This window comes from Thunnus thynnus, chromosome 9, assembly GCF_963924715.1.
Source record: "Thunnus thynnus chromosome 9, fThuThy2.1, whole genome shotgun sequence".
Taxonomy (NCBI): domain Eukaryota; kingdom Metazoa; phylum Chordata; class Actinopteri; order Scombriformes; family Scombridae; genus Thunnus; species Thunnus thynnus.
The window spans coordinates 9,302,961-9,416,324 of NC_089525.1; the positions used below are offsets into that span (position 1 = coordinate 9,302,961).

The window sequence follows — 113,364 nt, forward strand, 5'->3', positions numbered from 1 at the left end:
TGAGTCATAATTTTGAGATCTTGTAATTATGAGATACAGAATTCACAATTATGAGATAAGGCCTCCAATTTTTTTTCAATAGGGAATACAATGAAGTGTAGTTCATTAATACATGATGCAAAACTGAGACTGTTCCCCCTAAAGGCAAACAAATTTTAACCACAACCTTTCCCAAGAACCAATCAATACTGAGGCCAAATCACTTAAAGATCAGTGAACCTGGAGCACAGATGAAAGAAATAAAACCATATCAGTGCTTCCCTGCAGTGCAACAGGGTGCACTGTTATCCATAACCTCTTTAGGAACAAATGAGTAGGAATTCAGCCGGGACTTTCCTTACTTCCTGTATTGCGAGCAGATGGAGTATTCTCCACCGTGAGGTACACTAACAGTGCAACCACAGAGTCCCATCTCTAAGATAGGCCTGCTTTGCTGACTGAAACAAACATCTTTTTGTGTAAACGGAGGAGGGAGCAGATCATGTGCTTGATATTATCTGTTTATGAAGTGGTAATACAGTGGCCCTCTATGTTCTAATCAGCAGGGTCGGCCTCAGCAGTCTGGTCTCTGGTTGTTTTGTGTTTCTAATTAACCTGGAAGCTAAATGTATGTCTGGATACTGTGATCTTATAGAAGGATGTTTTTACCTTTTTCTAGGAATACAACATGTTTTATAGCTCCAGATAACCATACAGACAGAAATGGTTTGTGATTTTTACATTTAGTGCAAAAGCATTTTGTAAAAATGCTCCACATTCCCTCTTTTAATCCTGCACTAGACACAAAAACAGCAACTCTTTGCTTTCTCGTCTTTGAGAAATAATAATAGAGACGCAAAAGTGGAAAATGATCAGTACTGAATCACTGACAGGAGGAGTAACAATATCTGTGCTGGTGCGACACCCAGTGGACAGACTTTGCAGCTCTTCATGCAGTGGATTGGAGTGGATTACAATGAACCAAAACCAAGGCTGGATTAGCAACCAGGCATTTGGCTGGACTACAGGGTACATTTTTGCTCTGGTGCCCCTAACAATTTAATCCGACCATGATTGACACACACTTGATGATTTATTGATTAAGTTATCATACATGACATGAAATGCAGTAGGAATGCAGCAGCATATTTTCAGGTGTTTAAAAGTACATTTCATGATTGTATTACAGAGCTCAATAAGCCAAAAAATTCCTCCTAGTTTAGAGCCAGTGTTTGAAACTAAACGTATTACAGTGCAGAAAATCAGAGTGCAGACAAAGTTTATCTTTAAGGTGGTAAAAGCTTAAATAAGCTTATTATTATTTGCAAAAAAAACAGTACAAAATACATAGAGAAAAATAGTCATTAGATAATGACAACAAAATAAAAGTTACCATAGCATAATGACAAAATTGTATACATTACATATATATAGCTATTTTCTTATATGGTCATTACAACATTAATATCCAAGACAAGTAAAGGTATACAGTAGTCAGCTTAATGCCGAGTTGAGCCCTTCCTGATATACATTCATATTCAGGTTGTATAATATAAGCATCTCAAAGACAATCCAGATAAAGACACATTACAATATTACCTGCTCTCACATTTATACACTGTATATGTATGTTTGTAATTGAACAGTTTGAGCTACAATTTACACAAAGTACCGATTAATCTCACAAGATAATTCAGAACAACTTCACTGAAATACTGAGCAATAATTATTATAATATCACTTTTAATTCAAAACATCCTCCTGAGACTTAAACTGTTATATCATGAACAAACTAGCCCTCATTTGTTAAAACCTTTTTCTCCCTGATTTTCACCTGATTCAATTTTCATTCATGTTTATGAGCACGAGACATCCTGAGCTCTTTAACCATAATCTATATTTGTTCGATGAGCCTCCTGCCTGGAATAAATTAACTGGTATTCAACTGGTGGTTCTCCCTAAGCTCGGCACCTGTGATGGGCTTCAGCCTATCTGTGCGGTGCAGGGTGCTGGACCTCATTGTCTGGCGCAGGGAGGACAGACGGCTGCGGAAACCTTCTCCAGAGAAAAAATAAAGCAGCGGGTCAAAGCATGAATTAGCAGCGGCCAGGCAGAGTGTCACCACAACAGACTTCTGCATGGCAATCCGCTCTGCGCAGGAGGTGTCCTTCTGAGACAAGAAGCTCAGATGGATGCTTCGTTGCACGTGGTACGGCAAGAAGCTGATCAAGAAGGTCAGCAGGACGATGACAATCATGCGGATGGCTTTGGTGCCCGCGCCCCGCTGGCGTCTGGCAGCATGGGTGCGGGACAGAAGAGTGTGAATGATGCCTGCGTAGCAGAGCAGGATGACCAGGAAGGGCACAACAAAACCCACCACCAGAGACAAATAGTTCAGCACGACTAGTTTCTCTATACCTTTACCCTGTGGAGGCTCGAAACACTTAGTTTTGTTTGTGATGGGGTCTAATTTCTGGCCAGACATCAGGAAGGGTGATGATGACAGGCAAATGAAAACCCAGACACCCACACACACCAGGCGTGCACGGCTCTCTGTCACCAGCTGCAGGTTCTGCACAGGGAAAACAATGGCCAAGAAACGTGTGATGGACATGACAGCCATGAAGTAAATACTGCAGTATAGGTTTACATAGAGGGCGTAGGAGCTTATACGACAGAGGAAATCCCCCTGGTTCCACTGGCCCTTGTTGACATAGTAGAGAACTCGCAGAGGCAGCGTGCTGACACACAGCAGATCGGACACAGCCAGGTTCAACATGTAGATATGAAAGGGAGAGCTCTGGCGGTACGTTCTGATCAGCACAACCAGGGCAAAGCCATTCCCAGCCAGGCCTAACACGGTGATGAGGGAGTAGGATGTGGAGTACACTTGATTACGGAAGTCATCGATGGATGGACATTCAATAGAGTCGTTCTCTATGCCGTCAGTCAGATTGACTTGCTCCATTTGTTTGCACACTTGTGGCTGCAGAGACAAAGTAATTACATGAAGTGTCAAAATGAAAGAGACATCTGTAGTGTTAACCCCAAAAAACATAGACGCAAGAAAAAACAGAACACTGCAGAGCGTGGTGATAGATATGGCAGATTGTTTCAGAGATAGTCTGTTTTCTGCTGCAGTTCAGACTCTGAGGGAAATTTAGAAATTAGATATGTATTTCTAGGCGTTTATCCTGTCACATGACAATGGTTCTGCTTTTTTTCTGGGTAAGAAAAAAGGTAAACGGACCATTTCTGTTTCTGCTGTGCAAGTTCATTTTTGGGAGATGCGATAATATTGTTCATGGTGGATTTACACTGAAAGAAGCTGGAATGCAGATACCTAAAGTTGATTAAGAAGACAGGAATCGTGTTTATAATTGCAGACAAAATTGCAATCAGACGGATGGATTATAATCTGGTTAACTCTACTGTATTGAAGCCTAAAAGTGTCATCATCTATAAACGTATACATTGGCTGATAAATAAAATAAATAATTTGCACAATGATGAGTCTGACTGGCAGCCTCAGTTTTAAAATAAAAGGCACTTTATAGAAACCTTTTTTGCTGCCATTAATAATATATGCATGTTAATGCTGTAAACTTTAACATTAATGAAAGTCATCACTTTGCAGATGCATTCATTCATTCATCCTGATATCTAGTTGCGTTGCGTCTCTACTGTATGTCTTTTAAATGAGAGGAATGTATTAAATCCGCTGTACAAACTGAAATGTTGACATTGCTCAAACACTGCATGATAACATTGTGTATCTTAGTTACATGCTGTTATTTTAATTTGCTGCCAGTTACTGCCGCTTCAACAAAAGTGAAAACATTTCAACTTTCAATGATATAAATCTGGATGAGCACAGACAAGTTCTCCTTACCCTTGAATTCCTGTCTGGTGAGAGCAGTGCAGTCAGTCTGTGAATCTTCAGTCTCAGTAGCTGTACAAAACAGCAGCAGCAGCAGCAGCAGCAGCAGCGGCAGCAGCAGCACTTCCTCAGAGTGCGTTTCCTCCGCCTCTCTGGCTCATCTGCCAGATGTCTCAGCAGTTGTGGGAGGACACTACAGTAGGTGTTTGCCTTTTTAGACCTTCAGTTGTTTGGAAATTTTTCAATGTAGGACCGATCAGTGGTTTTAGTATGCAGCACAACAGTATCAAGTCTGATGACATCATCAGACATGCAGCCACATAGTTACTGTAAATGAAAGAGAACTGAAGGTAAAGGAGGAGAGTAGCATCTCTGACATTGTTTTTTGTTTGCTCCTGACATCATGAACGCCATTCACCTGAATTCACCTCTTCTTACTCTTTGTCCAGAACATACAGAATTTCCAGCTGGATTTTTCCCCATGTGACGAACTGAGTTTCAAAACAAATTCCTTATGTGCCATCTCAAATATCTGTCTGAGTTGCTTGTATTTGCTTGTCTAACCTGTTCCACTCTAACAATTTGTGTACACTGGAATCTGAGAAGTACCTGTCAACAATCTTGTACCATCTGATATGTTTATATGGAAGAACACTTAAACAGACAGCATCGCTGATTCATTTTATTCAGTGTGTCACATAAGATACCATAAGATGCAACCTTGTTAAGTTATCTGTTGAGTTTGGTGCAGCCTCTCCAGTATGAAGCAAGTTGAGAACAAGTTCAGTAACCTGAGACCAGATAGTGTGAGGTGATAAAGGGAGCGAAGTGATCGCTTATCAGTGATGATGAAAGACTTTTGTGTATGCCATAGCATTTCCTTTGTATGTTGCTAATGAGCGTGTTTCAGTAAATGGAGTACGGAAACTACAGTGGAAATGGGCAAACTCATCTGTGTTATGCAAGGGCAGGATAATTCATCTGTAACTCATTTAGTGGTTAGGCATCTGCAAAGAACACACTCAAACCCACTTGCCCTCGGGGGCCTGTCTGTATCAACACCAGCATCTCCGCATGATCAGAGTCATTACTCTATTAGCTTGATAGTGCATTAAGTGCACTACAAAGAATAAGTGCTGCAGCAGAGAGCTACAGTAAGTGTTTTGACCCTTTTGAGAGCTGTTGAAAACACATTTGTAATTTCTCCCTTGCTCAAGTTCCTTTAAGTAGCCAGCTAAGGGCTGAAGCCACAGTGCTTTTTCTTACATTTGTAGTACATTTACTCTATACAACTTTACTCTATATGATTGATTGTTTATGGATTGCAGAGTGATTGAGGACTTATTGCTGGGAAGAGATATTCTCCACAATCAGGGCACTTAATAGTACATTAAAAATACATTAACAAGTTAATCAGCACTTCCAAGAAATGACGGATAAGGGGCAGCAAGTTAAAATATAGGTGAACAGAGTACATGACCACTGGGTAATAATACTACCTGTCTGCATCAACAGGTGTTAGACAACAAATGCTATTCAAGAGAAGCTCCATAAGCTGTTGCGGTTGTTTTGTGGATCATGAACTGCAGTGATCTTAATTCAATAAGGAAGTTGGAGCACTTAATACGCTGAATGCATTGTATTTGTTCAGCAAATCCAAGTAATTTGCTACTGTTTGGCAAAGATGTTTTTTTTAGTCAAGATGAATGATATTCACAGAAGTTTTTGTATATTCTTGGAGGATGTCAGTTCAATCAGGAGAGACAAGTGAATAAAGCAAAAAGAATTGTTTATTATGCAGATGACATTGATGATTAAGAGTTGTCGAAAGTCATCGGCGCTTAGACTCTACAAGGAGATTTTGAATCGAGGGACATTAGTTCTGAGCAGCAGCAAGATAAATGCCCCTATGGAGTCCAGACACTGGTGGTGGTGGCTGATGTCTTCTGTTGAGACTGATAAGGCTGATGGGGTTGATGAAGTGATGAACTGATGAATCTGCCGAGACTGGGTGGTGATGGGGAGGTGGTGGGGCGCACATAATGGCAGCCTGTAAGCACTAAGGCAGAGAGGGAGAAAAACAACATATCTAAAAAGACAGCCACAAGATGACAGGCTGATAACGAAGCTGTGTCACCATGTTATTGGTTAGATGTGACCAGCTGATGTGAACGGCTGACGTCTTAATTGACATCCAGGTGAATGACAGCAATGAAGTTATGAGTGAGCATACGTGAGTGATAGGATGGTTTGAGGAATAAAACTACAGACCTGACTGAGCATGCAAAAGATCTTCCTGACTGAGATTTCGCTAAGCTCCATTTAAAGTGAAAAAAATTTGTGAAAAAATGCTTTATGTCTCAAATGGTATGGGATTTCTAAGCAAAACCATTATTTTTTTCACTGTGAATATTTTGACTTGTCATAACAGGAAAAGCAGTTATACCTCATAAAATATTGACGTCTTTAGGTGTGTCAATGAGCCAGCATGCATAATACCAGAATCCTAGCACTGACACTCCTACATGAATAGCAACCATTATTGTGGGAGGCCACAATGCATGGTTGGCAGGTACAGAGTCAGTAACTATAGATGTACAGATGTAAGTTGACAGAAGGGGGTTGAGTGGATGGTGAATCTGAAGTGTTGTACTACACACTGATTCTAACTTCTAACCAGTTTTGAGCTTAGTGTGTTTCAGAGGAGCTGCTCACAGCTAGATAAGATGAAGTGGATGGTGATGAAACAGCTCCAAGAACACTTAAGAAAAACAGTAAATAACTATTCAGTTTTTGGAAAAGCATTTTTAAGTTTAAATTTAGGATAAAATAGTGTCTTGACTTTGGTATACTAACAGTAAAAACTACCATACTATAAAGATTAGTATACTGTACATCCTGTGTACAACCTGTATGTACAATACAGTATGGAAATGGGACACAGCATTTGTCTTTTATCTTGTGAAACTCATCAAAGACAGGGGTTGTTGAACTGGAGGAGACACACGACTCAACAAGTGTACTGTACTGTACTGACTGTAGTAAATGTATAGCTCTGGACCTTTCCAAAATGAAAATGGAAAAATATGAAAGAAGGGAACATTGTTTTTCCAATGCAAACTTGACAGCACTGGTCATTTGTCAAAATGTCATTTCTCTTGCAGTAGCAAAGACAGAAGTAGCGTGATCATGTTATGCTGCTGCAAAATCTCCTAAAAATGAGACCCTAGCCCTACCCTGGAAACCTTTTTTTTTTTCAAAAAGCACCTAGTGACAAATTTGGCTACTTTTAAAATTTATTTGGAACCTTTTAGCAACTTTTGAAAACACTAAACTGACTCAAACACTAAAATGCATGCACTGTCCCTTTAGGTGACACAAAAATTATTTTCTCTGTCACACAGTCAAAAGTGCATGAAAGTGATGACAGCTGACAGTTTATGCGTTTACAATGGCTTGCCTGGCAGGAAGTGGCAATAGATTGCAACACTCGGCCAAGGCGAGTGTTTCTCCCCTATCTGTGCATCAACCAGGCAGCCTACTGGATGCGGTAAGTTGACGATTAAGTAAGAGATAAGTTATTGCTAAGAAGCTTTCATTAATAACATAAACTAGAGCAAAAAAATGTGTTGTCTTTATATGACTTTTACAAATAAAAATAAGTGATAATAAACAAACAACACTATACATTAAACAAACACATCTAAACTAACACATTTCACATCATATTTTTTGCAGAGATGGCCAGTCAATTTGAGTTATGTCAATGATGTCATCACCCAGACACCACAATGTCATTTAGCAACTTGTAGCAAGCTTGTAGCAACTTCCCCTGAAAATTATTTGTTTTTTATTTTCCTTTATTCAGTCATCATAAAAATTGTACAAAAATATGAGGAATACAATTAGTTGACAGCTTTTTGCTGTTTCCTTTCAGACCATTTGCATTTATGGATATAAGACTTTCCATTTAAGGAGATTTAAAATAAAAACATGACCTCTGACCATATCCTTTTTTTTCATAATAAAGAAGAACTTCTCTTTTCTGCAAATTAATCTTAGTTCCACATAACACATCACATACATGTTCAACATAAATCCAGAAGAATTTAAGTGACCAAATATTTGTTACAGCAAGTCCAAATCATTTCCCAATTAATGTCCTCAAAGTGATTATTACAATAGTGTTTGCTATAAGAAGTTGCAGGGCAATGTATCATGCGTCTAAACATCTGTTATTACATGTATTATCCTTTATATTGATGCCATTTAACAAAACATCTTAAACGTCTTAAACACTGACTGTTCATTAGATACACGGTTGCCTGGCAACAGTCTTAAAAACATTCTGGTATTGCATCAAGTACTTTGCTATAATCTCATACAGGTATTGGGATACCAAATGTTTTTTAAGAATTCAGTGTATGTAAGTAAGTGACCTTTCTAATTAATCAATTGTGATATCAACAAAATATTTGTTTTGACCCATTTGTTTTATAAGATTGACCTTTTTTTTATATTTGATATTTTTGTTCCATATCAAATATTTGTGGGGCTTTGGGGATTTGTTGGCTTCTCATCTATAAACATAGATGAGAAGCCAACATAAAAGAGCCTTCCTGTGAAATTAGATGACTGAAGAGTTTATTTACATCAAAATAACATAGATGAGAAGCCAACGTAAAAGAGCCTTCCTGTGAAATTAGATGACTGAAGAGTTTATTTACATCAAAATAACATAGATGAGAAGCCAACGTAAAAGAGCCTTCCTGTGAAATTAGATGACTGAAGAGTTTATTTACATCAAAATAACCTTTAAGAAGGAACTCTATACCAACCATTTTTTTAAAGATAAGATTTGGAATTAAGTACCATAACTTATCATTATTTTTGATAAAATGTTTAATCCAGCTCAATTTAACTCATTCTTTGTTTAATTGTTAGATGAATGGAAAGAATCAACTCCTGCTAGTGTATTTATGGTACCAGGGTATGAATGTTTCAGATGGGACACAGATGGTGTGGTACTGGATCCAAATTTTACTTTTAAGAATCATGTTAAAAAAATGGTAAAAACCATAAAGAATAATCTGGCAAACTTTAGACACATCAGAAATTGTCTCTCTCTGGACGCAGCCAAGATATTTATGCATGCTATAATCCTTTCCCATATGTCTTATTGTATTACATGTCGAGCGCAGGCTGGAGAAACAGCCATAAAAACCTCTTGAGTTGTTACAAACTCTAAAAACTCTGGACAAAATGCCAATGCAGTTCCATCACTGTAGGATACTAAAGAAATACAATTTATTGAGCTTTGAGAATTTTAGATTATATTCTAATTTGTGCCTTGTTTATAAAATTTTAAGTGGTTTGGCCCCTCCTCCATTATGTGACTTTGTGCATTTTCGTTATTTGGACTCTATAAAATCCTCCAGAATATCCTCTTTATGAGATTGTACCAGACCATTCGGGCCCGCATTCGGGCAGTCAGCATTTCTGTAAAAGCCACAAGTCAGTGTAATGTCCTACCTGATGATATGAAGAGCTGCAGCTCCTTCAGTACTTTTAGATGAAAACCAGCCATAGCCATAAGCTAACTCTGGTACAGTGCATGAAATGGCAACATTTATGTTTAAAACTGTATATGATCCCTTTCTAATAAAATAAATATAAATAAATAAATAATTTTTCATTTTTTGGAATTAGGGAATGGAAATTTGACTGTATTCTGTCTGCATGATTTTTACAAATATTAATTACTAAATATATTTCTTCTTCTTTGACTGGAATACCTTCTGTATTCTGTTGTCTGAATACTGTCAAGTTTAAGTGGAAAAAGGGTGCATTTTTTTTAATGTTTAGAGATAGTGCACATATATTAGAGAAAGCATTAAGACAATTTAATGAGAGCAGTATCATCAGCTAGCTGACAACATTTGATTTCTTTTCCTGAAGTTTGGATGCCTTGAAAAGAGTCATTATATATATGTAGGCCATTATTTGCATGACTAAAAGACACAAAAATGGAGCTGCAGAATCTCCGTTTTATACCTTGAGAGATGCTGTTTAGACATGAAGTTTAACTGAACTATTGCACTCACTATACAGAGTTTGTATCGCCCTTTTGAAGTATTGAACAAAGCCAAAAAAGTCTAGCACATCAAATAACACATTGTGTTTTACAGTGTCAATGAATAAAATGTAACTGTGTGTGTAACTGAGTTGATCGTTGATTCTGTCAGCAAAGTCAAGTAAAGATGTCAACTTGTCAACTTGTCAATCACAACGTAACCACGCCCTAAAGCATACACTGCTTTATCATCTATTTTACTCTAAATGGGACCATAATTTACAAAATGAACATCATGCTGTATTGAAGAAGACTTGAAACTGGCGATTGAGATCATTAACTCATCAGGAAACAGTTTACTGAGGTAATAAATCAAGTGAGAAGTAGGGTCAATTTCTCATAGATGTCCATACAATCGGACTTCTTTTTGGAGCCAGTGGAGTCGCCCCATGATGGCCATTAGAAAGAATTCAGGTTTAAGGCACTTCCGCATTGGCTTCATTTTTCTGGCCCTGAACTACCTGCTTGACTCATTCATATCTTGGAATGCAAATTTAACAGTGAACTGGACTGGTTCAAACAACACAGATGCCCTCTTTAAGAAAGGACAGAGCAGACTGTTCTTCCTCAGAAACTGTGCTCATTTAATGTGTGCAACAAGCTACTGAGGATGTTTTACCAGTCTGTGGAGTTGAGCACACTGTTCTTTGCAGTGGTGTGCAGCCAAATCTATGGTTGGGCCGGAATTGGACACTTTGGAGGAAATGGCAGAGAGGAGGATGAGAGACAAGATCAGTGCCATCCGTGACAAACCCTCTCACCCACCCAATTGTGAACTGTGGCAAATGGACAGCTCATTCAGACTGTATAACTGTGATAACAGGATAATACAGCTGTGAAGGCTAACTACCACCATCTCCATCCCACCCCACACACTTCTCCATCCTATGTATATGTATGTATATGTGTGTATATATGTATGTATATACAGTATATATGTGTATGTGTATGTACAGTATGTGTGTATGTAAATATCATGTGTATACTGTATGTACAGTATGTATGTATGTGGATATTTATGTGCTGGTCGGAGGTTTGGACCCACGTTCTTATTGAAGTTGGGAGGACAGTGTAGTATATACATGTTTATAATGATATATAATAGATTGAATTCCATTTGCTTGAATTAATTTTACTTGACTTTTTGTTTCATGGTGTCATGAAAAATCTTCAAATGGGCCAATAAATCTTCAGGTCACCCACAACTTAGCAATAAACTCAAAACTTACAAGAGAAAGACTCAAAAAATACACTTGAAGCTGGTAGAGTTCAATGTGAATAGGTTTACTGTGCATAAAGAGCAATACAAAGTAAACCGAAGCCTTTATCCCGGAATAAAGAACCTAATGCAAAATCATAAAACATGATATTATATACTTCTCATAACCCCTCATATTGTGGAGCTTGTTTTCCAGACTCCACGTCATTTTTTTAATCATATTCAAAACCATGTGGTCATTATTGCTGAATTCATCGGTGACCTTGACGCTTTGGTTTATCTTAAAAATAATACTATCTCAGCATCTTCCACCTTTTCACAAAATAAAATGGGCCTAGTGGCCTTTAATCATCTCACACAGAAAACCAAAATGTTATACCACTGATTAGCTTCTTTCTAGCTGCCTGGGAACTGTCTCTTATTGACATAATGTTATCTTTGCACGCTCACTGGCACGTCCGTTTGATCATGGGAAGGCAGTTTCCACCGCACTGGACTGACTAAATAAAGTGTTATCTTACAACATTTTCAGTCAGTACTTCCAGAAAGCATTCATATCTGATATGTCAACTCTATGGTTAAGATATGATTACAATGAGGTATTTTTGTGGTAATGGTTAGAAGAAACTGATGCTAATTACTAATAGAAGACGGCCATGGTCACGCACTTTTTATCCCTCACAGCCTCCTCCTTAAAGGATCATTTTGGTCATATTCTTATTTTTCTTACTGTCAACAAATCCCATGAAAAGACCAAAACCAAATGAATGTATCCTGCTAACAAGTATTGCCTGTGTAGCCAAATCCTGAGATATCTTCTTTACCAGTGTTCAATTTTCAGGGGAAGTTGCTACAGGCAGGTCAATTTGTTGCTAAAAGTTGTTAAATGACGTGATGTCATTAGGTGATGATGTCATTACGTAATGTCGCAATTTGCTGTAACTTCTGCCAGACAGACAGTCTGTGTGGTGTGACTAAGTGCGCAACAGATAAACTGTCACTTCTCATCACTTTCAGGTCTGCGTGGTAGAAGTGCAATCCTTTGTTAAAAATGTGTTGGGAGTAGGTGATGGGAGGTGGCAGCGGGGAACTTTTCTCTGAGATCTGAGGCATACTGGGGGTGGAAGAGATGATGGTTTTGATGAAGGTATTGAAACCACCGGCAGAGGTGCGAATGGGGGCAGATATGGTGGATGAGCACACAGAGGTATGTGCTCAAGTGTGTAGCTCATTTGCAAGGTCTAGGCCCTCCACTGGGCCCACACTGTGGTGTGGGTCATTTTCTTCATCCCATTCCACACCTCCTTTGCATTGTTCTGCTGTATCTTGTCCTCCATTCTCCTTGTAAGATGGAGACTGAAGATGTAGTTGAAAACTCTGCAAAAGTAGTTGTTAGGATTATTTTTATCAAACCGCCTACACTGTTATTGATGTATGACCACTTGTTCACTTGTATTTACTGGATGCATATTTGAGCCGGACCCAGCAACCCCGCTGTCTTTTCAGCAGCAGCTTGAGTCCTTTCATGGAAGTGAACTGCAGCTGTTTTCTTTGGCCATGAGCTAACACACATTAATTGTGGCATTTTATTTTTATTTTTATTTAATCAGTGGTATCTTTTTGCATTGCTGGGAAGTTGTTAAGCTCCCTGGCACTGCTTTGAGTTAACTAATTTCAAAATACAGTTAAGGTTAGTCCATTTATTTTACATCCATCATGATTAATCAGATTTGTGGAGGTAAATTATAAAAAACATGGCTTGTTAAACACCATTAATACTTTAATACCTGGGTGGTCTGATTACACTAAGCTCATTGTAATTCAAATTAATTTCAAATGTTCAATTAATTTCAAATGTTTTCTTTCTCTGTTCTGACAAAACTGGTAATACCCTGCAGACTATGATCTTTATGTAGGTCACCTTATCTTTGAGATTCACTGTTCATCAGCAGTTTGCTGGAGTGTGTCAGAGTAAAAAGGACCCTACCAGAACCACAGGAGAGAAACAAACAGCTTACAAAACATGTATAAAAACTTTGTGGTTTTCTAGCTGCTGACATTGTACACGCAAGAGAACAAGGCGCGTTGGTAGTAGATGTAGAGATTTTGTCTTCCTGGATGCTTCAGGTCAGTTACAACTGTGGTATATCTGACTGTTCAAAAACCATGAACCGCATCTACAGAGTATACAAAGTTTTATATAATAGAACAGCACTTTACTTGTTAATTTTGCAATCATAATAAAAAATTAGAGCTGTAAAGTCACTCACAGAAAGATACATTATATTCAAATGATTCTGTACTCTGTGGTTGTATATGAGGTCTGTATTTTCTCTCATGTTTCACATTTCCATTCACCAACAGACAGGTCCAGGCCTTGTTTAGATAACATCTGACATATTTCCAGCATGAATAAAACTAGTGTATTGAGTGCATGCAAACATACACGCACAAACAGATTTGATCAATTTGTGGAAAGAGGAAAAACAAGTTATATCCCCTTTCAGGAAGCTTCTCATTATTGCTGATCTGATAATTTACAGTGCACTCTGTGAGTCCATATTAAGTGATGCAAGTTATTTTTCAGTGGGAGTAAAGCTGTCATCACTGATAGTAATCTGGTTGTGAGTCAAGAGGTTGTGAATCTTTAACCGGTCGTATGAAGTTATCTGTGCAATTTAGTTGTGATGGCTGTGAGTTGTAAGTGTCCACACATGATTAATTTAAGGCATCATGGGAGTATTTCATGAAATGAATGGACACAAATCACGTCATCATCATCTGAAAATACCACCTTTAATAATGTTAGGTGTTTTTGTACAGCTACAGAGAGCTGTAAGCGCATTTGGAGCATCTGTGGAGATTTTATACGAAAATAAAATGCTTGTGTATTTTGTCTTGCATGATGCAACATTACATTATATGTTTGAATTATGAGACATAATTATTGTTTTGTTTTACCACTAAATTTGTATTATCAGGACCATAAACACATCCTTCTATATTTTTCTGTGAGTGGGGAGAAAATACAGTTTGCAACTTTAGTCCACTTAAAGGACGGGGTCACAATTTTTAAGTCTCTCTTAAAACAATAGCCAGGTGCCCAAATGAACGCTGAAATAGGTTTTTCTTGCCATAAACACGACTCCTGTTCACACTGACCATTAGAAGATCCCTTCATAATGCACTTACAATGTGAGTAACGGGAGTCCTTTTTGTCTTTTGTGCAAAAATGTTTATCTGAAGCTAATATGGAGCTTCAGCCATCCAAATGAGTCAAATCAAGCAGATATCTTTCAATGTTACAGTCTTTTTAGTGCCAAAGTCCCTCTTTTTGTTACCATTCTTCCACCGCAGTTCAATAGGGAAACACTGTATGTGCAAACACAAAGAAGGAATTTGCTGCTAAACAGACTGTAAATGTGGCAGGTATCCACTTGATATGACTAACTCAGACTGCTAAAGTCTCATATAAGCCTCAGATAAACCTTTAAATGCATTTGTGCATGACTGTGTGGTCACACTGTATATTTTGACCCCCATCACTTACATTAAAAGCACATTTGAAGAGGATCTTTTAACAGCCAGTATGAACAGGAGGAATGATTACAGTGAGGAAAACCTCTTTCGCTGTTTATATGGGCACCTGACTGTTGTTTTGCTGGAAGACAGACTTGAAAAATTGTGAACCTATCCTTTAAAAAAACAATATGGATGCATGTAGAGCAAATAAATATCACAAATAATAAACACCTGTAACCTAAGGAGCTTAGAAAATCTAAATTTTTGATGTCAAATTCAACCTCTACTTTTTTTATTAAATATTTTTTTATATTTGAAAAAGGAACCTGAAGGCAGCATAATGTTCATTTGTTAGGGTGATTTGGAAGTGATCTGTATGAAAAAAAAACTTAAGGTTTCCTGCATGATTATGGCCTCTTTCATTCATGCATGACTATTCATCACTATACATTACTAGACCAGCACTGTGATGCTAGTCTCCTGCCTCATGCCTAAATTGGGCATTTTGTGTCCTTCAACTCCTCCCATGATAATTTCCTGTTTTTATTCTGACCTTAAACATAATTTACTTTTCTCATTTTAGATTTGGACAGTGTTTGTGTGTGTGCTCTTGTCCATACAAGAGCACACACACAAACACACACATGCTCTGTGATACACACTTACTCAAACATTTGTCCAGTTAAACAGCATCACGTGCATGTCATGTGCACCAAATTAAAACTAAAACTAAAACCACCTGTTCCCAGTCAACCATCAGAGAAGTGTAGCGGCTAATGAATTAAGCAATGCAAATCGTAACGCCAGAGTGAGTCGATTGATTAGTCATTTTAGGAGAGACTCACATTGTTTGGCAGAGATGACAAAGGCCAGTTAAACATGGCACACCCTAGTTGCTCTGGATACAGTTGTGTGTTTCAGCCTGCCTGCTCTAAAACAACAACACATCCAAAGTTCTGCCAACAGAAGGTGTCACACCTACGCTCAAACAGGGGACATACATTATTCAGTGACTGACACCAAGCCACAGAAACATTTCTCACATTCCCTCTGGGTTCATATGGAGGTACAGACACACTACAGTAAATATTTAATATCAGTCCATCTGAAAGGTTCCCCACTAGCAGTTAAGATTTTTTTGGGTTATATAAACAAGACATCTTGAGAAGTCGCTCCCTGATACCAACTCTCACACAGAGTTCCTCCCTGATCACACAGAGTTCCTCTTTTAGCTCTGTGTTGCATGGAAATACGCACACGCACGCACACAAACACACACAAACACACACACACACACACACACACACACACACACAAACACACACACATACACACACACACACACACACACACACACATAAACATACATAAGTTTAAAGTCAGTGATGTGTGGAACCCCCTCAGGCACAGATTATCCACCAACATGACTCAGATGCAGTCTGGCTCTTCTCCAGACGAGTCATGATGACATGAGTAGACAGTTGAGTTTAAGCAACTAACACGGAAAAAGAGAAGGGAGAAGGATCCACACCCGCATTCCTGTTTCAGCCTCTTTGAAGCTGGCATGGTTTAAAAAAAGCTATCATTTCACATCTAGTTGACACAGGACAATGACTTTCAATCTCATCTTCCTGCCAATACACAGGTGAGTCCTGTGTAAATATGATTCAATTCTCTGTTTAAAGGCAGAAATAGTATACAAGTTTAGAGATAGATAGATAGATAGATAGATAGTTAGATGGATAGATAGATAGATAGATAGATAGATAGATAGATAGATAGATAGATAGATAGATAGATAGTTAGATGGATAAATAGATAGATAGATAGATAGATAGATAGATAGATAGATAGATAGATAGATAGATAGATAGATAGATAGATAGATAGATAGATTGATTGATAGATACATTGATAGATTGATAGATAGTTCAATAAAAGTATCAGGAAAAGGCCTGCTATGTGTAAATATTGGATGAGTCATCTTGACATGTAGGAACACTTTTCTGTGACTGTTTGCCTTCCATGAACTGAATTATACTTATTTTCTTTAAAGATTTAAGTCTATTAAGCACCTTTATCTTTTATTTTCAAATTAAATGCATGCCACACTGATGTTTTTTCAAGGGAACATGGAGTAGATAAGGCCAGAGGAGGTTCAACCTCATTCATGTTAAATGGCACCTGTTAAACTGAAGACTTTACTGGTGGCTTGTTTGCTTGTTCGGGCCTCTGCCTACTTATATAGCACTGTGAAATAGTCATAAAGAAGGAGAAAGGTGTAAAAAGGATCACATGGAAGAGATAAACCACCAGTTTTTGTGTGTGTGTGTGTGTGTGTGTGTGTGTGTGTGTGTGTGTGTGTGTGTGTGTGTGTGTGTGTATGTTTTCAAAGGGTGGAGCAGTGAAGAAACTGTCCAACAGTTAATTGTCATGTGCTTTGAGTGTCACATAGAGCTCACCTCCACGTTTTGAACTCTCTACAGATTATACCAAGTTTTACAGTCAGTCTGGCAGATAGGCTTGTGGTTCTGGCCTGGGTCAGTCACAGAGGGAGGGCTCTCAGCCTCTAGAGGATGGCTGCGGCGGTTCTTACTCATGAAGCTGATGACGGCGCTGCTGTTCCCCGACGGAGCAGTCCTCCCCCTGCTGGTGTGCTGTTTGTTCAGCCTGCGAGCCCTGTTGCTGCTCCGCTCCCCCCACATATCCACCAAGCCCTCCACTGTGCTGCTGGGCCAGCTGGCTCTCACTGACAGTCTTGTGCTGCTGCATTGGGGTCTTCGGCTTGGAGCGACACTGGTCTGTTGGTTGCTGGCGGGCCGTGAGGTTGAGATGGGCCTCATGACAGAGGGGGGATCAGTCCAGTGGAAGGAGGCGGTGAGTGTGCTATGTCAGCAGATGATTGATGGTCACCACCTGGCCTCTTTGCTCCTGCTGGGGTTGCTGGGAATGGAGGCCATGCTGGTCTCACGCTGGCCTCAGCAGACCCGCAGATTCAGGACTTCTCACAGGGCTCAGCTCAGCTGCAGCCTGGTCTGGATACTTGTGCTGCTAGAACTTGGGCTCTCACTAAACTCAAAACTCTTACAGCACCCCAGACCTCATACTAACAGCTCAACACTTCAGGACTCTCAAAGTTCCCTGCTGGGTCTGTTGCCTCCTCCCTCCATGCCAGCTTTCTCCTTCTGTCTGAGGAGGACATTATGGCTGCTGAATTTATGGCTGCATTATGCTGTCCTCTATAGCAAACCACAGAAGAGAAAGAGCTTCTTTCACTGAAAGCTTTGATTGTAAATGATCATGTGTTCAACTAAACAACAGTCCATTCCCAATTTGTATTTTAACATAAAATGTAATAAAAAATACAAAAAATATAATTAAACTGTAAAAATTATTTACATAAAACATAATAAAAATGTATTTAAAAGAATAGTGGCCTCTGTGTTTACTTCTGTGCACGTTTACTTTTGTGATAAAACTATTAAAACCATTATGTGTGACATGCTGCAACATTTTGTGATGGCACAGGTACAGGCAAGTCAAAAAGTCAGTCAGTGGATTCAGTAAATGTCAGTCACACAGCAATATCTATCTAGAGTTTGCTAACGCTAGTTAAAATTAGTCACTATAAACTACTGGTCATAACATGCCAAGTGAGTTCGTAGCAACTAAACCCCTGAGTTTACTGAACTGAGCAAGTGTGTGTTTTATGCTTATGAGCTACACTCTTCATTTGTAACAGAAAGGTTGTGTTATGTTTTGTTTCAAAAGTTACAAAGTGCCAACTTTAATGAAGATGCCATTCTTAGCGTAACATGTGACTTAAAATTATGAGCTACAAGCATGTCATAAAAACATAGTAAAAACTTGAGGTATAATGAATGTGTTACAGTGGACAGATAAATATTGTTAGACATGTCTTTACGTGGGATTTGCAACCACAGGTTTCCTTGGTTTACATAAGAGAAGTGAGAATTTGTAAAGTAAACAGTGGGACATTATGATCTGCTTCATGTAAACTTGTAAATTGTTACGTGGGGGTGGAGCAGGTGAACCCAAGTGCAAACACACAGAGGCAAGGAGACAGGGACATGGTAGGACAAGGTATTTTTTAAAGCATGCCAGGGGAAACTAGCCCTGGTAACTGAGAAACTGGTGCTCGGGCTGGTAGCTCGGAAACCTGGGGTTGAGAGCTTGGACTGGAAGCTGGGAACCAGGGGCCTGTTGCACCAACAGGGCTTACACCTGGTCTTAAGCCAAGTCTGTCATAACTTGGCATTCTAAGTCTGACCTAATAGTTAATCTAGACTTAAGCCCTCTTCTCACTAATATCGGGCATAAACCTTATGCCTAGTCAGGAGCAGGCATTAAGTCAAAATGTAGGCCATTTCTATATGAACAACTTCAAACAACACTCCTTGTAACACTGATCAACATTGTAAGGACGATAGCGTGTCTCGTATATATCGCCTTTACAATGAGCAGGCTTTTAGACAGCAGAGAGTTATTTGGGACAGAAGCAATCCACTGGAAATACACAATGATGAGAAGCTGATCAAGAGATTTCGATCTTGTAGGAGGGATCTATTTGAACTTATTGAAGAGCTGTCACCGGAAATGCACTTGTCACCCGCATTGCAGCTGCTAACAATTTTTTTTCACCTTGAACAGAAACTATAATTAGCCTATTTCTTCAGTTACACCCATTTAAACTTCAGTAATGGCCTTTGTGCTGTCTTTATGCTGAATTAGTCATTTCATACCTAAAACTGTCTGCAAATTTATGCTGAATTACTAAACAAATGTGTAAACCTTTTTCCTTTTAAATCATCACCTCATGTTAATTCTAAATATGAAAGAATGAAATTGCCTTTTCGTTTTCTCTGATCTTCCATAACGTTGCCACAAATTAGAAATGATTAGCTACAAATCAGCAAGGCAGCAGGAGATTGTTAACATTGTATCCTAGCAATGCACGCTGCTAGGCAATAGTCATAGTTGTGTGAGCATTCAAATAGACATGCATGGCTAAGACTGGGCCTAGTTAAGACTATGCTCAAGGTCCTGTTTACACCTGGTATTAACATCCGTCTCCACATGCGTCTTAAGTGACCACTTGTGATCGGATCTCACTTCCCCGCTCTAAATGCAAATAAACACGGACATCATTTTCGCTCACAAAGACCAAATTTGTTTGAGAGAGAGAGAGAGAGAGAGAATTGAGTTGAGAGAGAGTTGAACAAAGATCAGAGTCCCCTCTGCCAGCTGCTGCTGAAGCTCTGCCCACACACACCAAAAACAATCTGGCCCAACCAAATCATCTCAAAACAAAAAGAGAAGTATATTGAATATTGGAACGAAACCATATAATCACAAAGTAAATTAGAATTGTATTTGACCCTAAACAGAGATTACATGGTGGAAGAGTACCTGACCACCGTGACTGATAGAGAATTGAGAAAAACGCTGACAATGTGCAGACTGAGTGGTCACAGCCTGGACATAGAAACAGGCCGTCACAGGCAGAACAGGCTCCCCAGGAAGGCCAGGGTGTGTTCACTTTGTCATAAAGGAGAAGTTGAGACAGAATCTCACTTCCTACTATACAGTGACAGATATAAAGATATAAAGATCTTCAGAAACTGTCCTATCTATGTGGGGAGAAAAGTCAATGTGCAGTAATAGCTGCAAAATATATTAAGTCTTGTCATAATCTAAGAGAAATAACCTCTGTAGTAAATGTTTCTGTGTGATTACATCTGTAAAAATGCCTTTTATTATATTGTATTCCATATTATTGTTTATATTTACATATTATTGTATAATTATTAATCATCTGTCAATGTTTATAATTTTCTGTATTGCTTTGGCAATGTAGATTTCTGATCTGTCATGCCAATAAAGCTTATTTGAATTGAATTGAATTGAATTGAATTGAGAGAGAGAGAGAGAGAGAGAGAGAGAGAGAGAGAGAGAGAGAGAGAGAGAGAGAGAGAGAGAGAGAGAGAGAGAGAGAGAGAGAGAGAGAGAGAGAGAGAGAGAACTTTTTCAGAAAAGATCCAGACTACAGAGAGACACCAGCTTCACAATTGGAAACAACCCTGTTGAACAAACAAACAAATCATTATACATATTTAGGACTAAAAATTTCAAACAGGAAATTTTAGCTTGGCTGTGAATGAACTAAAAGACAAAGCAAAAAGAGCTTTCTATGTCATCAAGAGATCAATAAACACTGAACTACCGATTAGAACTTGGCTCAAAATTATCAAATCAATCATTGAACCCATTGCATTATATGGCAGCGAGGTGTGGGGAACACAAATTCAACAAGACTAGACAAAATGGGACAAACATCCAATTGAAATCCTGCATACAGAGTTCTGCAAAAGTATCCTCCATGTGCAGAGAAAAGCTCCCAACTCTGCCTGCAGAGCTGAATTAGGCCAATATCCTCTACTATTAAACATTCAAAAACGAGCCCTAAATTTCTGGAATCATATTAAAACAAGTGACCCACTCTCCTTTTCATACAAGGCCCTACGCAGCCAGGAGTTGAACCAAGGAAGGAGTCCCCTCCTGCCTACTGGTCCTGAGGCTGAACGAAACATCAACCACTCAGGTCTTTACACCAGGACCACCTCAGCTTCAGGACACATGCACTCAGAAAATTAGACCAAACCAAATTATGATGAAAGAAAAAGAAAAATAGGTGGAGGTGGATGACATTTTAATTCACATGAAAAACAAATTAATTTGTTTATCCTTTTATCAAACAAGTTGAACTGCTTTGGACCCAGAGGCAGCAATGCAATTCCCTGCCTAGTCTGCCGGAAAATAGAGGTCCTCGGTTGAGTAGGTGGTCCTTCAATATGGTCCAGGACGATTGCATTTACATTGCTAAATGAATGTGGTCACATGCGGCCCAGACCACCTCCGAATGTGGTCTGAGTGATTGGATCTCAATCCGTCCTCAATGCGTCTTGGGTGCGTTTACACCTGTATTTAGAGCTGTCCACTTGTGATCGGATCACCCGAGGCCTGAGTTTGGTTGGTGCAACTGATGTAAAGTTCATTCTTAAGACTGGTCTTAACAAAGGCTGACTTAGCAGATAGGACCAGAGTTAGTAAAGACCAGTTGATGCAACCCATCCCAGAATCTGTGGAAGCTGGGCAGAGCATGGGTTCAAGGCAGGGACGCGGGGCTGACGAGATGAGGGACAGGAGCCAGGCACCGGAGACAGAGCAAACGGGACTGCAGGGAACAGGAGACAGGGACGGAAGCAGAGCAGATGGGACTGCAGGGAACAGGGGAAACAGCATCAGAAGAGGATACAGGCCACACCAAAAACACTCAGGATGAATACAGGCAACAAACGGCTTGAAGCATAGACTGACTGGTGCAGAGGCTACAGTCTGGCCGTGAGGCTCTGGCAGGGCTGAGTATAAGCAGAGGTCTTGATTATGGAATGGGTCGGAGCCAGAGGGGCTCTCATTCTGACTCTAGTACACCTGTCTCCACTCACACAATCATACACAAGGACAGAGAAGGAGAGAGACACTGGGAAAGTGGCAACAGGGAAGGACACACAAGACAGAGGCAGGAATCGTGACAGTAAATATGCTGCAGTCTCACTGCTGTTTGATCTGGCAGACAGCCCAGGATAAGATGTTAGTATAAAATACAACTCTCTAGTAGACAAATGTTAAACAGCACATGGCAGTATCTTCAGTAGAGTATTATTTAATGTTGCTTTTCACAGCCCCTAATGCATTTCTACAGATGTGTTCTGTTTATATATCATCTCTCTCTCTAATTAACAAACTATGACTTCTAAACTATGACTTATCTTATTGTGCCACCTCTTGGTCACAGGCTTGTACAACAACAACACAACCACTTTGTAAACTGTTTGAACAAGCTCTTAAAGCACAGGAGAAAAAAAGGAACTCATACCACTCTTGCGATATTATCAAAAAAATACAACTTATTGAGCTTTGAAAACTTTTTGTGTATGACAAATGTTTATTTAATTTTTAAGATACTACATGGTTTAGCTCCCCCACCCTTAAACAATTTATTCTAACAGCTCATGGTGAAATAAGATAAGCAAGATCTTTAACAAGGGGAAACTGTTACATAAAACATTGCCCAACAAAAGTTGCCCGAACCGCTTTTTCAATTGCAGCAACAAAACAGTGGAATTCTATAACTACAAATACCAAGAGTGCATTAGTTTTAATCAGTTTAAAACTAATGTTAAAAATGGTTGAAAGACAGACCGTCATGTTGTCATTAAGGTCTGATAATGCCTCTCTGAATGTATATGCACTGGTCTGTCCTGTAGGTGTAGTGTCATGTGAAATTATCATTTTTATATTGTTATATGTGCATGTATACACTGTCAGGGACAACAGATGGAAACTAGCATTTTGCTATGTCTGATGCAATACAGCAAGAGCCGTGCCTGACATGAACTAGGATGGTCCAGTAGCTTGAAAAAAAATGTTTTTCTTTTCTAATTGATGGAAATGACTCCAGCTTAATTTGTTTAATGCTTGCCATCCACCCAGCTACTCTACTGTGCAGACAACACGTACATACACAGTGGAAAGGCATTTGCTGCTTATGAGTCAAACATGGGTCAGGCTGATAAGACAAGTGCCACAAACACAGGGCTTTATGCCTGCAGGCAGCACCCAGCCATCCTGTGGCTTTAGCTCTGATATCAGCCTCTATGATCATCCATGCATTACACAAATTTATCACTGAGGATATGAAAGATCAAAGGTGTACATCCTGTGAGTAAACTGTTTGGACATAATCTGTGATGTAACCACATTACAAACTGCAGCCACTGCTGAAAAATGTCTGTTCTACTTTGATGCTGTGAGCAAGGAGGAGAAATGCTCTTTATATAAAGTTATTGTAGATTTATTTCACATTTAATGGCACAGCTTCATTTTCCTTTAAAGTCATGGCACCATTGTGAGTAATTCAGGATTATTGCTGTACAGGATATGTCCAGGAGAGGGAAGCACAGAGTCTGCTTTTATATGTAAAAAGCTCTAAACAAGTGAAAAGAGCTGAAGAGGCTGAAGAGACTCAGCTACTGCACCAGGCTGATTAGTATGGCTGCTTCAGTGTGTGTGTAGCTATAACTTCAAGTGTTTCTACGGGGTGAAGAGGAGTGAGGGAGAAACACTGGTGGCAGCTTCCTTCCCATGATGCTCTCTGTTTAGCAACGGTGGTGGCGGCCCTGCACAATGTACTTTGGCACTGGAGCTGTCACTTATCAGCAAACAATGTGGGAGGTCAGACTTAAAAATAACAATGGATCCTCCTTGTCCTCTTCAACAAGTCAAGGTAATTTATGTTTCATTTCAATGGAGGGAGGACAATAGATTGTGATGATGAGTTCAAATCCAGAATGGTGAGGGAACTTCCTCAAGCACAAAAAAGATGTAGACTAATGAAAAATAGATTTTTAGAAATAACATGGTCCTAGTCAGCTCCAGTGCACTCAATTCCTTTAATTATTTGGAATTTTTGTTTTTTTATTTACTTAGTCAACTAATTTAATTGTATTTTCTGTACAATTTCTCAAGTTGAATGTTTAAATACTGTTTCAAAGCCAGGAATAAAATACTGAGGGGGAAATACAGTATGATTCATTTATTCTCAGTACTGACTAAAATGTGTCTGTAAAACATGTAAAGTGGCAATTATCTAGAGTTGATATCGAATTCTTGGTCAGATTTGTAGGCTTGTTTGCTTATTCTTTAATCATACATTTCCTAATTAAAATCAGAAAACTTTAGACTATATCTTATTGTGGCAAAACTTTTAACACTGATGTTGGTTTCAAAGGTATCATATTGACATTATGTCAATACCCAGCCCTAGGTAGAAATGGCCTAAAAGTAGTCAAATGAAAGTATGTCTGAACATGTTGGAATGAGCCTGTAAAATACCCCCCATGTCTAAGTTTCTTTTTATGGTAGAATATAAACTCCCCCTTGACTGCTAAATCCCTCAAATTCCCAGAAATAATACAAAAATGACCTCAAAGTCCACGAAGGTAGCTACAGTCCTGGTTCCCCATGGATGAAACACTGCAACATATCTCTTTGCCAATCATTATACTGTACAGTATGTCCTCCTGCTGTGACATGCAGTTTTACCACCCCCCTATGGACTGTGTGATGTTGGCCATGTTAGTATACAGTGGTGAGATACACCAACATTTACCCAACAGTGTGAATTAGCAACATGCACAATACCAGGACCCTGAAACTGAAGCAGCTAAATGGAATTCAGCCATTGTTCACTTTATTATTTACACTGTGACATGTCAAAATATAGAGATATAAAATGAATACAAGGAAGCTATAAATGTCTATAGAACATTATGTCTAACATCCAATAATTTCATTGTCAAAAAATTCAGTCTTGGTCCAATCTTTTTAATAACACCAAATATAACAGAAATGATAAAACAAGCTTTCAGATTTCATCTAACTATCAGAAAGTCATTTATCATTAACTTGATTTGCCTTTATATGAGACACTGAGATCATGACCTCTGTATTTTTTCAGACTTTTAGGTTAACACAAATGAATGAGTAAAACATAAATAAATGATTTAGTATCTCTCCAACAGAATTTTATTCTTGACAGTGAAGAAGACTTTGAAACAGCATTTTGATCGGCATGTAGGAAAATGAAATGGGAACGCTTAATTTTACACGGCTGTAATTTCCCAGTAATTTTCCAGAAAGTTACCTGGAAATAATGATTTAATTCGGTACTAATTATAGGGACAACAAAGACAAAGTTATTTTAGTTTTTAGTTAAGCTAATGTTGATTTCCAGAGGAGTTTCCTTGAAAGAACTGTTCTGTTTAAAGGTATACTATGCAGGATTTGTTGGTTGGTGTTTGTAAACACAGCATTCAAAGTTGGTCCCCACGGCTCACTGTGTGAGTAAGAGAGAGAGAGAGTGGCGGTCAAGCAAGCTAGAGGGTGAATGAAGAGAGAAAAGCTGTGATTCAGATAAATAAAATGTTATTTTCTGATTGTTTCACTGTAGTTTTGTTCTAAAGCAGAAATAAACACGCCCACACTTCCACACACCTCTGCACAACCCTGCAGGAAGGTGCCACATTACCGGATTTTGTGTGAATGCAGAGCTTCATCCTGTCCACTGTGGCCTCTCTGCTCTGCGTGTGTATAGCTCAGCCCCACCCTCCGTCAAGCAGACACACAGACCTGCAGCTCTTTATACGTCCATGACACACAGACAGAGAGCAGAGCGGAGCAGAGGAGAGAGACGGAGACAGCGATGTAACCTGGTCACTATGCTACGAGTTTAGACCTCACACCCTGCGCGCTATTGACTGGGGGCTACACACCCACTGCCCAAAGGTTGACACCCAGAAACGTCCTGAACACAGCAAAATAATAAGAAAATAAGAAAATACAGGTAGAGGGCAGATAAATACACCACCACACACTTCTAGTGGGTCATAAGTGATGGTTGAGAGGGATTACTTTTGTACTGAATACTGTATAATACACCTTTAAATAAAACTTGCAGAAAATAAAATTGACCTACTATGATCCAATAAATAAAATAAAAGAAACAATAAACAAACAAATAGATAATTAAAACATTTTGAGATGTTTTTCTAGGTATCGTGGTGGGATGTTGGGGGGACTTTGACTTATGACATCAGTATTTCTAATGGCTCCGGCCCTTGCAACATAGATGCTTTATCTGCTGTATCACACCAATAAAGCAGATTAGAATAGAGCTAAATTCAACTATCCCTTCAAGTCATGCCAATTTTCCTCTATAAAGACCATCTTTGGAAATGGACTGATCAAATCTGTGACAGCTGACTTTTTACTTTATGTGCCCTGAGGCAAGGTAGCCTACATCAGCCCATTATATCACAGAGACAAACAGCCGGCTCTGTCTGCACAGGCCGGGGTCAGTCTGGTCAGCCTGTCTGCCTCGCCTCTCAGTCTGGAGAACGAGCGCTTACCCATGGCTGCTCATGCTGCACCTATCAGTGCTGTGGGATAAACAGCTCCTGCTTGATCTCAGGCTGTAGCTGCAGACAGTCCCTCTGTGGCCTCAGTCACAGCCAGGAGCATTGATCCGGGCTCCGCTGCGCTGTGGATGAGTCGGCCTGTATTCAGGTCAGAGCTGAGCGCTGGCTCACAGGGGCTAAGGTCAGCTCTAGACATACACACATTCACGCTTAGGACACCCCACTGCAGTCATGTTACTATCAGTCCATAAAGCCTGTGAAGCCCACAGCTCCCGTGTTGTACTGCCTTGCTGCCTTTGTCCAGCCCTGTTGTCAGGGCAGTGGTATGTATGGCACGATGGGGCTGCCCCTAAACCCTCCTGTAGCCAATGAATGAGAGGATGGACGGAGGCAAAGGGAGGAAAGCAAAGGAAATACACTCATCATCGCATTAAAGGAGAGCAGGACAGAGAGGTCGGAGAGGAGAGGAGATGGAGGGAGGGAGAGGAGAGGGTGGAGGAGGGGTGTGGGGGGTTGCAGTAATAGGGTCTTTGTTCTGGTTGGTGTGACTCACAAAGCCTTGGCCGGTGCAGCAGAGCTTAGTTACCGTTACCAAACACAGAGAAAGAGGAGGGAGGATGTGTGTAAGGACTGGGGGATATTTCTGCAGCCCAATCAAACCTCACTTGTCTTACGGCTTATCCAATCATCAAATTTCAGCAGCTTTTACTGGTCTGTCTTGGGGTTTTCTGTCTCTTGCTTGGGTCCAATTGGCTGCTTCGGCTGACATCACAGACAGATTGTCCGACTTACTTTTGTGGGAGTTACACAAAGTAACTTTTTAAGTAACTGACCCAGAACATGCAGTAGTCTTTTGCAGTAATATCTCTTCTTTGATTAAACTGAATTTTTTTGGCAGATGAGATCTAAAACTCAAGACTGACCAGCATTAACACTCTGTAGGCTATTTATTTGTACAAAAAACATTTACTCAAAGGACATGAAAACTTGTCAATCACATCTTTGGGACTTCAGCCCTACCTGAACTTGAAGAATTTACCTAAAATGGTTGTCATGACAATTTCAACTTAGTTTTGTGAGGAAAATTTCGTATTTCAAAAATATTATGGTCAACTTAGTGTTTTTAATAGTACTGGGTATAATTAGAAAATACTGTATGTTCTTATGTAATTATCATACAAACATGATAATGTGTTGTTCTAAATGTCTTTTTAGATAGCTAGGGGAGCTGGTCGATCCACCAGTGTGATCCTGACTGAAATATCTTGACAGCTATTGGATGGATTCGGATCCAGTGCCATATATCATATCAAAATTTCAACTTGTCCACTTTGGTTTGTGAAGAAATACCTGCTAAACTCAAGACATTCCCGTCACACCTCAACTGTATTTAGTGCTAATTAGTGAATGTTAGCATGCTAACAATATGCTAAACTAAGATTGAGAACATGGAGAACATTACACCTGCTAAACAATAACATGTTAGCATTGTCATAGTATCCCTGTTGGCATTCTGGTGTTAGCACTTAGCTTAAAGCACCACTGTGCTAAAGATGTGGACTCCATTATATCACCTCTATAATTAGCTAGTCACTGCTGCCAAAATTATGTCTTTACCAAATTAATGGGAAACTCTTTGAGAAGATTTTAAAATACTTGCTATTGAAGCAGTGCCATGTGTCAGCTGTCTAAATGAAGTAAAATACTGGAATCATGTCATGTAACCTCAATAAGGAAACATGTTTTTATCACAATGTGTGACTCATACGTCTTAACGGCACACTCACTTCAACACCAACAATCAAGTGGCTAAAGACATCTGGCGGTGTTTAATTCACTGCATGTGTGCATGTTAAATGTATGTGTGGGTGTGTGTGTGTGTGTGTGTGTGTCTGTGTGTGCTCTGAGTTCAGCTTATGCAGTAAGCAGGATGTCCTGTCCTCCCTGCTGCTATTGTGGAGTGGTCAGCCTGCCAGACGCTACCCCCAAAGACCACTTCCTCTGTCAAGTGTCCCTCTTTCTCTCTGTCGCTTACACACACACACCCACACACAGCCCCATGCCAGTCTGAACACAATGGGAACCTGTCCAACACCGCCCTGTCACCTGGCTAAAAATAACTGTTTTGGTAGGTTCAGACATGAAGATTGTATTGTAACAATGGTGTGGCAGGACTTTGATCAGCTAAAATAGCACTATGCTGTTATTCTGAGGCATCATAATCACAGTGTATTTGTCTGATGTAATATTGGCTGAGCTTCTATAGATTTCACCCCATTTCGACCTTTTATTATATAAACTTTCATCTTCATTTTCAGGTACAACGTTCCACTTCACAGTTGGTAAGCAGTAGGTCTGAAGCTTGAAGATCAGTCTCTCACTATGGGAATTCTTTGATATACACAAGTAAATTAACCGCAGTATGGAGTCAATGAGACCTTCTAGGCCCATACAAGTCTCTAAATTTACACTGTAATATGCACATGCAATTTGAAATTTAAAAAATGTTTATTTAATGAAATAAACAAAACGCAATAGAAACAAATACCATTCTGAACATTACAATTTAACGTAATACTTGTTACTCATTAAACTTCATTTTAGTGCAAGAATAAACAAGCACATATACTGCAAGTTATTTTAAGAAACTGGTTTTAAACAGCAAACAGAAACATGAATGAATGATTAATGAAAGTTATATTCTATCTTGGATGGATTTCTTTGATTGTTGGAATAAGTTGTAAGAAGTGCTCAGATCTATTACCTAAATAAAAGTGGTATTACCATGATAGAATACATAGAATAATTGTCCCTTCCAGTGTTAGATTGTAATATTTACTTGTTACTATTATAGATGCATTAATGTTTAAAATTTACTATATAGCAATGTATCAGATTTAATTTGTTGATTACTTGTTTTGAATGTTTGAATCTAAAAAGTAACCAGTAGTGGAGTAAAAAGTACAGGATTTCCCTCTGAAATGTTGTGGAGTATGTAGTAACATGGAAGATACTCAGTATGAGTACTTTAGATTTTTTTTTTTTTTTTTTACTACAGTACTTGAGTAAAGTTACTTCTCACCACTGGCCCCTTCGAAAGCAAAATGTCTCAGATACTGCTTGTTATTACTTTGATAAACTAACATGATGTTCCAGTAAAGTTAATCAAAACAGCCATGTGCAATAATAAGTGTGTGTCTGGTCTATATAAACTGTGAGCTGATGACCCCAGATCCTCCTCCTCACACACACACACACACACACACACACACACACACACACACACACACACACACACACACACACACACACACACACACACATTGACAGGTTTCTCTCAGCTGCAAAAAGTGCGCCATGCTGTTGACCTATACAGCAGAGCTTGAAGAGGAAGGCATGCTTGTGCATCCGTCTGCTGTTTACAGAAGAGTGTGAAGCTGAGACGCTGCTGGAGCATGTGGTGGTCACTCCTTGGTCTGACCTCCCCTTTTCATCCATGCTGATCATTTAGGGAGAAGACAGCAAAGCACAAGGTAATGACAGCGTTTTTTTTTTTTTTTAATAGAAATAATATCTGTGAGTCCGTCACACTGCTGTGCTTTGTCTGAACATTTGTGGTCACAGTCATGTCTCACATTTTGCTGATGTCAAGGGTTTTGTTATTAAGTCCTATTTTACGTAGCTTTTGAATATCCAAATCTATCAGCGTGCAACATATCACGAGTTTGGTCTATATAAACTGTGCGCTGATGACCCCAGATCCTCCTCCGCGCGCGCGCGCGCGCGCGCACACACACACACACACACACACACACACACACACACACACACATTCACACTTTCTATCTCTCTCACTCACTCTCTCTTTACCTCCTTCTCCGCAATCTGCTATTCACTCTCCTCCTCCTCCACTACCACCTCCTCCTCCTCCTCCTCCTGCCCACTGCCTGACCGAGGTGCTATTGTCTCGTTTCCTGTGGCCGTGCGAGCAACTCTCTACGTACACGCACGCTCACACGCAGGCGCGGTAGATGTGATGCGTTCCCATTTCTAGCGGACGGAGTGAGTCGCCGGGACTAATTGAGGAACTCACACCGGGAGGAAAAGTTTTCTCTCGTTACATAGAAGAACGGCTCCTTTCTATTTGAGTCGGGTTAGTTGGAAACTCCAAGCGAGAAAAGTTTGTAGACTCAGCAGCAGCAGCAGCAGCAACACTGAGAGAAAAAATATGGAGTTTATCTTTTGACAGCTGCGCCGCCGCACTGCTGCCAGACTGACAAACATCAGTGACCGGGAGGTGAGCTGTCAACATCCATTCAGCTGCCAGTAAGTTTGCACTGCTTCGTATCAAGACAATAACATTTTTTTGTCTTTGGTTGAGAGAGAGAGAGAAAAAAAAAACCTTCTGAGTAGCTGTTTTCCACAGCTAGCCCACAACCTCTGAGACCACGTAAATACAGTAATTATAGCAGCTGTAGGCATCTGTCATCTATCATAGTTGAAAATAAAGAAAAATGCCTCTCTAGGCTGTAGATGTTAGATTGGCTTTAAATATTGTGGCTGGAGGAACAAATTAACATATTTCAGTATAATCTAATGTAATTTACTACACACCAGTTATAGGGTAACATCAACAAGTAGGTGTTGATTAACTTAGAAAGAACATTTTTATTTATAGGAATTGAACATTTTTAGCTGTATTACATATTTACTGAGTATCACAAGACTTAATTAATGTGTTTGGAGCGAGAAAACAGCACAAACACCCTTCATTTAGGCCATTTCAGTTCACAGAAACATCACTACAAATTACAGTTACAGCTCCAAGAACTGCTAATTGAATTCTAGCACCTATTTTTTCCTCCATAGTCTCAACAAAAACTGAACATTTTTGTTTATCAAACAGTGGTTCAAATTAATTAGAGCTGCACGATACTTATGATTTTTTTTCCTTGATGAATTGTGTGGTTTATAAGTAACAGTAGTGTTCAACTAACAGTTGAAAACTCAAAGATATGCAATTCATTATTATAGAAGAAAACCAGCAAATATTCACATAAAGCTGGAATCAGTGAACTGAAATGACCTCTTTTTTTCTGTCAATTAATCAACTAATCGGTTAATAGCTGATAAAACTGAACATTATGAACCTTATAAAGTCGTATCCTGTGTTAAGGATATTAAGCCTAGTAGTTTGTGATGTAATTTAGGGCAAAGTTCAAACAAGACCGCCCTGATTAAAAATACACTCTGTATTGTGTAGTAACGCAAGCTGCCTTGGCTGTAAAGTGTGAAGATGTCCTCTCAAACACAACACTGTGCGCCTGCTTGTCCTCCACCTTCAACCCTCCCTGCCTTCTTCCTCCTAGCGAGTGAGAGAAGGGAACAGCTGGATGTGAGCTGAGCCTGAACTCGATCCGCTCAGATCAGCGGGTCCCAGAGGCCTGTTTCTGTCACTGCCGCGGCTGACTATAAGGGGGGGAAACCCTGTAACTGTGCAGCTGTCCATGACCTGTACACACACAGGCCTGAAATCCCTCAGCAGGACTTCTAGTAATCCACAACATTTTTAAATGTGTCTCTGCTCTAGGTCTGAAGCTGAGGCGGTTCTTGTTTCTTTCAAACACAAACTGTTCAGCAGCCAAATTCAATGTTCTATAGGCTCGGCTGCCCGAAGAAACAACATCAGCTGAATATGAAGCCGGCACTGTCAGGGGTCCTGGGACCGAGCCACAGTACACAGAACCCAACAGTGTGTGTGTGTGTGTGTGTGTGAGGACTGGCACATGTAGGTGTTTGCCTGCTTGTGTATGCACGTGTGGAGAATGTGCATATGTAAGTGTGTATTTGGTGCAGACGGGTACAGTGAGGGCATTGTGAGGGCCGGTGGAGGCTTTCTGGTAGGCGTGTGAAAACGCAGTAAAGATGTCACACTGCAGCTGGCACAGGACAGGCCTGATGGACTGCTTACACACACACACAGCATGCTTTTGTGTGTGTGGTGAAAAGACAGAGTGAATCTTATCCAGACAAACTCAGGATTTTGACACACAATGCCAAAGACCAACCATCTCACTGCTAGTTTTGCTCTGTTGCATAACACAAGATTAGGCCAGTCTTGCTAGTTAAAGGAGTACTCTGGTGATTTAAAAGTTGGGACACCTGGGAGAAAGATTTTTGTAAAGAAAGATGAAAGAACGGTCAAAATCAATGCAGCAGAGGCCGAGATGTCCCGACATTTAAGTCCCTGATAAGCTCCAGAAACATTGGATCCTACAATTCCCAGAATGCAACTTGACTGTCTGTTGTCAGGCCCTCCCTGCCTGCCTGTGGCTTTCAAACAACAAACTTCCAGTGTGTAAAGTTGCCTTTCTGTCACAAATTTGCAACCTCCAAGCCCAAATCAATATAACCCATTGTGACATCATGAGGGATATCTTTTTCACATTTTGGAAACACCACAGAAGAGATTATACAACTGTTTTCACATGCCGTGTAGTTCTCCTTATGACTGATACTGATGTGTTAAATCACTGGAGTTTCCTTTTTAAGACTGAGAGAGGTGAAGGTAGAGGAAAATTTAACTGAAATACAACATCTGTTTTTGGCTGAGAGCCATTGAAGTGGTCAGCAATTTAGTCCAGGACTTTATCTGTTTTTTGGCACATACCTGTTTGGTTTGGAATTTGAGCAATATTTAGTTTCTTGGGAAAACTACTGATAGTGTGTTGCACATTACATCCGTTTTAGTTTTAATGAAAATGTTTGTTTACCTGTACAGTAGGTTCAATGAGTTCCAAACTGAAAGAGAGGTTTGTTGTAGTCACTCATTGCCCCTGTATATGTAAGATTTGAATGTTTATGACTTGGCCACACAGGGTAACAACTTTCGCCACATATTTACACCATCAGAAAAATTTGAAAGATGCTATAATCATAAAAAATATACACATAGGGGCTTGAATGTGTTTCCTGTTGTGTTTCCATACTGTTTAAGGTTTAGTTATTTGATTAACTCCAAGCTTAACATTTGTAATCAAATATTTAATAGATTAGGAAGGTATGGATCTGATGATTTGAGTAATGAAGAAATGGTCAATTTACAAACAACAAAAAATGCAAATTGTTGATGATCTGATTAACTGTTTGGTCATCCCCTCAGCCATCAAGGATGAAGTGCAGAATGTTAAGCCTCTACACTGTAATAGAGAGCCAATACATTTGCACAATGTCAGTTCACTGACCTTAAATATTGCGTCATGTAAATGAGTAGAAAACCATCTTTATCTTAAAATGTCAAAGCATTTAATTCTTCAGGTTTGACAACAGGGTGAGCAGCTCTGCACTGCTTTTGCACCAAGCCAAAATGTTATTTACTTCTTCCAGTTGGAGCTTAGCCTCAGATCCTTTCTGTACTTTTATGGTTGAAAGTGGATTTTACATTGAGCTCTTTAACATTGGTTCATGAATGAATGTAGCTAGAGTGTGTTTAACCTCCTAATCCACAGTAAATGCTCCTGTGTCTGGCAGCTATATAACTCTCTCACTTCTGATGACAGCCTGAGTGCTGCATGCCACACAGCCATGAGAACTGAAACCCTCTGACCAGATGAGACTTTTATTTATACTGACAGATAACACATGAACCGCATACAGACACACTTACAAGCAAGAGGATAATGTTAATAGGTTTTGGTTTTATATTGGATGCTGATAAATAGTATGTCATTTATAAGCAAAACAATGACTTTCTGGAGGTTTCATTTGTGCCTGGTGTCTTCTCAGAAAATATTGGCAATGTTGGCTCTTATATGGTCTTTTTTTTTGTAAGATTGAGTTATAAAATCCAAGTAACACAGAATACATTTCTATCTTCTGTACAATTACATTCAAATATTAAACATACTCAGAGTTTTGTTTGAAGGTGTAATGGCTAAACATGTATACCATTATGCTTCATGTTATATAACTGGAGTTGGAGTTGTTTGCTCCTTGGTGCATAACTTTTATTGTGAGGAAGTGACCATGGGCTTTTTCCTTTTCTCTCCACAGGAGGACTGACCAACCCTGCAGCCGTACATCCTGACTGTCTCTGCCTCCATTTGTGTGTCTGAATGTCCACGATGGCTTGGAGGGGGCTTGACTGGTGGATCCCCTGCTGACAACTCTGATCCCCAGATATCCGCCCTGACTCCCCCCTTTCCTGAAGACTTTGGTGTAACCTCGTGCTGTGGAGAACCCTTCACCTCTAAGCTCTCATCATGGCTAGCTTGGTGCTTAACGAGACTGGAATGGAAGACTGTGGCATCGACGACTCCTTCAAGTACAACTTGTACTCGGTGGTCTACAGTGTGGTCTTTGTCTTAGGCCTGATCACCAACTGTGCTGCGCTCTTCGTATTCTGCTTCCGGATGAAGATGCGCAACGAGACCACAATGTTTATGACTAATTTAGCATTATCCGATTTAGTATTTGTTTTTACGCTGCCATTCAAGGTCTTCTACAATGTTAACCGCCACTGGCCATTTGGAGATGGACTGTGTAAGGTATCAGGAACAGCCTTCATCACCAACATCTATGGCAGCATGCTCTTCCTCACCTGTATCAGCGTTGACCGCTTCCTGGCAATAGTCTACCCTTTCCGCTCCCGCTCTATCCGCACGCGCAGGAACGCAGCGCTGGTGTGTGCCGCCGTGTGGCTGACCATTGTGGGAGGAGGGATATCAGTGACCTTCTTCTCCACCATCAACAGCACAAATAGAGCCACAACCTGCTTTGAGGGCTTCTCCAAGAGCACCTGGAAGACGTACCTGTCCAAAATCACCATCTTCATCGAGGTGAAGGGTCTGATAGTCACACAAACTAAAATATACACCATTTATACAATTTTATCATCTTTATTAAGCTAATCAGAGACATAACATTAGATATTTGTCTTGCATCTTATTATCTTTCCAGATTGTGGGATTCCTCCTCCCCCTCATGGCCAACTTGGTATGTTCCTCGCTGGTTCTACGAACGCTACGTCGCCCAGTGACTGTTGGTCATGGCTGTGACAGCAAGAGACGTGTCCTAAGGATGATTCTGGTCCATCTTGGCATCTTCATCATCTGCTTTGTCCCTTATAACTCTATCCTCTTCCTGTACGCCCTGGTGCGGACCCAGGCCCTGGCTAACTGCACTGTGGAGCGCTTTGCCCGAACTCTTTACCCCATCACGCTCTGTCTGGCCTGCCTCAACTGCTGCCTGGACCCTGTGGTCTACTACTTCACCTCAGAGAGCTTCCAGAAAAGCTTGACCATGGGAGGCAAAGGGTCCGGCTCCCGGCCTGAGAGTATCCCTCGCAGTGACACTGAGACCCAGGACACAGCAAACACTCTCCCCAGAGACACACATGCTCTGGCCAGCAATGGAAAAGAGACAAAGATGTCTGAGAGTGAGTTCTGACCCAACAAGGAAGACAGAAGGTAAAGAAGGGCAGAGTGGGTTTGAAAGACAGGAGCCCTGAATTTGAAAAATAAATCAATCAGCTGCTTGGTCCTGGAAGTGACAAACGCATAACTCAGCAGATTAGTTAAATCCTGAGGTAAATCCTGAGGTATGGCCCTGGCTTTACAGATTAATCCACCACTGGAGAGGAGAGGAATGTATCTGTTTATTATGAGCAAACACTACGGGGACCAGAGACCCAGCCACACCAGGACAATTGTGATAGTCTAGGGACACGCAGAGCCTCTAAAAGAGACTCAAACACATCATCACTCAGGTGTAACACACACAAACACGTACACATGCACTGGATTGTGGATAAGATGGAGATTTCCGTCCACATTGTTGAAATATGCTGTTAAGTACTTTTGTAACACACTGAGCCCTTAAGTTTTATTGTTATAAACTTCAAGCTTTCACAATGCAGTATATCATTTTAGACATTAATGTTATGACACTCTTTAGTGGTGAGACCCATTGTTATTATAGCACAGCAGTGCGCTGACCTGCTGAGTTAAACGTGTCTCATGTTGAAGTTTGAGGCCATTAAATGACTGTTTTGAATTGCTTTCTTGGCTGCATTTATTATTTCTGTCCCCCGCCTCGTGCCTGTTCGTTCGGTCAAACCTACTCTGAACCGGCCTTTATCAGCATGACTGTTCATTTGAACTCATAGAGGAGTTTTTCTACTCAGGCTCTTTTTTTCACCAAGCAGCCAATGTGATCTTGTTGTGGGCGCAGAAGGCAGCTCTGATCCAGTCGAGGAGTTTGGCCTGTGTGCTGTGTCACAGGCCAAATGCTTATTATGACTGGAGCAATGGTCCATTGTTTGCTCCTGAATGAGGTCTCTCTGTCTTAATCTGGCCTTAGACTGCAGATCTGCTCAAAGTCTCTTACATACTGCAATGTGCACACACACTCCAAAGTACGGGTGAACACTGTTGACTAAATACTCACCCAAAATCATTGTGTTACACTACATGAAGAACAAAACAGTGAAGACATTATAGTCAGCAGATCTGGGCATTTTAATTTAGTATTGCTGAGTTTGGGTGCATGTTTTTTGGGGGGCGGGGGGAATATTTGATCAATATTTTATCCTTGAGTACGCCATCAATTTTTATCATGATTGACCCCACTGAGAATAAGAACCCGGTCACACTAGCATTATACAACAGTGAAATTAATTGATTTTGTTGCATCAAAAACTTTTAATTTCATAGTGAATCTTTTGTATTGTGTTCATTTCTGGTGAACAATGACACACAAATTTGTATTTGTATTGCTGACCAATGGCTGACCGTCTTGACATCACTAACCTTTTGAGGGAACATAAGGCCGGAGAGTCAAAAATGGAAGTATCATAACTTATCAGCTTCATCATCCACATATATTCAACCCTCCCTCTGTCGAAATGCTAACTGCTCCACAAAAGAGGAATGGTTAGAAGACAGTTAGGAAACAAGAGTCACAACTATATTTCTTGAATAAACTGTGAACTTTACTGTTATCAATTGAGTAAACAAGCTGATTAACTAAACAAGCTAGCAAGCTTGGAGAGCTTCCCTCCCTCTCTAATAACTCTTAATTGAATAAAATTATGTACAGTACTGAGAACAAAATGCCAGTGGGAAGAAAACAGCACAATAGAGAGAAAGTAGGAAGAATTTCTGAGGGCTGTTATGACTTCCTAGTGCTAGCATGTTCCCAGCTTGCTACCATGTTAGCCATACGCTCGCAAGCTATATGCACTAATTGACCAGGCCTTTAACAGTGACAGTACAATGAGCTAATATAACATCCAGCAGCAGGGTCGGCTATATGTTTCTGTATGTACGCTACAGGCTCCAGGAGAAGGGAACTGATATCAGTCTGGGACATTATACAAGATGTTAGTACAAGTTGTTTATCTATTCATTCATAGACCAGTGCAGAGTTACAGATTCATGGCCTTACTTGGGAATGTAACAGGTCTCTCTATACCTGCTGCAGTGGTATGTACATAGAGGAGGAGGAGAGAGCGAAAAAAATCTAGTAATCCAAGTAGGCGTCTCTGTTACTGTGAGTGATGTGACCATGTGCAACCAGCATCAAAATCAGAGAGACAACAGTAGATGTTTGTGGGGTAGAGGTTAGCAAAGAGGAGGATACTGGAGTGGATAGAAGAGGAGCAGGAAATAAGAAGAGTGGGAGTGAAGAAAAACATGCAACAACCGGCCTTTACTCCTGGACTGGTTCGTGTCAAGAATGTGGCTGAAAAACAAATGCAACAGAGGACAACAGCTTTCACTTCAAATGTCTCCTTTAAAGGAGCAATATGCTCCTCTGACTGTAAATGAAAAAACTGCACTTGTTTAGTAAACTGAGTATTGGCCTGTTCTGACCTCTAGTGGCCATAAGTTGGAACAAAGAGTAATGTTTTGTGAAAACACCACGTGTGACCTCCACTTCTTCACTGACACTGAATCACCTTGTGATACTTTCGGTTCTTTGTGTTTGTTGATCATCTTCCTGTTGCTGTATATTGAACTGCTTGTTCGTGTGAAACTCAACTGTAGCACTACAAGAGGCTTAATGGTATGAAACTAACAGGGTAGATGAAACCGCTGCCACCCTACCGAGTTGTGGTATTGCTTTTCAGAAGCACGTGAAAACATTTTTTGTTAGACCCACTCAACTGAAAATGTTACCATATGTCAATAAGGGAAATAGCCACTCCTATGTATCAGCAACCACAAAAAAAAAGAAAATCGAGACTTTCTAAAGCACAAATAAAAAGTCAACCATTACATGCAAATCTACCTTACACCTAATTATGCTTTGATAAACAACAGCATTAAAAAAGGAAGTGTAACATCTGATAGGGGAAGCGGGCAAACGCTTGCATCAACTCCAAAAGTTGCAGGATGCAAAATGAGAGATCCTTTGACCAGACTATATATTAATGATTGTAGGGAGATGAATAACCATTGCATACAGTATAGATGTGTACATGCAAAATGTGTGAATAGCAGTCAGTGTGCTCAGTCTCTGCTTTGTCCACTGACCAGATCACTTGCTTTTAGAAATCCTAAACATTTCATAGATAAGAGGAACTGATATTTTCGTGCCTGTCTGCCCATCTGTCTGTCTTTCGTTAAATTTATTTGTTTACCTGTAAAAGCTGTCAGTCTTTTTTCTAAACCGCACACTCACCCTCCCTACTGAGAGTACCAGTTATGTCTCAGTTGCAGAATACTCAGTGACGTAAAATACGACAGAAAAACATTTGCAGACGTAAGGGCAGAGCTTCCCCTTCCCCTCATTTACCGTACCCAAAAAATTGAGCCAGCGGAGCCTTAGAACAGCCCACACCAGATGCCACCACCTCGTGCAACAACACATTCAAACAGAAACTTTATCACGTTGTTGCTGTCTTGCTCACACACACACACACACACACATACACACACACACACACACACACACACACACACACATTGACAGGTTTCTCTTAGCTGCAAAAAGTGCGCCATGCTGTTGACCTATACAGCAGAGCTTGAAGAGGAAGGCATGCTTGTGCATCCGTCTGCTGTTTACAGAAGAGTGTAAAGCTGAGACGCTGCTGGAGCATGTGGTGGTCACTCCTTGGTCTGACCTCCCCTTTTCATCCATGCTGATCATTTAGGGAGAAGACAGCAAAGCACAAGGTAATGACAGCGTTTTTTGTTTTTTTTAATAGAAATAATGTCCACGAGTCCGTCACACTGCTCTGCTTTGTCTGAACATTTGTGGTCACAGTCATGCCTCACATTTTGCTGATGACAAAGGTTTTGTTATTAAGTCCTATTTTACGTAGCTTTTGAATATCCAAATCTATCAGCGTGCAACATATCACGAGTTTATAGGCATCATTATTCAAATCAAAGGGTATTGTAAAATGTGAATAAAAAATTACTTGTATTATTTGTCTCCACTGTAGTTGTGCAGGTTAAATCTTATTATTTCAGCTCTATTTGATCCAACCACTTAAAAATGTCTTTAAATTTTTTTAAATTTTACGAATTATGATAAAGGTTTGAAAAACTATTCAAATGTTTTTCGAAGTGACAAATGTTTCTCACACAGCAATGCAGTTAAAATAAAAGAATACGACTTTATCCTCACCACTACTCACAAAAAGGGACTTTCATGTTGCTTCCTTAAATTTAAGCCTCAGGACGTACTGTAGCACAACAGTTTACTGTACAGGTAACATGAAGCAACCCATTGTCTGACTGTAGCAGACTGATAGGGCAGTCCCTACAACAGCTAATGGTAACCAGTCAGATCTGATCAAAATGACAGTAAAGAGACAGAAAGAAAGAAAAAAAACTGTCACTGTTTCTCTCTTTGCTCTCAATGCTAGCAGAGGAAGGGTGTGGTGTTGCCTTAATGGCAGAAGGAAGGGCGATGCTTCGGTGATAAGCAGAATAAATGCTCAGTCTTTCTTTCAGACATTTCCTGTTGCAGTCTTTTGCCGGAGACATCTGATTTATTACATGTTCTATTACTGTTTTCATAACCCAGTACCTTAAGAAAATATAACTGGAACACATCCAGATGATACATGCAGGAAAAATATTTTGTGTCACATTTGCTGTAACATATTATATTATTAATATCCTGTAATATATTTGATGTAATATTTGGGTACCACTTGCTAATATGGCACCCCTTATATGTGCATATAAACTGCAACGAAGGGCTTTATTACTGGTTAATAAATTTACTAATACTTTAAAAATACAGAGTGGAAAAACTTCAGGGGTCACCAAATATGTCAAAAATAATGCCTTTATCAGATTTTTCTCTGATACTTTCTAGCTTTCTTGTGAAATACTGGATACTTTCAGCTCTTCAGGCCTCTTAGTCCTTGAAATGAAGCAATTGGATGCGGAAAATCTCTGTTTGGTTTAACTGTGCATGGATTATACTAACTTGTGATGAGGGGTCACAAGTAGACAGTACTTTATTTTCAAGTGTCACAAGTCCTAAAGGTTTGGGACCACTATCCAACAATATGATAACTTAATCTCTTGCCAGAGTTGCTGTGCCTATTCACCTTGAGGGAACATGTGAAATATGATAGCTTTAGAAATTGGTTAAATTCTACTTTCACAACAGCCTAAGTGTTTTTCATTAGCCTTAACAATATAGTTTATAACAAAAGTCACTTTTCTGTATGTATTTATTCGTATTTAACTTAAAAGTGAAGCTAGCAGAGCTAGCTGTGTGGAAGCTGTGAATCATTGCAAATTAGGGTTGTGTTAACTGATGTACGAACAGCCAATCTCAGCTCATACTGTAAAAGTTTGACTTGAATGAATTTGTAAATTACGTAGAGCTTCAAAATTTCCCTATTTGGAGTGACTTTAACATCAGCTGTTTTAACTGTAACCCACAAGTCATTAACATTAGTGTTAGCTTGTTGTCTTTTGCTATTATTAGCAGCTAAATTATTATTTTTGTCAAAATGCTGATATGTGTCCCACAAAACAGGATGGATATAAGGAGATTTTTTACAGAGTCAAGAGCTAAATAGTGTCAGTAAAAACAGCAGCAACGTGTTTGTGAGCTTTCTATACTTAACATTAAATAATCAACAGTGCTGGCTAGCTAACCAGCAAACGTTAGCCCTAAGTTTCACTAACATTTTCTCATTCAATATTGCTATTAAATGCAATGTAGTGTTAATATAGTATGTAATATGTATCATAAACATATTACATAGTTTGATCATATACATAGAAGTCAAAGTAGAATTGGTGTGAACATTAATATATGCATTGTGAGACTGTGCCCCTCAAAACAATAGACTGCATTATGCCCCTGTTTCAAGCTTTACTGTGTCAGGAGCTGAACCTCCCGAACCACTTACCTTCTGGAAAAGGCTGCAGGGTGTCTGGACCACAGTTCATTTATTAGGATGACTTATTAACAGTTACAAGTGCAGACTTGGAATGTCATTGGGTTTTACTCTTTCTAAAACCATCATGTCTGGAGATATAAACGTTATTAAAGTAATTTGTTATGATTTATTTCAACAATCTATCAAGTCTGCATTTGTACAGCAAATGTTAATAAATGGTCATGATCCATTGGTGTGGTCTTCTTGATGAATACAAAACCCTCCTAAAATGCTGCAGGAGGATAAACATGACCTCACAAATTTGTCACAACTGGGAAACGCAAATGCTGTTACTGATAATGATTTACAACTAACCTATAAAGCATTAGTAAATGTGTCATTGACCACTAATGAAGCCATTAATTACAACATTAATTGCTACTTTTTATAAAGAGTGCCTTATGAGAAAATTTACATCATGTTTGGAGTATCTGTTCCATTATCTGTAACCTTTCCTTGTTTTGTTGCAGGTGTTGTGGGCGTCTGAGTGAAAAGATGAAGAATAATTGAATTGAATTATACCAACAGTGTCTGTGCTAGAGAGGGAATGACTTTGAATATGTCTGGATCGGGGGAGGAGTCCTCCTCCTCACAATGTGGCTACAATATGACCAGCTGGGAGCAGCGCATGGACTCGATGTACACCTACTTCTACCTGCTGCTTTTCATTCCTGGGCTGCTGCTCAACACCACTGCCCTCTGGGTCCTCTGCAGACACATTAGGTGTGCACATACAAAAATGCACACACACACACACACACACACACACACACATATAAAGCCTCAAATACATTTTGGACATGTAGCTAACTTTTCTGTATGTTGCTCCACAGTAAGAAGACCAAGGCAGTGATCTTCATGATAAACCTGGCATTAGCCGACCTGGCCCACATCCTCTCTCTGCCCCTCAGGATCTATTATTACTTCGCTCATACCTGGCCCTTTGGACACAACCTCTGCTTGTTCTGCTTTTACCTCAAATACCTCAACATGTACGCCGCTATAGTGTTCCTGGTAAGCAGGCAGCACAGTGAAAATAATCTGGAATATCCTGAAGGTTAGGGAGAACAAGGAAGGTCAAATGATAGTTTAGGGATTTCTCTTCCATTTAAAAGCAAGCAAATGTCCTTGTTGATAAAAAAGTTCCTTTGGGAATAACAGGAAGTCATTTGAATGTATGCCAGTGACTCCCTTCGCCTCGCTTCTCAGAACAAATGTACTTCCTCTGACTGTGAAACTGGTAGATAATTCTACATCACTGTTTCTGTTTCCTCTGTTTTCAGGTGTGTATTAGTGTGCAGAGGTGTGTCTTCCTGCTCAACCCATTCTCTGCTCGCCAGTGGAGGCGGCGTTACGACGTGCTGATCAGTTTTATAGTGTGGGTGGTAGTCAGTCTGGCCTGCTCACCTTTCATTTTTATGCGGAGCAGCAGCAGCAGCAGCAGTGCCACCACTGCTAGCGTGGGTACACAGATCTCGAACATGTCCTATCCTTTGGATGCCGCTTCTACCCAACATCCCACCACTTACATCAAGCTCTATGTGTCGTCTTTGAGTACAAGCCCTCAGGTCTCCAGTCATAGCTCTGCTAAAGCCGGCTGTTTTAAAGACTTGCCCATGCGTCATCTGTCCCCCTTTCTGGCAGTCACCATGATGGCTCTCGCTGAGTTGTTTGGCTTCCTGATTCCTTTGACTTGCATTTGTTACAGCTCCATCCGCATCGCCCGCTCCCTCCACCGGAGACAGACAGTGGAGGATCAGAAGAACTCCACCACGCTCTCACGCTCTCGCACTCAGTCAGTCACGTCGACAGATAATCACGAGAAGCACACAAACAGTGACAAGCGGCGTGCCCTGCAGATGGTGCTGAGCTGCACTGCCCTCTTCTTGTTCTGCTTCGCCCCCTACCACCTCAACTTCCTGCTCTACCTGATGGTGTCGCAGGACATAATATCCGACTGCACCATGAGTCTGGCAGTGCGTCAGTTCCACCCAGTGTCTCTGTGCATGGCAAGCCTGAGCTGCTGCCTCAACCCTCTGCTCTATTACTTTCTAACAGCTGAGTTCAGATCGCACCTCACCAGACGCAGCTCCTCCTTCACCTCCACACTCCTCTCCTCTCCGGTCAGCTCCCCGTCCCAGCGTTCTGCACCGCACAGAATGATGAGCTTGAGGAGTAACTACTCAGACAGAGAATAGCATTAATCAGATTTGGTTGTTCCTCTGGAGAAACAGATAGATCTTGATGAGCTTGAAAACAGACTTACAAGATCCAAACTGGACAATAAAATGATACCACACGTCTTTCAATGTTACCGCTGTTAAGTACAACCTGATCCAGCGAGCTTTGACTTCAATGTGAAGAGCCTCCTAGAGGACACATTTCAGAACAAACAGATGAGCAACTGAAATGGCGTCTGCCTTTTGTGTGTTTCACAGTGAATAGGTACAGGATAGGCTTACCTACAACGGGCTGTGTTTATTTTCTGTATCATATGTCTCATGTTCTCAAACCACAGCCTTAGTAAAAATGCAACAACTTTAAATAAGCTACGACATAAACTTTAAAGCTTTATGTAAAAGTGTACGAATGTGCTGCAAATAAATAAAAGTCTGCGCTTTCTTTCTTATCTGTGAGTGTAATGTGTTTTGTCTGTGTTGGGAATCTGAGGTAGTTACATAATGAGGTTCTTCTCTGAGTGACAGCAAATGAAAACAGGTGCCCGCTCATTTTTGCTAAACTTCCTCTCCCAGTGTAAAGTGGTGAAGACAGTTGCCAACAGTTGCAGCTGCTCTCAAAACCGGTAAACTGTCAGGCTCTGAGGTCGGTGTTTAAACTGAAATTCAGCCCTTTGCCCTCCTGCATCTGCTAAACCCAAGTCTGAGCCAACTCTGAGAATATCCCCGCCCACAGGCACATGCACGCAACCCACCACAAGAAAACTAACAAGTGTCTGGTTAACCCACCACAATATACCCTCCCCTCAAACCCTTATCAAATTTTATTTTCAAAAAACATTCCAATTTTTCAGTTTTAGCATTTATTCTTAGTCCTGATATGCTATAATCTTTTTTTTAAGTTCTATCATCAAGAGGACACACATGGTGAATAGACATCGTCCGCAAGGAAATAATTGCCTCAAGCAGAATAGCGGAAGTCATGGTGTCAGAAATGATTGCTAACCACACCCCCCCCACTCACAGGAAGCCCTCTGTGTGCTAAAATCCCCCAGTACAGCACAGTATGTCTCTGAGAGAGAGAGGGAAAGCGATAAAGAGATAATGGTAAGAAAATCAAAACAGGAAATAACTTTTTATTAGAACAGAAAAAGACAGTTGTTATTGTTTATGAGAAATAGATACAGTGGGAAGAAAATAGTGTGAGGGGAGAGAGGCGGCGGGAGGGTGGAGCAGTGAAACTGGGGGTGGGAGGAGGGAGGGGATTGCATGAGTGTTGGCTGATTCTTAACTCTTCTGCTTTTTGATTGTGAATGCGACGTAGCTTCAAGGTTGAAGACAGAGGTGAGGTGTTGACTGTCAATATGTTTTTTTAAGAATTGAGCTTTTGTATGAGAAGCAGTTCACATCTGGATGCTTGAAGTGTAGAGTCATGCCTCATGGGGGATCTCATATGTTTCTCCAATGTGAGGAATGTGTTGAGGGTGTGTGTGTGCATGTGTGTAGGCCTGTGTTCCTCTCTCTGTCCACGACTTTGTGCCACATCTGTGTGTTGTTTGGGACATGGGTGGTGACATGTTTTGTTTGTTGGACCAGTGCACGTGGAGGGAACTGGGTGCTCACCGCCAACATTTTGGATGCTGATACACGAAGGATGTAATGTCTGAATGGAAAAGCTGTAACGCGCCAACAACCCACAGAGAGATGATTCACAGCGAATAAAAGAATGTGTTTCCATTTGCAAGACCTGAGGACTAAAACTGTTCCATCCTAAGGTAGGGGCTTATCAAGAGCAACTCTTTTCTGAAACAGACAAATTTCATAAAACTCTAAATCCCAACTGTAACTCGTCAGTCTTCCTCTCAGAGTACTGAAAAACTCATAAGTTACAGAAAGATATTTCTCTCATAATGAGATGATGTGTGACTACTGGTCATCACAGCTTTGATACAGTCATTGTTGTACATGTTGGTCCACTGATACAAGCTGCAAGGGGGAAATTAAGAGATTGATCATCACTAAGAAGTCCTTCAAGATCATGTAGACAGCCTCTGACAGAAGCATACTGTACATGTGAGATTACAAGTAATGAGAGAAGAATCACACTGAAAAAATCACATTGGCCAAAGGTCACTGAAGCTAAAAGGGAGACTGGAGACTGAGGGGTCCCCTGGGAGCCTTTTCCAAGTGCTGTGAAGCAGGATAAAAGGCAAAGAGGCCAGAGTGCTGTGGAGGGTTTATATCTATAAAAGCAGAGCTGTACAGCATCCAAATTGACTAAAATCCCCTCTTTACTTATCTAAAATTCCTTTGCTTGTTAATGTCTTCACTGGGAAGCAGTGCTGGAAAGTAAATGAAGTATATTTACTCCAGTACTGTACATACAACTGTATTAATATTGTATGCTACTTCTTCTTCTATTCCACTACATTTCAGAGGGAAATGTTGTACTTTGTACTTCACTACATTTATTTTACAGCTACAGTTAATAGTTACTTTAACACAAAGACATATGATAAGCTTTTTGGCGTGCAACTCCTTACAAAAAAGCAGTGACTGTAGTTGGGGCCTCTTATTATGTTTAAGATGTCTATGAGTTGTTAGCAGAACCACCAAAAAGAGACATTTACCCTCTAAACCTCTCATTTGACTCAATTTAAATAACTGTTCAAAGCCCAAAGAGCTAAAATTATCCCAATATTTCACACAAAAAAGCAAAGATTAGAGAAAAATCAGTAAAATGAATGCAAATTTGTGTCAATGGAAAGTAGTGCCTTCTTTTTTCACACCCCATTAATCATTTCACCAACCTCTCAGACTTATCTCGTGACCCTTTGGAACTGGAGTTAGGTTGGAAACCACTAAACCACCTAACTGTATATAAAGGTCACTAGCTACAGTACAGAACAGTACTTCCAATTGATGCTTCTGTATTAATAACAATGTAATAAATAATAATACATCACTAACAGGAGCCACTTTCCTGCATAATGATTACTTTGATACTTTAAATACATTTTGCTGATAATATATCTGTACTTTTACTTAAATGGGATTTTAAATGTGGGGATTTTACATATAATGGAGTAATTCTACATCGTTATACTGGTACTTTTACTTAATTGAAGTCTCTGAATACTTATTGTGCCACTTCTGGGAAGAGAACAGAGCAGAGAAAAGTATGTCTGACAGTTAAAGATATAAATAATCCTAAGTATTACTCGGAAAACACCTCATCTTAAAAGGACTTTCCAGTACAGAAGTAACACACTCAGACAGCCTATGTTGAACCCTGAAGAGGTTAATGTTTAATAGTTGTGCATCATCTTTGTTATTTTTAACAAACTGTTGTAGTTGTACTAGTGGTCAGTCCTCTTTACGCAATGATGTTCCAAATAGTATCTGTCCTGTTATAATGAGGGATTTATAAGCACTTTCCTGGATGATGTACAAATCCTCTGTCCTCTACTCCAGATAAAATGGTCCTTGAGGGTTTCAGAAATGTCCTCAAAAAGCAGTGAGTGTTGACAGTATTCCTGCTATGTTTCAGTTCATCAGGAAAACAACATTCTCATGGAATGAATATCATTTCACATTTTGAAACTGAAAAAAAAAAGCTTTGAAAGATTGAAACTTGTGTTTGAAAGCTTAAAATTAAACTAAAATAGGCTTTGCAAGATTGAAAATAAGTTTTAAAGTCTTGCATAATGTATTGATAGGCTGAAAAAAACATAATAAAAATATCTGCAGATATTATTTTGTATTTGAGTTTTCTGTCTTCACAACTGCAGCTCTCTTTGTACAGTGTCTCTCCAACACATTTTCAGTTTCTACCTGTTTTTCAGAAATCTGCCCGCATAGTTGTGAGCTTGTGAGTCATGTGATTTCTGGCAGCATTGTCCTGCAGCTCTGGTCTGAAACTCTGAGGTCTGAACCACATGTATACATGTATGATTGAAAACTTTTTCTATGCGTTTTGGCCTTTCGTCCACATGCAAGCTACATTTAAGATCACTGAAAATTGACCTTTTGAAAACTCCTTTCAGGGTGAAGATTTTTATAAACTCCGTTTTCAGTGTTAACGTGTGGACAGGGAAAACTGAGTTTTTGACTTGTGGTGTTAGAATATGCGCCGTTATCTCCTTTGTTTACAAGCGGTGATTTCATGCAATGGCAGATGTGGACAAACTAGTGCTGGTTCTAACCTTGCTAACAGGAGTTTTTATATGTTTACAGATGAATGTTCACTTACTTTTCCACTGTACTGAGGAACAGAGGCGTCAAAATGCACTACAGAGGTCACTGCCACATTGCTACATTACAGGTAGCTACCGGAAATAGGCCTGAATTTTTTCAGGCTTCTGATTGGCCAACATGGCTTTAGGTTTAGGAGTTAAATTGGTTATATCCCTACCCTGCTCCTTATTTCTACTTTGAGGAGCGAGGAGCAAGGAGGGATCTCTGAAGAGCCGTGAGCGACGATACACAAGAGCAACCTTCATGGAAGTCTTTTACTGGCAGGCACGCCCCCTTATTGGAAAGAAGTTATTGATTGGATGCTGCAGCTGATCAGACTGATCTGAAACATCACATCATAACTGTGTGGAGACAGATTACTGATTAAACTCAAGTGTATCACTCCCACTCCTTAATTGTGTCTGATCAACAAAAGAACTGTAAACAACTTCATTTATTAGAAACATTTTTTAAACACATTTACATTTTACATCATTTATCATCATTTTCATTCAGTCACATGTGAGGCTGTAAATTCCTGAGTGTCAGGTTTGATATGAGTTACATAATTTCAATTTTCCCTGAAACATTTAGCCTAATAAATAATTTCCAGTGTTCAAAAGACACTCTGATCATATTCTGAGTTATTAAATGATGAATCTCATAATATCAACAAATACAGACACTAATAATTCATACATAAATAATATAAACACATTCTGGCAGTAGAAATGGTTCTTGTGCCTCTGAGCAGGACACAGTACACAGTATAAAAACAGAATGCAGGTTTTTATTCATGTGCAGGTATTTGTCTTGCTACAGAGAGAAAACACTGCTGCTCTGATGGTGATACTAACTGTGCACTTTTATTAGTATTAGAACAGCGCACGTGTGCAGACACAAACTCCATCAAAAGCTGCTACAGCTGTTAAAGCTGACAATAGATGTATAAAGAGAACTGGATACAGCGTCAGAGGCGGGGCCCCGTTCATTCCTATGAAAGTTGCTCAGTGGTTCATTAAGCTAAAAAATCCATTTACTGCTGTAAAAAATTGCCCAGATGAAAACATACTGCACACACTCTATGACCCACTTATGCACCCAAAGAGTATGCTCACTAGAGACTTCCGCCAGCTTAGACACTTGCGGTTTAGCCTTCCAGCTAACTTGAATGGGAATAAAACAGTTCAATCATGGGGTTCTTTGAGACTTTTGAAATGTGATCGGACTGAATGGATCAAATTTTGATAGTGAAACAAGTCATTTTGTGGGTGTTGTCGTGCTCAAAAAAATGTATCCACCGTTTTACAGCCACTCCTTTTCCCATGATTGTGTGTGGGAAACATGCTTTTTGGGCCCGTAGGACCCAGAAGTTGTAATTCCACAGCTAACTGACAGCTGATCCAGCTGTGATCAGCGGCCACCCTCATCAAAAACAGACAATGCTTCACATGACACCTCAGCCAGACAGGTGTTATTTTTTGACAGTTTCAGACCAGAGCTGCAGGGCAACACTGCCAGCAATCACGTGACTCGCAAGTTCACAACTGTGTGGGCAGATATCTGAAAAGTGGGTGTTGTAAACTCTGCTCTGAAAGAACAGTCTGTAACACAAGTGCAAAATAAGTTTCATAAGTTTACTTAAGTTTCAAAATAAAGATTTGCCCTTTCAGAACTCTTTTCAAAACTTTTTTGACAACATATATGCACCAGTTTTCAGATCACCATTTACAAGGTTTCAAACAAACTAATACACTGGGAGAACAGTGACAAATTTGAAACTGAAAATGTGTTGGAGAAACACAGTAAAAAGAGAGCTGCAGTTGTGAAGAAAGAAAACTCAAATACAGAATAATGTTTGTAGAGATAAAAAGCAAAATTCAGAACATCACGCAAGTCTTCAAAACTTAGTTTCAGTCTTGCAAAACCTTTTTTATTTGTTTCAAGCTTTGACACTGAGTTTCAACCTTTCAAATCTTTCTTTTCAGTTTCGAAATACCACATGATATTCACCCCATAAATTCTGAGCTGTAAAATATGTGTGAAAGACCAGGACACTGAAAACAAAACAGCCTCTCTTTGCTTTGTTCCCAATCAGCTCAGATCAGAGAGAAAACTGCATCACAAAAGGATGAATCTTCACAGACAGATGACACAACATATATGTGTAATCACGATGAATCATTTTGAGTAATTTTTTTAAAGAAAGAATGACTTCATTCTCAGGTGACAGCTTATGAAATTGGACTATTTCCGACTATTCTGGTTTCTTCAGTCTTACATGATAGTAAACTGAATATCTTTGGGTTGTGGATTATCTGTCGGGACAAAACAAGACATTTTAGGTTGCATCTTGGGCTTTGGGAAACACTGATCAACACTGTTCACCATTTTCTGACATTTTGTAGACTAAACAACTAATCAACTAATTGACAGATTAATTGATAATGAAAATAATTGTTAGTTGTTAGTCCCTCATGAACGGTTTGTTGTACCAAACAGTAAAGAAACCCACACAGAAACAGTATAGACTTAGTATTGTTAACAGAAGTAGGTGTACCATGCCTACAAGTTAGTAGTTCAATTCCAGATATGACTGTGCATTTCCATTTTAAGCAAAAATCAAGTGTAGGTTGTCTAAAACTCTTTAAACCCTTCTGAGATGACTTTCATTTTGTGCTGTTGGAACTGTCAAACAGCCTTTTAGGTATGACTTACACTGAAATGGTGGATTCACCACAGAAAGAGTTGTTCCTCATATCTTAGCAGACTGAGGGCTGGTTTGCCTTTGTCGGACCCGCTAACCACATGCCTAGTCTGATCTGTCAACCACGGGTTTCACTGATGCATTGCACAGAGGCATTTCACACTGGTTTATTATAGGCCCCTTTGCAGGTGGAGATGCTGAATAGGGAACGCTGTGTGGGAAATTGTCGCATTTACGTCTCTGTGGGCTGACACATTTACTGTAAATGCCATTGCAAAAGCTGTGATCACACACAAAGATCTGTATGTTGTCTAATGCACAGTCTTAAAAGGTGTTAGGACAGGCTGATGCTGAGGTGTCAGGTGTGAACGTGTTTGCATGTGAGTGCGAGTGTCTGTATGTGCTGTACAATGTGATATGTGTCTGATCAAGAAAGGCTCTCACTCATTACCTGATGGCTATCTGGACAACATGCAAAACATGCGGCCATTAGAGGATGATTTACAGTGACAAATATCAACCTGTTTTGTCTAGATACCTGCTTTCACATATCCCAGCATGCAGTGGAAGGGAGGCAGAGCAAGTGTCCACTTTGTCACAGTCACGTCTCACATTCAGACAGACAACCACATCTATTGCACAAGATCGATTCAGAGTTTCAGATATGCCTGATCTGCCTGTTTTCTGGTAAGTGAGAGGAAACTCATGCAGGCCTCCATGCTGTGAGCTTACATTGCACCTGACAGTCAGACAGACGGACTGTTTTTCTTTCCGGCTTTATGGTGCTTGGACACAGTTTTACATATCTGTCTAGAAACATCTTTGAACTGACCCACTTTTCTCTCCCCTACCAGGATGAAGTGCTTCTGAGACTGAAACTCTGGAGGTCTGTCTTCAACTTCACTGAAATAGAACATTATTTATCTCTGTGGGATGCTGTAGGGAACAGGACTCTAGTGGCACAGCATGATCTGCTTCTCACCATGATGGTCAACATGGATGCTCACCCATCACCAGACTAAAAACAGCTCCCCTGATACAAGCTTCCTGTTGGTTCACAGGGCAGCTTGTCTTAACAGTTAACAGTAAAACAGCCCCTGGCTTAAGATGAACTCAACCAACGTAAGCTGTGAAGAAGGTGCTCTACATAAATACCAACACGATGTGTATGCAGTGGTGTACAGCGTGATCCTAGCGCCAGGCCTGCTGGGTAACGTGCTGGCGCTGTGGGTGTTCAGGGTTTATATCAAAGAAACCAAGAAGGCTGTGGTGTTCATGATGAATCTGGCTATGGCCGACCTGCTGCAGGTAAGAATCTCTCTACGTCTCTTATATATATGATTATTTTCTTAGGTTTTTGTTTATCTCATACATCAGTCTGTCTGTTGTCACATCTCATTTAATATAATTTGACTGGGGATAAGTTTTTATCATGTTAAGATAAATCCTTTGGGTGAATGGAAAGGCTGCAAGTAATGATAATTTTCATTAATGATTAATTTACAAGGGTTAGAGTTATTATTAATTGTATCAATTATTTTTTTTCAATTAAGAGTTTAATTGGTAAAACTTAAACACATAAACCCCCCTGTTTAGCATGTATAAACAGTGTATAACACTTAGTAGATTGTTTATAATCCACTATAATGTAGTTGTAAATAGATTTATACATTTTCAGTGTTTATTAATGTATTTGTCAATAATTAGAGCATCCATAACAGTTGAATGACTGAATGAATGACTGATAAATACAGAATAACATAGCTATTATGTACAATATATGAACAAACATACATGAAGAAATCTTAACTTGTATTTTAAAACATATATTAACTGTGTTTATATGTGTAAAAATCAAGACATGTTGAGCTTTAAAGTTCATTCTTTCGTTTGACAAAAAAAAAAAAATCTTAAAGGACCAGTGTGTACAATTTAGTGGCATCTAGTGGTGAGATTGTAAATTACAACCAAATTGGTGTAACATGGTGGTGCAACATAACGGCCTCCGTGGAAGAGGACCTGCTCCCTATGTAGATACAAAAGGCTAATTTTAAGGTAACGAAAACATGATTCTTATTTTCAGGTGATTATACAGTAATTAAAACATACTTATGAATATTATATTCCTTTTCTGCTGAGTCTGTTCTGCGAGATGCCACTAAATTCTACACACTGCACCTTTAACTCAAGGTCCACTTACTTGATTTCTTGCAGGACTTTCAGGCAAATCTCAGGGCCTTCATTAGCAGATGGCGTGTACGTAGTTGTCATGGAGCATAATGAATACTACATTAATAAATACAATAAATTATAAGCACTTAATTAATAAATATAATTAATGGATATAACATATTTCATATTCATCCAATAATTTATGACTAAATTATTATTTTTTATCCAATAATATTTTATATAACAATTTATTTGGGGATGACTGTTAAATTGTGTCAATCCCTTATTATTAATTTATACACCGTTTACAGGTGTTTCACGGGAGGAGTTATAATTGTGGAAAAATACATACATACATAAACCTTTAAAAATGTCCTCACCTTACAACTACTTTATAGTGTGTTATAGGGAAATTAAAATAAAGTTTTAACCTATTAAATATCAAAAATTCTGGAAGATGTCCATCACGCGTTCCAAGTTTTGGGTGATATCATCAAGTTGCTTGTTTTGTACAACCAACAGTTCAGACTGCAAAGGTTATTGAACTTGCAGTGATATAAAACATTTGAGAAGCTGGGCAAAAATGCATTCCAGTGTTCAGCTGTAGCTAACATGAGGCAACGGTGGTCTTAGTTATTCAAATCAAGTGGGTATCTACCACGATTTCAACAACATACTTGAAACAATGTGAACCAATCCTTTCAACAATTAACCAATGATGGTTGTTAACTACAGTAGATTGTTTCAGAAAAAAAGCGGATGCATTAACTGACCTGTTATCACAATAAGACAAAAATAAGAGGGTTTTGTTTGCTTCTTTTTCTTTTTTTTTGTTGTTTTTTGCTGTTGTTTGTTTGTAGTTGTACCACCATCTTGACACTCTTTGTTCCTCTCAGGTTCTCTCTCTGCCTCTGCGGATCTACTATTACCTGAACAAAAGCTGGCCCTTTGGTCAGCCTCTCTGCATGATCTGCTTCTACCTGAAGTACGTCAACATGTACGCCTCTATCTACTTCCTGGCGTGTGTCAGCGTGCGCCGCTGTGAGCTCATCATGCGACCACTGAGGTATAACTCATCCAGGAGAAAAGGAGACAACTTAATATGTGGCCTCGGCTGGCTGTTGGTCTGCCTGGGCTGTCTACCATTCCCTCTGCTGAGGAATCCCAGCGATAAAACAAACCTTAACTCTAGTCATGGTAACCTCACCTCAGTGTGTTTCTCAGAGCTGCCCATGCAGGATATCAGTACCCCAGCAGCCTTGGCCCTCTTAATCATAGCTGAGCTGCTGGGCTTCATCATCCCGCTCATCCTGGTGATAGCCTGCACCTGCCTGACTGCTGGGAGCCTTAAGAAGTCAACAGTGGGGGCGGTTTCTGACCGAGGGGAGAAGCGTAGGGCGTTAAGGATGGTGCTAAGCTGTGCTGTGGTCTTCTTAGTGTGCTTTGCTCCTTACCATATCACTATGCCCCTGGACTTCATGGTCAAGGCCAACACTTTCAAGGACTGCATCCTCAGGGACCTGATTCAAAGATCTCACCCTGTCACACTCTGCCTGGCCAGCCTGAACTGCTGCTTGGACCCACTCATGTACTATTTCACAACGGATGAATTCAAGCGGCGACTGAGCAAGCCAGAGATAACAGAGAGCATGACTTTCACCAGGCGTTTGTCCTGCATAGCTGGAGAGGACTTACAAGATGAGTAGACTACACTCATTCTCTCTAAACTCACCCACTAAACCCTGATATGAAATCTATGCGTTCCTACAACAGAGGAAAACGTCATTTACATGTAAGACAGGATGTGAGTTTCAAAATGGGAACTTTTTCTATTTATTTTTTCAATAAAAGGTGTGTTTGCTCTTTCTAAATTTATATGGCCCTGGTGAAGAGTGAGCAGTTCCTGTTATGAGGGATGAACCTGCCATCAGTGCCAACATCTCTAATAGGCATCAGGAAATACAGAATACCGGAAAACCTCTGAAGCAGCCACAGTTTTCCACTAGAGACTCTCCAGTTTTATGACAAGCTCACAGCTTGCAGAGGATGATAAAAGCGTTAATGTTCCAAAGTGCTGTTTTCATTGGCGCTGTGATAATAAAGCAAACTGCAAAAATATTCAGTAGGTAAAGAAACAGCTTTATTCAACAACAAAGTGAGATTCGGTTCAATAGCTGCGCACAACATTGTTTTTTTGTTGATCTAATCTTCTTAATCGTCTGTTAAAAAGCTGAGACAGAAACATTTTCACACGCTCACTTCCTGTCTGATTGTCTTTCTATGCAGGCATCACGTGGGAAAGCATTGAAAATTATTTTGGAGGTTAGTTGGCAAAAGGTCTTTTTTTTCCATACTTGAGGGTTTGCTGAAGTTTTTTTTTTTCTTTTACAAATATGTTCCTATAACAATTTAAAATATCTAGGATTTTGCAAAACTTGTAGATTCTGAACCTACAGCAACTAAATGTCTCTGTAAAGATAATTTCATCACAGGACTACAAATTCATTCATAAGAATTAAAAAAAAATCTTCAAGGTCAAATTTGGTGAAATTTCCCTTTAGCTTATACACTCCTTTTCCTTCATCGACCATCCTTCATGTTTATTATCACAAATGAGGTTTCTACACAAACACAAACACTGGTCATATAGGGTGCTAGACTGTTCACCATCAGGTTTGACACCATTAATGACATAAAATCATCACACAGCAGGACAGCAGAGGCCTCTGGGAGCAGCAGGGCACTCTGGGAAATATCTACAAAATAGTGACTGAAAGCTCTGGGCTTGTGCATCTCTGGTACCATCCATAAAAGACAATGACAACCACGTTACATACTGCAACTGTACCGTACCATACATTTCCAGGGTGATTTGCGCTATATCCTACTATAACACGTAGTTTCTCTCGTCAGCAGGAGACAAACCCTTTTAATGTCTGTTAAGAGTTGGAACAGCAGGCTGACACACAGACAGGTCTGATATGAATGACTTCTCAGCATCACTAGGATATCCAGTAGAATGACTAACAACTCTCTCCTCTGTAGGTGACTGTATGTTGTAGCACAGTAACAACAATGAGATCAGTCTGCAGGAAGCAACAGTAACAGAACAAAAAACTAACATAAGAAATGAAACTTAGTAAATCCTTGGTTAACAGGCTGATGCAGGTTATTGGTACAAGACTAGCTAGTGAATACTTGAGCAAGAGAGCTATGACATATGCAGGTTCAGGGAAATATAGCAGAGAAAGGGTTTATGCTAGAGTGCTGTAACTTAAATTCACATATCACTGGGGGGTTAAAAGCAGGGGAGGCAAAAACTGAGATTAGAATTTTATACAAAAGTAACTTTCCGATAAAAGTTGTTCCCTCCTTCGCCTACTCCCACTCTCTCTTTCTTTTTTTCCGTCATTCTGGCTCTCTCCATTACTCTCTCTGACCTATGCTCATGCTTTCCCATCAAGCCTTGCAGATCCGGGTCTCCGTCACAAACTTGTTTTCAAAGTGGTGGAAGGTGAAACAATCGTCTGCAGAGCGCTTCTGGATGCCTCCACCTGACAAACACAAAGATAAACGCAAATTAGTCTTAAATAATGAATTGACTGCATGTTTGACACATTTCCTTTTTAAAGTCAAACTGAAATTTGAGTTGAGTCTTTTCTTCCCTGAGAAATCAGCATATACATATGCCATTGGTCTTTGTTCTCACCTGTGTACAAATTTGGTCAAAATTGTAATTACACAAAAAGAAATTCATGTTTATTCATATTCATTTTTCTGCAATGGCGGCATCCCCTACATTAGTATGGTCCAGAGGGGGAATTTTCGGTTAATCTAGCTGAGCGCTAACGATGTTAGCCATTGCTTAGTCCCATCAGTGAGTCGGAATCAGTGGTCCCTCCCACTTCGCAACTCTATTACCATGGGAAATACCGACTCAGAGACTTGAAGCCTAGAAGCTGTTTTAACTTCTTTTGAAAAATGGAAAAATCTGCACAATATTTGCTGTGTCATTATCAAAGTGAGCTAATGTTTCCTTAGATAAAGAGTGAGGAGAATCCACATTTCAGTTTGACTTTAAAACAGAGGCACATTTTTGAAAAGTGGCATCAACTAGAAGGAAATGATGGAAGTATAAAATTTAAAAACACATGCAGTTGCTCTTCAGATGTAAATGAAACAATCACAACAAAATGTCTGTAAAAGTTTTTAGTTGTCCAGCACATCCAGACCTGGCAGGCTGGCGCGGCGTTGCATTCTGTACGTTTCCTTGCCATCACACAGCCGGCGGATGTAGAAGCCCAGAGGTTTGATATCATCAATACGCTCTGTCACCACCAGGTCCTCATGCACCAGGTAGCTGCGGTATGAGCCCGACTGAGACAGACAGAAGGGATCATGAGGGAATCATAATACATCTTAAACCACTTTTAGTCTTTCCAAAGAAAAAAGCAGCTCAGTGAATTCTGACTGCAGCCAAGTGTGAACACTAAGAGCGGGGAGTGGGAGGAAGAATTAATAAATCATCCCCAAACTTCTGCATTTTATGAAACATTTTAAGACTGCATAATGAAATTTGCTGACGGAAACCACCACCCACTACACACCAAATGCTGCACGTTATACTGGATAGCTCGGTGAGAATAACTTTTTTAAAACCAACTGAACTCTCCGTGCTCTCAAACTGTGTTGGGAGTAACTGTTATAAAACATGCTGACCACATTCCACTCCTACTTCAAATGCTCTACAAAAACTTGATAATATACCCTAAAAATCTGAGTTAAGGTGGTACAACATATTCTTTATAAATAAAAATAAATATTGTGGTGGTAAATAGTATTTTTGAAAGGTTTTGGCATGTGAGTAAAAAGGTTTCTGATACTGCCAAGACACAGTTGTCCTTGATAAAAAAACAAACAAACACATTAACTTAATGATTTAGAGAACCTACTCTAGGTTCCACTGACTGACACCAGTGTTCATATCTCATATCTTAAAAAAAGGGAAACGCCAGGCAAATTCTAGTGAATATGACTCATACAGAGTCTATCTCTAATACTAATATCCGAGAATGCGTACTTCGTCAGATATAGGAAGTTCAATTTTTTTCTTTACAAAAACAATCTTTAAATTCAATTATAAATCTGGATTTCCCCAAGTAATATTTAGTCCTTAATATTAGGGCTTATGCATGAGTTTGAGTGAGTGTCAGTATAGTTTTTCCTTTATCATTCGAGCAAGGTGTCTTCTATTGGCAGCTGCATCTTCAGATCCACAGCTGATCACTACTCACCATCAGCTGTGAGAAGAGGTCAATGAGGTCTTGAGGGGGGAGCACCACTGAGGTGTTCAGAGGAATCACAAAGCAGGTCCTCAGAGTCAAGTCCAGATATGCCGTCAGCTTCTACTCACACACACAAACACACATGAGTGAGGTAATCAGGAATGAATTTAAACCACATGAATCAAAGCGCACAAGTACTGTATGTAAAGGTGTTAAGTTTCCTTTCTCACCCTGTTGAAATCATGGAGGATGTAGGCGGGATCTCCAGGTCTGAAGCGAGGAGGGGGCACACTGATGACGGCCATGCTGTCAGAGATCTCCACCTCCTCCTCCACCCGTGGCAGGTAGTACGGCTCGCTCTCTCCTCCAGCTCCGGCTGACACGTCGTTAAACTGCATCGCGCCGTGATACAGTCTCTGGAGGACACAAGAATAAAATTAAATCACACTGATCCACAGAACGAAGACAGAAAAGAACGATGGTGCCCAGATATAGCTGGTCAGCTAAAGAAAAAACACTCTCGGATCTTGTTATATTTTTAGATATTAGCAGTTTATGGTGAACAAATTCAAATAGTAATTTTGTGATGAAAATCAGCACAAACCAGTTGCCCCAGAAATTTGGTTGTTCATTCTCAGTAGCAAGAAACACTCACAACAAAAGTACATTGTGACTTTCACATGGTGATAAAGTGGGTCTCTGCTTCTGTAACCATGTGTACTTCAACTGGTCTCAGATCTATGCAGCCAGTGGTTTGTCTTTAGCTTCTGCTGTACAACTATCTATGGATGACTGTCTGTCAGTCGGTCCACCACTTTGGTCCAGACTGAAATATCTCATCAACTACTGGGTGGATTACCATGACATTCAGTACAGATATTCATAGTCCTCAGAGGTTGTATCCTGATGACTTTGGTGACCCCCCGGACAGTTCCTCTAGCACCACCATGAGGTTTAAATTTGCGGATTTGAGTAAAATTTTTCAAAAACCATTGAAATGATGGCCATGAAATTTGGTGCACACATTCATGTTCCCCCTAGGATGAATCATAGTCACTTTGGTAATTCCTTAACTTTTCATCTAGCACCAGCACCAGGTCAAAAATTTACCAACACTTTGGTTTATGACCACATAAACCAAAAACTAATGACTCTCCCATCAGCCTCACCTGTACTCTGTGTTTGGTGATAATTAGAAAATGTTAGCATGCTAAGAGGCTAATCTAAGATGGTGAACATGTTGAATGTGTCGACTAAACATCAGTTAGCACTTTCATTGTGAGCATGTTAGCATGCTGGTGTAGCATTATGGCTCAAAGCACTACTAAATACAGGCTAAATATAGCCTCACAGAACTGCTAACATGGCTGTAAACTCTTAGTCTTGAAACATCCTCTTACAAAATTTTTGTCTGAAGGTGTGCAGCCTCAGAGTAAAAATTGTTAAATTTGGCTGCATTTAATTATTTTCTACCACTAACTGGTAGAAAGTGGAATCGTACTTATATGAATATATTATATATGTTAATATATATTGTTTTATATAACAAAAGCAAGACAAACTCATGGTCTTATCATCTTCCTGTAATGACTTATGAAACAACTTCCTGGTGTAATTTACACCTCCTGCAGAGACAGAGCAACACTGGTATCCTGTTGTTGCGACCTTTCTCACTACTTGTCGAATATTAGTGTAATAATAGTAGCCTGTGAGGGACACCAAACCAAAATTATGAGCTAAGAGTAACTGGTGTTTATTCTCAGTACAATCTATATTAGCTGTATCACATTACAGGGAGAAATGTGATATGATATTAAAAGGTACATATCAAAATGTTTGCTTAGGCTATAGGAAACGTACTGTTTGTTGCAACAAGACAGAAGACAGAATCTGACGCACTAAAGAAAGAAGAAGCTGAGCCGTCAATACCACGGCATGCATGCAGGATGAGTCTCCTGAGCAAAGCTGAATTTCATTTGAAATGAGGTGTTTACTGTAATAACAGTTCGATAAGATGGTTAAGGCGTTGCTTCAGTTTCATAAGAGAGGAAACCCCTGAACACAGAGACACTATATTGAATGTGAAACTCTCCCACTTGCAACAAAGCAAGATTCAAATAAGTGAAGCCTGCACTTTTTCTGAAGACAGAAATGAGCAAGAGTCAGCACTCGTTTCACACCAAGGCAAGGCGAGAGGGTCCTATCAGCAGTAACAGGCAGCCATAATAATTCTTCCTAAACTCAAATAACCCCCACTCCCCCCCCCTCCCCCACCATCCTTCCTGCATGTCTCTGGCCAAAATTAAAGAAGAGAATTCAAAGTAGTTTCAGTACTTTGAATACAACTATGTTTCTCAGGTTACTCCAAACACTTGGCTCTGAGACATTATTTAAACTGTTATGTTTACATGTGGTTGAAATTCAGTTGCTTTAAATCCAACGGCCCAACTATGTTTAAAGGATTTCTTAACTTCTTAAGAAGGCATTTCAAGGATTGGGTTTTTTTTTTGGCATTTTGCCTTTATAAGACAATATAGATGCAGATATAGACAGGAACCTGCTGCACTTAAATGAAATGAGAAAATCTGGCGCATAATGGTGTCCCACGTTTGTCTATATGTATATTTTGATTCTGGACAAGATGCAGTTTAAACATTTCTAAGCAGTTTTTTTAGATTTAAGATACCAAATGTGGTATGCTAATCACCCTTAGCAGGTGCTTATAGTTGTTTAAATCATGTACTGGATCACATCACATCCTCTGTGGTACATAGGGTGTTGCTGTTTGACACAGTTTACACACTTTAATCAGGCAGAAGAACCCACTGTGAGTCTCACGACAATGATACATAGAATACTGACAATGAACAATATGCACAAACACAAGCAAACACACACACTCACTAACCTTTGGGGTGAAGTATCGATAGAGACATGCTCCCCCCACGATGAGCCCGCTGAGGATGAAGGCGATGCCCAGCAGGGTGAGCAGACAGCGACCTGTGGAGCCCTCTGTGCTCACTGGAGCAGAGGCCAGCTCAGGATCCTAGACACACACACACACACACACACACACACACACAAACATACATTTGTGTTTCCATCACTTAAGGGGACATTACATTAACTAGAGACGTATCCTAGCTTTAACCATAACCACTACATGCCTAACCCTAACCCTAACCTTAACATAACCATAAACTAACCTTTAAACCAAGTCTACACCCTAAAATTAATGATTTATGTTGAGGGGACTTGCTTTTTGTCCTCATAAGGGAGGCAAGTCCCCACAACATGACTGTGTAAACAGATTTACGTCCCCACAACATGACTGTGTAAACAGATTAACGTCCCCACAACATGAGGGATACCTGGACCACACACACATATGTAATTATACAGTGAATAATTATATTGAATGCACTGAAAATCAACATCATATAAAGCTTTGTCTCAACAATCCTCTTATCCCACTGAATCTTTGGCCTCTGCACAACAGCTGTGCGGAAGATGGGCGGTCCGGCAGTTTGCTGCATCAGGTGCAATATGATTCTCAATCCACTTTGAAAAACGAAACAACACTTCAACCCACAATATAACACGTCTAAACTTGAGGAACGCATGCCGGCCTTCTGAAAATGTGCATGGGTGAAGTCCACGGTCACAGCTGCTGCATGAGGCCTGCTAACGGTCTGAAAAACAGACACCGGGACCAGACACTGCGCTGAAGCCCGTTTCCTCACCTTCTCAGCGGCTGGCGCATCTTTTCCTAACGCCTTCTGCGCCAGAGCCGAGTTAAAAGCAATCTTCACCATGTTGGAGTAGAAACGTCGGGTCGGGTTTCTTGTGCGGACAGAAAAAACGGGGGAGACTACCGGTGCTAGACTGCAGGCTCCGCGGTGTGTGTGTGTGACGCACTTTGCAACCTCGGCTTTAATAGCGCTTCCGGTGGCTAGAGGAGATTAATAGGACATCCGAAACTGAAACGAAGTTCTCTGTATGTAACCTCAAAACACAACACGTATATAGACAGGGTGCTACTGGTTAGATTATATTAGTCCTGGTTTGACACTGCCCGCAGAAACCACTTACACTCTCATTTATTGCACCGCTTGAGGGTTAATTTTTATCGCTTTGGCGCCATCTAGTGGCCGCAGTTGAAACTATCAACATGTTTCTCTTTCTAGAAAATGTTTCCCATCAGGAAAAATCAGCTTCTATTCATCAGACTGAATTTAATACCACAAGACTTGAACTATTTACACTTTCAGTTACACTTTACCTGCTATGTGCTGTTCAGTACATGACATACAAATGACTCAAACTTGCACTGACTGCACAGTAATGACTTGGAAATAATATGCTGAGTGTATAATGTAGCCTATTCATCTCTATGAATATTCCAGTCTGTAAACTGACTCTAAATATATTCCCTCCTACAGGCTGGGTATTACCTGCCAGCATGTGTGCCCACTCACACACACAGTACACAGCCTTCACTGCACTGTGTGGAAACACAGGCCAGTGCCAAGGCCGTACAGTATGTCTGACACATATCCTCAGTCCTCTGGTCTGTGGTGGTCTTCTGCTTCCTCTGCTTTCACTCTCCTGACTCAGTAAGGCTTGTACATATAAGTAAATAAACACTTACTGCTGCACCGGCGCTCTACTTCAACGCAAATCTGTGGCATCTCTCCAGCCTTCTGCACTGCAACTGTACCATAAGCATCTCCTCAGTCTCACAAACACACACATAAGCACACCCGCACTCTGCGAGGCTATGATATTTCCTCTGTTAAACAGACAGATTGGACCGGTAATCACCACTGAAAGGCACATAAACAGAGCAGCTGATTTCTGTACCTAACTCCCCCTCTGTGTACCCCCCCCACACAGACTCTCCCAGAAAACCCTAAGTGGTCCTGAAGGCTTGTTTATGGGCTCGTCTTACGCTGTGTTTGATCTGAGAGCTTGCCCACACATGCATGCGTGGACACACACGCAGTGAGAGAGAGGCAGAGCCAGCATTAGCAGTAATAGCTGAGATGATAAACAAAAGACTTAGATTTAATCCTGAGGGCTTCTCAGCATATCACACACAACAGAAGAAGAGAAAAAAGGCAGAGGAGGGAGCGGGGAGGCGACCACAGAGGGAAACAAGGGATGATTGGGGAGGCAGGTGGGGGTGAAATGGAGTGATTCAGGGGGAGAGTAAAGTGATGACTAGGAAAAACACAGAGAGAGAGTTACAGGGAGAGGCAGAGCAATCTGCAGTGTCTGATGCTTGAGTGAGTTTTCCGAGGAGCTGATTAACAGCAGATTAAACTCGCCGTCCGTCCAGTTTACTTCTCAAACTTTCTAACACGCCTGTTAGGTAGAATTTCTGTGCCTCTCAGAGTGAAAAGAGCAAAACATACACAAATGGACACTCATGTTTTTGTGCACACACACGCAGACGCGCATAGGCAGTGGGCGTCATAATGGTGGACAGGCAGGCGTGTATGATGGAGTCTGAATGCCGGTGTTTCCCTGTGGTCTGCAGCAAACGTCCAGTAAAAGCAATGAAAATACACAGGCTACACGCATTTACGCATGCACATGTATGTACACAAACACACAGTCTTTGCCTGCTCTGTCAGCAAACTGTGAAAGTCTGCAGGGGCATGGCTGGCTTCATAAAGTGTGAGAAAAAATAAGCTCTCATGCATGACATCACCAACTTACAAGCCAACAAAATGTGAACATACACACACACACACACACACACACACACACACACCTCATAGATTTGTCATCAATTTCAATACCAGACATGTGAAGCCGCAAGTGACAAATGACTTTGTCCCTTTCCCTGATCCCAAGACATACATACAACGCACGTGCGCACACACACACACACACACAGTAATATTCCCATCACTTCAGAGGACATTATATTGACTTACATTCATTTCCTGGAGACTTACCCTAACCTTAACATAACCTTAAATTAACCTTAACTTTAAACCTAGTCTTCATCCTAAAACTGATGATTTAAGTTAAGGGGACTTGCTTTTTGTCCCCATAAGTGAGGCGAGTCCCCACAACATGAGGAATACCTGGTACACACACACACACACACACACACAAAACCCAAAAACTGCTATGGTAACAGCTGGCCACAGATTTGCGTTGAACCAAAAAGTTAGACACTGCTCAGTTCTTCATAACGTCACTGACATGTCTTCATGTGGACCCACCATAATCACCATGTGCCTCGAGTGGAGAACATTTAGTGGTCAGACACAGAGAGCGAGAGAGAGCGAGAGAGAGAGAGAGAGAGAGAGAGAGTAAAAGGAAATCATGGGAGAGAGAAAGAGAAGAGCAGATCTCATGGGTAGACATGTGGCTGAGAGCAGTGATGCTGCTTCAAAGCCATTTCAGACACCCCCACCTCCCACCTCCCACCCCCAACACTACCACCACCAAAAAAAAATCAGCATGCATCACACTCTGATGATCCTTGCCCCACCACACACACACTTTTGGCAATCGCATATGGCTTTGAGACAAGGGTGACAAATGAGTCTTTCCTGTGAGTATCAGCTTCTAAAGCTACCTTCGCTCTCCCATAGCACCGCCTGTCTGCGTGTCTCGTACTCTTCATCCTCTCCGCTTGGCTAACCTCGGGGAAATGTAATAATTTCATGCTGAAGGAGCTCTGGTCGTGGTGGTGGTAGGGGAGGGATGTTAAAGCAAAGATCAGGATTAGTTTGAACCAGCTAATTGTAAGTTTGTGCATAAAGTCCTTTCTAAGCTTCAGCTTGGTTCTAACTATTAGCCAGTTTCAAACTTTACTGTATTGTGTTGCATTAACACGGAGGTTAAGAGCATAACTTCCAAAAGTAGCTATGGTTTTTAGGGGGGCAAACAATATATAAAACCTAACAGTCATTTATTGAGGCTAAAATAATTTTATATGACCATATTCAAGAAAAATGGGTCTTTTTACTAGACTTGTGACCTAATGTTGCTGCTTGACTGTCCATCTTGCAAAGATGTAGTGAAAAGAAAAGAAGGAGAATACGCTGGGATGAAAAGACTGAATGAGTGTAGGAGTGAAGGAGAGGACAAAAGTTAGGACAGGAAACAAGGAAAAAAGGTGGATCACACATGTACAGTATATGTGATGAAGGACAACTCAAGGTAAACCATTGGCGCAGGTAGAAAGGGAAGAGTGAAGGAATCAGAAAGGATGAAAGAGTTCAGAGGGATGGACGGATGGAAATGGACGGATGTCTGTTGTGTTCCTGAGAGTTAAACTCTGGGGAAATTACCTCATCATCAGGAGACTGCTCCAGAGCGCTATGCTTCGGCCATGTTGACTTAGAGTACACACACACACACACACACACACACATATACACACACACATATACACACACGCACACACCCTCTGCTGAATCGTAGCCAATAGCATCATAGTCTCGTCGAATCACTTCCAGATTAAGTGACGTCACCTCTGTCAGGTTCACAGGAGGAGCAGAAAGCACACACACACACACACACACACATGCACACACACAGCACCTTTCCACTGGAGGGCGAAACACTGATCTGTATTTTTCCTTCAATTATGACACAGAGGTCGTTTCAAGGCTTTTTAATCTTAGTTCCTTTATTGAACTCAGAGAGAAACTGTCCTCACATCATACAGTGCGGTAAAGCAGTGGACTGACAGACTTAAACTCTTATGGCTGAACGCCACAACGCTGCAGTCCTCCCTGGACTCTAAATGCCCCTAATAAGGTTTTAGTAGCCAACACATGTTAAAGAAGAAACGGAAAGGTCATTAGTTCATATCCCAAGATGAAAGGGAAAATATGGGGAAAGTGACACTTCTTTCTCTCTGCAACTACTGTTGAGGTGCCCTTGAGCAAAGCGCCTTACTACCAAATACCCTAAAGGACCGTCTGTAGAGGACTGTGGCTGTAGTGAGCAGGTCCCAGATGTGAATGTGTGTCAGCGTGAGGCTGTTTATAACAAGAAGGCACCCACTGAATAAACCTCCTTCTATGCTGAACCAATCTTCATACGTTTCAATTCAATAGACATTTTTAAATCAATACTCCAATTTGTTATTTAAGAGATTTAGAGTTGTTTATTGGCCAAAGATCTTTCACTACAAAAGTTTAACAAAAAACTATATGGTGTAAAAAAAAAACATCACCCCTCCCCCCAGGCAAACAATGCCTCCAAAAATGAAATAGAACTATAAGTGGTGTTATTTAGAAGTAAAGACAAAGAGTCATATCATTACTATTTTGTTTAATAGTTTATATTTGAACTACACTCTTAGTTTTCTTTATTACAGGTTTTTAAGTTATAACTGTTGGCTTTATTAATGGTTAATTAAGGTTTTTAAGATCAGTAATAAACCAATAGACAGGTAGGTTACAATGGAGAATTTTAACAACTGAAGGGATTTGCCGACATAAAAGTTCTTAAATTTCTTATTATTAATCCATAAAAAAGAAATCAATAATTTATTGACCATTTCTAAAGCCAGTGATTACAACTTAAATCTTGTTTAACAGATGCCCTATTAGAAAGTGCCACAAATACATGAAGATTTATTTCCTTTAAATCATTTCTTAAATGCATTTGAAGTGTATAAATATACAATATAGCATATTTATGTATTTTCATTTTTTTTCAGATACAGATTTTCCATTGATTGTTGCTGATCATTATTTGTCATTTTCCTTATTTTTACAGTGTTCATATTACATGATCTTAGTTTTCACTGTTGTAAATGTATTTTTTATTTTGCCTTTTTGTAAAGCACTTTTTCATCTCTGAATTTACAGTTATAATAATAATGATAATCATATTAATTATTATTATTATAAATAACCAAATTTGAGATCGTTGGAAGGTCAAACTAAATGTCATGGGATGTAAAATGTGAGCACCTCTGTGTAGTGCCACTGTGATGAATGTGTTTTCCTTTACAGGGCTGCATGATTTCATATGAACCATGATACCTAAAAGCATCATTGTGTGTAGGTATAGTAATGTCGTGTGTCAGTGTGTGTGTGTGTGTGTGTTGGTGTGTGCATGCATGACCGTGGGGGAGGGTCAGAGGATATAAGAGTAAGCTGCTAAAATTGATGACATCCCCGACACCACCCCTGTTTCTCACCGTGTCAAAGTTCACCATGCAAGAAGGAAGACAAATGTGATGTGATATACTGTGGATGAAAGTGATAGCCTGCCTGAGTGTGTGTATATGTGTGTGTGTGTGTGTGTGTGTGCGTGTGTGTGTGTGTGTGTGATTGTCTGGAAGGACTTTCCTGCACTTCAGAAGTCTAAGCCCTGGTCAGGATGTAGTTATGGAGCGCTAATTTGAGAGCTGTCTGATTGCGGGCTTTCTGTGGGCCCCTACCAAACAACACACACACACACACACAGACACACACACACACACACATGCACACACACGGACACTCTTTATCAGTCATTAATCTATCAGGTGCCATTAACGGGGGAGGATGGGCTGATTGGAACCAGAGGGAGACAGAATGATGTCACACAAACACACTTCACTGCCAGAGCGCTCATGTGTCTCCTTGTCTCCCTTTCATCCTGATCATCACCACACACACACACACACACACACACACAGAGGCTTGTACATATGACTGACATATAGACAGATAAAAGTGCAGAAGAAGTCCTTCGAGTAAAACACTTATTCATGCTCTTTCGCTCCTCTCCAACGTCTGAGCCACAGCAAATGAGGAATAGTTATTGCCAACACCAGCTTCTATAAAAGTGGATCAGAGCCTGAAGAGAAGCCTGAAAAGCTTTGACTTTTGAAGAGTTTGGATACAACAATAATGAAAAAGTTATTGTGTATGAAGTTGTGCGCAAATAAGTATGTATCTTTGGTGAATCCTTCCTTTAAAGGATAAAGGGATTGTTGTCTTCTGCTCCAGCCTGTCGTTATTTTCCCACAACATGCATGGATTCACTTTTACACTGCTGAATACACACGCTACGGGGCTATCTTTGGAGGACGAGCTATTGTTTAGCATTGACAGTAATCCTTTAAAGAGGTGCTGTGTTTCCAGGCTGAGAATGGATCTCTTTATTAACACTGACGGAGGTTCATTATCTATAAATACAGGCGGGAGCCACTAATAAATCATTTCTCATGGCCCTGATAGAGCACTAACCACAAGGCATTAAGGCATCGTGAATGCAAACCACACGCTGGCAGGCGAGCTCTTTGCGTGTGTGTTTGTGTGTGTGTGAGTTACACCACGCTTTGGCAGGCAGGATGATGGGGCTAGAACTGCGCTTTTGACTGAAATAGCATGTTGTCTTTTGAGTTCCCGTTTCGGCAGCATTTAAATTATAGTGTCTCTACGGGGCTGCAGAAAGTCTCTTGGGGTGGGAAAAAAGTCAGAAAAGAAAAAAAATGTTTTTCCTTACATGTGAGGACAATCTGGATATGACAAAATAGAGCCTGAATGACTCTGATCTCTCTTCTACAGTGGTACAGTAGCAGTATTAATTAGTTACTACAGCTTCAAAATCAGAGTCAAAACCATTAACATGTGTGCAGATTGTCATGTCAACAGCTGTGGTGTCACAGTGTATCATTGATGATGGATTTCAGTGGAATTGCAAGAGGCCTGGATTAGGTTGTGTAATCTATTTGTAAATACATTTCTGAGGTTGTGTGTGAAGTCCTCCATGTGTTTACTTGCTAGTTTCAAACAAGTCATGTACTACATCGTGTTGAAACATTAAAACTTAAGAAATGTCTTAGCTAGTAAAGACTGTATTGCTGACCAATCAAAAGTAACAAACAGAAAGTCACTGTAGCATAACTTCCAAAAATGACAGTTTTATATATTAAAGTTAACTTCAAATCCTTTGTAAATGTAGATATGACTTTTTATGTCATGTTTTTTATGTTAGGTTTTATCTATATGTGCTTAAATGGAGACATGTGTGCTTCAGAGATGAATGAGTGGAAAATGTGTGATTATACCAACCTAGCTGACATTATTTGGTCATTTAGCAAAACCTTTGCTGTAATTTGAGGTATTGTTTTATATATGTGAAAGGTAACTTGAGGTCTCCCCAGTTCAACATCATTATTAAACCAGGTCACATGTGTTGACCATATTCCTTGTCTCTTTTGCTCTTCAATTTTCTCTTCAACATGGGTCATATATCAGCAAGCTAACGTTAGCTTTGTTAGTCAGAAGTAAATATTAAGTAATACAATCTTTACTTAAAGTCGCTATAATCTATATTTTAAAACTAACAATGACAATGTGTGATGTAAGTGGCGTCACTCGTAGTGATGAATTTACACAGAATTATCACTGGACTATGAAGCTCCTCTCAACTTATGTGGCTTTAAAGCGAGTTTGCTGTCTGGCCTTTGATTTCACTGTTTTGGTTCATTCCACTCTCATAGTGTTGTTTCTGGTCACAGCAGACAGCTGTTTTTTAGCAAAAAGGTAAAAAAAAATGCAGTGTACACTACCTGCTTAGCACCAAACAGCACAGACACAAATAGCAACTAGCTGGTGAACATTTAGCAGCTAAAGACCCAGATATTTCCCTCAGGAGTTGGCAGATAGTAAAAACAGAGCTAAAAGAGAGTGATTATTGGACTTACATTCACCAGGTGGGCAGAGACTCTAAATGAATGATAATGTTGCTCCATAATTGCTGAATGATGTGTAAATGATGCAACAAGTTTGCCATATCTTGCCATAACTTACAACGTTGTGTTCAAAACAGGGCAGGCCCTGACTATGTTGGTGCCCTAGGTGAGATTTTAGATAGGAGCCCCCCAAAAAGTGCAATTATAGTTCCTCCAGTCCTAGAACTTCAAAGATTAACTCACACTAAAGTGCAACAATGGTACTTCCATGTCCTTTCAATGTATTACAGACCTTTTCTTTATAACAAACATGTGTCATTAGTATGCTCATGTCTCTAGCTAAATAGCTAACATTGTTTTAAGGCTAATTTGTGCATGACAATGCTGCATTTTGACATGTTTATATGTTTATATGTTTATATGTTTACCCCCTTTGATGGCCCGAAATGTAACTGAAGTCCAGCAGCGAAGTTTCATAGGGGAATATTTCAACCACTACCACTTGTAACTCTGTTCCAAGGGGCGAGGGGCACTTGAAAAAGAGGGGTAGGCATGAAAATAAAGAAATGGGATTGGCCCAAAGTCCTCACAGTCCTCCGGGCAAAAAGGCAAGTGGGCAGGGGGAGTGCTTCCTATAAGCGACATAAGCGGTCGCCTCTGGGTGGTGTCGAAATTGTGCCCAAAAAAAAAAAGTGTTCATCAGTGAGTGATCATAACAGTCAGAACATACTAGAGCATTGATGGGTATGTATGTGGAGTAAAGTGTATGTAGAGAGCATTAGAGTTAGAGAAACTGAAAAGGCAAAATCCATCTCGACCACAGTACAAAAAAATAAAAGAAAAAAGAAGATGAAACATGCCAAGGAGAAAGGTATGCTATTTTGATTGTTAACTTTGCATTTTGTCAATTTTAGTGAATGGATCAGTCATGCTAGCATCATGTAATCTTGCTAGTTAGCTAACATAAACTAGCCAGTGCTGGGGTCAGGACTGTGTGACATTAGCTAACAACATAAACATTATTGCTATTCAGTCAAAACTGTCATCAGGCTATTTGGAGCAAAACATATAAAGCGCAAGTTCAGCTATGAAGGAATTTGTGTCATTTTCATTGTGTCATGAAATTTGAATTTGAGTAAACAACATTACTTTAAGTGTAGTGTAGCGAGCTATAGCCAGTGTGTGTAGTATAAGGTTAACGTTAGCTCAGCTCAGCTGGTAATGCTACGTTACATTTACCTCACACTAACCCTGGTTGGAATGAAAAAGTCTCAGGGCAGGCTGTCCAAATTAGGTTTGGGAACATGTACACGAGTACACATGTATTCGCTGGTGAATTTATAATCATTTAGAAAAAAACTGTACACGATACTTGTTTTTTTTAATGGACAACCCGTGCACATATGAAAAAAAAGGAATGGATAAAGAAAAACAATTACCATTACTAAACAATTGCAGATATGGTCCTACAATGTAAACAAAAAAAAAATTACTCATAGTGGAGAAAAATGGACATGTAACATTCCCACCCCTAGTCCAAATACACCAAAATGCAAATACTTAATAACTTAATAATAGCTTAGCTACATTTAACAAGGGGAAATTAAATAGTTGCCTAGTAATGGAAATGGTTGCCTAGGGCACCAAATGTGCTAGGTCGAGCCTTGCAAGTGGGGATCAAGGTGCCATTCGTGATGTTTAGTGGCACTGCCAGAGGAAGCACATGAAATTTGGTGGTTGTCAGGTGAAAACTGATGGCCAGTAAAGCTTCAGTCAAACCAGATGAAAACCCATGCAGGGAATAATGAAAGGAAACCAGATAGAAGGAGTACCCACACACTGAATCAGGGCTCCCTTTTCTTTATTTGTGACATTTTGACCAACTACAAAATGTCAAAATTCAGTGTGCAGGTACTCCTTCTACCAAGTTTAACAGTTTTGTTGTATCCAGCACCTATCCCACTGAGGTTTTGTGGTTGTGCACACAACTACTTTGTTTCATTGAAAAAGAAAGGAAAAACATTAAGAAGGTGTACAAGTGCGTATTTCCAAAAACTGTATAAAAGCAAGCACACTGTCTGTGAGAAAAAACCCCAAAGAAAAACGTGTCCCACTCATACGGTGTCCTAGGCGACCGCCTATGTGGCCTATGAAACGGGCCGCCCCTGGTACACAATATCATGTTTTTCCGCTGCCCAACGTGGCAGCACATATAACACAGTGTCCACGCTATGCATGTACAGTATGACCAACTGTTCGCCATTTTCAACTTTGTGACTGTTGGCTTAAAAAATATTGAATTCTTGCTAGATTAACAGTATTTCCTCTTTTCTCATTCTTTGCTCAATCCATCCTGTCTACCCCAGCTAGTGTCTAACTCAAGCCAGGCCAGACCAGACAACTCTGACAGTTTAACCTTCCGAAGAGGTCACTCTTATTCTTACAGCAGCCAGTCCAGCACAACCTCCTGCTTCACCTCAGACCTGCCCTATATAACCAATCATACCCCTATCCCATTCTGCAGAGATGCGGGAATGAAAGGTCCGATTAGGGCCTGCTGGAAGTATTCAGCGTGCAACCCCCGCCCCTCCCGGCCCATCACCCCAGTCGGCGGCCCCTTCTAACCAGCTCCTCTCCCCTCGGCCCTGTGCTGCTCAGAGCTGTGATTGACATGTGAATTACAGTGTGTGGTGATGATAATAAGAGTGCTAACCGGGGCCAGGCCTGCGCCTTCCAGCCAGCAGCCAATCCCAGCTGGCACAGCCTGAAAGACAACCGCTGCCACCATCTGAAGAGGCAAATAAAAATGACAAGCTAACTGTTAAAGAACTGCTGATTTTTCACATGTTGTTTTAAAAGCTTTTGTGGCTCTGCCAGAATTTTTTTCAACTCTTTTCTCCTAAATTTTCAATCTTCCAGCCCCCCTGACCACATCCAGATATATGAAACCCCTCATTTATCAGGGCAATCTAAAAATAATTCCCTTCCACTGTGGAGAGGCTTTGATAAAAAATATTTGTGTTCAGAATGATTGTGCTCAGTGAGACAAAAACAGATAAAGACGTGTGTGACTGTGGGGTTCCACAACAACCTCCCACCACACACATGCACAAAAAAAATGGATTTCCCCTAAATAATTACTACTTCCCATCACCGTGCATGTTAACAACACCAAAAGGAGCCCTCAACACATTTCAAACTCCCGCTTAAGTCTAACAACTTGAAAGTGTGTTTATGTTGGAGTGCTGGCATTGTTCACTTTTATGCTTTATTTTATCCAAAGAGCCCAACATAATGTGCTAGTTACACATTATGGTATTAGAAAATTACTCTCTAACACCCTGCGGATTAGTTTTCCAACCCTTGACATCCTTCTGGGAATAACTATTCTCATTCCCAGCGATCTATTCCCAAATTCCAACTCCCCAAAGCCCTGTGGATCCCGGTGCCCTGTTCAATCAGAGTCCTGCTTGGCAGAGCCGCCCGTCTGGGCCATCACTCCGAGGAGCTGACGAGACGGAGAGGAGAGAAAAGACGCTTGACTGAGATCCTCACATGCAGAGTCTGACTCTCATTATCAATTACGGCTGTTTTTGTTTCTTTTTACCGCAACCATTAACCACACAGTTACTGGCAGTCAGAGAGCGAGAGAGAGAGAGAGAGAGGAACATAGAGGCAGAGAGAGAGAGAAAAGGCAATTTTCATAAAAAAGAATTAGCTATCCAAACAAGTGAGATGAATGTGCCATGCAGACGGATTCACAGCGGTGCCTCATGAAAGCGTTGTGGACAGATGAAGGTCTATATGTGTTTAATAGGAAGAGGGTGAGTAGCAAGGGATAACTAAAGGCTTAAGAAAAGAGGGAGACAAAGAGGGAGGGAGAGGCAGAAGATAATTCACAACACACTTGTGGTGAGAGGAGGAGGCTGCATCTTGGCAGAGATGTGACTCTCCTCTCCTCTTTTCTCCTCTTGCCCTCATCCCTTGTTACCCGCCTGGTCAGGCTGAGGCAGAAGGAGCCAGTGAAGGCTGGATGCCGTGGCACATGAGCCATTAAATCTTCCTACACTGTGGGTAGGGGGAAGGCGGTACTACCAGGCCTCATGCCCAGGCTCCTCAGACGCTGCCAGGCTCAGAGAGCTGGAGAGCGAAACACAGAGGTGGTGCACAGAGGGAGAGGAAAGATTGTGGATAACAACACAGATGTTTCAAACTCTAGCAGGGTTGACTGTTGTAATTTTTAGCTTATTTTGGTCCACACCAAAAAAAAAAAAATCATAAATTAGTCGCACTTGATTCAGAAAGAGAGCACACAGCGGACCTATCTTAAAGGTTTATTGCTACACTTACATAAAGTTGAGGAACTCACAGGAGTTTGTTCAAATTTGGAGCAGCAGTGGCCAAGATATCCTAACATTTTTGTTCCGTATGGGTCAGAGTCCAAAGGCTCCGGATCCTACACTTCCCATAATGCAGTGGTTCTCAAACATTTTCTGTCATACGCCCTTTGGAAGCAAACAGAGAGAAAAAAATGTATCCCGACATGTAAAACAAATTCATTTTCAACCATTTACAATATTGGCAAGGCAAGTTGATTTTCATTGAAATAATATTTGAACACGAACTGCAAGTGTTTGTTGTGAAAAATGCGAGTTAAACTTTGCAGAAGACACAAATGACAATAAATCTCATGATAGTGAACCTGAGAGGAAGACAGGCTTCTGCATATTTTGTTTTTGACTGTTTACTCAATGAATATCACCTGTTTTTCTTTTCTCGGTCAAAAATCATCATGTACTTAACATGTTGTTTTGCTGTCTTAATAAATCTCGCTAACCTGAATCTTTATTACCTTGCTAGCGTCAAAGCACTCTGGTTTGGTTATTGCTTCACTTTTTTTCTCACTCTGTTCTTGTGCAATGGATCTAAACCCCTTGGAGCAGGGCTCTGCTCCCATGGAGAAATACTGCCACTGTGCACCTTGATAGCATCTTTTGCCTGCCTGGTTAATGCTCATATCTTTCAATCTCCACACCCCAAATTCGTAATGCAGGCTCTCTGTTAAAAGACTCCCAGTCTGAGCCCAGATAACCCTAATGACATCATATTTTCTCAGACTTGACAAAGCTCCTCCAGTGTTACAGAAGACATTTTACAACTCTTCTCACAGGCTGAGTCTAACCGACTATGACGAGTAATCTGACCTTTACTGTTCATGTACAAGTGTTTTTTTGTATTGATTCTAGATTTCTTTCACTAGTTTATAAAGTCTACATGGTCTTACACCAACATACTTCTCTGAAATGCTTTGTATAAAGGAACCAGGAAGGCCCCTCAGGTCCTCTGGCAGGAGCCTTTTAGTTGTTCCAAAATGTAGGACAAAAACATTTGTGAGGCAGATTTTAGCTTTTATGCTCAAAGCTGTTGGAACAGCTTGTTGGAGGATCTGAAAGCAGCTGAAAGTGCTGATATCTTTATACATAAACCTTCTTAACTCCTGCTCACAATGTTCTGTGATTGTTAGTTCTATTGTTTTCATTTTTATGTCACTTTTATCATCTTATTCATATTTTAACCTTATATCTATATATTATTATTCATGTCCACTACCCTCCTACTGTTTAGCTGTCTATACATCACCTGTAAATATGAAATATCACCCTTTAAACAGCATTAATCTGGTGCTATAAATAAAGTTTGACTGATCGATTGTTTAATAGAGGAGGGTCGTGATAAAGCTGATTGCAGACGCTGAGACAGTTGCGATTACATATTTTTTGGTTATAACATAAACAGCAGCAGCATTTTAAACAGGTGAGACTTTCCTCCCTCTCATCCAGACATCATGGCAGCAGCCAAATCAGATTAAACTGATTTCTCTCAGTAAGAGATGTTTAGTAAGGAGAGAATTTGGATGCTTTTCAACAGCAAATCAAGGGGCATGCTACGACTGTGTTGGCAGACACAGTCGATTAACCCCTACAAGCAGGGAATGATGGGATCGGCGTCTCGCTGACTCTCCCATTAGAGCCGCTGTAAAGCTGCAGCAGCAATGAAGAGACGATGTTCCTGCACTGAGAGAATCCCTGCAGGGACTCGACAGTCTGAGAGACACTCTCGACCTCAGACGGTTGTACCCCCCAAGAGAGGGACAAGAGGGAGGTTATGAGTAGCAGATGTGAGATGTGACAACACACACCATGCAGCTGATGACATGTCAGGGTCAAAGGAATTTGTCACTCTGTAATCGGTCATGTAGTAAAAAGGTTTGACTGCTCGCCTTTGCTGTGTTTTTCTCCTTGTCTTCTTCCTTTCACATGCACTCTGGATGTTTTGGCGCTGTCTATTTACAGCAGAAATGGGAGAAGCAGTCAACACGAGTAAATAACAAACAGCTCGTGCTACTTGAAATTCTCACTGAAGATGTTTCAGGTTGATCTGTCAGAAAAGCATTGTTGGAAACAATTAGCACATCATTGTCTCAGTATACTGTAGAGCGTGTGTTCCAGGTGGGCCGTCATTCACGTCCAATACAGAGAACACACATCCTGTTAGTGCTGCAATACATTAAGTGTGTTACAGCGTTATGTATTCAAACATTCTACATACAGTATGTCACTGCGGACGTGTGGTGGAAGGTTGACGTTTGGCAGTGAGTGGGCATCCGCTCCTGCAGCCCATGCCCAGAATAACCCTCTCACACAAACACACACACACACACACACACACCCACACTTACACACACACACACACACACAAATACACACACACACACTAACTGCTCAGCATCAGGATCCAACTTAAAACAAACCATCAGGGGGCCCCGTCACATCCACTCAGCACTGAGCAACAGACAGACAGCCCTGTTTATAAACACACACACACACACACACAAGAGCATGTGCACACATACAGTAAAGACAGACGCCTACCATGGGTGCAGGACTGGTCGTGATTACTCTTTGGGCACTGGCCTGCAGCTACACACACACACACACACACACACACACACACACACACACACGTCATGGCAAAAAAAACCATACCAAACAGTGATTAAACAAAACATTCGTATCGAAATAGAAGAAAATACCAATTTAATTGATAAAAGACATAGTTAATAGTTTAGCAGAATGTGCCTTTAATCAACCAAAGTTAACTTGATTAATGTGCTGCCTTTGAATCCTCAGTTTAATCTACCTGGTGCATTTAAAAGCCCACCACTAAGTTTCAATTGCAAACCAATTATCCGCAAATGATTATTAATTAGGCCAGGGATACTCAAATCAACAGCATGCGAGTGGGCCTGAAGGCGCAAAATAATCGGAAAGCCTAATGGCAGCTGGTCATCAAACTTCCGCATTAATGGAAACCTGAGGCCCGTGTTAAATTGGATTTGAGTCTCTTGTTTCCGCCAAGCGTGCGTATTGTGCTTAATAAGAGGAAACATGTGTGCCAAACATCCCTGAATGGGACAAATGCAGATTTGCGTTGGATTAAGAATCATAAAACAACGCGAAGGAGCTTCCTGTTGTGTTTAAGTGAGCCAGGCATCACTTGCCTGCGCGCCAGTCATCACTCGCCTGACATCCCATAATCCCATGACGAAGATTTATGACCTGACTGTTGAAGACAACATGGAAAAATAATCTGTGTGGAAGGAAACTACACAGGCTATTTCTATCGGCTTCTTGCGTCTTTTGTTTCAATAAGAAAGCAGCAGCGGGCCTGTGCGCACAGAAACAGACAGGCGGTTATTTCTGCTGCACTTTTTTTCTTCTTCTTCTTCTTCTCCGCAGTTATAAAGCAGGCCGCGTGTTTGGGATGCATTTTGTTACAGTATTGAAAGAAAACGACAAGTTGGAGAAGAATAAACATAAATCCAGGCCGCGGTCCTGAAACAGGTTATGATGACAGAGAACATGTGATTCCGGTTGGTCATAGTTCTCCATTTCCCGGCTGTTATCAGAGATTTCCATCACCAACCAAACCAACCGTGCCGTAAACACAGCCCTCATTTGTTTTCTCCTCGGCGCAATTATATCATGTGATTAAAAAACATTTTAAATAGAGCCTTCGCTGACTTTTATTTGTGTAAAGCGGATCTATTTCATGTAGAGCAGTAATGTAATAATCCCGAGCTGTCATTACGGCCCAGTTTCTCCCTGTGCGCCAAACTCCATCTGATCTCCGCATTTATGAGAACCAGACTGGCGCACACCCTCACCGGGCACCGCAAAAAAAAAAAAAAAAAAAAAAATCCCACTTCTATACCGGAGAAACGGGAGACAAGAGAGCGCTTTAAGGAAAGCCTTCAAATGAATATAGGAAATGTTAGCTTCAACAGAAATGCAGAGAGTTTGGTGGAGATATTTTACCTTCCAGATGGTCTGAATTAACAGACTTAAATATTTGTGCCTCGGCTCTCCCTCTAATGCTCTAAAATGTTCATTCTATTTATCTATCCGCTGTCTAAATGGAAGGAAGCAACATGGAAAACACGCAGGTCAAACTCTGCTTGCTTATGCAAACGAAAAAATGTCTCGAGAGAAAATGTGCCTCATAACATTTAAATTAAACACATTCGAGCCTTAAATATTAAATTACTTCGTTTTGTGATGCGTGTTTTCTATTTTTATTTGCGGCCTGTATCTCTCATATTTTATTTGGGGGATCTGCTGGATCTCCATTATTATAAAATGACACAAACCTAAAAACAAATGAGCCCTTTAACACTCTTAAAAGTGTCATCATGTTGGTGGCACATCGCGCGTAAAGATGCTGCTGCTGGATGTCCTGGATGCTCAAAGATCTCTGTGACTAATTGACCACTGTAAAAAATATCTGTCATTTATTGAGTCTCGTTATTTCCCCCCCCCCCCCCCCCTTCAACTAGTTGATAAAACTGGCAATTGATTATATAATTTAATCCGTTTCCTCATAAATCAACTTGATACAGTCTTAAATCGGATGTCACCTAATGATTCCAATAAAGTAATCCATCTCATTTTGCAGTATTTCAAAGTTCTGACATGCTAAAAGGAGTAAACTCGTGATTGATTTAGAGAGAAAACTGGGCGTTTTACTTTTGGAGTACAATCAGCTCTCGTTTTGCTCAGTGAACTTAAGTCTTTAATGCCGAGATAGATGTTAAGATGTGCATTTTTTGCAGTGGGCCCATGTGGAGGAATGCACACTGCGCACCTCCCTCCCTCCCCTCCCCTCCCTCCCTCTGTGACGCGCTGAGGGGAACCAGAGGAACAAGCCCTCTGTGAGACAGAGCAAAGGGGAGACACTGAAACGGATAAAGGGGAAGAGAGGAAAATATTGTAGTGAGTAGGGAGAGGCGTGCCAATAATCAAGGATTTGGATGAAGGCGCGCGTCTAGGAGAACACATGGGAACGCACCGGATCAATTACGCAGCGTCACGGAGCCGCCGCGACAGAAGAGGGGCTCCCTGAGGTGCTGAGGCTGCTGCTGCTGCTTGTTCTGCCCCGTCCTGTCCTGACTGAGCCGGGACACTGAGCACTTGCAGGAATAAAGTCAAAGTTCAGACGGATACACGACTCATAGAAACACAGACTCTTTTTCGCCAAGATGCAGGGTCTGAGTTCCCGGGCTCACGCGTTTTCGGTGGAGGCGCTGGTAGGGAAACCCTGCAAGAGGATGAAAGTGTCGGAGGGACACGAGTCAAATTCAGCTGGAGACACCGGCAGTGACACAAGCATCTTCACCGGTGAGACATCAGGAAATAGTTGTTGGACTTTCGAGAACATTGCTGGCATTTTACGCACAAGACGGAAAAGCAAAACGCACAAAAAACTTGCTCATTGCACTTTTTCGTGTTCAGGCCACATTCGCATTTATTGAGTGTTCACAATTAAATATATATTTAATCAGTTAAAACCCAAATATTGAACATATGGAATTATTTTCTAGAAAATAATTAGCATAACTAGGATATTTTGGTAATATAAAGCATCACCAAATCAAAAAGTTAAAGCTTCAATTGTGTAAATGCATTACAAAGCTGAATCGCTCAACATCTCACTCATTCCACTCCTTTGCACTTTTCAGGCCTAAGTGAGTATCCAGTCAGCCAGATGAAGAAAGCAGCTTCAACGCCGAGGAGGCCAGAGGACACTTCCTGCGATCCGGAGAGACAAGCTGTCAGATCAGGAGCTGAAGAGTCTGACCCGGGAGGAGAGGAGAACAAGGCGAAGGAGAGCGACTGCCGCCCGGACAGAGAGGTCCGGGTGGAGCTGCAGGGCTCCGAGCTGTGGAAGAGATTCTATGAGATCGGCACCGAGATGATCATCACTAAAGCCGGCAGGTATAAAATCTGGATAAAAGAGACTCATCTTTTTTTTTTAGAGTGATCTTTAGAACAAGGACAAAGAAAGTGCTGCTGCCTTTCTGTGACATTATGCATTGTTTCTTTCCTGCAAAACTTTCCAACTCCAAACGTACTTGCCCTATATATCCAGGGGCAAGAGGACATTACATTATATATCATTGGGTTTTTATGTGCTTATATATTTCTGAACTGTCAAAACTATCAGAGACACATCAAGTGGCAATAAATCACATATCCTTTAAATTTAGAATACATTTCTCGTAGAAATATTGATCCTTTCTCTCATTATGATAAGAAACTCATCAAATAAACTCAACAAAACTCAGCTTAATCACATTGAAGTAATAGTAATCCCCAAACTCTGCACCCGCTGCCGCTCTGCTTAAACTGGAATGGCCTATTACATTTTGTTTGAATACATTAATTTAATAAATGTATAAATTAATTTTATTTTCCATCAATTGAATTTAAGTGCCAGTTTCCGCCTTAAAGCGACTGTTTTACATGAAGACAGGTCGGAGTGGTTACTATCATTGTCATGATATATGATATGATATTTACATTAACAGTTCTGTGGTTACAGGTGCGCGTTTATCAGGAGGGAAACGGTTTCAGTCAGTTTCACAACAAAAAAACTGTCTAAACAAATTAGCTGAACTTGGAGGTTAATCAGTTTATGAAATATAAATCTGACTCAGCGTGTTAAAGTGGAACTTTGTCCTACTATTTGGTTTACATGTGGAAATATAATTAAAAGTACATCATACACTGGTGTTGTTTTGAATAGCTGATATTTAGAAATAAAGACTTTAAAGTGTGTCAGACCTACAAAAGCAACCGTGCACAATATGTATAACGTCAAATTGTAAATGCAAATTTTTATGATGGTGAGAGTAACTGAAGCAAGAAGTTTATTAAATGTGGGCGAATTGAATTTAGCTCTATTTTCCAGAATTGTAGAAATCAAAAGGAGACCTATGTGATCCAGGACTATCAATTCCATAAAGAAACCTCGTGACACAGAGATATTTCTGCCGATTAGATTAACTTTATCATCAGTCTCAGAGAAATGCATCTGAGGTTTGATAGGTAGCCATGTGTGTCCTTTTCTGTTTTGTTTTGTTTTTCTCTCCAGAAATGAGTTATTGGTATATAACTACTTGCTGAAATGTAGGTTCCGTTTATTCAATTACCGAGAACACACGCTATAAATCTCGGCAGTGAAGATGCCCTCACGGCCCCTTGAGGTCCCTGAACTTTCCTCTGAACTTGGCCGCTTCATGCAGGAAAAATTCCTGCTCGAAGTTTTGTGCCTGCTGAGTTTTTTTTCTTGTAAATTTACCAAAGCAAACACACATCCTTGCACATCTGTAAGACACGTGTCATATTAGATGTCATTGAAAGTGATGGGCCGTGACTCACTTGTCATTTCTAACCAACTCACTGCGCTTCTTTTCTCGCTTCTCTTCAGGAGGATGTTTCCCTCGGTGCGCGTCAAAGTGCGCAATCTGGAGCCTTGCCAGCAGTATTACATCGCAATGGACGTCATGCCGGTGGACTCCAAACGCTACAGGTGAGAGTATTAACATATTCAAACTCAATATTCATTTATTTATTTTTTTACATACTTAAATGTATATACCCCGGGCAGGTACGTGTACCACAGCTCGCAGTGGATGGTGGCTGGAAATACAGACCACTCCTGCATCTCTCCCAGACTCTACGTGCACCCGGACTCGCCGTGCGCAGGAGAGACGTGGATGCGTCAGGTCATCAGCTTTGACCGGATCAAACTTACCAACAACGAGATGGACGACAAGGGACATGTAGGTAACCCAACTGAGCATGAGCTGCCTCCTCTTTTCTCTGTGTTCAATGGCTGAATCCGTGCGGGAGGCCTCCGGGTGAGACATTCAATACAGGGAGGTAGTTTAAGTGATTTATTAGGTTTGCCTAATTGTTAGATTTGAATCGACAGAATTGTCAGATGTTTAAATTAAGGGCTCTTTAATAATTATTTTTAATTCCTAGTGGGACTGTAGTTAATTTCAGAGTTCACTAAAAAAAAAAACAAGTTTATCAAGATTTAATTGCTGTTTGAATGATCCTAGCATCTTGGAATATTTATTTAGTGGTAGTGAGGTTTAATACTGTCACTTAGTCTTTAACTACTTTGACAGCTTCAATGGTCCTTGGAGTGCCATCATACACATCCTGAACCATGTCCGGTCTAATACTGGATGATTCTTCAGGAAGGAAAGCCTGTATGGAAGTGGAAATCCTTCTTAGCTCCAGAAACTGTCTGTGAAGGTTCAGTGGTGTACAGATGTGACAGATGTGGTGACTGGGGAGGCTATAGGAGGCTTTTGATTTGATCCCCGTGTTTATAAAATTCATCTCAAACAGGGGATTCATTATTCTGGGTATATAAGAACATCATGAAGGAATGTGGAAACACTGTTTGGACTGCAGAGCTGAACCCTGCTTCTCTAAAACAGCCTTATAATCCCTGATGTGTCTGTGGACAGTTCACAACTTTATAATCGGCCTCGCAGGAAGCCTTTTATTTGCCTCATGTTGGTTTTAAATACTCATATGAGTGTTAATTGTCTGATTACCTTTTGAAGGTGATACTTACTGGATATATTACAGTGAAATGGACCTTGAAGAAGAGTGTGGCTGCATTCTGTCTTTTTTTAAAAGCTTTAATGCAGCCATACGCTTTAAAAAAAATCTTTTCATGTGAAACCTTATGTTTTTATTATTTAAAAGGGAAAAAAAGAAAAATAATCTGGATTTGTAGATGACAGAAGCCCCAAAGCATTCTCTATTTTACTTTGTCTGTTTATTTCTCAAAACACTTAACAAATTTGCAAAATTAAAAGCTACAATTAAACTGCCAAATATGATTTTGGGCAACGTAATTTACTCCCCGATCATTCTGCAGTATTAAGCCTCCTCAAGCATGATTGTACTTGAAGCTTGATTGTTTAATTTTTAAAAAGATGTCAAATACAAATCAAATCATTTCCATATAAAAGTTAGTTAATTAATATTGTATGATATTTATATAGCACAGTTTAGCTAAACCCACAGTATATTTTAACAGTTTATGAGTGACACTATTTTGCAGTTTATTGATTTGATTTAATAGATAGATTGATAGTGATAGATAGATAGATTATGATGCATGTTGTCACAGTCTTGTAATTTATATTTTGTTATATTATCACTAAAACTCCATATATCACCTGCTGTAATTGGTGTTAATTGGTGCAAGTTAAGTGATTTTCATGCATGATGAAATGACGATGGACACATGAGAGACACTTTTACTCAGTTTTTGAATGTTAATATCTTTAAAATTATTTGAATCTTCGAGCATCCACAAACAACTGGACTACTGTGTATTTACAGCTGAGACGATCAGTCGAATAATCAATTAGTCAATCGACAAATGAATTATTGGCAACCATTTTGACAATTGTTTAATATTGTTTTAGGTTGTTTTTTTTTCTTTGTCTTATGTGACTGTTGGTCAGACAAAACCTTGAGCTTTAGGAAATCGTGACAGATATTTTTCACTATTTTCTGACATTTTATCGACCAAACTATAAATCGCTTAATCAAAAGAGAAAAAAAAATCATCTGATTCACTGTTAATGACAATATCGTTACTTGCAGCTCTGTATGTTTGTTCAACCTATATAAGATAATGCTATATTAGAGATCTACTTTACCGAATGTAAAATATCATCTTCATCTGTTGATGCAGATTATTCTTCAGTCGATGCATAAATACAGGCCACGTGTGCACGTCATCCGGCATGACCCTCGTATGGACTTGTCACAGATCCAGTCGCTGCCTGCTGAGGGAGTGCACAGCTTCTCCTTCCCAGAAACTGAGTTCACCACCGTCACAGCCTATCAGAATCAACAGGTAACACTCACTGAAACTGAATGTATGGTAAAATACTTTGTACAGTAATTTCATACAATTTTGGGCAACTGTTGCACTTCAGATTCATTCAAAACGTTTGGTTATTTCTCTCTTTCTCTCTGTCGCTCTCTTAAAAAACTAAAACTCTGCAGAAATCAGCCAACTTGAAATGACTCATTTACAGTCTTCATACTTTATGTGCCAGAAATATTCAAAAAGCAGATGTCCACTCTTTGTCGTCAACACAGTGATTGTTATGGTGATCCAGTCAACAGCTCAGGCCTGTTTGACCTCACATAAAAATGTTTTAATCTCAACATCATGGAGGTGATGAGGCCCACTTCTCTGTGGTCTCAGCGAAATCATAAATTGCACTGTCCTGATTTTCTGTGGCGCCCGTTGCACAGAGAGGGTGTGTGTGTGTGTGTGTTCCTGTGCAGCGGGGCTGACCCCGTTGTTGGCTACCATTCCTCTAGTAACGGAGCCGTCCGCTGGGACTGCCAGCTCTTTTCATCAGGGTTCATTTTACGATCAGCGAATGTATTATTACAGAAACTCAGTAACGAGCTGTGACTGGGCTGACTGCTGGAGTCCGCAGCCCATTAAAGCACCAAATAAAACTGTACGACCCTGAACCCCTTCTCCAAGAACCCTGTTTGACATGGCTGATCGCCCTGGGTGCTGCTGGGAGATGCAGTCCCCGAGGGGGAAAGCTCTGCCACTCTCCATGCTGTAGTAAAGCTGAGCTCATTGTTAGCTTAACACGTCACCGCTTGACACGTCCGCTCTAACCCATGTCTGCTCCTCTCTCCCGGGCAAGATCACAAAACTGAAGATCGACAGGAACCCATTCGCCAAGGGCTTCAGAGATCCAGGGAGGAATAGGTACATAAAACCTCACCAAACATCAACACTTGTTTTAGCTACGTAAAGTACTCCACTTAAGCACCCAAGAGACATCTAAAGTTTAACCACTGAAATTTGATCCCACATAAACCCTTCAAATGAAGTTGAACTGTGTAGTGCTAAATTTCACACCTCTCAAAATCAATATTTAAATACCTGGAATAACGTTTTTCACTGCTTTTACAGTATATATGTGTGTCTGTGTGTGTTTGTGTGTGTAGAGGGGTGTTAGATGGCCTGTTGGAGTCATATCCCTGGAGAGGCCCTCTCAGCTTGGACTTCAAGCCATTTGCCATACAGCTCCAAGGTATACTGTGCTGCAGCTCTCATTACTGCTCCGATCCACGACGTTTTTTTTTTTTCTATCTCTGTGATTCACGTTTCTGACGTCTTCCGACAGGGAGCTCAGGGTCGTCGACCGGCAGCGCCTCCCCTCTGAAGAGTCTCCTACCTCTCTCCTCTTCCTCATCCCTTCACCCATTCTCTGTCTCCGCACTCTCCTGCCAGGACGCCGCACTCCACACCCTCGCTCTTCCTCTCTACGGGAAGACCTCCGCCAGCTCCCTGCTGCCCAGCAGAGCCTTCTCCTCGTTGGGAGCAGACAGACTGAGAGGCTTGCCCCCACTGTCTCCGCTAACAGACCTCCCGCTCCTCTCTGCGCTGCAGGGAAAGAAACCTCCCCACTGCAGGGACCCATGTCTTCACGGGTCTCCGGGGAGCTCCCCTTGCCTGATCCCCCTCCACAGCCCCCTCAATCCTCAGGGGCCGTCGTCTTCTCTCCTCCCTCATCTCTCAGACACTGCCGGCCCCTACTGTCTTTACCGCTACAGCTTCCCCCTGAACCCCCAACTCGCAGCGATTTCCCGGCATGCCAAACTCGCCGAAGACACCACAGACTGTCTGCTGCGCCAGTCTCCGTGGCACCCGACCACCAACCACTGCCTCTGACAGCTGGACCGCACTTGCAGGCTCCGGCCCATTGAGTGTAACAAGCCAAAGCTTATTGCAACAAAACAGAGGGGGCTGATTCTCTTTGAGCAAGACTAACTGAGCAACTAAAAGGAGTGCTAAAGACAGAACTGTGACCACGGGACGTTTTTGTATTTAAAACACTATTTTGTACACCGTGTTGGATCACCAGCATAAAAACTGATTCTGAGCAATTCTTCTTCACTGTGCACACTCAACTAGAGCCAGTACTCCCGAGTTTGGAGTTAACAGAAATGTAGGCAGGATTTTCATTTGGAACAAAGAGTTAAGTCTCTTTATGGCCCAACAGATCCTTTCACCGCCTTAAACAAGCTGTAATGGCGTTACCAAAGAGCAATAGGACCTGAGGTATGTAATCTAGATGTTAATGTACATGACAGTGACTGTTAAACTCACTTAAGTGCCCATTAAAAGTATTTTTCATATTTTTTTCAGATCATACTCTAGCGTTCACAATGTTCTTTTGTATACATAAAGTATGTGTAAGCAAAGTGAAAGAGGAAACACTGTTTTCCAGTTTTATTTACATGAATATACAGAATAATTTAAAGTAAAACAGGAACAAACATGTGCAACTGTGCGAGAGGAAGTGATTTTAGATAAGAAATTATACAAAATGTTTTGTTGTTTTGCAAACTCTAAACTCAACTGAATCCCGGTGTCAGGCTTGGCCATCCCTGACTAATAATATGAGCTCATCAGGTCTCTGTGATTTTAGGGGAAGAACAACAGCTGCCAGGATTCAGGAGGCCAGTTTCTACTCCTGTACTTTATTACCAATAATAGGACTAATCAGAGACGCATGGGGGTGAAACGGTTATTCCACAGAGGATTTTGTTAGGCAGGACTGCAGTAAGGCTCCTTGCCCTCAAAATAGGCGCAGCCGTGTCATCATTATTGTAGTCATTGCTAATACATTGTTCCAGGATCAACAGTAAATCAATACTCCTGTGTGAAGACTTTCGGAGAAATGTGTCGAAGAGTCAGTGCCGAATGAAAACCTCTCACTGCTGCGGCGGGCCAACATAACGCAGTGTTTTCTTGCCCATACCGAAGGGGGCACGCCCGTTCAGCCGCTGATGTGATAATTCCTGCCTTCAGCTCAGACTCAAACCCTCCCTCCCTCCCTCTCAGCAGAGCTAGGAACAGCGGTTTAGGCAAAGCGGGGGAAATGGCCTGTTTCCCGACAAACGGTCATAACCAAACAGCAATTTACTTGTCATGGCCAAGCATGATGGTGAGCTAATGCGCGCTGGACGTGGAAATAGCAGGAAGGAGTTAATTGAGGAACTCAGGCAGGGGATGGCCCATGTTTGAGCGGGCGGTCAGGTGCGCCGCTATCAAACAGCCTGCCCTTTGTTTGCAGACAGACATAATCTGTGCTGGTTATTTGATACTGTCTGTCATTTCCATGTTGGGCAGTGTGGGACAATCATTTTAAACTCCCAAGTAATTCCTGATCTTTCAATTAGACAAATTGCTTTCATACCAGGAGAGCTGAACTTTGCACCTGCCCCTCTCCAACATGTAGTGGCCAATGACACACACACACACACGCGCACACACACACACGTAGCCAATATTATGCAGAATAAGATGTGAGCACCTGTCATTATAAGTGTCTAAGTCGTGGTGTGCTGAGTAGGGTATTTGAGCACATGCATACATTTTGCAGTAGTAAACTATTCCTTTAACTATTCCTTTATAGTTAAAGGAACCATAAGCATTTTTCCCAAAATAAACTACATTTTGGGAAATGTAGTTATTCACATTTTTCCCGAGAGTTAGACGATAGATACCTCTCTCATGTCTGTATGTTAAATTGTAGCTACAGCCAGTAGCCAGTTAGCTTAGCCCAGCATGCAGACTAGAAATAGGGGGAAACGGTTAGTCATAGAAAAAAAGTATTTTTATTCAGATTAAACAATATAACATAATTAGTGGGCTTTAAAGGTGCCGGTAGGTGGACTTTGTCATCTTTGGACAGAACCAGGCTAGCTGTTTCCTCTTGTTTCCAGACTAGCTAGGCTAACAGCCTGCTGGCTCCAGCTACATGTTTAGCCTAAAGACATGAGAGTGGTATTCATTTTCACATCTAAATCTCAGTAAGAAAGCAAATAAGCATATACCTTTAAATAACTTTCATTTTGTGACAGGTTTTAAAGGTAAGTTTGTAAAAGTTTAACGAAGCTCTGTCTTCACTCTTGCCAGACCTCCAAGTTGCTTAAAAATGACTGTTGAGTTAACCTTTTATCAGCCTGTCGATGATTAACCGTGCTGTTCGTCCCCCACATTGTTAATTTGCTTGATAATGTGTCAACATAATCCTCTTGAAGGTGGTGGCTGGAATAACATGGAAACTGTGCTGATTCAACTTTGTAATAACACAAAGAGGGAAGTTTCATGACCGTTGCAGAGTGATTGACAGGCAGTAAAGGGAGAGAAATTTGACCCTGAAGTCATTTGTTTCCAATCATGTGAAATGGCATCCTGAAACAGGAGAGAAGCTCGGCAGAGAGTCGGGATGTGTAAATATACTCTGCCTTCATTAGATTAACATACATGGCACACACACACACACACACACACACCACATAAACACGCATACGTCAGTTATCTCCTAATAATAGCTGCCATGCACACGGCTCACAAGCACTCGGCTGCTCGCACACACACACACACACACACACACACAAGCCTTTGCGCATTCAGCTTCATTCCCTCCAGTCTGGCTCTCATTTTTGACTCTGTGAGTCTCTTGTGAAGGTTTTCGCTGGATGCTATTTTCTCTGCAAACTCAATAAAAGCTGGTTATTTATCAGGTCAGATTATGGGACGTGACTGAGCTCAGCTGTAAAGTTGAAAGTGAAACCAGCTGTGGCTGAAATTGAATTACACTGAGTGAGTAATGTGAAAAGCTAGGGCAGTTTAACAGTTATTAAGCGCTCCTCCGCTGCCCTATCAAGCAGGCATATGCTGCTCCGTCAAACTATGTTTGGCCTTCGGGAGAGTGAAAGTCCTCCTCTCCTCTCGCTCGTCAAGAGATCCTGTGTTGTCTGCTGCTGGAAACATCAAAAAGTTCATCATAAATACGGGCCAAGACTCTGAGATCCTCCTCAGTTGTGATCACAAGTCTCACAGCATTAGATCACAGGAGCGATGACAGAATCAGGAGCCTCTGTGGATCTGCATGTTGCTTTGTATGTGTGTGTGTGTGTGTGTGTGTGTGTGTTGCTTGCGTTAAGTCCACAAGTGTGTGTAGAGAGGGGTCACTGGGGCATTGCATAGGCATGTGCTCCCTGACAGGCCCCTGTCGTACAGGAGCAGAGGTTAGATGAGAGTAGGACAAACAGCTTTAACATGTGGCCTGGCACCTGGTGTGTGTGTGTGCGTGTGCGTGCGTGCGTGTGTATGTGTGTGTGTGTGTGTGTGTGTGTTTTTTTTTGAGTGCTCCATCTGGGCCTCACACTGATGCGATTCATCATTGAAAGTGTTAATGACCCAAACAAATCTTGCGCTTTCCCTCACACCTCACCTTTTTATTTTCACCTTTCCTCCCTCACTCTGTGTTCATGAATTACAGGCATGTCTCTGATCTGTGTAATAGATTCAAACAAAACACTACCATCCTACATTTGTGGAAAGTTATCAATGTCCTTAAGAACAATTTGGAGGTTTTTCAATGTTATGTTACTTTATCCTTCTACCTCATTACATTTCATGGGGAAATACTGCCCCTTTTACTCCATTATATTTATTTCACAGCCATAGTGACTGGTTTCTTTTCAGATTAAGATGCACTGGATCAATAATAAACTACCCAAAAGTACATAAAGTAGTTAAAAACATCCACAGCAACCATATTAAAGTTATGTTTTCACTGGCAGGATACATTCAGGATAATAAATGCTTTTACTTTTCATAGCGGTTCTATGAAAACCACGTATCTCCAAAACATCAGGTTTCCAACACATTCAATTGTTTTCAGCTGTGTGACGATGCGTTTTTAGCTAGTCCAGTGGGTTTTTAAATGGTTTATTTATCTTAAGAAGGAGGAGGATTTTATGAATCCATTAAGGAAGTTTTCCTAAATAATTTCACATCAAATATTGAGAAACTTGTTTTTCTTTGCACAGCAAAACTGCTACACTTTAAGTACGCTTTATTTACCGCTGTACTTTTAGAGTATATCTACATTGTAGTATTGCTACTCTTACTTATACATGATCTGAATACTTCTTCCACCACTGTTTGACACCTATAGTTATGTGTTAATTTGCAGATTAAATTGCTATTATTTTAAAACATATAACAAGCATATAAAATCTGATGCATTATTATACAATTAATTAAAGCACTAAACATTACTCAAAATATTTAAAAACCTCAATGAGTTACAGAATTTAAATGATATGTTAACTCATGAATAATTCATGATCTGATCATATATATAATAATATAGGGATGCAATTAACGATTATTTTTATTATCAGTTAATCTGCTGATTATTTACTTTTAAATAAAATTAATCATGTCAGAAAATAGTGAAAAATGTCCATTACAATTTCCCAGAGTCAAAGGTGATGTCTTCATATGTTCTGTTTTGTTCAACCAACAGTCCAAAACCCAGATATTTAGTTTACCATTATGTATGACATAGAAAAGCATAAAATCACCACATTTGAGAAGCTGGAACAAACTAACGTTTAGCATTTTTGCTTAAAAAATTGCTAAAATGATTATTCAATAAATGTTGCAGCTCTATCATAATATAACATTTACACGGGCCTTTGTGACTGTATAATGAGTACTTTTATTCTTACATGACTGTAGTCATATAAGACTATAGTCTTACTTCTAGTAAGATGTAACTGTTATCAGTTACATACTCCTCCTTGCAATTTGGTAAGTAATTGGGTCATTCCTCAGAAACTCTTCAGATTGAACCTTGGAATTCTAAGATTTTTGATCATAACCAAATGTAGAATTTTGTATTTTATAACATGAAGAATATGTTAGACCTGCAATAAAACATATTTTTCAAGCTCAGGCACTAATTCTTTTTTTTTATTATTTAATTTTACACTAAAGCCTTTGACACGGTGGACAGATTCAAAGTAATATGGTCGAAATTCTCTCTGGTCAAAGCTAACACCACACTTAGCATGCAGCTAAATGAAAATATCATGTTTTATACAAATACATTTTGAAAATTTTAATTAAGAAATTGTTTTCGCCATGTTTTTTGAGTGATGGGGTGGATATGCTATGCTTGACAGAGAGGGTTTTGAAAGAAAAATCTACCAAAAAATGTTCTAAAAGAAAATCAAAACTCACCAACATTTGAATTTTTCTTCTTCTAACTCTGAAATGATGTCATTTCCTCTTAGTGATGTCACTTAAAGGAACAGCACAGTATTTTGGTGCAGAAATACATTAGTGTGACGGGGCAGAACATGAAACTTATGGACATACATAAATCCTGCTATTTTAACTAAAATATGTATTTTTTTTATATGATAAACACATTTCCAATCAAGAGGGAAGTCTTTATGCTCCTAAAAACAAAAAAGTCAGAGATTTATGCAATATTTATTGAGTGTTACCAAATTGTAAGAACAGACATGACAAAATGACTATAGTTTAACAGAAAACAATTTAAAAAAAATAAAAATGTAATTTTATTTTACTTCATGTTAATAGGTTCACTTGAATTAGTGTCTTCAGCCACTGAAAACAATATTGACAGTATTATAATGGACCCAAACTTAACAGTTTTCATGGAATGACTCAATTACTTGTAATTTTACTTGGTGGTATTGCTTCTGTTACTTAAGTAAAGGATCTACCGGTGCCATACTAACTTGAGAATTGTAGTGTTGTATATATGTGCCTGTATTTCAGCATTGCCATCTCACAATGAGCATGTTTTACCATGGCCATGGTTCATGTAATTTAATTACTTTACCCTTTCTTGTTCAGTCATGTGTTTTGTCATCAATGGAGCTGTGTGTCTGAGCACAGGGTGGCTGGAAAAGGGCTGTCAGCACTCAGCTTATGACCAACAAACACAACGCACACTCTGACCCAGCCTGTCCATCATGAGGGGCCATTCCTCCCCCTAAAAGAGAGTGTGTGTGCTAATTCCTTCCTCCATCTGATAGACCAAAGGGGGATCCCACAGGTGCACGTGTATGTGTGTATGTATGTGTATGTGTGAGAGAGAGAAAGAGAGAGGCGCTCTCTGGCATTGGTTTTATTTAATACAAACCTATAAATCAACCCTTTTGGAACAAGAGATGTGAGATATTCTTTTTCTCTTTCCCCCTATCTCTGACAGAGGGATAGATCGTTCTTACCTCTTTTTGCTTCCTGTGTATGACAGGTTATCACTCCTGGGACAGATACATAGAGAGGGGAGAGTAAGAAAAGAGATGAAGAGTGATTGAGTGTGAATGATGCTCCGTGGCTGATGTATCGGATGGCAGACGAGGGGATGGGGTGAGGGTACAGAGTGGAGAGAAAAGAATGATTTAGCGCTGGCCTGTACTCTCCTCTCCTCTTATCCCTGCCCCGCTTCTTTCATGTCTCAACCCAGGGTCGACCCGCCTGCTGCCCCAGATGGTGCTGTCTGTCTGGGCTGCCCTCTACAGGATGTGCCCCTCTCACCCCCACAACTATAGACCTATACTCGCCTAATTGATTTCAGGGGGGAAGGCCCTGTCTCTCTCCTGTTTCACACACACACACACACACACACACACACACACACACACAGAGACAGCTTGCCAACAGCTAGTGCCCCCAGTGCACACACACATACACGCGGCTGGCGCTGTGCGCTGTCAACGCTAATTCAATTTGAGACGCGGGAGTGTGACTAACTGCAGACCTGCAGAGTGTTTTACCATATGCACCACACACACACACACTCCAAACAAATCACTATACACACTCACACAGCTCTGTCATATCCATTGGTATAATAATAATGTACTTCCAGAGGCATCCTATTAATAGATCTCCTCTCTTCCTGTTTCCCTCGTTGTCAAAAGACAATCATCTTGTCAACAACTACAGAAACATCTTCCACTTCATCTTCACTGCCTAACCCAGAATTAACTTACACAACCAGCCAAGTGAGACATACAGTAGTTCCAGCACGTTAAATCTGAAATAACTAGGTTAAGGTTTGCCTCTCCCTTGGTTTTAATACTAAATGCAACCATGAATGTTTTAACTATGATTATTTCTAAGTTGGATTGCATTTCTGTGTATTTTTAAGCAAAATAAAACAATATATCACAAGTTAAAAATCATATTCATACTCAAGACTTGAAATTTTGGTTAGCAGCAAGAACCACGCAAGATATTAACAAGATTACGTCATTAGTTTAGCATCATAAACCAAAGTATTGGACGCTCATTTTGACCTGATGATGGCGCTAGATGAAAAATTAAGAGATTATCAAAGCTCTTACAGTTCACCCTGAGGGTAACATGAATGTCTGTGCCAAATTTGGCTAAAGAGAGCACTGCAGAGCAAGGAAGGAGCATGAGCTGTTTTTACAGTTTTGCAGCACATGGGGTAAATGAGAGCCCTAATTTGTTTGATTTAGCCTGAGGCAACCGTTCTCTAGGTGAAATAACGATAATGCAATAAAGGAAATGTGCTTCACATGCTGTACTGCTCTCATATTCTGATGCAGTGCAGACACAAAGACTGGCAGACAGCCTCAATAAAGAGTAAAAGACAAGGCTACATGTCCATGTTCACGGGTTGTTTCATTGTAAGAGATATCGGAGTGGGTGATGGGGTGAGGTGAGGGTCAAGTGGAGGGGGGGTTAACAGGGTGAGGAGAGGGGTGGCAGGATCAGGTGTGTGTTTGTGTGTGACAGAGGTTCTGAGGGTGTGAGCAGGAGATTGGTTAAATCTTAATGAAGCGTGCTCTGGAGAACAGGGATGGATAGGGCCAGCTGTACTGGCGCGTGTATGTGTGTGTGTGTATGTGCATGAGACAGTAAAACTGATTAAAAGCAGCGTTAACACATCTGACAGGAAGCGATGGTCAAGAGGTGAGTGGAAACTGGGGAAAGCCTTGAGCTGGAACGATTAGACACACACTCATAAGCAGCAACAGCAGCATATGGAGACTGGGGAAAGCCCTGGGCAGCAGCGATTGGTCACACATGCCCATCGATATCCGAGTAGAACCAATCAGCTCGGCTTCCTGTGTTTGACCTGACCCTTCACGCGTAGTAATTGAATATTTCTTCTGAGGGGAAGAAAGAAGACGAGGAGAGGAGAGGAGGAAAAAAAGAGCATGTGCTACCTCATTGTCTGAAACTTTTCCATCTCAAACGCCACAGATTATCAGTCTCTTTACTTTCCACACTCACATCTGATGAAACACAAAATAACATAAAAAAAGGGGGTGAAACTTAAACTTAAAATGTATACTACAAACAATATAAAACACAAAAAAATCATACAATATGATAAATATATGTGCTATATATAACTGTTTACAGAAGTGTTTTCTCTTTTATAGAAGATCAGTTTTATCTTTCAATATAATATAAATATTCATCATCAGGAGTTTTGTGAACCTTTAGTGAGTAACGCTACATTTTAGAGGTCTGTAATTTCCTAATAATTTCTTCAAGCTTCCTGTTAATAAAGTTTCCTGGAAAGGACTATACAATTTAGTCCTGATTTTAGGGAAAATAGGAATCTCCTTTAAAGAACTGCTCCATTTAAACACAAGTAAATATTATTACATATACAGTATATCATATGGTACATATATATATATTATATAGTAGGCTACATATAATATTATTCTTCATATATGTTGAATTGTTCGCTTGCCTGTAGACAAATTTCACATTTCTGCATGTAGACCGGACCTGCTGTGCACTGATTAAAAGACAGTTTAAGTTCATTTGAAATGAACGATGTACCAGTTGAACACTGTCTCCATTTTCTCACAATTGTTAGTTATTTCTAATAAACTTTTTGGAAATTATTCAGACATTACTGATCTGTAAATAGAGTTATCTTCAGTTTCATTCTTGAGATTGAAAATGGACTCTATCTGTATGTATCGGTCATAGCTAACTGTCTGGACATATTCTATATGTGTGTGTGTGAATCTTGTAGCCGTCAAACCAATCTCTCTTGTTGCAATCAGTGATTTTTTTTAAATTTCACCGAACCAGCGTGCGTGTGGTTGTGAGCAGTTCTCCCCCCTACGCAGAGGCAGATAGGTCGCCACAGGGACAGGACCACCTGCCCACTGGATCCCTGCCTGTCTGCAAGTACCCCTCCACTAGGAACCAGGACAAGGAGGTGTTGACAGCACTGGAGGGGAGAGTCACTAGGTATCAACACCTTACACGCACAAACACACACACACACATATATATACAAACACAGGTTTCCCCAGAGTGGCGTTCGTACAGGAGCTGCCTCCTCTCTGGCACATCTGGAGGAAGCATTCCTGCACATATGTTGAGATGCACACGGTGGAGAGAAAAATATGCCATGACAGACTCTCCCGGCTTTAATTATACTTAAAGAGAAGGGATGGCCTCTGAAGGCTAAAAATAGATTTAAAGCAAAAACTTACAAAATAGATTTTGTGGTTCCTCTGACAACGGAGGGACATGGCATTTTAATTTCAGGTGATCTAACTCATGGCAGAAATGACTGACAGCTGTTGGATCACCGGGGTGAGCGGCAAATGGGAGGTGCTTTTAGGATAACTCCAACGAAGCACATTTGTGCTCAAACTCGCCGCAGACAACTCACTCATCAAAGTGTCTGGTAATGGGCAAAATGGAGGCTCGCGTCAGTTCGGGGGCACTGATGATGATTGTGAATGTAGTTGAGTGTGTACTGATGATAATTAGGAAGGACACAAAAAGGGTCAGAGGTGGCTGAGTGTCACTCTGGAGGACTCTCATCAGCTACGGGGCTGCGGGTGTGTTCATGTATAGATATTTGTGTCTGCTTAGACAGCACCTGTAATGGCTCCCAGCTGAGTTTCGCCTCCCCCCTGGGATATGGTGAACTATGTGTGTGTGTGTAATGAGGCACTGGCATGCGAGCGGCAGAAGGCCGCTTCCTCTACAGGTGACACCTTTGACCTCTCATCTGTTCCCTGTTGGAGGAGAGGAGGAGGAGGGGTATGATGGAAAAAGGAGAGGCATGTGGATGTATGCTTCAACCATAATCCAGCTATAAGATGACAAAGAATGTGACAAGCAAAACATGTTAAAAACTCTTTTAATGACTTTCTGTCTTTGCATATACAGTACAGTGAGCCTGTAACTGTTTATAATAAATCCCTCAAGCAGTGGTGAGCCACTATGGCAAGAGTGGTTACTGCTGCATGAAATAAAATAAAAAAAACTAACTAAAAATAATGTAGCATTCTTTGAAGCATACTCAACGGTTAACATTTACAGTGAGCCCTCTTTTTGAGAAAATATAATGTAACAAGGCAACAATACTAGAGGTCCTGTCATCCTCCGTCATGCAGGTAAGACACAAAACAGTGACAGTACAAGCATGCTCTTAGCAATATCCAGTCAGTCAGTCAGTCAATAAATAGACAAACAAATAAATACACAAATAAATAAATAAATAAATAAATAACTATATTGCTCTTTAATACATATAATTATTTTGGAATGAGGTATTAGCTGTTAGACTCTAACAGCTGTTTTTTCTCAACAATTTGCCCAAGAAATGTTGCAGCTTTTGGGAAATTGCCCACGAAGAACCACTTTAAAATAAAGAGGCATGCCAACACAGTAATGTCCGGATGCTGAGATAATAAATAATCACAATACATGTTAAATAAAAATGTGCAAATGAATCTTATTAAAGAAGGATTTAAGGTGATGCGGTTATTACCAGGACTGTTTTTTCCTCTCTTATAACAGTCTCTTTCAGTTATAAAACAGCTTCTTTATTATTCAGAGAAGAGGACAAACCTGGAACACAGAGTTTGCAGTCGCATGGCGTCTTTTGCGTTTATTTTCCGTTTTTTTCTTTCACTCTTTTCGCTGCCAGTCTCTTCCTCGTCCCTTGTTCTTCTCCCTCCTCATGAATATTTCTTTCTTGCATCATTATGACACCTGGTCTCGCAATCTGGACAGCCTCTGGGAGAGCTCATCCTGATAACAACACAACACACAACAAAGGTAAATTAGTACAGACAACTAAGAGTGAAATATGTGATGTTATTGAGAGGAACTTTCAAGAGAAGCTGTGTTGACAATGACAATAAAAACCCAAATGATCTTTCTTTCATTTTAGTAATAGTGGCTAAAAAAAAGGCATAAATCACAGAAAACCCATCAAGGTTTTGTCAGGTAAAAATAAAAACAACACATGCACACATAAGATGCGACATACATTCCTGTCAATGGTTTCTCACTATTCCAATGATCTACAGGTGGTTGTAATGCACCTGGAAACTCAGCAATGCAGCAGTAAAGATGGAGAAGACTGCAAGCTAGTAAACATGGATACAGGATTTAAAATACTTTGTAAGTGTTTCGTGAGGAAGGAAATGCACTCAGCACTTTTGATAGACCTCAAAGATAAACACAATGCGTTTTGGTGAGTAAAACTCAAAGTAACCATAACTTTTTTTTGTTTACATGTAAACTCCACGTGGCACCTTTAAACTGATACTGATGATGAATATTGCTCAACCTCTGTAAGCTTGACAATCGTCAGCAAAATGTCCCTCAGAAACAGCAGCTGTTGTGGTCAGCTTGAATTGTTTTGGTTAAAAAGGATTCCAATGGTGAGTTTTCACAGTGGAAAAAGGATCAAAACATTGGAACGACTCAAACACTTCCTGCCACATAATCCACTTTCCCACTGTCTATCTGTATGCTCAGTATGTTCCAAACAGTTATTGTTTTGAGGAAATAAGGCTAAATACACTGCTTCTGTGTCACACTATTGTCCTTGATGAAGTTGGGAGTGGAATCTACTGTTCAAGACATCCAAATGGATGACAGCAGCTGTTTGAAACTACACACCTTTAACAGCCACCTTTAAATCCTAAAGGAGGAGTGTTGATACTCAAAAGACAGATCTTCAGTGGTGTCCTAATTTAAATTACAGCAGTAGGGGACACTGATTCGTGTACACATTAAAGGTAATGTGTGAATTCTGTTCTGTGGTGTAAAACAGCATAAAAAAGCAATAGGATGATGATCAGACAGTGAGTTTCACCTGTTCAGTTGATGCCACAGATGAAGCAAGTGAGGTTGTCTGGCCTGAAGGAAGCTCCAGGTTAAGATCCAACCTAAAAAAGGGGGAAAGCACAGGAATTGTTTTACCATAATTTCTGCTTGGCAGCAAAGAAAATCAACAAATGGAGCTTCTTCACAAACAGAGGATTAATTCTAATGGGCTTTTTACATTAAAAGACATCCTTGTAAACAGTGAAAGAAGTGCATTCCTAGATTTTTAAATGAAAGTCATTTAAATAAAGCTTTTTGTGCAATTTATTTTGCGTGACTGTTGTTCTGAAGTTCTGTTTTAACTAATAATTAATGGAGGAAAAGCATACTTCACTGCATTTATGTTTCCCCTCCATTAATGTTTTTGCTGTTGTCATTTATTCATTTATTATTCATGTTTTCAAATTGTTACAAATTGTTGGAGATATGGGCTGTACTCACCCTGCTTCATCTGCCATCTCACGCAACAGCATATCCACTTCATTCTGAAGGAAAACAAGCAAACAAAAAAAAATGTGTTGAGAGTAATATTTGAATTGTTACTGGCGTATACCTGCCATCATAAACAGCAACAGGAACACAGAAGGTTTCCCTGGTTGTGAGACAACAGTGCTTGTTACCTGAGGTGTTGTCAGAGTGGTGGTGTTGCCCATTGTGTCTTCCATCTGAGCTGTCTGCACGTCAAGAGTTTCAAACTGATTTTCAAACTTGTCCATTAATGCAGAGATCTACAGAGAAAAGATGGACACAGAAATTAAACTTTTTCTTAATTCTGTGTTGAGATTTATTTGTGCACGTGTGTGTATGTCTGTGCTCATGTATACGGGATAACTTTTTACCTTCTCTAGGTTCATGCTTTTCAGTGTAGCATCCATAGACTTGACCACTCCAGACATGGATTTAGATACCTGGGCAAGAAACACATAAATATAGAAATGTTAAAGCCTTCTGCAGGTTCCTCACTTTCTAACAGTCTAATTTTTTGTGATTGAAAACAGGATTGGGGTATTTTAATTCAGACAGTTGGCTGGCTGTGGACAAGGCAAAGCCTCATGTGTTGTTTCCTCATATCTCCACTAGGTGTCACTTTTACCTTTTTAACCAGATCATTTGTAACAGCCTCTCATATTTGTGTGTAGATGTGTAGATGTTCCTTTTTAGGAATTAAGAATTTAGTCAACACAAATCTACCTATAGCCCACCAGGTTATGATTATGAGAGGGGTTTATTATAAAGGCTGTTTTATTAGGCAGCAGCATTAAAACAACACATACAGGTAGTAGTAGTATTAGTGTTTTTCCAGCTATACTATCACACTCCCCTACCATTTCTACAAACACAATTATATGAAATCATGTAATACTTATTATGATTCTAGGCTAAAGCAATTTAAAAGTGGCTGTCACTCTCATAAGAGTGAGAAGCTAATGGTGTACAGTCTGTAGAACATATAATGACAGTTTCTTTAATTGGTGGCTTTTTGTTTGCATGTCTGCGTGCCTTTTTCACACACTCAGACTGTCTCTGTCTCCTTTGTGTAGGGCTTCTGACAGCATGAATCTAAAAGTGATAGAGCACATTTAAAAGACTTAATATGCTGAAATGGTTGCAAACTGTAGCTCATCACGACCCACAATATGGGAAATGTGGAAATGATACTTAGAAAACTACATGCACAGTAAAGATCTGTTAAGTTTGAACACCACTGTCTACTACAGTAGTGTAACATTTATACCAGTATAAATACTATCAAATAAAAGCCATGTTTTTAACCACAGCAGAGGCTTAAAATGAGCTGACAATATGTTGAAAGGTGGATGTGTGGCTGCATTAGGTAGGTAAGGTTATAAGTCTTCACCAGTCTCCACTGGTTGTCATGTTTGTGCTGTAACATCAGAAAAAAAGGCATGTCTTCTACAAACCATTAACCTGCTATCCTGACCTGGTTCATAGTCACAGCAGTCTGGACTCTGGATGCCACAGCATCCACACGGGCACTCATCCTCAAGAAGTTAATGGACTGGTTCTTCTGACGGATGGCATTCTCTGCATGAATCCTGCTTGCCTCCATATTACCTTTCTGGATAGCCTGCAGAAACAGAGGAAACAGGAGTTCATACACATACAGGCTAGCTGTTCTGAAACCCAGCTTGTTCCTGGATCCTCATTTCTGGTAAATCCGCGATTTAACAAGCCCACCTGCTTCACTTTGGCTTTTTCTGCCTTTTCCTCTTTGTCACACTTCTTGGAGTTGCGCTGTAGCTCCTTGGCAGCAAACTTGAGGTTGAACAAGTGCTCTGTAGGGGTCGTCAAGGGATGGGAAATGGAGAATATATTACCCGGCTAATTCCACCTAACCCAGTTATAATAACGTCACATACGACAAACAAGTGAAAATTCAACCAAAGTGCCATATAATTAGTTAAGCTAATAGCTAAACTACTACTACTAAAGCTAAACTGCCATTCTGTTCGCCCATCATAGAGTGACTGGGCAAAACATGCAGGGGACTGCACCAAACCCAGTTGATATTTGGCTCACTACTGCTACTGCTAGCTAACTGTATCTAACGTTATGTGTATTAGACTTCACAGGAAAGGATACTGTCCATGTTCGACATGGTGAAAGTCTCTTTCTAAGACAAATACTCGGTCTGGTTAAGTGTAGATACAGAGTAGCATCCAGCCAGCCGATTATTTCCCACAGTTGTTTTGATTTCTTCAGGCTACATCCGCAACTGTAGTGAAGCGAGATGCTTCACTTGTGCCTACTTCCGGTTTTGCTCAGAGTGGTGGAGTGGGGTTTATGTCGCAGTTAGAAAGATTGTCTTTTTTTCCTGTGACAGAGCCTTTGTAATTTATCCAGGCATAGATTTGTGTAAACAGTTAAAAGCGTTTTGAGAAAGAATTGCTTCTGTGTGGCGTAGACGGAAATTTCCCTCATAATGGAGCTGTTTTTATATCATAAACGTAACTATTATTACCTTGTGTTAGCCCTACTGGCTAACAGAAGGGCTAACAGTTTGTTGTTGAACTCAAACAGTAGTACGGTACTTTAATCGAAAATGTGAAGAACAGAAAAGCTACAAAGACTTTCAGCATTTTATAGGAAGTACATTTTATGTGAACTCTAAATGGACTCACAATGAAATGACTTTGGACTCCTCTGGCTTGCCTTTTACTGCTTTACTGTTTTACTGTTTTGACAACTGACAATACCTCTGTGTTGTAAATAAAGAAAGTTTTGGAAACAACAACAACAACATAAAAGAAAGAAAGAAAACAACTTCAGTCTGGAAGCATGGTTGGAACAGGTGCGTGAACTATCTTGACTCATCTTTATCTTTGAAGACAGTCGCTGACACTCCTGGCTACCTTTCACCGTCGTCACGCACACGGTCACGATTTTGCATGGCGTGCTCGCGCCTGCTACGTCACGACTGTTCGAGAAGTGGACGAGCGCGGACAAGTTCCATCCAGAGGCTATAAATAGTTTGTACCCGCCGTATATCGGTAGGTTGTGGTACACGTCTAGTGACGTCATTTGTGCTTTTTTTTCTTGTGAGGGAGTAAATTGACCTTTTCTACAGAGCAACTCACCGTTTTCCTTAACGGTTTTTAAATCATGTGTTTTTCCCACTTCATTTCTTATGCTGCAACGAGTTTGTAACATCTGTCTCGCAGTTTATTTAGAGGTTTTATTAGTCTGGTTCTGCATGTCTGTGAGCTGACGGCAGCATACAGGGATTTAGGCTGGTTGGCGTTGAAGAGATGAAACTGGCGTCCAGGAATCGCAGCGATGGGGAGAGAAAAGGATCTTTGATGGCGAAGACATACCGTAGTATAGAAAGTGGTTTGTGTGTTTATGCGTGCACCGGCCGGCCGAAAGGGGGCTGGGGTTGGGTGGGATTATCGGCTGGGTCAGAGGGGGAGGGAGCAGCACGGATGAGTCATACTCCGTATTATGGACACACTGGATATAATGATGTGTGTGAGTGAGAGTGAAGAAGTGAATGACACGTGTTTTAAAGATGTTCCTTATAAAACCACATGTTCAGTTGGCTACTTTTAGCACAGGTCCTCTGAGGTTTGAGCTATAGCTGCACCACCCAAACAAAGAAGTCCTGACCTCAACTTCAACCATTACAAAATTACACTGTAAATGCTGTGTATTTTAGCTCCCAGTTATACGACAAACACACCAGAGCAGGCACACATAAAAACTGCTGTAACTGGTATAATAACCATGAGAGTCTCATTCATTCAGGAAGTACAATATCTTTAAATCTCCCTTAAAACGCACTTTTTCAGAATTTCTTTCTCTTGTATCAGTTATTCTTTTGTTTTTCCTCTGTTTTAATTATTCATACCTCACTTATTATTAATAGTGTATCAATTCTACTTTTATTTATTATTTATCTGTTAATTTCTCTTGCATTTATGTCTTTGTAAAGCACTTTGTAACTTGTTTAGTTCTATATAAATACAGTTATTATTATTATTATTATTATTATTATCCCTGACACCTGTTAACGCCACCCGCCTCACCACCACCACAACACACAACTCCATCAGAGGACATGCCACTGACTTACATTCATTGCATGGAGACTTATCCTAAGCTTAACCATAACTACCACATGCCTAACCCCATAAGGGAGGCAAGTCTCCACAATATGACTGTGTAAACCAATGGTTCTCAAAGTGGGGTCCGGGGACCCCCAAGGGTCCTTGAGGAGGTTCCAGGGGGTCATCAGCAAAAAGGGGAATAATTTATTTTCATTATAATTCCATCCATAAGCAACACAATGACAGCATGTATGATTATTTTGTCCATGGGTTTCATACACTTTCTGTAATAAAACATCTACAAGCAAAAATCTTGGTCCGTGGTCTAATTTTTTGTCAGTTTAGCGGTCATTGACGTGAAAAAGTTTGAGAACCACTGGTGTAAACAGATTTATGTCCCCACAGCATGAGGAATACCTGGCGTACACACACACTCACACACACACACACACTCCCCAGTCATAACTGAATGACGGCAGGTCGCTATGGAAACTGCGTTACGCTCCGGGCGGCCGGAGGAGAAAACAAGAGCGCGAGGACTCATTTCAGTCTTCATTTCAGCACCACGCGCCTCCTGGACAGCGCCCGAATGAACTCGAGCACAGATTCTCGCCTCACATGCCTTGTAAGGGACAGAGCTGCATCAGCACAGAGTCTAACCGGGAGTGGGTAGTGACTTTAAAAGAAAAACAAACCCTCGTACAAGACACGCAAACTCTCCGGACCTGAAGCTCGGTGGAAGGTTTAATCCCGCTGTCAGACCGGGAGCCAGTCGCTCCCTCAAATATCACAGCAACAGGTAAGACCCATCAGCTCTGTGAAGTTGGTTAATTCACTTTTTGGTGTGGCCGCATGGACCCTATCCACTACATATACACCGGTATCTAATGTGCTTTTAATCCTGTAGTAGTCAGAAGCACTTCTGCCCTTTATCCTGCCAGGTATTTAATTGCTGTTAATTACCTTCACCTGGCATCTCAGGTGTAAAGTGCATGATTAGAGTGAAGACCTGCAGGGCAGAAGGAAACTCAACAGGGCTCTGGGTCGTTTCCAGTACATTTTAGGTAGTGATGGACTGTGAAACATGAGGAGACTGTGTGGTAATGTTATGTGGAGACCACTAGAAAACCATTTCAGAGTAGAATTTTAGCAGTTTCCTTTACATACCTTGTATATATTTAATATCAGTTCATGGTCAATAGTAATCGCATTTACATTTTGCAGGGTTACACAGCAATTATTGAGTTGTTACCTGCTATTTCAGTATTACGCATAGTTTATGGGATTATAATTCTTCAAGTAAGGGTATTTACATTACAGTGTACAACTAAAAAAAACACTCAGTTCTGTTAGGACATAATTGTTTGCTTTCCTGTCTGCCGCTTTGCAGTTTTTATACCCAAGACAGCAGCCTAAGTTGAGAGAACATTATTGCTTTTGTTTGTTTTGGATTTAGTCCGGTGTGTATGAGACCCTCGGATTTGTTGGGCTTTCAGTGGCCATAGATTATGTGCGAGCTGAGCTGATACGCCTGGATGAGTCACTCAGGCTGCAAGTTTGCAGAAGAGTGCGAAAGGGGAGGGGGAGATACAGGGGCCAGCTGGAAAACAGTCCTGCAGTGCCTCTCTGCCTCCTCAACACATTGTTTCCGTGTATATATGATCAGTGTCAATATCTAGGACAGTATTTATTGCCTCTGGTGCGTGGTTTCTGTTTCTATTTCCTGCAACTTGAAGCTCGTTGATGTGGGGCTCAGACAGATGTCTCATCCACAGCAGTTTTTTTAGCTGGAGCTTAATGTTCTCAGACTCAACTTTGTCCTCTGGTAAGCATACTCAGCTCTTCTTTTTGAACGGGCAGACAGGTTGCCTCAGCACCTTTTTTTTCAAATGTAGTATTTGTTGTAATACAGTTGTAATGGGATAAAGTGCTTTTCATTTTTGTTGAAATACTGCTACACGGATTAGATTTATAAACACTCCCTATTATAAATTGTTTGTGGTTATTACAGACTATAACCCTCTGATGTCTGACAAACGAGTACCAGAAAGCATCCCATTACTGCTCATTAGTATCCCAATGTTTACCCTCCTAGTATTGACAAATCATAGCAATCAGCGGCATTCAGCTGTAGCACTGAGTGACAACTATTGATTAAAGCAAACAATAGATCATAATGGGCTGCTATGAACCACAATTGCACACTCAAACACAAGCACCCACTCCCTGAAACACTTTGACGGGCGCCCATAATCACACACTCAATCACATAACCAAGACTTTCCTGGCTTACATGGTTAGGCAAATGTTGTTTGGCTTATTGAAAATGTGTCTAGTTTGTAGAGATTGATTGATAGAGTCTGGATGCAGAGGTTGCGTGCGTAACTGCCAGGAGGATTACACATGTGGCAACCAAACAAGATTAATTGGCTGATATTAAATCCCACTTTGTTCCAGTTTATGTTCCATTTTACAAAGGTGTTATAAAAATAAAAAAAAATTAGCTTGTGTGCACTCACTTGGAGAATGATTGTTTGTAGTGTTTACACATCATGTGCTGCACACACGGACACAAAAACAGATGTGTGTCTTTAATTAGTGACGTTGGTGTGATTAATGCAGTCTGCCGGTGATGACTCATTCAGCTTAACCCTTGCTCCTCCGGTGGAAACAATCAATAAACAAAGATTAAGTCTGCCTGTATATATATACACATTATAATTTTTATTTTATCTTACACATTAACATTAGTATGATTTTAATGTGTCTGTTCTGTGTAAAGTTTATAAAAACACTGGATTGCACTTTGATTCATTTATTGTTTCAGACTGAGATGGGGTGTAAATAAAGGTACTAATAATGTGATACTTCTCTAGCATAGTAAATCCTGTAATGTGTTACAGATCCTAGTGAAACACTTGTCCTTAATTAGTTGTGATCTGGTTGAGCAGTATATGCAAAGCATCACTCCATGTGTCAGCCTGTCAACACAGCAGTTACATTAGCATTGTGGAAAAGCTGTCAGCCAAGCTGTGACTTGCAGACAGCAGACTAACAGGGAGTGTGCATATGAGTGTGAGTGAGTGCTAAGTGTGTGTGAGAGAGAGAGAAAGAGAGATGGAGAGGGAGAGTTAAACACATTTAGTTAAGCACATTTTGTTAGGAAGTAATAAACTCTTATTGTTGTCCTCTATCCCTCCCTTCAGGGCAGCAGCATGTCTGAAAACAAATCCAGTCAGCGGTTCCACAGCCTGAATGCTGAGCAGGTGGAAGTTCTCCATCAGGTTCTGTCGGACGTAGTTCCGATCCACGGCCGGGGGAACTTCCCCACACTGGAGCTTCGTCCTCATGACATCATCATAGCTGTACGGGCCAGACTGCAGAAGCAGGGAATCACAGTAAGAGATGTCCGTCTGAACGGCTCAACAGCCAGCCACGTCCTAGTCCGAGACAACGGAACCAGCTACAAGGACCTGGACATCATCTTTGGAGTGGAGTTGCCCAGTCAGGAGGAGTTCCAGGTATGACTGACACTGCACACTGATTACTCTAATTAAGAAAGGAAGCAGGTCAGTGTAATGAGCAATGAATGCTGGAGTACAAGCCCCTGCATTAACCAGCATTTACTCTGCTGTATTATCTTTGATGGCACTGAATCTCTAGTGTCTCTGGCAGGATGCAGTATTGATTCTTGTGGTTTCATATTGATAATGACATTATTGTAATATTATATAATTCAATTTTAGAACATTTTACAATAAGTCTGAATCACTAGTATTGATTTTAATATGTTTAACTGCTTTATACATTAAACTGCACACAGTTCAATAATGCAAGCAATATTGCACTCAGATTGCAGTCATTAGTTGTAGCTGTCATGTTGTTGACCTATTCTCCTTCCAGGTGATCAAAGAGTCAGTGCTGGGCTGCTTGCTGGACTGCCTACCAGCTGGGGTCAACAGAGAGAGAATCAGCAGTGCCACAATGAAGGAGGCCTACGTCCAGAAGATGGTCAAGGTCTTCAATGAACACGACCGCTGGAGCCTCATCTCCCTCTCAAACAACAGCGGCAAAAATCTGGAGCTCAAGTTTGTGAGCGCACTGAGGCGGCAGTTTGAGTTCAGCGTTGACTCCTTTCAGATCATTCTGGATCGTCTGCTTGAGTCCTACATGCAGCAGGAGTCACAGCACAAAAAGAATACTGTTGATCTCAAGGACCAGCCCGCAGGGAATCAGAGTAAAGATTCTCCCTCTCTGCTTAAACAGGCCACTGCTGCAGAAACAGAAATGTCCACTGGTAGGGACTCATCCAGTTTAGGGGCTGAGCTCAGCCAGGCAGAGCAGAGAGAAGGTGTGCATAAAAAGGAACCCCAGACTGAACTCTCACAACAAACTCAACATTCAAACCAGACAAAACACTCCACAGCGGAATCAGACAACAAGGACAAAACACAGACAGAGATTGAAGAACACAGAGAAAACTTCAATGAGACAAACCTCTCTGACCAGACTTCTCTAAACCTGTTGTCAGGAGAGAAACAAACCTCAGAGAAAGCTGAACCGTCAACTCAGATTGAACTCAAACATGAGCCAGAGGTCTTGGACACGACCAAATGCTCAACAAAGGTAGAGCAGTCAGAGCAAATCGAGCCCTGTGATGGTAAAAAGCCAGCAAATCAAACAAATCCCCCTGTTGAACAGAAAGAACCCATTGAGCCAATGGGACAGACTGAGTTGCCAAAAACCTCAAACCCAACCCAAACAGAGTCCCTAAACCTGGCAGAAGACTCCCATAGTAAAGAGCACTCTGACAAAACAGACTTCTCTAAGTGTTTGAGTGAGGATCAGAGGATCAATGAAAAAGATAAAACACAACTAATGTCCTCTCCAGACAGTGGCACATCTTCACATGCAAAGATAGAGAACCAGTTGTCAGATGAAAGCAAAGTAGAAACGGAGACAGGGGAGCAGATACAAGCAGAGAGGAAGATTGACACAGAAATAAGTCAAATGACAGAAGAGAGTTTAGCATCAGAAGCAAAACACACAGAGGACACACAGGGTATTGATTCTTTCTGCTCCACCTCTTCCATATCTCTCACACTTCACAACACACAGCCTACTGGCACCCAGGATAAACTGGAGGTTCACAGCACACTACATACAGATAACTCAGAAAAATCGCCTCACATACTTGATGCCGTTAACCCTCCAGATACTCAGGACATTTTACCTGCACCACCCAGCCTTGTTTCTGACAAAAAGACCTCCAGTCCTCCTTCTTGTAAGGCCTCAGATAGACTTTCCCATATGGTGGTGCTCAAACACTCCTCTCCTAAACCCCCTCGGAGGATGTGTAGGAAGGTTACCCCCAATCCTTACCCTAGTGCAGTGTCTGAAAGTGATCCTGCCACAGCTTCCTGTCTAGATCCAAATCCCTGTCTTAGCCCTGAACCTGATATAGCCTTTGACCCAAAGCCGAATGTTAAGACCTGTCCCATTAAAGCTACCAGTTTAGACCCTACACCAACTATCATCTCGACTAAAACAAACCCTGGGCCTGAGCCCAACCCCTCCACTAACCTTGCGTCAAACCTAGACCTTACCTCAGCTCCCGATCCAGCCCCTGATATAATGTCCACCACTGCTGTGGATCCCACATCTGCTTTACCTCAAGAGCCATCAGCCTGTCAGTTAGTCACAGAGGGTTCATGCGAGACAACTATTCAGAGCCTGAAAGAGACACCACCTGTGGCTTTGGATCAGCAAAGCCAGTCCTCCCCTAGAGAAACTGCCTCTCCACCCAAACAATCAGAGCCTCCTGACTCTCTGGACACATTAGTTTTACACTCTGATACATCCAGCTCAAACACCCAAGAACCCGCACATACCTCAGAAACTGGGCTCAGTGATGAAGATGATAACAGAGGATTTCGGACCAAAATGATGGATCAGTCAAACAGCAGCCCACAAGAGACCACACTCAGTTCACCTCCCTCTTCCGACTGTGTCACCCCTCCCGTTTCCTGTATAACCCCTCCCGTACTTAGTCTCTCCCCTCCTTGCTTCACTCCCTCACCCCCCAGCCTCAGCCCTCCCCCATGTCTGACCACTCCCTCTCACAGCCTCTCATCTCCAATGCTGAGCACTGTCAACCCAACTACCAGCTTTGGCTCTCCACCCTTGAGTTTCAGCCCTACCTCGTCCTGCCTCAGCTCACCCCCTTATCTCACCCCTCCTATGCTTAGCCTCAGCCCTCCTCCTCTGTGTCTTACCCCCCCTTCCCCCAGCCTCAGCCCTCCCCTCCTCTGTCTCACTCCACCAGTGGAGTCAGAGGATCTCGTACCTCAGGTATCTTCAGACATAGAGCCTTTGATACTTAACACAGACGGCGAGGAACACATTAAAGAGCCCTCCCCTCAGCAAGGAGTTCCTCTCCTACAGTTGGAGGATAAAAAGGAACAAGATTATATCTCATCGTTGCCTCGGGTTGCAGAGCCTGTCTCTTTTCCAATCACAATCCCGAGCTCCACCTCACATGTGCTGCCTCACCATCAGTCTGACGGCCCAGGGGAATCTGCCCCTCCAAAAGCCGATGAGGCATCCAGCTCCATGTCTGAGAACAAAGAGGCCCACACAGTAACTGCAGACATGCCTGAACAGAGCAACGCTCCTCGGGCATCTGGCTCTGTCCCTGCCGTTGAGGTCCTGGCAGAGAGCATGTACGGCGACTTTGAGGCAGCAATGGACCACCTGCGCTATCGCCTAATTGCTACAAGGAACCCTGAAGAGATCCGAGGTGGCGGCTTGTTGAAATACAGCAACCTGTTGGTCAGGGACTATCGACCAGCCAGTGAGACTCAGATAAAGACACTGGAGCGCTATATGTGCTCACGCTTTTTCATAGATTTCCCTGATGTGCAGGAGCAACAGAGGAAGATCCTGTCCTACTTGAAGAACCACTTCATCGGTGAGGAGAGAAGCAAGTACCAGTACCTGATGACGCTGCGTCGTGTGGTAGACGACAGCACAGTGTGTCTGATGGGACATGAGAGGCGTCAGACACTTAACATGATCACAGTGCTGGCGCTGAAGGTTCTAGGAGAGCAGAACATTATCCCCAACACAGACCATGTGACATGCTTCTACCAGCCTGCCCCGTACCTTGCCGAGCACAGCGCCCCCTATATAACAGAGCCCAGCTACTGCAGCTACTACATACCCCAAGGGGGATCAACTCTCCTTTACCAACCGTACCCCTTACACCTGCACACACAGACTGGACTAGTCTAAAACACACATACTTAATTACACAAAACACACAATAGAGCAAGAGGTGCTTGCCATGATGAAAGAGCTGGAGAATGGAAATATAATCCAGGGATAAACTGTTTGGTCTATAATAGACCTGTGGGGGTGGGATTGAGTGGGTTTTTTACAGTAAACTCCCCGAGTACTCTGTAAGGTTCTAACATGATTATATGTAATTATCTGGGCTTTGTGGGAAAATAATAATTCTTCCGATATTGTTAAAATTCCAGAAAATGCTGTATGCACTGCATGAGTCATAGCCCTTTGGTCTCCCCGGGAAACCAACTGTGCTGTTGACATTCACACACATGCATAGACACACACACACACACACACACACACACACGCACACACAGAAACAGTCACTTCCAGGTTCTTGAATTATTGTACACTCTTTTCATGTTCTTACTGTGTTGTTCTTAATGGGTTTGTTCAGAATGTGGACCTTGCCTGTGGTTGATATTGTGCATGGATAAATTAGGACTGTTCTCTCACTGCCAAATACTGTGTGGCTACTATGCTTCTTAAACAGTTAAATGTAACTTTGTTATTCCTTTACTGAAGGGGTGTATTCTAAAAAAAAAATACAGAGGGATAAGTCTACCAGTGTGTACAGTACTTTTGTCAAAATACACACATGCATGCACACACACACACTCTGACACACACACACACACACACACACACACACACACACACAGTACATAGACACAAACATACGTACAGTCTACTGTATGCACACAAAGTTAGACAACGCATGAGTAGCTACATATATAAATCACATCCCGAAGTCAAAGCAAAGGCTTTTAATTTAATAAAAAATTGATCTATTTTTGCAAGACTTTCCAAGATAATACTCGGTGGTAAAAAGACTGGTAGTTCTTAAGAAAATACCAACAACAATGCCTTTGCAATAGACTGTACAGCATATTGATTACAGAACATTGTGTGTGAATACACTGCATTGTTTTCAGGTAAACTGTGTTAAGATGTAGTGCTTGATTCCTTTCCCTTGTGGAGTCCTTTCTATAATCATGTGAAGAACTGTACCATCTAGTGTTCTGATTTATTTAATGCTAAAGTTTACTCTATGGAGGTGGTCAGGCTATAACCATCTTTGGGTCATCTCTAAACCTGGCAGATAAAGAGCAATCTGCCTTAACCGAAAGGATTTCCGTTTAAACTTGTACGACTCCTGTTTGCATGAATCAGCATCCAGAATCAACATGGAACAAGTTCAAATCCACTTCAAACTTGTTTGAATCTAAGTTTAAAGCCGTGCAACAGCAACTATGACCAAAGATGGTTTGGTAGGGAAATCAAGTGCCTAAATGTGAGACATCATTGGCATGTCTTTATCTCACTGCACTGGGGGTGTTAATGGGGTGGGCTGGGGGCTGGGTTGGGTGTGTGTTCAGTTGTTGACCCCTGTTATTGCTGCCCATTTTGATGTCTTCTTTAATGTAGTCCTTTGTTGTAGTTTATTCATGTACATTTTGATAAAATAAAGGGTAAATACAACAAACCTTCAAATGAGAAATTTAATTCTTTTAAAAGCAGATAACTTGAAAGAGAAAAAGAATTCCAATGTCATTTTCTTCCTTGTCTTTTTACTCCATTCTCATTCACCCCCACTTCGACTTTTCCCTAAAAACGTCACGCTTTTCAGCTCACGTATCACACCCATGATTGCGCGCTGTAATGATCCACTTAAGCGTGACCGTCAAATCACGATGGTGCCCAAGAGAGCGACCCAAAGCTGTGAAATTCTGTCTGTGCTAGGCCTCTTATCACAAATCACCTGTCCTTCAGATGTGTTTGGACCCGAATGACGCACAGCCTACGCAACACAGCAGGCTCAACAATGTGTAAATGTGAGGAGAATATGGTTTGTGAGGTGTGAGACTGAAAGGGGAGACAGGAGAGGAGGGGGTGCAGAGAGCGTGTGTATACACATGTGTCTTTTTTCTGTGTGTGCATGTGCTTCAGATGGGAATGAATGTGCAGAGGCGGTATCAGGTGGTCCCCTTCTTCACTTAGTAATTAAAAAGACCTACAGTATAATGAAAAAATAGGCCTCTCTCCCACTTCACACCACTGATTAGGTCATGGGCACAAGGGGAGAGGGGGCATCTCTTTCCACCGAGGGGGGCTCATGTGTGATGGCAGGTAGTGGCACGGTCACACGCCATCTATTTACACACAGCGTAGGCTCGAACTTGTGTGCGCAAGGTTGCATGCATGTGGCTCTCTGGGAGAGAAAAGGAGCGTGTGATCTAATATGGTCTGTATCAGCGTCTCACAGACCTCTGAGCTACTCTTGTCCACTCTGGGTTTCCATAGAGACAGAGACAGGCAGCACGGTGGGTGCAGAGAGCATGACGGAAGACAGGGAAGACCCACACACCAAATGAGGGGGAGAGAGATGAAAACAAGCTAAAGAAAAGGAGGTGGGTGAAGTGAAAGAGAAAGATAGTGGACAGAGAGGTGGATGGAGGAGAAAATAGAGTTGAGGGGGAAACAGAAAGCAGAGGATTGAGTTGGAGGGGGGGTTATAGAT

General features: G+C 40.8%; 9 protein-coding genes and 1 long non-coding RNA gene across 17 annotated transcripts; 6 read left to right on the top strand and 4 right to left on the bottom strand.

Moving 5' to 3' along the window:
• Window positions 1–1,053: 1,053 nt before the first annotated feature.
• Window positions 1,054–4,081, bottom strand: cysltr1 (cysteinyl leukotriene receptor 1). The gene is made up of 2 exons (XM_067598707.1): window positions 3,872–4,081; window positions 1,054–2,965 (listed from the first exon to the last, which is right to left on the bottom strand). The coding sequence occupies exon 2, from the start codon at window positions 2,945–2,947 to the stop codon at window positions 1,910–1,912; it is 1,038 nt and encodes a 345-aa protein (XP_067454808.1). The 5' UTR covers window positions 2,948–2,965; window positions 3,872–4,081; the 3' UTR covers window positions 1,054–1,909.
• A 1,550-nt stretch (window positions 4,082–5,631) lies between these two features.
• LOC137189069 (uncharacterized) lies at window positions 5,632–27,621 on the bottom strand. The gene is made up of 2 exons (XR_010929582.1): window positions 26,784–27,621; window positions 5,632–5,918 (listed from the first exon to the last, which is right to left on the bottom strand). It is a non-coding gene; the product is annotated as an uncharacterized lncRNA (long non-coding RNA).
• Window positions 15,016–18,077, top strand: LOC137189063 (uncharacterized). Its single transcript, XM_067598708.1, has 2 exons — window positions 15,016–16,378; window positions 17,220–18,077. The coding sequence occupies exons 1-2, from the start codon at window positions 16,344–16,346 to the stop codon at window positions 18,010–18,012; spliced, it is 828 nt and encodes a 275-aa protein (XP_067454809.1). The 5' UTR covers window positions 15,016–16,343; the 3' UTR covers window positions 18,013–18,077.
• A 2,432-nt stretch (window positions 27,622–30,053) lies between the features above and the next one.
• lpar4 (lysophosphatidic acid receptor 4) lies at window positions 30,054–36,845 on the top strand. Of its 3 annotated transcripts, none has more exons than XM_067598712.1 (3): window positions 30,054–30,325; window positions 34,845–35,629; window positions 35,751–36,845. In XM_067598712.1, exons 2-3 carry the CDS (start codon window positions 35,054–35,056, stop codon window positions 36,237–36,239), a joined length of 1,065 nt encoding a protein of 354 aa, XP_067454813.1. In that variant the 5' UTR covers window positions 30,054–30,325; window positions 34,845–35,053; the 3' UTR covers window positions 36,240–36,845. The 3 variants fall into 3 exon arrangements, with proteins under 3 accessions (XP_067454813.1, XP_067454812.1, XP_067454814.1); XM_067598711.1 differs by lacking the exon at window positions 30,054–30,325 and adding an exon at window positions 30,705–31,118; XM_067598713.1 differs by lacking the exon at window positions 30,054–30,325 and adding an exon at window positions 30,705–31,089.
• A 135-nt stretch (window positions 36,846–36,980) lies between these two features.
• Window positions 36,981–44,839, top strand: p2ry10 (P2Y receptor family member 10). Of its 2 annotated transcripts, none has more exons than XM_067598709.1 (4): window positions 36,981–39,970; window positions 42,681–42,933; window positions 43,044–43,224; window positions 43,494–44,839. In XM_067598709.1, the coding sequence occupies exons 2-4, from the start codon at window positions 42,758–42,760 to the stop codon at window positions 44,406–44,408; spliced, it is 1,272 nt and encodes a 423-aa protein (XP_067454810.1). In that variant the 5' UTR covers window positions 36,981–39,970; window positions 42,681–42,757; the 3' UTR covers window positions 44,409–44,839. The 2 variants fall into 2 exon arrangements, with proteins under 2 accessions (XP_067454810.1, XP_067454811.1); XM_067598710.1 differs by having other exon boundaries at window positions 42,739–42,933.
• A 568-nt stretch (window positions 44,840–45,407) lies between these two features.
• On the top strand, window positions 45,408–55,936 carry gpr174 (G protein-coupled receptor 174). 4 transcript variants are annotated; one of them, XM_067598715.1, is made up of 5 exons: window positions 45,408–45,494; window positions 45,984–46,162; window positions 51,865–52,017; window positions 52,185–52,638; window positions 54,399–55,936. In XM_067598715.1, exons 4-5 carry the CDS (start codon window positions 52,438–52,440, stop codon window positions 55,206–55,208), a joined length of 1,011 nt encoding a protein of 336 aa, XP_067454816.1. In that variant the 5' UTR covers window positions 45,408–45,494; window positions 45,984–46,162; window positions 51,865–52,017; window positions 52,185–52,437; the 3' UTR covers window positions 55,209–55,936. The 4 variants fall into 4 exon arrangements, with proteins under 4 accessions (XP_067454816.1, XP_067454815.1, XP_067454817.1 ...); XM_067598714.1 differs by lacking the exon at window positions 45,408–45,494 and adding an exon at window positions 45,650–45,731; XM_067598716.1 differs by lacking the exons at window positions 45,408–45,494; window positions 51,865–52,017 and adding an exon at window positions 45,650–45,731.
• LOC137189068 (integral membrane protein 2A-like) lies at window positions 55,621–62,876 on the bottom strand. The gene is made up of 6 exons (XM_067598718.1): window positions 62,531–62,876; window positions 61,696–61,833; window positions 59,018–59,203; window positions 58,797–58,907; window positions 57,735–57,879; window positions 55,621–57,056 (listed from the first exon to the last, which is right to left on the bottom strand). The coding sequence occupies exons 1-6, from the start codon at window positions 62,600–62,602 to the stop codon at window positions 56,962–56,964; spliced, it is 747 nt and encodes a 248-aa protein (XP_067454819.1). The 5' UTR covers window positions 62,603–62,876; the 3' UTR covers window positions 55,621–56,961.
• Window positions 62,877–77,682: 14,806 nt separating this feature from the next.
• Window positions 77,683–87,147, top strand: tbx22 (T-box transcription factor 22). The gene is made up of 8 exons (XM_067598719.1): window positions 77,683–80,195; window positions 80,537–80,792; window positions 82,288–82,389; window positions 82,468–82,642; window positions 84,592–84,756; window positions 85,577–85,641; window positions 85,884–85,969; window positions 86,063–87,147. Exons 1-8 carry the CDS (start codon window positions 80,057–80,059, stop codon window positions 86,608–86,610), a joined length of 1,536 nt encoding a protein of 511 aa, XP_067454820.1. The 5' UTR covers window positions 77,683–80,056; the 3' UTR covers window positions 86,611–87,147.
• Window positions 87,148–96,926: 9,779 nt separating this feature from the next.
• LOC137189071 (charged multivesicular body protein 1b-like) lies at window positions 96,927–101,745 on the bottom strand. Its single transcript, XM_067598720.1, has 8 exons — window positions 101,530–101,745; window positions 101,125–101,222; window positions 100,868–101,014; window positions 99,765–99,833; window positions 99,546–99,653; window positions 99,367–99,410; window positions 98,915–98,987; window positions 96,927–97,839 (listed from the first exon to the last, which is right to left on the bottom strand). Exons 1-8 carry the CDS (start codon window positions 101,543–101,545, stop codon window positions 97,792–97,794), a joined length of 603 nt encoding a protein of 200 aa, XP_067454821.1. The 5' UTR covers window positions 101,546–101,745; the 3' UTR covers window positions 96,927–97,791.
• A 2,267-nt stretch (window positions 101,746–104,012) lies between these two features.
• On the top strand, window positions 104,013–112,182 carry LOC137189072 (proteoglycan 4). 2 transcript variants are annotated; one of them, XM_067598721.1, is made up of 3 exons: window positions 104,013–104,292; window positions 106,700–107,014; window positions 107,397–112,182. In XM_067598721.1, the coding sequence occupies exons 2-3, from the start codon at window positions 106,709–106,711 to the stop codon at window positions 110,784–110,786; spliced, it is 3,696 nt and encodes a 1,231-aa protein (XP_067454822.1). In that variant the 5' UTR covers window positions 104,013–104,292; window positions 106,700–106,708; the 3' UTR covers window positions 110,787–112,182. The 2 variants fall into 2 exon arrangements, with proteins under 2 accessions (XP_067454822.1, XP_067454823.1); XM_067598722.1 differs by lacking the exon at window positions 104,013–104,292 and having other exon boundaries at window positions 106,437–107,014.
• Window positions 112,183–113,364: the final 1,182 nt, after the last annotated feature.

Bases quoted from the DNA above. Each gene is read 5' to 3' on its own strand.
- p2ry10 (XM_067598709.1), top strand. From the start codon at position 42,758: ATGACTTTGAATATGTCTGGATCGGGGGAGGAGTCCTCCTCCTCACAA. The intron at 42,934-43,043 runs GTGTGCACATAC...GTTGCTCCACAG, and splicing joins GTCCTCTGCAGACACATTAG to TAAGAAGACCAAGGCAGTGA. The intron at 43,225-43,493 runs GTAAGCAGGCAG...CTCTGTTTTCAG, and splicing joins ACGCCGCTATAGTGTTCCTG to GTGTGTATTAGTGTGCAGAG.
- gpr174 (XM_067598715.1), top strand. From the start codon at position 52,438: ATGAACTCAACCAACGTAAGCTGTGAAGAAGGTGCTCTACATAAATAC. The intron at 52,639-54,398 runs GTAAGAATCTCT...TGTTCCTCTCAG, and splicing joins CTATGGCCGACCTGCTGCAG to GTTCTCTCTCTGCCTCTGCG.
- tbx22 (XM_067598719.1), top strand. From the start codon at position 80,057: ATGCAGGGTCTGAGTTCCCGGGCTCACGCGTTTTCGGTGGAGGCGCTG. The intron at 80,793-82,287 runs GTATAAAATCTG...GCTTCTCTTCAG, and splicing joins ATCATCACTAAAGCCGGCAG to GAGGATGTTTCCCTCGGTGC. The intron at 84,757-85,576 runs GTAACACTCACT...CTCCCGGGCAAG, and splicing joins CAGCCTATCAGAATCAACAG to ATCACAAAACTGAAGATCGA.
- lpar4 (XM_067598712.1), top strand. From the start codon at position 35,054: ATGGCTAGCTTGGTGCTTAACGAGACTGGAATGGAAGACTGTGGCATC. The intron at 35,630-35,750 runs GTGAAGGGTCTG...TTATCTTTCCAG, and splicing joins AAATCACCATCTTCATCGAG to ATTGTGGGATTCCTCCTCCC.
- LOC137189071 (XM_067598720.1), bottom strand. The intron at 101,015-101,124 runs GTGGGCTTGTTA...CTGTTTCTGCAG, and splicing joins AAAAAGCCAAAGTGAAGCAG to GCTATCCAGAAAGGTAATAT. The intron at 99,654-99,764 runs GTAAAAAGTTAT...TTTTCTCTGTAG, and splicing joins AAAGCATGAACCTAGAGAAG to ATCTCTGCATTAATGGACAA.
- cysltr1 (XM_067598707.1), bottom strand. From the start codon at position 2,947: ATGGAGCAAGTCAATCTGACTGACGGCATAGAGAACGACTCTATTGAA.
- LOC137189063 (XM_067598708.1), top strand. From the start codon at position 16,344: ATGACTTTCAATCTCATCTTCCTGCCAATACACAG. The intron at 16,379-17,219 runs GTGAGTCCTGTG...AACTCTCTACAG, and splicing joins ATCTTCCTGCCAATACACAG to ATTATACCAAGTTTTACAGT.
- LOC137189068 (XM_067598718.1), bottom strand. From the start codon at position 62,602: ATGGTGAAGATTGCTTTTAACTCGGCTCTGGCGCAGAAGGCGTTAGGA. The intron at 61,834-62,530 runs GTGAGGAAACGG...GTGTGTGTCTAG, and splicing joins ATGCGCCAGCCGCTGAGAAG to GATCCTGAGCTGGCCTCTGC. The intron at 57,880-58,796 runs GTGAGTAGTGAT...TGTCTGTCTCAG, and splicing joins ACCTCTTCTCACAGCTGATG to TCGGGCTCATACCGCAGCTA.
- LOC137189072 (XM_067598721.1), top strand. From the start codon at position 106,709: ATGTCTGAAAACAAATCCAGTCAGCGGTTCCACAGCCTGAATGCTGAG. The intron at 107,015-107,396 runs GTATGACTGACA...TTCTCCTTCCAG, and splicing joins CCAGTCAGGAGGAGTTCCAG to GTGATCAAAGAGTCAGTGCT.